Here is a 144,179-nt window from a genome sequence, read left to right as displayed (position 1 = left end):
TGGCCCCAGGAGTGAGTCACGCAGGAGTTGTTCACAAAAGCCATTAACTCAGTTCAGTTCAGCTCAGCCTGAAGATTCAGTCTCACGGGATTCATTTGCAACTGCTTCAATAACTGTGGACTTGCCCAACTGTTCTCTGTTGCGCTACCATCCAAATTATGGCATGTGTTGCAAATAAAGGGAGCCATTTTAAATCGCAGATTAAAAAAATACAAACAGGAGTCCTGCTAAGATCATTTTGCATACACACACCTTCATATTAAGCCTCGAAACAGTCTAATCTAAATTATTAACATTTTTGCATGTGTATCATGGTACACGAAGTACACCCTTCTCTCTGTATTAATTACAGCTCCCTCATGTCAGTGAGTCCCCCACTGAGTCTGTTGAGGACTCAGCAAGAAAAAACGTAGTTCTCAAGGGATAACACAGGAGTGTGTTTGTGTACACTTTTGAACCCACCCCCAAAAAACAGCCACTGATGCAGTTAATTATATCATAGCCTGCAGATGTAGCAGGCTGGTTAAAGCACAGTTGATATAAAAGTTATTTACACACCTTTAATCGCACTCCTCTCTGCAGGATTTCGCTTCTTGTTCTTTGAATGTTATTTGAGTGATGACTCAAACATTTCTTGAGAATCACATTATGTTGGAAAATCCTTTTGAGAGTGAAATAAGCTAAAAAGAGAAGGTTTTCTTTAGCAACTACTTCTCTCAATTAAGCTTATTGAATTTAGGGCAATGACGGCCTTTGAGGAAGCACCTGGCAACACTGGGAAGGAAAAACTCTCTTTTAACAGGAAGAAACCTCCAGCCGGGAGGAGATAGAGATCTAATGAGATGTGGTTACTACACCACCTCAGTGACTCCAAGACTATCAAGGTAGCAGGGAATAACTAATAAAGTTCAAACTAGAGCAGGGCGATATGGCCAAAAATATTTATCACGATATATATTTGAAAATTTGCGATAACGATATAACCGACGATATAATTGATGCGAGACAAAATACAACTCCACAACATTACTAGCGCAAAAAGACAACCTTCCATTTATTTTCACTTAAACAAGAAGCTGGTTTTTATGTACATTAAAGCTTTATAAAAATGTAACAGTGCAAATGCAAATTCCTTGCTGAAAGTTTAACCAAAAGGCATTTCCAGTAGAAATGGGCTGACATATCCTGAGCATAACCATATATAATATCCACTGAAGTTAAAAAGAGGTGCTTTGCAACATTAAACTGCAGTGTGCAGTACGTATTTTTCGCATCATAAGGTGCACGGGATTATAAGGCACATTAAGCGAAACAAAGCAGTCAGATAAATCAAACTTTATTAAACTCATTCTTCTTGCTTCCTCCACTTCTGTACCATTGATTCATTAATGTTGAATTCTCTGGCAGCTGCTCTATTCCCATGTTGTTGCAGTATATTAATGACTAACCTCGTATTGTGGATGGATTATCTCAGTTGTTCTCCTGACTGAAGTTTGGTCCGTTTACAGTATCCTGCCATGCGATTGCATTTGTCTCTAACCATGAAGAACCTTCACGTTAACTTTTATAAGTGGAAAAGTGTTAGTGTTCGTCCTCCAGCTTCACTGTTTATGTTATGCTAACATAGCTGTGTCGCTAGCGATCACGTAGCACATCATTATATACCAGCTAGCCCAACTTCAGTAACCCTACAAACGTCACTGCTGTTTAGTTTCCTGTCTTCATTTATGTTGGAAGTGATAGCAGAGCTGTACGTTTGATTTTTTTCAGAAATCTCTCCGTCAGAACATGCTATATCATGCTTAGGTAACTAGCGAAACTAGCGAGCTAACTTCCGCTAGCTTCCTGCTAACTTCTAACTCCGTTAAATGTAATAACTTTTGTTTTCATGGATGCCTGGAAGTTAAACTTACCAGGTTAGGGGTTAGGGTGTAACTATACACCTGGTAAAGCAGCAATGCTGATCGTTTTATTAAAGATGAAAGAATTTGGACAGTTTTTAACTCTAAGTGATGCTGCAGTGTTGTTTGACCTGAAGTATACGGAGTTTAGGACCCAGATTACTCCCAGATTTAAGAGCGTCTTAGTCCGACAAATATGACAATAACAACGGCCGCTTGCATGTTCTGCAAAAAAATGTGCTTTGTTGTGTATCTGACGGACAAACACCAAACCAGTTCCACATCACTGAAGTTGCACCATTTTTACAAACCAATTCTGGTTCATCTGTTTCACTCAACAATCGGCCATGTGCGTATGAAAACAAAGGCACTGCGCATGCGCGTTTTACTCCCATTCTATCGCGATATTTCATTTTCCTATCGTTGCCTAACATTATACCGGTATTACCGTGAACGGTATAATATGGCCCAGCCCTAGTTCAAACCAAGAAATATATTCGAGTTTGCATGAAAAAATGGCTTCAGACAGTCAAGAGACTGCCTTCATGGGCATTGCCATCAAGTCATATGTGGATTTAACATGTATGCACATTCATATCTCAGAGCTTAGATGGCATTTGTAATGACTGCCATGTAGCTCTAAATACAACACATATAGTCACTGTTAAAGGAAAGTGTGCATTCTTTAAATTTTAAGGCTTTATATAACAGGACATAATCTAATCTGGTCCTTAGCGGGTCTTAAAATTAGGTAAATGAAACCTTGGCTGAACTACCAATCCTGCCATATTACACTATGCCATTATGTATTGAATAAAAGCAAACCCAAGATATTGCACTAGTGTGTATGAAAAGTAAGTACAGCCTTACTGCCTTACTCTTCTTCCATGGGAAGGTGATGATAATCAAAAGGACTTGATTATTGATCAGCAGCAAGTGTGAGCACCTTATTAAAAATAAGTTATGGCAGTTTGCTTGTCTGGAGCATTGAGTGTGTGTTTAACCCATTTCCAAGGAGGAAAGACATAAGCAATTAATGCAATTGTTGGTTACTGATATTCCCAGAAATTCACACCTAACCATGAAATGCTCAGAGAACCTGAAACCCCCCCCCAAACTGCATCTTTACAGGGACTTTACAGGGCTCAGTCAGCATGTTAAAAGTTAACAGTCATTATGGTACCATTATAAAAGCACTGAACAGGTATGGCTTGTTTGGAAGCATTGCCAGGAGAAAGCCTCTTCTTTTGCAAAGTTGCATCAGAGCAAACCACAAATACTTCTGGAACAAGGCATTTCGGAAAGACAGAAACAAAGTTTGGCGATGAAAAGCAAACACTGCATATCAGCACAAACACTTAATACCAATTGTCACGGTGGTGATGATTTAGGCTAATTTTGCAGCCACAAGTTCCGGGCACCTTGCACTCACTGAGTTGAACATGAACTCATCTTTACACCAAAGTACTCTCGAGTCAAATATGAGGCCAGCTAAAGCTTGGCCAAACTTGGATCATGAAACAGGACAATGATCCCAAGCACAGCAGCATATCTAAAACAGAATGGCTGAAAAAACAAAAGAATTTAGGTGATACAACGGTCCAGTTAAAGCCCGGACCTCAACCTGATTGAAATATTGTGGAAAACCGTGCACAAATAACTGCCCCCCTTTGGTTTTGTGTTAATTTTTCTTTTACATTTAGCATTTTTAACACTTGCCTGACACTCACTGCCCTGTCCACTCCCCCATTGCAGTCAATTTATCTATTTATTTATTTTGTAAAGGGCTATGTTGCCATTTTGAGAAGTAAAATCAATCTGTGTCATTTGAAGAGTGAGATGCGAAGCCTGATGCCACTCAGTCAATGCATTAATCTGCTGAAACTTTGGTAAGCCTGATATAGCTGGTGAAACATTAATCTGACTTAAGCACACATTCTTGTATTTGGCTTTTGTCCATCAACAAATTGTAAAAGTTCCAGAAACTCCAAACTGACCTTTTTACATTTCTCTTTGTGTGCAGATTAAACATGTGGCTGACATCTCCAAAACCGCAATGAGCACCTAGATCAGGATTGATAGATGGGTCTGAGATGCCATCTAGTGATTCTGATAGGACCACCCCAGTAAAACTACACCCTCCATTTCTTGATTCAGTGAACAGGGATTAGTAGGCAGGGTTCCCATGGCAACACCAGATGGACAGAAAATACAGAGCGAGGGAGTGACAGAGACGAGAAGAAGAAGAAGAGAAAGGAAAGTCACAGGGAGAAAAACACAATGAAACTTCAACTTTAGGTTGGCCCTTGTACACCCACACAAACACCCACTGAGAAATACACACACACACAGAACCAAGGGTGGTATCATGACACAAAGGTCACATTTTAATGGTTTACTCTGTTTTTAATATGTTGTTGGAAGCCAGGAATCCATTAAGCTGCACCAATTCCGATTGTTTAACTGAGGCTTATTTAGCTATCTAAGCAATTTGCTCCAATCCAATGAATATCAGAAGGACTCGAGGAGAAGAAGTGTGAATGAATCACTCGTTCAGAGAACTGATGACTGAAAGGTCTGTTCATCAGATGTGTAACATAATCCAGATATTTTGTTTGATATTATTAAAATGGCAGCTGTCGTGTCATTGAAATGAAGGTCTACATTTGGAGAATTATAAATTCTTTACGTTTTAGTGTAAACCCAATAAGGGTTACGTGCAAAACATATATGTCACCTATTGTGTTGTTTGTTAACAACAACAGCAAAAAAAGTATACTTTACAACTTTAAGTACACTCATTAGTTTTATTGTGTTTCATTGTTCCTTAAATTAATACAGTTTTTGCAGTTTTGCTTTAACTGCTCAGGGATTACAACTATTTTTACCCAAGTGCCCCATTTTTAAATTTAGAGGAAGTTATTGGACATCATTTTAAAAAAAGGAATTATTTTTGTAACAAGAAGTCTAGAAGCCATGGACATCACCAAATGCTGTTTCCTCCCTTTTAGACTTGTAGTCAAGACCGCCTAAACCAAGACTAAGACAATACCAAGACCAGAGGGTATCGAGACCAAGACAAGACCGAGACCAAGACGAGACCAAGACAGACCGAGTCAAGACCAAGACCAAGACCAAGACAAAAAAGTCTTTAAACTGCAGCCTCACCCTCTCTGTTTTTCACATAATGATATTATCCTATATCCTCGCATGTGATTGGCCACAATATGGAGGGATTGGAGCATAGATGAGCCACTGTGTGAGAGCTGAGCAGCAAAAGGAAATGAAGTGAGGAGTTGACTCTTCTGATTCACTACAAAGCACTCTCTAAGCACAGCTCTTAGAGCTGATGCTTTTGCGCATGACACATTATCGAACGTTACGTTGTGTGTCATGGATACTGTTGACTCCAAATCTCCCGACGACTATATTGATCTGAGACAGCAAGACCTAAACAAGACCGAGGGATCCGAGACCAAGACAAGACCAAGACCACGTAAAAGTGGTCTTGAGACCGGTCTCGAGACATCCAACTCTACTCCCTTTAGATACTCTGCTAGGCCTTCACTGCAGCTACCTTCAGTTGCTGCTTCTTTGTAGGTCTTTCTGCATTTAGTTTTATCTTCAGTAACCGGAAGGTGTTTTATCTCATTTCTTTTCATCCGAGAAACTTGTGTTGGACTATGAAGTGCAAGTGTATTAAGTTTTGAAGCATATGGCTGAATATGAGCAAAGGGTACAGCCCTGTGCACTTTAATGTTCATCCTACTACTTCTATCACCATCATCAATTAAAATCTAGTGGCCTGTTTCCACTGGCAGGCATACATGCCTGTGTCATAACATTGCCTCCATGAAATTTGACAGATGATGTGGTATGCTTCAGATCATGTTTCTTCCTTTTTCTGTACTTTTATCTTCCCATCTTTCTGGTACAAACTTTATCTTTCTTTCATTAGTCTAGAAATTTTTGAAAAGCTGGGCAGCCTTGCTTTAGATGTTTTCTGGCAAAGTGTAGTCTGGCCTACATGTTCTTGAGTGTAACCAGTGGTTTGCACTTTCCTGTAAACCCTCTGAATGTGTATTCATAAAGGCATTCTTGATTATAGACCTTAATAATGATATGCCTCCAACTTGACTTGGCTGGAAGTTGCTGTACATCATGGTCTTTGTTTAAAAGTTCTGATGACAATACAATGGCTCATGTGACAAAACAAATGCCATCCACCGGCTGCTTCTCTTTTAGAGTTGCCCAAGCAACCTGTGTGCTCCTCCTCTCCGACCAGTCCGACCCAATCAAGGACAAAGATGAAAAGCTGCTGCACTGACAAATGCAATTCCTACCTGTTCTATGGGCCAATGATGTTTCAGGTGCCGCTGCAAGAGGTGTTGGTCTGTCTATCAGTCTCCCTGGATATTAGTGGTGGGTGGAGCTTATATCCCCGGGTGATGGCCTGTGGTTGGTCAGCTTCATCTCTGCTTCCTTATAACTCCACCCACTGGGCCTCCACAAGGCTTTTCGGGTACCACACTCTGCTGAACATGTTTGTGTTTGTCGTTCTGTTGAGCTGTTTCTCAGTTTTTGTTAAGCTCCCCGTCTGTCCGTCTGTCAGAGCTGATTCTTCTTGTGTCGTCTTCATACAGTTTTCCTATGTGAACAGAAAAAAAGAAAATGGTTTTTGAAGTGAAGTAGCTAATTGTTCATACCTCTACACCTGCCAAATGCAACCTCCGGGGGCAGTGTTGGGCAACACAACAATTTTAATGTCATGGTCATATGTTCCACTACAGCTCATATTGGCCCATAAAGCGTAGATGACCCCTTATTCTGACCCACACAAACACAAACGATCAGAGGACCAACAGGAAATCAGCTTGCTTATTGAATTTAAGTCTATAATAAACATGCTCTCCACAGACCACAGCAATGCTCATGCTCTATGGGCACACAAATAAGAGGATCCTGGCTGAAACATGACAGTCAAAAAGTTTGGGGAATCAACAAATACAAATGTTATTTTTTTTAAAGTTTAACTTTTGCTAATTTCCCCTTCAATGTCATCATCTCATTCATTTCAGGATCACCTTCAGCTGCTATTTTTATATCGCTCCCTAGAAATAATGTTAGGACCACTTGGATCTTTTAAAAAATGACAAAGCTTTTATGTGAGAATATGGTCATTGGATATGACCAAGAGTTTCCAACAGATTTCAGTCCAAGAGTCCACAGTTGGACCCTCAAAGTCAAAGATGACAGTGGCCAGATGAAGGTGGCCACATTTAAACCAGGACGCCTCATAGTACCAAATTATCAAGCCTGCACCAGTGTGCGCTGTAGAGAGAATGAATCAAGCAGGGATGGACATGTGTACCACAACACAATGTTTTAAATTAATGATAAAAAATTGCAGATTTATCGCCTACATTCTTAGAAGTTTTTGAAAAAGTATTTAAAAAATGTCAGACCTAGGCAGACAGAAGCAGCTGAAGCCATTATCTTGGATTTAATTAGCAAAAATGACAAAAATAATAACTGTTGTTAGCTTATTTTATCAGTATTTAAAAGTATATGCACTATCTTTACATGACACATCATTTATATACTGTGTTCTTATGTTTTAAATAACAATTTGTTTGTATAACAAGCTGCTAATATTTGCCTATGTAGTATTATCTCATTTGTCATACTCAAGTCCTGAAAGTGGATTAAAAACAAAAAATGAAGAAAAACCCAACAATGATAAAGTAAAACTGTTTCTTTACCACATTGCAACCTTTGTATTACATAGAGAAAAGATTTTCTTCTATATGTGTATGGAAAAATGCCACAATTACAATAAAAAACACAAATAATGTATTATATTCAATAAAATAATATACTGAATTTTAATATCATATATTATTTAAAACCCCCTGAATGACACGGATCTATGGTACACTTTGTGTTTGCTCTAACTCAAAATGCTATTTCAGTTGTCACTTAAAAAACATAGTGGATCTTTTATCTACATTAACACAATCATTTAGGCTGCGCATAAAATCTCAATGTGACAATGCTGGGATGGTGTTTTGTCAGATCTCTGGTATAACAAAGTGAGTGTTGTGGCACTGATGGAAGACAACAGCAGTCTTAAGTAAAGACTGAAATGAAGGGTTATAAATACTGATGTTTTTTTTCTGCTCCTGTAGCTTTTGATTTCTTTCATGAGCCTTCTGTTTGCATACTTCTTAGGATATAATATTCTTTCTGCTATTGAGCATACAGACCCCAATTACCCAGCCACAATAGATGTAAACATAGTTTATCTAAATGCTATGAATGTCATTGTGGTCCAAGTTGCCGTATCATCTGTTTTTCAGGCTTTATATTATGCTATTAGACCATGAGCTTTCAAAGGGTCTCTTCTTTCCATCGCCAGCTTTACATAAAAATCACAAATGTCAGTTAAATTCAACTTTGAGCCAAATTGTACAACATGCCTCTGATTTTCTGTGCTGCTGTTACCGAAATTTATATATTTAAATCGTTCATGAGTTCATGGACTCTACTGCTCCACACAAACAAACATATTTTGAACACTCTTTCTTGCTATATTTTAAAAACGTGTCACATGAAAGATACATTAAATCCATAATGCAAAACTAATGAAGATTACAGTGGGGGAAATAATTATTTGATCGTTTGCTGAATTTGTAGGTTGGCTAACTCACAAAGAAATGAACAGTCTCTTAATTTTATGGAGAGAGAGCAAAAATCAACAAAAGTCATAACTGGTTGGCGTGTCATTGAGTGAAATAAGTATTTTATCCCCAAGCAAAACATGACTTAGAACTTGGTGGATAAACCCTTGTTGGTAAGCACATGGTAAAGCTGTTTGTTGTTGGTGGTCACTAGGTTTGCACACGTCTCAGGAGCCATTTTTGGCCCAAATCCTTTGGGTTTCTTGGCTGCTGCTTGGCAACTTTAAGCTTTAGCTTGAGGTGATCGTGGCTCAAGAGTTGGGAGTTCGCCTTGTAATCGGAAGGTTGCCGGTTCGAGCCCCGGCTCGGACAGTCTCGGTCGTTGTGTCCTTGGGTAAGACACCTCACCCATTGCCTACTGGTGGTGGTCAGTGCGCCCCAGGGTGGCTGTGGCTACAATGTAGCTTGCCATCACCAGTGTGTGAATGGGTGGATGACTGGATATGTAAAGCGCTTTGGGGTCCTTAGGGTAAAAGCGCTATATAAATACAGGCCATTTACCATTTAGCTTCCTCTGCAGACTTTCTATAGTACTGATGTCTGAAGACTAGCTAGGCCACTCCATGACCTTAATGTGCTTCTTCTCTAGCCACTCATTTGGTGGCTTGATGGTATGTCTTGGGTCACTGTCATGGTGGACGATCTATCCCCGACTCATGTTTAGGCTGAGGGAAAGAGGTGCTCTACCAAGATTTTACGGTACATGGCCCCAGCCACTGCCCCCTCAATATGGTACAAACTCACTTCATTATCACAAGTGAACTGTTATTATTGCTAAGCAAAATAAAATTAAAATTTCCATTGGTAGTGAAGTACATTTAACCAATGAGAGAGCAGCAACAGAGGCAGTCTGTCTGTGGGTCAATTTGTCTGTCCAAGTAATGCAAATGACATCCAATAATGGGGATGCTTGTTACCATGGGAATAAAGAATGAGTGATTGTGAGGTCTGTTCTGGAGACAAAGGCTGTGTCAAACGTATGATTATAATTAGAGACAGAGTAGGTTAGCTCAGATACCAGCACACACAAACACAGCTGTACTGTATATTGACAGAAATGTAGCGTCCCATCTAGAGACAATGCAGTCTCACTGTAGAACTGTCCTCTCTTTTTCAATCATCTTAAATAAAATCTCCAAATACAAACAGTTCTGCAGGGTTATATTGCATTTGGCGTACTCCCCTTTCTGTATTGTGACTACTGTGGCTGTACTGTCTAAAGCATGCTGATGTTTGAGAGCTTCAATTATCAACTAAATATTTTTAAATTACTGGTGAAACTTTTCACTTTATTCTACAGATTATTTTCTCCTTCTCTGGAACTTTTTGGGAATCTTGTGTGATAGGTATAACAGACATACAATATCAACATTTCAATTTAGCCAAGTTCAGGTACCAAAGTAGTCATTCAACAAGTTCCCCTGTCAGTAGATTAAGATGGGTTCAGATGCTTAAAGCAACAAAACTAAAGGTTTCCCCAGGAAATTGGTCATTGGCAATAATAAAGCATGAATAGCCATGTACAAACTTATAAATCCATAAAAAAATCAATCAATCAATCAACTTTTGACATGAATCACACAGATATCTCCTTGCTGCTTACTGAAAAACACAAATCACATCAAATATTACATGAATGCGCACGAAGTCTTGAGCCACCCTCATTTTGCTAGGAAATGGGAAATATGTGCAGTGATTTACTGAAATGTGCAAACATATATGGAAATACCAGCTATAAAACTAGTCAACAAGTCAATATTAGGTATGATTATCTTTATTATTCAACAAAGCTTGAACTCTCTTAGGCAAGCTTTATTGTAGCAGTTTTTAGAAACAGTCCAGGATTCTTGAAGGACATTCAAAGGTCTTCTTTGGATGTTAGATTCCTTTTCGTTCCATTTTATCTTTGCTTTTTTTTCTGCTGTAGATTGCTGTAGTTTTTGAGGCCCGCCACATCTTCTTTTGACCTCCATCAGCTTCCTCAGATTTGTTTTTGTATGCACTGCATACTATGCTGAGATATGCCAAATATTAGTTTAAGAGGCTATATATACCAAAAAAAACATCTTTAAAGATTTCCAACTATCTGGTCTTTAAGTCTGATGTCATTCGCCGTTTCCGGGTCCAATATATTTAAAATCCAGGCATCCATGAAAACAGAATTTATGAAATTTAATGGCGTTAGTTAGAAAATGAGCAGGAAGTTAGCTCGCTAGTTTCCACCTAAACATAATATACCATGAGGGACTGAGGGACTTCCAACATAAATGAAAACAGAAAACTAAACAGCAGTGAGGATTACTGAAGTTGAACTAGCTGGTATATAATGATGTGCTACGTGATGTGCTAGTAATGATTTATATAGCGCTTTTCAAGGCACCCAAAGCGCTTTACAATGCCACTATTCATTCACTCTCGCATTCACACACTGGTGGAGGCAAGCTACGGTTGTAGCCACAGCTGCAGTCAGTCTGCCCCATACTGACAACTGAAGCGAGGCTGCCATATCGCGCCATTGGCCCCTCTGGCCAACACCAGTAGGCGGCAGGGTAAAGTGTCTTACCCAAGGACACAACGACCAGGACAGAGAGGGCTCGCCGCGGATCGAACCGGCGACCTTCCGGTTACAGATGCGCTTCCCAACCCCCTGAGCCACGGTCGGCCCTAGTGACACACCTTTGTTAGCATAATATAAACACACACACTGGAAGGTGAACACTTGCTTTTTTCCGCTTGATAAAAGTTAACGTGAGAGTTCCCGATGGTTAGGGACAAATGCAATCGCATGGCAGGATGCTGTAAACGGACCAAACTTCAGTCAGGAGAACAACTGAGATAATCCATCCGAATATGAGGTTAGTCATTAATATACTGCTGCATGTATTTACATCGTAATGTTTTAAAAACTGAGCTTTAAAATGAATAGTGGTAATAAAAAAACAGAGAGGCCGACAGTGATCACTGCATTTTTTAGGGGCTTGTTCAGATTAAACAGAACAAGATACAAAGCATTACAACATCTTAAAAGCACAACAGCCTTAATAAACTCAGAGTAGTTTGGACCCAGAAGCATGGTTCATATGTTATCACTTAAAGACTTGATAACATTGAGACTTGATTGAATTTCAAGTATACAGATCAGCCTCAACTCAAGCCTTCTTTTGGCATTTATCTAAAAGTAATGTATCACCTACAATAATGTAAACAAAGCACACACTGACATCTACATTCCCCAACAGCATTTGGTTGACCCTGTAGGACAATGTGCCCTTCGACAGCAAAAAAACTGCTCAGTAATGGCTCGAGGTACAAGTCTCCAACTTTCAAATCCTAATCTAATGGTGTATCTCCAGGATTCTCATCTCAGGGAGGCCAAATGATAACCTCAGATATCAAATGTCCATGGTCAGAGCTGTTTTGGAGCTATTATGGCAGTCTACTCAATATTTTATGATTGATTTTATCAGTCACACATTATCGGCATTCTTCATTGTGTGACTGATCAGTGTGTGATCAGTATAGTGTTGTTTTGGTTCATTTATATTACCGTGTTTATTAATGCATAATAGAAGTTCAACAGCATCACATGAGTTTAAGCACTTAGAGCTAGTTTAAAGTTCAAAGAAAGTGCACTCTGCTTTAAAATTAGAAGTGTCGTCTGCATCGGAACGCAACAAAAGTAGAAGGCAACACTTCTTACAGGTTGCATCAGATACTTTTGACTTGCAAAGAGAGTAATGCAAAATTGCATCAGCTGGTACTTTAAGCGATACATGGTCACCCAGCAAGAGCTTTGGTCATTCTTTGGCACAGAGTGGTTTTTTGTGATGAATTCAGGGGCTTGTGATAACATTTCAAGTATATATATGATGTTTGCTGAAACAGTTGCATAAAGTTTGCAAGTCCTTCACATGCAACATCTTGATGGAATCTTTAAAAAAATCAAACCTTTCAATTATTAACAAATATCATTTTTTATTTCTGCTGGTGGTAGTAGGCATTAATGTAACCATTGCGAAAAAGGAGTAGAAATGTGAAATTCTCAGATCATTCGTCTTTCTTTGAGCAGCAGTCTCCTTTTGAATGTACCACTAGTGTCAAGAATAAGCATTTTAAGGGTCATGGCAGTTTTTAATGCTGGGATTTCAGGTTGGATATCAATGCAATCGATCAATTTTTGTGTTTTCTGGCATTCTTTTATGCCACTTCCATGTTGCAACAAGCATGGGCTAGCCCTTGTCTTGTCTTGATTTTTTTAAAAACTTTTTTTTAATTGGTTTTTATTCCACAGTGATATCCATTCAGCCCATTCTTAATGCAAGGATTATATGATTGCTTTCCAACTGTGTCTTACAATGCCGACTTTACATTAAGGAGGCTTTGATATAAATAATGTTTTGTGATGTCAACAAATCTCATCTCCTAAATGACTTATCCCATTCAGGGTCATGTGGAGAATGGACCTATCTCGGCTGACATTGGGCTGAGAGGTGAGGTACACTCTGGACAGGGTGCCAGCCAACTGCAGGGCTAACACAAAGAGACAGGTTGTGGCTCGTTAGTAACTGATTTCCCGAACAAACCACAAGCTTTGCCTGGCTATCAAACAAAACAAAGAATGTACAACTGGCTCCAGTGGGCCAAGCTTTTTCTTTGGATGAGAACTTTAATTCAGCAGTCTATGGCAGCATTTGCAAAACTGTCATCAACCTCTGGAGTGGAGATTTTACACTGAACAAATGGGTGCACAGACAAAAAAAATGGAAGGAAACTATATATTCAGTGGTTTTCACCATCAGTACTGAAAAGCTCATACAGTCTTTTTCTTTCCAGTGCTGACTCCCCTGCCCACCCACAGTCTGTTGGCTGCTTCACCCTGTTCTTATCTGTGGAATGAAAAAAAAAAGAAAACAAATCCACTGCCTCCTGTTGGACAAAGACCTGCAGTTTTCCAAGGATTTGTGTAACGATTGTTGATGGTGAAAATGGGTTGCTTTTAAAAGAACGAAAATGTTCAGCGTCATATTTTCAGAAGCAAAGTACAACTTGCATTAATGTTTTTATCTCTACTAAAAATACAAGTGCCAGGGAACCGAATAAGCGAGTGTTTACTGTCTGTCTCGGCTCTGCTTTGAACTTGTTCTGTTTGTCCTGCCTTTTTCTCTTACGCCCTCCTTCTCTCTCTCTCTCCCTCCACGCCGTCCAGCCTGGCAAACAAGAGTGAGAGCGAAGGGTGAATTAATAAAGGAGGGAAAGTGGAGCATAACTCCCCGAGGTCGGTCTTTTCTGGGACGCTCACACAGAGAAAGGGATCCACGCGCACGAATGACAACACGATCTACATAAAGACCCTGACACACATAAATGTGAGGCCTGTGTGGCTTTAGTGTGCTGATAAAATGAGACGAGGAGACACAGAGGGGCAACAATCCTTACATGCCATCATCTGCATGCATGTGGGAGCTGGGGGAAGAGGTGGAGTGAAGAAAGGCGGAGACATGAGGAAGACAAAAGGAGGAGGAAGAGGGTAGGCAAAGAGGCACGTGAGGAGGGATGCATGGAGAGTTTTGCCCGAGGCGGTGAAACTCACAATGTTCCCATATTCCCTGTGATTCCTCCACTCTCATATCTTTCCTTCCCATTTCTTCCATGTTGCTCTTTTTCTTCTTTACGTATTTGTATTTTCATTTCCTTTCATGTCCTATTTCTTCTTCTCCTGTTCACTTTTCTCTCCCTCATCACTTTGTCTTTTCCTTTCATGTCTTTATTTCCTGAAACTTCTCTCCTCTGCATGTGCCTTTCCGCCTTTCCTTCTCTCACCTGCCATTTCCTTTCCTCACTTCCCACCTCCCCCACTTTCTTCTTTCTTCTAGTCTTCTTTCATCTCTCCTTTTGTTCTGCTCTCATCCCATATTTTTTTTTGTTTGACTTCTTTGCGGCACCTCCTGTCTCCTTAACTACCTTTCCTCTTCATCTTCACCCTTTTACTTCTTTTCTTTGCTCTTTTTTCACATCACCCTCAGTTGTACCTTTCATCTCTGAAGTTGAACCTGGTATCTTTTATTGTCAGCTTCTGGCATTACTGACCATCTAATGCACACACACACACACACACACACACACACACACACACACACACACACACACACACACACACACACACACACATATGTGTAAGTATCCTGGTTCATCTGCAAATATACAGTAAACAATGTGACGAGTTGCTTTATAGCCGGGGGGTGGGAGTATTGTTTATCAATGGCCTACAACAATAAAAGCTGGTACCAATTAAGCCTCCTTTAGCCAGAGAAAAAAGTCCCTGAAGACTTTCATTGCAATTCAAAGTGTTATAGTGGGCACAGTCAAACACTGGGGACCAAGCCAGCAAGACTTCAACTACTCTCTGGATTTCCATCACAGATTTGCCAGCCCCCCCTTTTTTCCTCCTTTCTCCCTTTTCCATCTTTCCTCTCTCTCAGGCCATCACTTTGTTTTCTTCTCTCATTTTTTTCAAGCAATATGTTAATTAAAACAAAGAAAGAAAAGGGCCAAATGACTGAAATTAAGTGACTGAACCAAGAGGCGAAGTGCAATTTGTAAATGTACGGATGATTCAATGTTTACAACAGGATTATTTAAGGTGCAAAGTTAACTATGTTTTCTTTTGTTTCTGAATGCTGTGCTACCAGGAAGTGACAGGTGGGATTTATGTCCCTTTAATAAGTTCCTGCTAAATGTTGATATATGCCGACACATGCTAATGGTGGTGAAGGCAAATAAAGTTGAATAACAGAATCATCACTCGACTTTAATTAGGCAAAACATCTTTCCTGTCTAAGTTTCTAAGAACCAAAAGCGTGCCCAAACTCATTTCATTAGTCACAGAAATTACTTTAAAAACACCCATCTAAAAACAGAGATCATCATCATCATCGCAAATACAACAGATCAAGGTCATTTTAGGAAGGAAATAGAGACAGATTTTAAAGATAAGACTCAGAGTGAATCTTTATTAAGATGCACAGAAACAAGCAAAACACGCACTAAATTATGAAAAGCCATCAGGTCATAATACACCTCAGTGAACACAGCAACAAACAGCAGTCAGCATTTATGACTAAAACCTGCTTCAATCCTTGAGCTACCAGGAAATATCTGAAATGCCTCAAATAAGAGGCATCCGTTGCTACATTACACACCTATGGCTGCCTGTGGCTGGTGGCAGGAACTTATATTGTTTGGTACACCGAGAGTATTACCATAACGATATCACGGGCAAAGCATGTAATACACACGCCCGTCCACCGTGTTCATTTCACATTTGCCTCTCCAAAGCGTCAAAACGGACACGCATGCAGAGGTTGCAGTACCAGTTGGGGGAGATAACATATTTAAAGCAAAGAAATTTGTAGTGACCAAGGAAAGCCTGAAGTACATTCCAGGGTCCTTCTATGCGAGCAGCAATTAACCCTTGTGTGGTGTTCGTATTTTTGTTACTCAGCCAGTGTTCATGGGTCTGGTGGACCTGCTAGAGTTTTGGCTTTCCAAATTAACACTATCAAACAATTTTATGTTAAATTACTCAACAGATGTTTACTTCATCCCAATTACAAGACATATGAACAGCAAACATGGTTAATTTTTTCCCTTTACCTTTGTTAGATCACATTTATGAATTAATGTGCTTCTCGTTTTTCTTTTATATAAAATGTTATAAATAAATCAGTTATAATCAAGTGGAGTGAGTGGAAAGACACAACACATTTACACGTGAAAAAATAATTAATTGTTTAATTTTTCTTTTGAAAAAAACTGAACACGGGTCTCACAGACCCGAACACCATACAAGGGTTAAGCTAGGTGGCTAATATGTATTTACATATAAACGTGTTAATAATAATGTCTCTTAAAACGCTTTCTTGTGGTTATTTTCATGTCGCTTGAAATAAAATATCTCTGCTGTTACTGCAACTTCTGCATGCGTGTCCATATCATGCTTTGGGGAGGCAAAGTGTGAAATAGACACAGTGGACGTACTGTGTGTTACATGTTTTGCGTAATACTGCGTTGTCTTGAGACTGTCCATGGAGGACCCTCATCTTCAGTATTCTTGTACAGACCTAGCCAGCAGTGCCAAGTGTGAAACTGCAGCATACCCTTTAATTCGTATTTTTAAAAAGGGGAACAAACAACCCAGCCTGCCAAATCAAAGTTGCGCTCAGCAACCGCAACACCAACAGCACTCCCCTTCCTCAGTCTTCTTGAGTGTTTGCCAAAATCTCTTTGAGGCTGATCCAAAGCCTTGTTTTACAGCCTCACCAAACTCCTACTATACCCAGGTTTTTTGTTCAACATTTGCCAAATCAGCACTTTCCTTGGCTTGCTGGTACATGTCAGCTGCCTTCAGAGTCCCACAAGCTAAATAAGAAAAGATTCCTTGTTAGCTTGACAGCTCACTTTACCGTCATTTTTTACCATCTGGTGTGGAAACTGCTGTTGAAGATCTCCAGGACTCTGCCAGACACACTAACTACCGCTCAAACTCACTGTAGTTTTGGGTGTGCCAGGCCTTTCAGCCATCCGATCCAACTCACCACCACGTAGTGATCAGATGACAGTTCGGCTCTCCTTGTTCCCGAGTATCCAAAGAAAGGGTCAGAAAATTAGCCCTTTATAATAGAAGTTTATATGTGGAAATCAGCTTTTAACAATCAACTTTGATTTATGTGCCAACCTTGTTCTTTTCTTCATGACTTGTATTCAAGCATTTGGTCAGAATAACTGTATTGTGCTGCAGTTCTAAGATTAATTGTCTTGCATTGTCCATTACACACTAATTACCAAAAACGTTGGTGTCCATATATAAAAAAGAGCCTAAACAGTTTTAACAGTTTTAGTTGCTCGTTTTTTGACCTGTTAACACCCTCACTGCTTCCAAAACTAGTAAATTATGACTACTTCTACAAACATCTTCAGCAATTTGATTTTTTGGAACGACCTTGTCAGCTTAACAAGGTTTGCAAATTAGATTTTCACAATCATACTTCTAAGAAATGAGGCCCAGTCTTGTGTACCCTGCCATCTTGTGTAGATCCTTCTATTTAAAAAAAAATAACTCAAAATTAGAAAGTAGCAAACTTTGTTTTTAGGAAGTTCCCAATCATGAAATATTAGAGTTTCAACACTTATGTGTGCATCGGCTTTGTACCTTCCATCACACAGAGCGATATGTTTGTCTCGACTCCGAGTAGTGGTCGAAAGTGGAACACTAATCTCACTATAATACAGTCATAGAAATAATAGCCAATCAAAAATGTAATAAAAATACCTGATAAAATATATTTATTCAACTCAGTACATCTGTTTTTACTTCTGTCATTAAGATATGTTCATCTCACACTCGTGCATACACACACAACTTCATGAAGACAGACAAAAGCAAGTCAAACAGCAGAAACACAAAGAAATGAGGTGAATGAGAAGTAAGACCGCAAAAGAGAAGAAATAGAGCAAGAAGTAAAACATGTGGGAGAAAAAGGAAAGGAAAGAACAGAGAGTCAGTCAGAGCTAGAAGCAGTAAGAAGGAGAAAGAAAGAGAGCCTCTTGCAGAAGCCCAGGGGGTATCCTGCTATCCCAGAATGCTTTGCTCTAACCTACTTTGGTATTTCTGTTTCTGTCTTTGTCTCTGCAGCGCTCTGAGTGGGCTAGCTAACTGATACACAGTACACCAGCACAAGTTTTGTATATGTGAGCGTTCTTGGATTCCTTTTCTTTTGAAGATCATATTAATTGGAATATGTATGTGTCTGAGTGCATGTTGGGGACCTGCATACCTGCAAGCATTTGATTACTGAAGATCTACTATTTGTGTTCTTAGTATGAATGTAACACAGTGTTTGTTCTTCTATATGTAACTGTGTCACTGACATATATATATATATATATATATATATATATATATATATATATATATATATATATATGTATATATATGTATATATATATATATATATATATATATATATATATATATATATATATATATATATATATATATATATATATACATATGTGTGTGTGTGTGTGTGTATAAGTATCTGTAGGTGAATGAGTTTGTGTACTACATAAGTGTGTGTGTGTCATGTGTGTGTGTATTTGAAAGCCGTGCGGGCTGAGTGGGCAGCCTGACGACCAGCTCAGCAACACTCCGTTACCATGGAAACTAATGAGGAGAGCACAGAAAAGATGATTATAATGGAGAGAGAGTGGAGAGGAAGTTTGATCTATCTCCGATCTGTCTACCTATTGTCGCATATTAACATGAATAACTTGAGTAATTTTCGCTTGTTAGTTTTACATATTGCCATAATTGCTTTAGATCTCAGTAATTAAATAGAGTTAATTAAACAGTATAACTTCGCAGCAAGAAATGTGTGGCAATATATGCAAATGCTTGCATTTCCTAAACTCTGGCCTGAACTAAAAGAAAGGATGGTTTCCAAATTCTGTTCAGAAACATAGCAACAGGACACAGAACCCTGATCTCGACATCATGCGGTCAGTGTGGATAACACGAAGACCCGTTTGACACTGACATGGCCACAGAACAAGAGCAGGGGTTCAGTGGCTAGCACTTTTTCCTCACAGCAAGAGGTAACATTGCAGCTCCATGTGTGGAGGTTGCATGTTCTCTCTGTGCTTGCAAGGCTTTCTCCAGGAGCTCCAGTTTCTCCAACTAATGAAAAAGCATGTCACATTAATATTTTGTCGTTTCAGGACTCTCTTGCAAATTTCAGGTTTAAACCTCCAGGTGAGTCTTTTCTCATAAAATGTTGAGAAAACAGTTTGTTTTGCTGAAGTCTGTGTAATTGAGAAACAGGTAAGTTCCTCAGTGCCTCCCTCCTACACACAAGCACAATTGTTTTGTAACATGTTAGGTCAGTTGTGTTGTTTTAACCAACACACGTGTCCTCTTTACCCAAAAAACGGATTTTACTTCATTGAGGGTAAATTCTCTTAGTGTGTTCACTCAAAGAGATGCAGGCTTACGTGTGACATCCAGCACTGGAACCAGAGCTCCACCTGCTGCATACGACGGAGCACACAAACACACACATATATTTGTATATTTCTATCACTGTGAGGACCTTGACTGGCACAATGCATTCCTGAGCCCCTTACGAGCCCCGTTATGAACTTGAATAGTCAATCAATCAATTTCCTGATTGCGACTCTAACCTACACCTGATTCTAAGCTGAACCCTAAAACAATGAACTTCTCCAACCTGTTTCCAGCATCAATCGATTTGTTACTTTCCACACAGACATGCAGGTGGTCCGCTCAACTGCAGGTGGGATGTTTTTTGCCATGTGTCAACTCTATCATGAGTGCATGCCTGCATGCACGAAACTTTTAACACTTGAGGTGATCCTTCTGGCAGAGGATGACACCCCTCCCCAAAACACCAAAAAGATCTAAACGACTTTGGTAATAGCGTGATAGCATGTACGGTTTCTATACATGCATCAGTCCAAGATGTGCCACCGGAACCTAAACACACTCTGTTCTGTTATATTTATATAGCACAGAACACCACTATGGTACTAGCGAAAGAGACAGAAATGAGTGATCCGGTGATCCTAAGATGACTAAGAAATGACTAAGAAGACTAGGAAGAACCCCCATTAAACCTCTGGCAGTACCAGGGTCAGAGGGGGGCAGTTATCTGCTGGGACTAGCAGTGGGATGAGAGAGGAAATTAGAAGAGAAAATATAAAAGAGAGGCAGAGACAGATCATGAACAACAATGTGAATAAAGCGCAAACCATGCAAGGGAGAAGCAATAAAGTTTATGACGTGCAGTAGAGGAGAGTGAAAAAGAGGTGAGTGGAGGAGAAGTGCTCACTACAACATGAGCACTTCTCCTGAACAACAGTTAATTATCTGAACAATGGAAAAACACAACATGGCCGCTCACAATGAGATGAAATAAAATGAGCGTGCATAAATTAGGTAGGTAACTGCTTTTGTTGGCGGTGGTTTTTAAAGGTAAAGGTAACAAAGTGGCAGCAAGGCTAAAAACTGCAGTCTCTTGAACAGCCACTCGAGTCTGAACATCAGCTAGATTTGCATGATAAAATGCCCAGAGAGGAAATTAGCATGTGATTTTACAACCTGCTAACCAAAGCTTGCTGACATTAACAGATAAGTTAGCACCTGACATAAATATGGGTCCATACAACCAGCAGGGTGACAATCATAAACTTAAAGGGGAGGCTTCAACAAGCCAATAAGTGACACTACAATGACAACATTCATCATCTAAATACAGTCTATAGGTTGAAATGCACGCATAAATCTTTCTTTGTAGGATCTCTGCAGTATACCTACGTAACTGGCCAAATTCCACAATTCCCATATTCATTAGCACTTGGGACAATCCTGATGATCATCCGGCCACATGGATTATTTAATACAGTTAATACTGGATAGAGCAGACAACAGATGGCATTTTCCAGTTAAGGGGCTCCCAGAGCAAACTGGTCCCTCCTTTTTTCCCTCTTTTTCTTCAACTCTGAAATATCTTGAACACTTCTGTTATGTTTGGGAGTTTTTCTTGCACACCTTTACAAGCATATATAGTCGTCCAAGCTGGCAATCCCAAATTGTTCAATTTATCTGAGCAATAACTGTGAAAAGTCCCAGATGACTCACTCTGTCAACAGCATCAAATGCACGCAAACACCAACTCAGACTATGATTCACACAAATTTCCAGCAAATGTTAGCATCGTACAGAAGCAGCACAGCAACACTTGACTAGTGACAGAACGAAAAAAAATACGAGAGAAGACACAAGTTAGTGGCCTGTGCTGTCCCTGCTACTGCCAACAATTCTGGAGTCTGGAGAGCCTCAGTGAGAGCCCACTCTTCCCCCCGTGGAGCTCTGCGAATGTGTATGTGTCCATGGGCATCCTGTGTGTGTGGGTGGACAGTGAAGCTGAGTTGTCACGTTGGGCAGAACATATCTGCATATTCATAACTGAGCATCTACAGCATACAAACCTGCACGCAAATACCCAGGTAATGCCGAATTTACCGTTAGAGTAGAGCAAATAGTATTTAAAAAAACAACTACAAATCCAACAAAATGATGGTCTTGAGATCAGAACAGCGGGAGGCAGGTAGGACTGTGAGAGAGAAACATGTGGTAGAGTGAAGGAGCAAACTGAAAGACACAATGGTGCACTAGGATGAGAGCGAAAGAGAGAAAGAGAGAGATAGCGGAAGAGAATGAGTGGTAGGAGACTCTGTGTGGGTTGACTTTTTCTCTCCCGGGTGCTATGGTAACCTACAGAGCTGAGGAGAGGAGAGGAGAGGAGAGGAGAGGAGAGGAGACATATTCCTCCCAAAGTGACCTTGGTTAACCTTCCGAGTTTTCTTCTTCTCAAGACAAGACATCATTAGACAAAACCAAATATCTCAACAACTACTAGAGGAAGTTTAGTGATCTGACCATTTTTCGGGTCAAAAGTTTGACTGTCCACTGAGTTGCTCATCCATCCAGATGCTAAGTAGCTAATGTCAGAATGCAAAACCATGCAGTGATCATGTCAAATCATTATATTTGCTTCACATTAGCTTGTCACAGGAGTGCTCCTCTTGTTCAGTCCTGCAAGAACTCTTGCGCGATACTGCTCAGCAAAGGAAAACGATCACAATGGAAGATAAAGCAAAAGCAGTTTGAAAAAACATAGTAAGGCGGTGTTTTACCATGTTTGACCCGGTTTGAATCACACTGTGTGTCTAAACCTGCAGTCGCTGTAAGTGGGTTTGTTTTTTTGTTGGCAGGTGATATTAGATGCAGAGGCACACGCATACATCATGCATCAGGTGGATTTCCACCCCTGCAGCGATATTTTTAGATTGTCAGTGAAGCATTTTGATGGCACGTCTTTATCTAAAATGCTTTGGCTCTGAGTGGTTGTCTCCATTGTCTAAACAGTTCAGTGATCATAATCAGAGAGTAAAAAAAACCCAAACCTGTAGCTTTGCAGTCTTCTTAGCTACATCGCATAAATGTCGCATTTCACTTAAAACAAGGAGAAATTTCGATTTTGTGTACTAAGTATCTAATTGTTGGTGATAATTAAATGTATTTAGATGCAAGACTTTTATTGTTACATACTCTACAGCTGCAAATATACACCTTTATGTTTTACACTGTGACTTTCCTTTAGAGTTTTGTCAAACTTTGGATATTGTAAAAGAATACATAGTAAAGGAAGAAGAGGCAACCTTGCTCACACCAAATCTTATCATAGCAGTCTGGCAGAAACAGTTTCCCCCTCCTATTTCTGTAATCAACCACCAAAAAACTGTTTGTGGGCGGACTTCTGCTTTGTTTGCTGTTGTGACAGCTGAGGCCATAAACAAAGGAACTGCAAGGCTGTAAACATAACAGTTCTTTGTTCCAAATTCTCTTCGTATAATGTCTGCCCTGGAGCGCAATGCAGCAAATTAATCACAACATGGTATGGTCCTATGTCAGTATGGAGCAGGGATGGGATCTGAGCCCTCTGAATAGGAGTGGGACACTGTTTTATTGTATAATTTAAAAAGGGGACAATAATAATAAACTGAATAAACTAAAAGATACATTTAGAGCCCGAGTGATATAGCGACTGATGTCAGCTATTAGCTGATATATCAGTATCACATTTATAAAAACTGAAAACTGAAATGAAAAAGTAAAGTAGAGACCGAAGAAACACCCTTCAACCACATTAAGAGTGTGGATGTTGCTCAGTTTGTTCACCAGAGGGCACTCTCCAATGCGCCTGTTGCCAAATGGGTTTGTGACACTACAAACAACAACAAACAGCTGATCCAAGCATAGTCAGGCAAAGGAGTAATCGATGACTTGGCAGCAACATAACAAAACTAAATATGTAACATAAACAGTGTTGGGACTAATGCGTTATTAAGTAACGCGTTACAGTAACTACGTTATTATTGTGGTAACGAGCACGGTAACTAGTTATTATGCCAAAATCAGGAACGCGTTACTCGTTACTGGGATTTAGATAGGGTCGTTACTCGTTACTTCGTGTGGTGGCTATCGCGGAGCTTCCACAGATTCAGTAACATTAGCAAGTGGTGGAGGCAGCAGGTGGATGAAGGAAAAGGGAGGCAGAAGGAAAAGAGACCCGAGGCGGCCGACGGTCCAAGTGTGAACTGAACTTCAGGTAAGAAGTTATGACCTGCAGTCTCTCTGGGTCAGATATGAACCAAGTTTAGGTGGAGTTTATTTTTGTTATTCTGACTTTTTCCGTACTGCGTGCTAGCTAGCATGACGGAGTTTCTATACAGCTGGGTGGGTGCTATGAAGTTAATGATGTTGAACTTTATTTTGTTCATAAGTTATTAGAGTTGCCAACCGTCCCGTCTGGTATTCAGAGAAAATATTAAGAGTTTCTTATTGAGGTGAAAAGGAACAGTTTGTCCCGTAATTCAGCTACAATGAAAAAGGCACAAAGCTGGAGTTATTCTGTGTCTTTGCTGCACAGCTGCCTCTTCTTCTCTCATCCTCTCCCCCCTCCCTCTCCCGTTTCTACTTCAGTCATGAAAACTGATCAATGATCAGCTGATCGGCTCTCTTGTTTGTTTATCGCTCACTTTGCGCCGAAAGAGGAAACCAGCGGATGTCGCGCTAAACAACAGCAGCACGTTTAAGCTTGATCAGCTATTGTTAGAGTTTATTTAATATTAATTTCTAGTATCAGCTGATGTTTGCTGGAGCCACAGCTGTAAACCTGCTGGTCATGATATGGTTTGGTTATCTGGTGAGAGGGAAACATGAAGATGAAACCAGGAGATGTCCTTACTGAATCATCAGAGCTGAACAGGTGATGGAGAAACAGGTTTACCTTTTAGGTGACATGAATGAGTTGAAGGGAAGTTATGAACTGTTTCTGAGAGACAAATAACCCCAGGATCCTTTTTTAGGTAGCTGACAGCTGGTAACTGTGCAGGTGCGGGTCTAGCAAAGTGTTGCCAGGGGTGCATGTAGGGCATTAACAGGGAGAGGGGGGCACAAAGAAATACTTTTCTTTCTTATTCTCATTTAAAATGTCTAGCTTTTAAAAAATAATTATCTGAATCCTACAACAAACAATTGATAGATTGATGCATATATACCATCAAAACAGTGTACATCACTGTCACAACAGTGTTTATTTTCATTCAAAGGCTTTATGATTTTTCCTATAATGGTGGGCCGGTCTCTAGTCAAAATGCCCGGGCCAATTTTCTGTCCCAGTCCAGCCCTGTATGCAGCTCATCTGCAGTCTGGTGTTACCTACATCTTCCTATTCAGAAGGCAGAATTTCCGAGTTCTGAGTACAATCGAAAGCACCACGACTGCAGTTTTTGTGTTGGATGTAAAAGGCGCGCATGATGCTGTGACGTAGGCTAGAATCATGGCAGCAGTCAATGACGGTCCAGGCGTGGGATTTCTCTCGTGGAAATATGCACATTATCTTTTCCTTTCTATTGGTCGGTGGCACAGTGCACTTGTGGCAAGTAAGCAAGCTAGAAGACTGGCAAAGTTATGGAAGAAACACATTAACAAGAGAATTCTGTGTAAAACCAAAGTTACTTTCCCTAGTAACTAGTTACTTTGAAAGTAACGAGTAACTTGAAGTAACTGAGTTAATTTTGAGAGAAGTAACTAGTAATGTAACTAAGTTACTATTTTAAAGTAACTTACCCAACACTGAACATACAGAAAATATTTTTAAATCCCTAAATATCAGTATTGGTCTTAGAAAAAAAGGAATATTGCTGAAACGAGTCTAAACGTATTAGTATTGTGTGGATGTTTGGGGTTGAGGGTGGAGCCTTTCCAAAAGGTCAAGAGCTGGGGCACATCCTGAGTAGATCTGCACCTAAAGCAAGTTCAGAATCAAATATGAAAGTATTGAGAACCTGTTTTTGAAGTGTGGGAGGAAAAACACACACAGGCACATGGAGAATCTGTGTGAACTCTGAACATTTGGTGCCAATCGCCATACACTGGGCCTCCCTCATGTCTTTGTATTTTAGCTTAATTGAATTTCAATCTGGGGCTCCTCACCTTGAACGCTCTAGGTTTCTTTTTAGTGATCCACACATGTCTGTGAACTGTTATTATCTTCACCTCTGGTCGGGGTGAGGCATTTTTTTGTAACAGGCATGGAAGTAAATATCCTCCCTGCACCTGTGAATGTTAACCAGTCCATTTTGACTGTGGATAACACATTTCCACAAGGAGACTAGTGCAGAGATAACAGTGGCAATTGGTCTCAATATAGCAGAGGACACGCAAGAAGACATGTTCTCAAAAGAGAGTGAGAAAAAGAATCTGTGTAAGCCTAAGGGATGACTGCAGTTAAGCAGGGTTTTCATACTCATGAAACTGTCACTGTTATTCTCTTATTCAATCAAAAAAATGGATCTGGGGGATTTTGTTTCTGAAATTGCAAAATAAACACGTCATAAGATTAAAAAGGCTGTCTGATTGTCTGTCGTATGATTGTGTTGAATCCTTAATCTGCGCAGTAATGACACCTGACAGATGCTGTTTATCTGAAGCTGCAGGATAATCAGAAACATCGATTATGGGCTGTTTTTTGCTGACCGCAGATTAACGCGCTTACATGTTTTTCAGCAACGGGAACTGTTGAAAGCTCATCACTTGAATGAGTCATCCTCTCCGAGGCTCCTTAAACTGTGCCAGCGTTTTCTTTCTGCTGTTTTTATAACTTGTGACAGAAAAATTAAATATCGTTTTTTTATGTTTAATATTGTGGAAACCTGACAAGCTTTGCTTCTCTCATCTGTCGCCTCCTTTGTCTCTCGCTCTCTTTCTTCCCAGTCTCTGCTCATTTCTCACTGTTTCGTAATCCAGCTGAGAATGATGCAACTATACAGTAACTGTACAGACAGACGAGCGCAAACACACACATAATCTTTCTAAACCAGACTACTTAGGAAGCAATTCATCTGCACTTAGCCTGAATTTTATGGACAGATGAAAAACCTTCTTTCTAGCACCATTTCTCTTTTTCTGGATTGCACGTCTGTCTTCATATATGTGGGTCAGAATGCTTCACTTGTAGCCGGGCCTACTTTAAGTAGATTGGTTTGCAGAGTTTTTCTTATTACGCTGATTAGACTTGTGTACCTACACTGAATGCTTACCGATTTTTCCAGTCCTCACAAACTAAAAACAAGCACATATGCCTGCTCTAATAGATGCAGGAGCAGAATCAGTTACGCTAAAGCCTCTGCTTATTACTTTCAAATGAAGGAGCTGTTTTTATTTCGTCTAACAGCACTAAGTGATGTTTTGAAGGATTTCAAAAATAAATCTAAGTGGTTTTCCAAGTTGCAACTGTACCTTATATTCCAAGCAAAGGACTGCATGACCAACATATGGCACAGGGCCACACAGAGTTTTTTTTTTTCTTATTTAATAAACTAGAAATTAATTAGCTTTAAAGAGCACGATGGGTTCTGAATTTATATGCGATTTTGGTCCTCGGATAAAAAAGGAATTTTTAAAATCCAGTTTATTACTATCCATTATGTCTGTGAAGGTTCTCAGTCATCCAGGTCATCGTAGTCTAAGTCTTCACCTCTCACCCAACAAGCTTCTTCAGTTCTAAGAGCAACTGGTGGTTGAGTCCCAGATTTAAAGCCCTATGGGAGTGTCCCCAAGATGGTCATCTTGGCTCATCACACGAGCCAAGATGGTCGTTCACAGTGGACATCGATGGCTTCTTTCACTACTCTTTCTAACCATCTGTGTTAGATGGATGAACAGAGGCGGTGGCTTACGACACCAACTGTCTGTCATCTATAATACAGTTTTGAGATCCCTTCCCAGACGCCTTAACTCCCACTCACATCCTGGGCCATTTGACCTCAGGAAATCACATGATAGGGTGGGGCTAGGCTTCACAATGGGTTCACCCAAAACCTCGGCTGATTGTGACCCACACCCACTTTCACACCTTGGCTCGTGTGATTAGGTAGAAAATCCATAGGGGGGTTCATGACCCTCTTGGGGGCACTGCACTCCCATAGGGCTTGAAATCTGGTTATCTCCACCAGTTGCTCTTAAAACTTAAGAAGCTTCTTGGATGAAACGTCTTCAAGGAAACTTAAAGAAGTCCAGATGCTTTTCTTTCCAAGCTCCTTAGACTACTATCCACTATGTTTACATTTCACTCAAAAAGCACATTTATACTTTCTTTTAAACAACAACAACAAAAAAGAAGTAAAATCCAGGGTAGGATTACTAGAGCCAATAAGCTTAATGACAAGTGTGAGGCATCTATGTGGTACGTACAGTGCATGATGCACAGAGTATGACGGGTGCAACATTAGGATTGAGTTATGGTCTCACACGGACTACTTTCTGTCAAGACATGGCAGCAAGAAAATTAGTTCCTTTGAGTAAAAAGAGGCATCGAGGGGACAGGGGCTGGTGTTGTATCGTTTAAAAATTGGATAACAATGTACATTTCACTTCATGGACACATTTACTATGGTGCATTGGGACGCTCACGACATCAGATATCGTGCCCCAAAAGAGTTCACAGTGACAAGATTATTGTCATTCAGTGAGTCAAAATGAACCACAACGGTTGTTATGTGCTGAAAATTAGACTCAAAGTGCAATGAGGTAGCCAGAGTCTGGAACTAAACTCGTGCTATAGTAACATACATAAAGAACAACTGCCCGATTATCCTTGACATATTATTGACACATTATATTTCAAATGTGGTCATCATCAATACACCCTGAGGTGGATCAATCAAAGAAAAGGGAAAAATATGAAATACAGTATTATAACCAAGAAATGACAGTTCCCTAATTGTTAACTCTTTTACAATACAAAGAAAAATGCTGTTGTATTGCAGCACAGGCCATTTAGCGTTTATTCTGCCAATCCTGTTGGAAACTACAAACTACAAGTTATTTGACAAATCTTTGAATGATTTCTATAAAATGCAACTTCTTTTTCTGACTCAAACATAGATAGCAGCCTAACAAAACAGGCATTTTCCACAGCAGTCATGTTGACTTGTCAGAGTAGCATAAGCACAGATGTTCCCAATCACATTAACAATACATCTGTCCCGTTTAAGTTACCCATGAAGTCATAATAGTGTCACACTGACCTGAAACCAAAGCAGCTCAGTGAAATAGAATCAGCCATTATCCTGTGATGAATACGTGTCTTCTGTGAGCGAGAATGATCATGCTCTGTATCACCACAGTTGAGATTATTTAATCTACGTTTTGCTCTAAAAAAACCCATTTCAGGTTTTCACGGAATATGTTCCCATGATCCGGTTTCTCTAAGCAGTCACACGATGGGGGGTATCAGAATGTGGCTGCAGCCACGTTCATGCCAAAGGCTTGGTGCTGGCACCAGAAGATCAGAAACATGCGCAATTCTAGTGCTCCCATCTCACCAAAAATAACAAACAAACAAACAAACAAACAAACAAACAAACAAAAAGAAATATATGGAATTTAGAAGTAAAATACAGACTACAAGCCACACAACTGCTACATTCCAGGGCTCTGAGACTGAGTTAGTATCTGAATATAAACACGCAGGCATTATAACTGATGCCTTTTTCTCTTTTTCACTGTATTCAAGCAACTGGTGGAGAAGCGTCCCCCGCTGTCCTTTGAGGCAAGAAAGAGACTTGTAGCTTCCACTTAAATGTCAGTTTTAGATTAAGGTAATCTCATTTATATGCATCCCTCTCCACAATGCTTAGAAACACTGGATACTACCTTTAGTACAAACCTGAAACCTCTCACCTTAAAGCTCTCACTCTTGTATATTGCATGCTTAGGCTGGATGGTCAGCTCTGACATTTCATAAACTCAGCCACTGGTGCATTGTTATTTATATTGTTACTGTTGCTTTGCTCACACCTTACTTGCATTCATTACAAAAAACTGTGAAAGGGCAGCCCAAAACGGAGACTATATGAATGTGCAAATTCCTTCAGCTTCAACCCAAGTGGCATTAAATGGGAGAAGTTAAAAGACGACTATAAAAACAGATAAAAGCTTGTAAGGAAGATTAACATCCTGGATAGGTGTCCGGATGAGGTTTAGGTGCCTCTGTTTTAGGTTTGTGTTGTTTACAAATTGCAGTTCCTTCTTTAGAGAATCTGAATCTGTCAAATTGATGTTTATCAGACAAAGGGAAAAAAAGGGTTTGCTGGCCTGCTCCTGTGCACAGTGTATTGCTGCAACACCATTGGAGTGAAAACTTCATAGTGCAGTTCCTTTGGTAACATGTCTGTGTGTCCAGACCTAATAAATCTTAGTGGCAGAATATCCTACATCTCCCAGATCCCTACACCTCAGAAGAACTAGTCCACAATCTTTCCAATCTTTCAATCTGCATCAAACCTTCCCACATTCCCTGGAAGTCTTAATTAGCAGGTTTATGAGCAACAGTACACATCTTCCCCGAGAAACACAGATAAAATCAAACACCGCACAGTTCAGTACAGCTGTTCAAATGTGGAAAAACACCTTCAGAGAATACGGACACAGCTGAGCAGGTTACGTACAATGTAAACCTGAGATAACCAGTTATACTGCTGAAGCTTCAAACATCTGCTGTCGCAGCTTTGACATTGCCATCGGACTGTGGGATGTAAAAAGAATATCCCACAATGGAGGTTGGACCACAGGGGTGTCATCATGACCAGATCGCCTTTAGAAAGTCTCTGTGACCTTGAAACCAGACAGGATAATCATCTGGATATAAATACATACAGACAGTAACAACAAGGGCCGGTTCTAGAAGGCAGGTTTGACTTCATTTAGTTCATGGGCTCAGAAAATAGTTTATCTAAAAGTTCAGTTGAGTGTGTGTGTGCATGGTGAAGGGAAATTTTAAAAGGAAAGGCATCATGATGCTCACATGCTATGAATCACCATGGCAATAATAAGCACAGCCTCCATTTTAACCCACTGGAGGAAAATATTAATACGTAGCGGTACACATCCATCTTTAAAACACGGCATCAACGGTGAAGCAGCCTGAGTTAGAGAAAAGTAAGTTTGGCAGAAGTACACTAGTCCTGAAGTCCTGCTGCCTGGTTTCAAATTCACGTGTAACCTCACAAGGACAAGGTGCCAATAGCAGCAAAAGATCAACGCTCTCCCATATGATATCAGCTGTATAAATAAGGGAATTAAATGGTGTGTCAGATGGCACCTTCATGCTCGGCAGGAGGAGAGGAGGCAAAAAGGAACTTGTGGTTTGTTTAGGGAAATATGCCGCAAAGCAGATAGGGCTCACAGAGTGAAAACGCAGTATAACTTGTGCAGAGTTAAAAGGATGCCTGTTCCTAGAACTGAAAACTTTCCCTTACCTCGAAGCTGACAACCTGGATGCAGAAAAGACGATCTGTCAGATGAAGCAGGTTGCATGTATGCCAATGTAGCAACTATGGAACAAATACTGAAGGGAAGCCGCAACATTCTGACTATAATTTTCCATCTTCTGCCTAAATCAGTTTGAGTTGACATTTATTCTTATTGGCTGCATTAATCCATCAAATCCATCTAATTTTACTTATATAGCACTAAATCACAATACCAGTCACCTCAAGGCACTTTATATTGGAAGGAAAAGTCTTACAATCAGACGACCCGCTTTGAGCAAGCACTTGGCAAGGGTGGGGAGGAAAAACTCTGTTTTAACAGGAAGAAACCTGCAGAAGAGCAGGCTCAGGGACGAGCAGGCATCTGGTGCGACTGGTCCGGGGTAAGTGGAGGAGGACAGGCCAAAAGCTGAAAGTGGAAGAGAGCCACTGTATCAAATCCAAATATTACAAGGTTGTAAAGAGCTGCACAAGAAACTGCCCCTCCTCTCATTTTTCACACATCAGTGTTAGTATCATCGAAGCTATGTGATATGAATGCAAAGCTGGTTCAATTTTCAGACTTGTTTTCTTATATAAAAGCTTTTTCTTTAGCTTTCAACAACTGAGTTTGACATTAATTAGAGTTTTGCACCTCCTGTTGCCACTTACGCAGTGTCACTGACACACAGTCATCCTGTTATCCAACAGGCATGCTAAAACACGACTGCCATGCTTTTACCAGTCAGGACTGATCAGGTGATATTCTGAGGTTAGCCTTTAGGCTGCAATCGCAGGACTATGCCGATGTTACTTTACAGTTCGCTAGAAGAATTCCACAGCTGAGGGACATCCCAGTGAATCTGTGGGTTAAGGTGAATATCTCAGTACTTGTGAATTTGTGGGCTGAAATTTGGCTCGCGGTCTCCCCTATCCCCTCGCTTTTTCTCCCTGTCATCTTTCCCTGCAGTGCTCTAAAAACAAGCAGAAAGCAAAAACGAATCCCAAAGCTTTATATCTGCGGTAGACAGAGCTGTGAAGAAGAGATGGTTCCTCCTACGCAGGCAGGCAGACAGGCAGTAGCTCTAGAGACCCAAACACCTCCAACTGTAGCTACTCTCATGCTATGGAATATCTGATTAGGCCTCAGTGATGGCACACAGAAAGCAGCCTCCGTACGAGCTGCCGTCCCGTAGATTTATTCTTTAGATTTGTATCTGCAACAAGCATCTGAATTCAACGAGCGGACCGATACCAGACCTGCAGTCACAAAGATAACAGATTACAGTGTTGTAAGAACTATCAGGTCCAAACTGTAAAGGGTATCGTTAAAGGTTGCCTACGTCAAACCTCAAAAATCTGTTAGGCTGCAACATTAGCGAGGAGACAAGATGGAGTTTTATGAGTGGCGTGAGTCATCTCACATCAAGATGGTTGGCATAGAAAATATCGTCATTCATCCATTCATCTATTCATCACGTACATCTGTAAGATTTGTTTAAATTGTTAAGACTTTTTTTTGTGCTATACCACTAGATAAAACTGTTTTAGCATGTGTATCTTTGTGACTCACATGCCAAAGCATAGACGAAATACTTTGATTTCACCATGCAGATATCAGCATTATCACCACAGTGATAACAAGATTCAGAGTTTTGTATGTTAAAATCATGTTTTTGAATAACATCAATTGTACCTTGCAGAAAACTCCAGATATTTAACATTTTTGGATCTAAATTGAAGGTTTTGGTTATTTTACTTCAGGGAAAAAGCCCCCCAAAGCAGACAATTAAGAAAATAAATAAATAAAGACTTCCTCCTGCTGAAAGTTTTCACACCTGATCCAAAACAGCATTCAAGCCTTTGAGGTGTCCTCAGGTGGTCGGGAAGAGGACTCGCAACGTTAGAGCAGCCGAGCAGAAAGCCAAGTCCCTGATGGTGCAGAGCTGAGTCCTGGGGGCAAGGGGGGAGAGCCAGCTGTCGCCTGGCCCGAGATTCCTAATGGAGGTTTTAGGAAGTCCTGGTGGCACAGACCCCAGGTGCTAAGAGCAATGCAGACCTCGTGCATGACCCGTCTCTCTTTATGATCTTTAAATTGCATCGAGAGGATCAAACATTCGCCTGCGCACAGCAGTGAAGCGCAGCTGAAGCACAGCAAAGCTTTAAACTGAAAACAGGGTGATGCAGTCATACATATAGATAAAGAGGTATGGATAATTCGGTGTAAGTGTCCTTTGAAGATCAGCCTATCCCATTAGAAACTGCCTTTGTGTCTTTCTAGGTTACAGTAGAAAGGAAGGGAGCAGTGAGGTTTCTCTGGACTGATGGGACAGCATGGTGCTGCACAGCTCTGATACAAGAGTATAGATGAAGTGTTATGTAATTAATACTCCTCCTCCTATGCAGATACAGTAGACAAGCCTTAAATTCCTGGCCTCAGCTGTAACTGTACTCCTGCTAGAGCTCACATATACAGAATCTTTGGAATCACCCTGCCTCAGACCCAGCGGCTCTTACTCAGCTAAAACATTTGCATACCTGAGACTGTAGAACGGGCTTAATGTGTGATGTAGGTTTCATACAGTAACACCAAACAGCCTTGTACAGCCACGCAGGATGCAGGAAAATCTGCCTCAAGCGCACACAATCCAGAGACCTCCCCCCTCCACTTTACCTGCTATCCCATATTTCACAGTGCTGGCAAGGACAGGTGACTGACTAAAGCCAAGACACAGAAAAGTAGCATGCGGCTTCTCTTACCAACAAATCTCCCCCTTGTTGAAGAATCCTTCCTTTCCTCTCCCTTCAGCCGGCTTCTTCCAGAGCTCCAGCTTTCATCTTTCCAGCAAAGCGAGCAGGAGGGAAAGAGTGAAGGACTTCAGATAATTATCATTTCTCTTGCTCTGTTTTCTTTCCTTCTCTCCTCTCTTCCAGATTTCTCCACAGGCTCCGGGGGGAAGCAGGAGCATCAGTGATACACTGCCGCGCGCTCCGCTGCAGGAGGCTGGACGTCAATCACACGGGTAACCCAGGGAACTGCTGAGCCCGCCCCCTGGCCAACCCTGATTGGTCGTCAGTCAGAGAACCAGAAGTCACAAGTCCTCCTCGCAGATCTACAGATGGGTGCTGAGAGCTGTGGTGGGATCATGTACACAGCCAAAGAAAACAGTAGTGGATTGCAGTACTTGTGAACTCTCTTTCTCTCCTATCTCTCCGTGTCTCTCTCTCTCTCTCTATGACTTCAGAGCTGACTGCTTTATTTTACAGTTGCCTAGCAACCCACTGGCATGCGTGAGTATGTGGTGCAGAGCAGGAGGAGAGATGTGGGAGAGAGAAAAGGAGTTCAAGTCCTCAGCCCTCTCTCTCTCTGTCAGAGGTGTGGATGGGTGTTGAATATTTCAGCTTTCAGCAGCCACAGCATCCCTTCTTTGTTTTATGGAGGTTGTTGTTGTTATTGTAGCTGGGCAGATGACTGCATGTGCAGCCCTGCAAAGTACTTGATGTTTGAGGAGTCATTTTTATTCACTTTAACTCAACACCAAAACTTTTGGGGCTAAAAAAACAAAACTGCGATATATCCTATGCTGGTGTTCATTACTTCTATGAAAAACTCAGATCTTTTTAAAGGTTTGGGAATTTGAAATTGGTATAGGTGTATATGTGTTATTATGATGGCAAGTCACACATGGTAAGCTCCACACCTCACCACCAGTTGATTCACTTTCGTTTACTTTGCAGTCACCACTTTAAATATATTCTACTTATTGTCCAATATTGTTTCTTTATTAAATGCTTTTTTTTTTCATTACACCTGCCAATGTGGCGTGCACACATATTAACACTGCAAGGTCAAAGTTCTGTTTTATTTTATATTAATACATCTATCTGGGGTTACCTGGGAAAAAAAGAAGATACCCACCTTGTGTCAAAATTTGATTGATGACCTTAAGGTTGACCTTTTGACCTTACCGGAAGTACTCCGGAAGTGGCGCACATAGGCTTTCACATGAAAACAGTCACACAGCGATAAAAAGAAACACAAAGAATGGTGAGAAGCTGTTATATATATATATATTTAATATATTCAATTTTAAATCCATGTAGACATTGAGGGTTCTCGGGAGGGGCCGTGCTAACACCTGCTGCTCTCTGGCAGCAGCACCATGCTCTCCCTTGTTTTAAATGCACTTTAGAGCAACACGCAGCAACACTACACATGAGCGGGAGGAGGGAGGTATGGGGTCTTCACACACCCCTGTTCTCTACTAGCCATCGGGGCGGGGGGGCTGGGAGGAGATGTTGGCTGTCCGATTGGCCTCCCTGCTGCTGCGGAGCCTGGGACGGTCTGCTTGCCTCCACCCCGAGGGGAAGGGTAACATCTCTTGAGTCTGGGTGCCGTTTCCCCCTCTGGGGGCGAGGGTACCTGGACCCGGGGTATAGAGTATGTTTGGGGAGTGTGTACATGTCCGTTTATGTCAATCCTTACGTTGGGTGAGTGCTGAGTGTTTGTATATGTGCGCATGAGGGTGGGAATGCATGTTTGTGTCTGTGTGTGCCTGTTTGTCTGTGTCTATATGTCAGGTCGGGTCTTAGACTCCACCTCTCTGGGAACTCCCAGGCCCTCCAAAGTGTGGAGGCCTATCTCCCCTCACCACACTCCCTGCCGGTGACTGATGCCCTCAGGGGTCGGAGCATTGGTGGTTCTTGGTGTCCGGGGCTGGGCGCTCAGGTATGTACCAGCTCACTCCCGGTGGCTACTTGGCAGGGCCTGGCGCCTGTTGCTCGGTCAGGCCTCTTCCGGGGCGTGGGGGGCCCTCGGGCCTCCGGCCTCTGGGCCTGCAGCTCGGTCCACTTGGGCACAGCTGGCTGCCGGCAGAGCCGGCGGGCATGCCGATGCAGGCCCCTCTAGCTTCTGCTCGGTGGCTACTGGGTGACCCCTCGTCTGGGGATCCTCAGCCCTTCCCATGAGGGTGGCACGGATGCCCCTCCGGTGGTCCTCCTTGGGCTCTCGCACTCTGGGGCCTCTGGATGTCTGGGGCCTGGATCTCCTCCATGCCTGCTTCATGCCCTGGGGGACAGGGCTATGGCTCTCTACATCCTCTTGCAGACCATTACATGTGGAAACCATTTGAATACAAGCGCGCTGATCCACACAGGTGTGCACACGGGTGTTCACTGTTCTTGGACTTAAATCACACCTTTCTTGGCTGCTACTTCAAAGCACATTGTGCGCTGTCTGTCCTGCGTGCTGCACAACAACATTCAATATTTAGTATTTACTGCTGTTTACACTTAGCTAGATTAATGCGATGGTGTTGTGTTTAGTATGTTGCTTTGTTTTTTTTTGCTTGTTTTCTATTCTTTTTCTCTCAACAGGTGATCCAGGAGATTTTTTTTCCCCCTTTCTCACTGTCCCTCTCCCCTTCTGTTTTTCTTTTCCTTCCTCTTTCTTTCTCCCTTTCCTATCCCTCACTCATGTCTGTCCCGTCTGTAACAATTGAAAATAAAATAAAATAAATAATAAAAACAAAGATCGATGAAATGGACCAATACGGCAATGCCACGATGATCCATTATAAATCCATTGGGTATCCTTGTTGGTCTTCAGACAACAATTCTGACGGCTAAAGAACCAAATGGGACAGGCAAAAAAAAAAAAAGAAGCTGTTATATTATTAACTGCAATAGCCGGTCGCATGAAAGCCACGGGAAGCCAACGCGTAACGGTTTTTATCAGATTACGTTGTGGAAGAGAAATTGTTTAAGCCATGTTTCCGAAGTAACAAAGAGCTGACGGATGGCCTGGATTGCAGCCATTTGAAGACCAAATATAACGTTCCAGCACACTCCAGCTCACATGTCAGTCTGCTCCAAGCATTTCCACAATCCGCATTTCTGTTGTAGTCATTACGTAATTTATCATAACATAATTGTTGATGTAGGTTACAAATAAGTCTTATATTGATTTGAATTAAATTCGTTGCGCTATGCTGCTTTGTTCACTGTGGCTTTGCGGGCTAATGTTTGTTGTGTTTTGTAGGAAAACCAGCCTACAAAATGCTGGAATGCGATTCTATCAACCTGGGTCATACCGAGTTTAAAGCTGCTACCACAGCCAGATTTGATCGGTTAAGAGAGAGAGCGAGATCAAAACAGCCACGAAAAGTCCTACATATATGTGCCCAAGTGTTGTATTGAAGCAATCAAGTGATTAATAACTGTTTTCCAGTATGTTGTTTTGCAATGTTTTTTTTTTGTTGTTGTTGCATTGTTAATTTGTTTTTCACCAAAGCAGCTAATAAAGCACAATGGAATACAATTTTGCCTCTTTCTTGTAAGATTCTATAATAGAAGGAAATAATAATGCCAGTTTTAAATAAAGACAATAAATTGAATGAATTACAAAACACTTATTTTATTTCTATTGGATCTGAAAATGTTGCCTAATAATACAACCTGAAAAGACAAATAGATTGCATTGGCCTGTGCAGGAGGTAAAGAAAAAAAATGTAACAACAGCTGTGAAATGGAGTAGTCCAAATCACCAAAGTAAACTGGACGTGGGCTTGTTGCAGGGATCTGAAGTTACTAAACATTTTGTGAGTGTATGCACTCACACTTAGGACCATATAGTTATAAATATGTGCGTGATGAAAGCTGGGCAGCACGGAAACGTCTGTAGTCCACTCTGTATGCTCGTATGAGTCTAACCCTTTCACTCCTTTGATTTTTACCTTGTACTTTTTTTGCCTTTTCGTGAAGTCTGTCTTTGTATGGACCTGCCGTGTTCTCGGTCGTGTGTTTTTGGGGCAAATAAAATGCAAGTAGGGATTAAAACCGCAGAATTAATGATTACCGGTGCTGGAAATGCTAGCGCTTGATGCAGTGTTTTGATTGCCATTCGTACCCACAATGAGCGGCTGTGGTGATACCCTCACGACGGTCGTTTGAAATCCTCACGACTGCGCTCAAACTGCGCACACGCAAACACATAAATGTCGGGGCCTTTCTCAATATGCGTACTTGTGCGTACTTGCGTTCTCGTGTACTCGTGATACGTCATCAGTCGGAGACCAAGTACTGTTCCAATTCGAAGTACGCATCAAGCCGAGAACGCGAAAAAGTCCCAGATGTGTTCTCGCTCCGCCCGTTTTATCGAGCATGCATCGGTGGTGACTTGTGTGGACTTGGTACAGCTAAATATCTCAGAATGCATTCCATCCAAAACTCAAACGCTACAATGGCGGACGAGCGGGGCTAAAAACTTTTAAATATTACTCTTTCTGGGTCGCAAAATTAACTTTTAAGTTATTTTCAAGCGAGAATGTAGCTGTGTAGACTTCAAATATCTGCTCGATTCATCAAGATATCATATATTTCAAAACGTGCCCCGACGTTTTCGGAGACGTCTGTGAGCCGCCAGCTCCATAGCAGACAGCGAGGTCAAGGATTATTAGAGCCGGCGAGAACAGCAAACTCCCGGCACATCATTTTCAACCCCGCCGCGGTCTTTTCGCTACTCAGGTTAAACAAACCCCAGTAGCTGTCTATTGTATTGAGTGTCCACTAAAATAAAAATAAAAGCGTTCTAACATCTCACCTGCTTGTTTTTATTAAGGTATGTACATGTACACTATTTTTATTAATAGAGATTTCACTACTGAGGTAAAACATGATATATAAGTCACTTAGATCACTTCTAAATGTTAATGTTTGGTTTATTTCAGTGTTTTATTTGTTCCTGAGTAAACTGGTTTGGCTGTGATTAAAGTTAAGCTTCATAACATATTACTCACAGTTAAATTAAGAGGGGACGGCAGTAAAAACTCCGGACCTGTGACATCATCAAGTACGCTGGTGTTCCAATTGTACAAATCGAGAGTCCGTACTCCCGTGTGGTCTCGGCGAGTACGTACTCGCGTACTTGAGAATTGAGAAAGGGCCTTGGTGAAAAAGACGGAGTAGCACGGCAGTGCAGCGTGTGATCTGGACACAAGCGATGGAGGCACAACTTGTAGAACTTTGGAAAGCTCATCCGTATGGGTTCAAATTGTGGTCATAAATATTTTGTACTTGTAAATCCGGATTTGTATGTGTAAAAAGAATTTGTGTGTGTGTAAAAAAGATTTGTGTGTGAAAATACATGTGAAACTCTGCACTCAACTTTCAAGTTACAAGTACGAATTTTGACCCTATTTTTCTTCCTTTCATCTGATTGGCCAATGTCATGTCAATCACAAATTTAACTATCCAATCAGAGAACAGATGGGTTTGGCTATTGGAGGGGTGCTTTATGGAGCTTCAGGTCCTTGAAGGGAATAAATGCCCTTCTACATGCCAGCCCAACGTTTTCCTTCATCACCAGGGAGGAAAACAGTGTGGTGGTGGTCTGAGTTTAGTGATTTTTGATGTGGAAACGACACAGTCTTCACTAGTGGGGATAGTTACAAAGCTTTCTTCGTTATGATTAGTGATACATGTTTTTATTGAACATTTGAAGAACCAGCAAAAAAAACAGAAACTCTTGTAGAGGACATAAAGTCAGAGATAGAAACGACAAGGAGCAGGTGCATCTAATACAGGTAGAGCTGCCGCAAAAACTCACAGAGCTCAGCAGCCAGCACAACAAATTCTGGAACCTTGGCTTTTAGTTAGCAGTTAGCATTAGCAGCACATGCTGCATCCGATGTGAAAGGACCTTTATGCTGTGCACTGTGACTCACAGCAATGGTCCCGGGTCAGCCCTGACTTTGTGTTAAACTAATCCTAAATAATAATAATAATGGGTTGGATTTATATAGCGCTTTTCAAGGCACCCAAAGCGCTTTACAATGCCACTATTCATTCACTCTCGCATTCACACACTGGTGGAGGCAAGCTACAGTTGTAGCCACAGCTGCCCTGGGGCAGACTGACAGAAGCGAGGCTGCCATATCGCGCCATCGGCCCCTCTGGCCAACACCAGTAGGCGGTAGGGTAAAATGTCTTGCCCAAGGACACAACGACCAGGACAGAGAGCCCGGGGATCGAACCGGCAACCTTCCGGTTACAGATACGCTTCCCAACCCCCTGAGCCACGGTCGCGATAAAGTAATAATGGTATTTCTAACCACTGAAATATCACAACTGTATCCTTTCAACAGCTACTGAAAGTTAGGGGAACTAGCTTCTATCGGATATTTATATAGAGATCCTCCAGCTTCAAACTGTATTACCCTTCAAGGACCTGCAGTTCAAAAAAGCGCCCCTCTGACAGCCAAACCCATCTGTTCTCTGATTGGATAGTTAAATTTGTGATTGACATGACATTAACCAATCAGATCAAAGGAAGAAAAATAGGGACAAAATTCGTACTTGTAACTTGAAAGTTGAGTGCAGAGTTCCACACGTATTTTTTGGCTAAGTCCACACACAAATCTTTTTTACGCACACACAAATTCTTTTTACACATACAAATCCTGATTTACAAGTACAAAACTGATTTACAAGTACAAAATATTTATGACCACAATTTGAGCCCATACATCCGAGCCTTTTCGATGTGGCCTCACAAAATTATCACGACCACAACAACCATGAAAATAGTTGGATTTACATTGCTGCTCAATCACAGCTGCCTGATCAGTGTTTTTCATTAGCAATTTAGCAAAGTTGATGGTGGTGGTGTGCGTATCTGTGTGAGTGAAAGACAGAGAGGGAGATAATTTAGGTTTTTAATGAGTTTTAGCCGAGAACGCAGCTGTAATGTTAGCATGCTAAGTTAGCCTGGTCGCTAGCAGCAGGTGAACGGAGTCGCTGCAGTTTTTAACAACGTGCACCTTTTTTCAGGTCAGACTTTTACTTCTATGTTGCAGATGTGCAGTAAAGAGCCAAAGACCCAGTGCTGTCTGCTGCTTCTTACTTTCACGCCAGAACACAACACATAGGCAGGCGTAACACATGCCTAACACATCTCTCTCCACTTACTTAAGTCAAAGCTGTGAAATAACTGCCTGAATTTATTCCAAAATGGCTGCTGAGCTCACAGAGATTACGTCTACTTATGCTGACATCCGTATTTGAGGCTTTGTGACATGCTCTGTTTTCTTTGCCTTTAAATTTCTGGCTTTTGTTTGCAGTCCAACCATTACTTTTTTATGTAATAACCTGCTGACACTTGAAGAAGACATGCTAGTGTGTGACACAGAGTAATAGACTTGAATGAAATTTGCCAAGGAGGAACATATTAGAGTTAAACCCAAACACTTTTTTTTATCAGCCATTACTCTAGAATTCATACACTAATTATGTCTACCAAAGCATTCCCCAATTTAGGGTTTTATTAGTTTATCTCAATTTCCCTTCGCCCTTTGTTTTGTAGTGTTTTGTGCAGCCCAAAATAAAAGCTTGATTCCTGCATTTGTGTCCACACTTTCTCATCTCCACACCATCTGCCTCAGCTGACGTGACAATGTTTTAGATTGTTGTTACTCTGTCTCTTTCTTCTTTCTCTTTAAAACCAGAACATCCCAGACAGACTTCATGAGGAGGCTGGGGTAGATTTTTTTGAAGAACAGCTTGATCTTCCCAGCCAACATGGAGGCAAACTCTGCCTTTTTGACCAGTGTGGGAAAAGGTTCAGGAGTTTATCACATTTGAAGCGTCATCAGCGTATCCACACTGTGGAAAAATCCTACTCTTGCAATGAGTGTGACAAGCGCTTCAGTCAGTCATCAGATCTGAAAGTTCATCAGCATACCCACACTGAAGAAAAGCCCCACTCCTGTAATCAGTGTGGAAAGGGTTTCAGTGTGTCATCACATCTGAAGAGGCATAAGCGTATCCACACAGGAGAGAAGCAATACTATTGTGATGAGTGTGACAAGGAATTCAGTCAGTCATCACATCGGCAGCATCATCAGCGAATCCACACTGGAGAGAAACATCTGTCAAAAGTGTAGGAGGCGTTTCAGGCACTCGTCCACTTTCAAACGTCACAAGAATACATGTAGACGCATCCCTCGAACCTAAATGAGCATTTCTACGAATGTATGTAAAACTATTTCATGAAATTATTAAAGTCTTATCCAAGCATATTAAAATGTTGTAATTCAAATTTCATTTTCAAATAAAAGCCAATGACAGAGAAACGTTTCAGTTCTTAGAGAGGGTTTTAACCAAATCTGGTTTGTTCAAAGAATTTAAACCAGTTGCTCAAACAGCATACAAAATACGTCGTAACTGCCGAAAGCTAGATTTCCAAACTATTAACAACAAACTTCAATGACCTCAAATAATGGGTAAAATTTTGGTGGCTGTTCTCTGTGTCTCATGCTGAGTTTTGTGCATGTTGTATGAATCTTTCTTTAATAAGTTGTCAGAGTAAGAAGTATTGTTACCTCTGAAGTGGCTCTCATCATGCAACCTTGATGATGATAAGTTCAGAGTCAGCTCAGAGCGTTGTTGTCTGCTTTGTTTTAGGTGATAAGGTAGAAAAATGTAAAATTAGTTTCTTGTCTAGTGTAGCAAAAACAAAAAAGAAGGAAAGTCTGAGACTTTGGCTAAATGAAACAATGCTATTTCTCTATATTTAAATATATATGAATAGAATAGAACACCCCTTTAATTATCCGAAAAGGGGAAATTAGGTTGTAACAGCAGCAGAAGAAAAGCACATATGCAAACAGCACTGAAACACGCAATTTTTGCAGGAACAAAAAACAACAACAACAAAACATTTACATCATGGACAGTAGGCAAGGCAAGTTTATTTATATAGCACAGTGGTCCCCAAACTACGGCCCGCGGGCCCTCCACATTTGACCCGGCCCCCTGAACAATATTAGAGATGCATTATTATTTTTTCAGTCTGGCCACGCGATCAACACTAATGCACCCATAGAACACTGGGGTGTAGTGGGCCTGCCCGACTGAATCTCTGGAAATGTTTCCTCATGTTAATAAAGCTCATTTGATTTGAATTGTGAACCACGCTAAAAAAATTTTTCGCTACTACGACCTCACTTTGCCCAGAACGTGAACGTGACACCCCCCCCAGAACGGAATAATGGCACAAAGGTTAGGTAAGAGAAAAATTGACTCAGAATGCAGGGTATTTAACCTGCAGTGGACACGCGATTATTTTTTTGTTCAATGCAAAGAAAAGGCTGTTTGTCTCATCTGTCAAGAGACGGTGGCGGTATTCAAAGAATACAATCTGCGCCGACATTATAAATGCCGTCACAAAGACAAGTATGATAGCTTGCAAGGCCAAATGCGAACAGACAAAATCTCAAAGCTAAAAAGTGGACTGTTAGCTCAGCAGACTGCATTTGTACGCCAAACTCAGCTGAACCAGTCATCAGTTCGGGCCAGTTTTCGTGTTGCTCAACTGATAGCAAGCTACGATAAACCTTTCACTGAGGGAGAGTTTGTCAAGAAACGTTTGAATGTTGTCGTGGAGGAGGTGTGTCCCGATAAGAAAGATGTCTTTAATGCTGTGAGTCTATCGGCGAGCACAATCACCAGACGCGTGGAAGAAATAGGGGGTAATGTATATGCCCAGCTGCAGCAAAAGACGAAAGAATTTGACTTTTTTTCATTAGCACTGGATGAGAGCACGGACGTGCAGGACACAGCGCAGCTTCTTATTTTTATTCGTGGAGTTAGTGCAAACTTTGAGATGTGTGAGGAGCTGGCAGTCCTCCAAAGTCTGAAAGGCACTACGACAGGGAGGATATTTTCGACAAAGTATGTCAAACAATGGAAGAGTTGGATCTGGACTGGGCAAAGCTTGCTAGCATCACGACTAGGGATGGGTATCGTTTAGGTTTTATCCGATACCGGTGCCAAATCGGTACTTTAGAAACGGTGCCGGTGCTCAAACAGTGCTCAAACCGGTGCTTAAAGAATGGAGAACACAAAATTGGTCCAAAAACCTCTGATGTTCAGCTGTTTTTTTTGTAAAAAGATAACAATGTTAGCCTTTTCTGCAGCTATGGGGCATATATGGTATCACTCTTGGGTGGAAGCAGTGCTTAAACAATGGAAAAAACACAAACTTTGTCCAAAAACCTCTCATGTTTAGCTGTTTCCCTCTTTTTCTTTGGTCATTTTAGCCTTTTTGGCCAGGGTGCAGGGAGTATCTGCCATCAAACAAGAAGACAGCCGCATGTAGCTATGATGATGTTTGCTAGTTCACCTTACATGCATTAATGTAATAACGTGGTTAGTCTACTCAACATAAATTACACACGAACAACATTAAGCTACTCACGCAGAGAAGAACGGCTGCTGCTGCCATCATCATCCTCATCATTTCTGCTACACTGACAGGGCTAGGGGCCAGGACTCTCCTCTTCGGGTTTTTGGGGGATGTTGCTAAATCTGGGTCCGATAACAGGCACCACACCCGCAGTAGATGTGCTCGGTGTGAGGTCTCACAGCAAGCTATCAAATACGGCGCATTTCTCGGCTTTTAAAAAAAAAACGCTGGCGCGTCGCCAGGTGTTTCATCAGATTTGAGGTGTTACCTCCTTTGACAATATCACAGTATCAGCTTAAAGCACTTGTTGCAGGCTGCTGAGTTTGCATATTTTGCTGTGAAGTACAGCCAGACTTTTGACCGCTTTGCCTTGGGCATTTTTAATCTGTAGTTCTGCTCTAAAAGAAGGTACGTACCTGGACCCGCCTACTATCCTCGGAAACGTAAAATGATTGGCTAGAAGTGTATCACAGCTCAGGAAAAAAAAGCACCGAAATAAAGCACCGAAAGGTGCGCTGCTTTTCGGTCTGGTTACTACCGTTTATGTCAGAACCGGTGCCATCATGGCACCGGACACCGGTACCCATCCCTAATCACGACTGATGGGGCTCCTTGTATGGTGGGCGCATCTCGGGGCCTAATAGGACGCATGAACCGCGAGATGGAAGAACGGGGTCTCACCGCCCCTCTACAAGTCCACTGCATAATTCACCAGCAAGCGCTTTGCTGCAAAGTGTTGAAGTGGGATTCTGTTATGAAGGCTGTGGTATCATGCATAAACTTCATCAGAGCAAATGGACTTAAACACAGGCAGTTCCAACAATTCCTGTCTGAACTGGAATCTGCGTAGGGAGATGTGCTGTACTACACAGAGGTCCGATGGTTGAACCGCGGCAGTTTTGAGGCGTTTTTACGAGCTGCTACCCGAAATTAACGCATTTCTTCATTCAAAAGGCAAAACGGTCCCAGAGCTGATCGACCCAGAATGGAAGTGGCACCTCACATTTTTAACAGACGTGACAGAAATGCTGAACGGCCTTAACTTGCAGCTACAAGGCCAGGGGAAACTCACTTGCGACATGTATTCCCACAAAAAAGCATTTGAGTTGAAACTAGCGCTGCTTTTGGAATAAGTGAAAAAGCACAACTTCACCCATCTCCCTGCTACCCAAAACGTTTCTGCAGAGAACCCAGTGGTCCTGTTCCCAGCTGAAAAGTGTGTGGAAGCACTGGAAATGCTGAAGGCGGTGTTCAGTGTGCGATTCCGTCAACTACATGTTCATGCAAAAGAAATCCGTCTTTTCCAAAACCCCTTTGTTGCCGACATCGATGAAGCCCAGCCTTTTTATCAGTTTGAGATGGCCGAGTTACAGAACTCCGATGTTCTGAAAGACGCATTCAAGCCCAACAGTCTCGTTGACTTCTATGCCGTAGTGATGGGTCGGTCACGAACGAAATGGCTCTTAGAGCCGGGTCTTTGACGTGAACGACGCTCCTTATCGCAAGCCCTAGGGTTTTTTTCTTTCTCTCACCCTCTCTCTCGCACTTTTTCCCGCTTCACTCCGCACGCGAGCCTTGTGCTTTATGCTGGGAAGAGGGAGGAGGGGCGGTAGTTACACTCAGACACACAGGAGAGCAGGAGGGAGAGAAAGAGCCAGGGACAACAACGTCACATTAGAAAGGTATAGTAATCATCCACAACTATTTTCAGTTGCAGATGATAAAGGATTCAGAAAGTTTATTCATGCAGGTCCATATGACAGAGAATATGCATGTTCTTTTTGTTTTCATATTTTAATTTATATTTAATTGTGTTGTGGCTTGCAGTGTTTTGTGTTGTTTCACTTTAAATTTGTAAAAGGAAAAAGCTGAAAATTTAAATAGTTAAAAGTTGAAATGTAAATAGTTGATTTTTGTATTATATGATTTATTTATTTGTCACGGGTTGCTCTGAGGATCCACTCGCAGGACTCCGGAGTTGTGTTTTAACAGAGATGGTTTATTTACAAGATCGTCACCAAGTGTATTAACAGACAGTGCAAGGATAGTGCTATATACAAGATGTGAGAGGCAGGGTTCCAGGGCTCCAGGGAAAACAAGGGAATCACACACGCGCTCACTCCAACCTCTCTCTCTCCGCTAGTGACCAGTCACTCCTTCCACACTACACACAGGGAAACATGGGGACAGGTCCGGGGAATCTAGAACACAGAGACACACGTTAACTTTCTGAGACGGAAGCATGTGAAACTTGGGCTTGACGTGTACTGACTAGAGTCTTCACAACAATCCAGCGTTGAACAGCTGATCTCCTCCTTCTAATATACCAGCTGGTCTGATGAGGCCCAGGTGTGCACGATCCGGGAAGGCGTGGACCGAGGGCGTGAACCCGCCATGAGTTCCGCCCCGGCAAAACAGGGGAGAGGGAGAGGAAAAAGAGAAGAGAAGGGGGGCTAGGAGTGAAGAGATGCTGATCAGCGCCTTGCCGATCCCGCAGGTCATGACAGTACCCCCCCCCACCCCCCCCCCACCCCCAACGGGAGCCTCCCGGCGACCCAGGGTGAGCCTCATGGAACCGCCGAACCATGGCCCAGTCCAGCAGAGCCACCCGCGGGACCCAGGAACGCTCCTCGATGCCATAGCCCTCCCAGTCCACAAGATACTGCAGGCCACGGCCCCGGCGCCTGACGTCCATAATCCGGGGCACGGAGAAAGCCGGACGGCCAGCGATGACCCGGGCGGGTGGAGGGGGTCCGGAAGGAGGGCGCAGAGGACTGGAACAGTGGGGTTTGAGTTGGGAAACATGAAACACATTGTGGATACGCATGGTCCTGGGAAGCTTGAGACGCACAGAAACGGGGTTAACAACGGAGTCCACTTCGAACGGTCCAATGAAGGTGGGGGAGAGCTTTTGCGATTCTGTTCTGAGAGGCACATACCGGGTCGAGAGCCAAACCTTCTGTCCAGGTGAGTAGGCCGGGGCCGGAGTCCTGTGGCGATCTGCCTGCCGTTTGTTCCGGTCCGCCGTGCGAAGAAGGGCAGCTCTAGTGGCCCGCCATGCGCGCCGACACCGCCGCAGGTGCTGCTGAACAGAGGGCACAAAGTGCTCACCTTTGATTGCAGGGAACAGGGGAGGTTGGTACCCCAGGGAGGCCTCGAACGGAGAGACGCCTGTGGCCGACGAGGTAAGGCTATTGTGAGCGTACTCCACCCACGTCAGTTGCTCGCTCCAGGTGGTCTGATTAGTGGATGTCAAGCAACGGAGAGCTGCTTTGAGTTCTTGGTTGGCCCGTTCCGCTTGACCTTTGGTCTGTGGATGAAAACCTGACGAGAGACTGACCTGGGCCCCTAAGGAGGTGCAGAACTCCCTCCAAACACGTGACGTGAACTGTGGGCCTCGGTCCGAGACCACTTCAGCGGGGATCCCGTGGAGGCGAAACACATGAGTTGACAGAAGCCGGGCGGTCTCCAGGGCAGTGGGGAGCTTGGGGAGAGCAACAAAGTGGGCAGCTTTAGAAAAACGGTCAACAATGGTGAGGATGACTGTGTTACCTGATGACGGCGGAAGACCAGTGACAAAGTCAACCGCAATGTGGGACCAGGGGCGGCTTGGCATAGGTAAGGGATGAAGTAGGCCGGCAGCGGGCCGGTTGACAGGTTTATTCTGGGCACAGGTTGGACAGGCGGCGATGAATTCTTGGACATCCTTGGCCAGTGTAGGCCACCAGGCGAACCGCTTGATGAAGGTGATGGTGCGATGAATGCCCGGATGACAGGTGAGTTTTCCGCCGTGGGCCCATTGTAGCACTCGTGAGCGAACGGACGTGGGAACAAAGAGCAATCCCGGGGGACCAGTCCCCGGATCCGGTTCTGCCCGCTGGGCCCCCCGTATGACGGACTCGATCTCCCACGACAGGGCTCCGATAACGCATGTGGGAGGGAGAATGGGAGCCTCACAGTTGGGGTCCTCTGAGGTAGTGAATAGGTGGGAAAGGGCATCGGGTTTCACGTTCCGAGAGCCGGGCCTGTAGGTGATGGTGAAGCAGAATCTGGTAAAGAACAGAGCCCACCTGGCTTGTCGGGCATTTAGTCGTTTAGCCGACCGGATGTATTCGAGGTTCTTGTGATCAGTCCATACCACAAAGGGTTCTGTTGCGCCCTCTAGCCAGTGGCGCCACTCCTCCAGGGCGAGTTTGACTGCCAACAGCTCCCTGTCCCCGATGTCGTAGTTCTGCTCTGCAGGAGAGAGACGACGTGAGAAGTAAGCACAAGGGTGGAGCTTACCCTCTAGTTGCTGGGAGAGAACGGCTCCGAACCCTACATCCGAGGCATCCACTTCCACGATAAACTGCCGCTTGAGATCCGGTTGCCGGAGGATGGGCGCCGACGCGAAGCGTTTCTTTAGCCGGGAGAAAGCCTCCTGAGCCTGATCATCCCAGCAGAAAGGTACCTTAGGGGAAGTTAAACGGGTTAGTGGCAAGGCAATCTTGCTGTAATCACGAATGAACCTCCGATAAAAGTTTGCAAAACCGAGGAACCATTGAAGCTGCTTACGGTTAGGTGGAGTGGGCCAGTCCAAGACTGCTTGTACCTTAGCTGGATCGGTTCTTAAATCGCCCTGTTCGATGATGTAGCCCAAAAATGACACAGTACTCACATGAAACTCGCACTTCTCCCCTTTAACAAACAGGCGGTTCTCCAGGAGACGTTGCAGGACTTGTCTGACGTGGCGTACATGATCAGAGAGAGAGTGGGAGAAGATGAGGATGTCATCAAGGTACACAAACACAAAACGATTGATGAAATCTCGGAGAACATCGTTGACTAGACCCCTAGACCCCACAGCTGGAGCATTAGTCAGTCCAAACGGCATGACCAAGTATTCAAAATGGCCCAAGTGCGTGTTGAAGGTCGTTTTCCACTCGTCTCCCTCTCTCATCCTGACTAAGTGGTAGGCATTCCGCAGATCGAGCTTAGTGAAAATGGTCGCCCCCTGCAGGAGTTCAAAGGCGGAGGATAAGAGTGGCAGAGGGTATTTATTCTTAATGGTAATGTTATTGAGGCCCCGGAAATCAATACATGGCCGAAGGCTTTTATCCTTCTTAGTGACGAAAAAGAACCCGGCAGCCACGGGAGATGAAGAGGAGCGAATCAGTCCATCAGCCAAGGATTCATTAATATACTTCTCCATGCATTCATGTTCAGGTTGAGAGAGACTGTATAAGCGACTAGTGGGAAGAGGTGCACCTGGGAGCAAATCAATACTGCAGTCGTACGGGCGGTGAGGAGGAAGAGAGCGGGCTCGGTCCTTACAAAATACTTGCTTGAGATCATGATACTCTGACGGGATGGCTGAAAGGTCAAGGGGCTCGTGTGGTAGTGGGTTAGATGCTTTTACGGGAGTAGCTGCTTTTAAACAGGTCATGTGACACTCCTCCCCCCACCCCAGAACCCTCTCCATCTTCCAGTCGAGTACGGGGTTACAGTGGGGCAAAAAAGTATTTAGTCAGCCACCGATTGTGCAAGTTCCCCCACTTAAAATGATGACAGAGGTCAGTAATTTGCACCAGAGGTACACTTCAACTGTGAGAGACAGAATGTGAAAAAAAAATCCATGAATTCACATGGTAGGATTTGTAAAGAATTTATTCGTAAATCAGGGTGGAAAATAAGTATTTGGTCAATAACAAAAATACAACTCAATACTTTGTAACATAACCTTTGTTGGCAATAACAGAGGTCAAACGTTTACTATAGGTCTTTACCAGGTTTGCACACACAGTAGCTGGTATTTTGGCCCATTCCTCCATGCAGATCTTCTCGAGAGCAGTGATGTTTTGGGGCTGTCGCCGAGCAACACGGACTTTCAACTCCCGCCACAGATTTTCTATGGGGTTGAGGTCTGGAGACTGGCTAGGCCACTCCAGGACTTTCAAATGCTTCTTACGGAGCCACTCCTTTGTTGCCCGGGCGGTGTGTTTTGGATCATTGTCATGTTGGAAGACCCAGCCTCGTTTCATCTTCAAAGTTCTCACTGATGGAAGGAGGTTTTGGCTCAAAATCTCACGATACATGGCCCCATTCATTCTGTCCTTAACACGGATCAGTCGTCCTGTCCCCTTGGCAGAAAAACAGCCCCATAGCATGATGTTTCCACCCCCATGCTTCACAGTAGGCATGGTGTTCTTGGGATGCAACTCAGTATTCTTCTTCCTCCAAACACGACGAGTTGAGTTTATACCAAAAAGTTCTACTTTGGTTTCATCTGACCACATGACATTCTCCCAATCCTCTGCTGTATCATCCATGTGCTCTCTGGCAAACTTCAGACGGGCCTGGACATGCACTGGCTTCAGCACCGGAACACGTCTGGCACTGCGGGATTTGATTCCCTGCCGTTGTAGTGTGTTACTGATGGTGACCTTTGTTACTTTGGTCCCAGCTCTCTGCAGGTCATTCACCAGGTCCCCCCGTGTGGTTCTGGGATCTTTGCTCACCGTTCTCATGATCATTTTGACCCCACGGGATGAGATCTTGCGTGGAGCCCCAGATCGAGGGAGATTATCAGTGGTCTTGTATGTCTTCCATTTTCTGATGATTGCTCACACAGTTGGTTTTTTCACACCAAGCTGCTTGCCTATTGTAGATTCACTCTTCCCAGTCTGGTGCAGGTCTACAATACTTTTCCTGGTGTCCTTCGAAAGCTCTTTGGTCTTGGCCATGGCGGAGTTTGGAGTCTGACTGTTTGAGGCTGTGGACAGGTGTCTTTTATACAGATGATGAGTTCAAACAGGTGCCATTCATACAGGTAACGAGTGGGGGACAGAAAAGCTTCTTACAGAAGACGTTACAGGTCTGTGAGAGCCAGAGATCTTCCTTGTTTGAGGTGACCAAATACTTATTTTCCACCCTGATTTACGAATAAATTCTTTACAAATCCTACCATGTGAATTCATGGATTTTTTTTTCACATTCTGTCTCTCACAGTTGAAGTGTACCTCTGGTGCAAATTACTGACCTCTGTCATCATTTTAAGTGGGGGAACTTGCACAATCGGTGGCTGACTAAATACTTTTTTGCCCCACTGTATGCTGGCGTAACCACGGAAATCCTAGCACTAGGGGCGTGAGAGGAGCTTCAAAGACATAAAACTGCAACAGTTCAGTGTGATTCCCAGACAGAGTTAGGGACACGGGTTCTGTAACGTGGGTTATGTCGGGGAGACGCTGACCATTTAAAGCGGTGACCTGCAACGAGTGGGGCAATGCTTGTGTGTAAATCTTATGTTTAAGAGCCAGGGAAGCATCCATGAAGCTCTGCTCTGCCCCAGAGTCAATCAGCGCCTGAAGGGAGTGAGAGGCAGAGTGGACAGTCACTTTAGCGGCTAGCATGAAGCGTGGAGGAGAATGTGAAAAGGAGACCTCGCCCACCCGTATCCTCCTTTCTACCGGCGGGCGAGGTCTTTTGGCCGTGCAGGACAGAGCTTGGCGAGATGGCCCTTGCGGCTGCAGTAAAAGCACTCACCAGACCTCCATCTGCGTGCTCTCTCCTCTGGGGAAATTTGGGAGCGTCCGATCTGCATGGGTTGCTCATGCTCGTCGCCGCGGTCCACTTCCACAACCATTGAAAAAAGCTTGTGAAAATGTTTTGTGCTGTGTAGGTGCTGTATCACTTAGTTCGGTTTCTCAGCCTGCTTGCTTTGTGGTTTTCAGAGAGAAGTTGGTGAGAAAGAGCAAACAGTGGTGTCTACTAGGCTACCCTACTGGAACCTACAAAACTGGATTATAAGGAAAGAACACAAGAAGTTTGAGAGACTGCTCATATGAGTCATTTAAGAGATTCTGCTCTGACAACTGAAGCGTAAGATTGTGCACGGCACAACAGAAACTTTCTTTCTGTGAAGAACCCAGAGAGGGTTATTTGATTATTTATTGATGTCATAAATAGTATTATTAAGTATTTCCTAATGTAACTGTTGCTATTGTAATGCAGTGAATCACCACATGGCGGCGCCTCCTGTCTCACGACTGGTGTCACCCCCTTTTTGTTCTTCTTCGCACTCCTCCTGTAATGGATGCTCCCGTGTGTACGCGGACTAGTGTGCTCTTTAGTAATGTGTGGTAGAGGTAGCACTTTTATTTTTGATATTGTAAATAAATGAGTACTTTTTGGAAAGTCAGAAGCTGTTGCTCATTCGCTATCCACCTGCACACCTCCGCGGCTGGCTTCATCTCCACCGCACGTTACAACTGGCGCCCGAACTTTTTCCCCTTGGACTTCAGACGATTTTTGCATCCCGCCGAGGATTCTTCTCTTCTAGCACGTGAACTGTCTTGGAAATCCCCCCAGTTTTGCGGACGCTCGGACGTTTTCTCCAGCCATAGCCGCAGCCTCAGCTCAGGTGGGACCCGACTAATTTCTGGATACCGTGGTGTGCCGCTGCTCCGCTTGGGAGAAAGAAAAAGAGAGAAGCTGACTCCGCGACGCGAATGGACTCCGTGGATTTGTTATTTGGACGTGCTGTTGGTTTCGTCTTCTAAGGATTAATTCTTCCGTGGAGAGCCTGAACATGAACATTTCTGCTGGCTTTTCATTCCCCTTTCCCTCTGCTGAGACTGACTGTAGCACATGTAAGTGAGAACTTGGCCGACTACAACCGTTGGTGCTGGTCTTCGGCTCAGTATAACGAAACGATTTAAAATTAATCTTGCATTGAGCTCTAGTGTTGCAGACATGCTATTGTAATAACATGGTTCTGATCACTCCAGTCTAATTTCAGTTGTTGGGCGAAATTTTATTTGTGGTTTTTCTAAATTTAATCTTGAACGCATTTTTGCATTTTTGTCTTTCTAGTCTGATCTGACTCTTTTACTGCTATATCAAAAACTGCACTGTGCCCTGGAGCGGCTTAATTTTTTTTTGAAATCACAATGGCACACTGCCCAGGCGACTCTGACTCAGACATAGAACTTACCTCGTTACCTATGTGCCAGATAGTTGAAAATGTGACTCCTAGCCTTAGCCAACAAGTGGTGGAGTTAAGAACTGAGGTGAATAAGCTTAGTGATTGTTTACGTGACTCACTGAACATACAGCAGAGTTTACTAAGGCAGTGGGTCCAACTCACAACGGGGAGCTCTCCCCCTCCTGCAGTCCCACAGTCTCCTGTTTTCCCAATGGCCACATCGACACCTCATGTTCCTGCGAGGGACAAAACTGAACCCACCAACAGTACCAATCCGTTCCTGCCCAGCAACCCATTTCAACCTACAAATCCTTTCCTCCCATCTCACTCACTGTGAGATGTGATTGCGGCAGCTTTACATCACGCAAAACTGGAGCCTCCTGTGTATGCTGGGGATGGCAAAGTGCAACCTGAGGACTGGTTAAATGCAGTTGGCACATACAAAGCCTCATTGAACCTAACCGATGGGCAATTGCTAAACGAACTGCCACACTTTCTTGCAAAAGAGCCCGGGAAATGGTTCAAGGCATTGAGCTCCCAAATCACATCATGGGCTCAATTCTGTCAACTGTTTAAGACAGTTTTTCTGCCCTCCGACAACCAAGAACGCATCCTGAGAGGAATTTTGGATCATGTTCAGGCTCAGGATGAACCACTCCCAACCTTTGTTGCCCACATGTTGAGTGAGTTTGACAAACTGAAGAGTCCTCCACCTGAAAAAGACAGAATCGACCTAATTAGTAAACATGCTCTTGAAAAATACAGAGTTGCCCTGTATGGCGCTAATGTCACTTCTGTAATGGACCTGCTGCTACGTGCTCATGAGCTTCACTCAGTGCTTGGACCACAAAGACCACAGCCTGCTTTATGTAGCAAAGACAACTATAAGCCTGAACCTTACTGCTTCAAATGCTCTCAGCCAGGGTTCACTACACGCACCTGCCCAAACTGTAACACCCAACCTCATTTGCCACAACGAGCCTCGAACACCGCTAGGCATGGCCCAGTCCAGCCATTGGTCCCGGCACCTGGTCCCTCTGACCCTGGCCATGAAAAGGTGGAATTAAGCAGCACCACATCCAAGCCACAATACAGGCAGTCGGGAAACTACAGGGGGGGAGGACATTTCACAGAGGCCAACCTTCCCCCAGTTACTAACGGAGCCTCACACGCCCGATTCACTACAGGGTGGACACAGTCTTGGACACTTGGAAGACAATTTTTCACAAGTCCACTGGCATACCCCACTAAGAACGAAAGTGAACTTCAATGCTTCATCTGTGGGTGCTACCCTCGACACGGGTGCTTCCCTCTCGGCTGTACGAACAGATCTCATTCAAGTAAATGACTCTTACCCTAGAAACACAAGTGAGTGGAATGGTCCTGCAGTTAACTTCGCCAATAATGCTCCCTGTATCCCTGAGGGTGTTATTTGGCTCAATATTGGATTCATGAACAAGAACTTTTACCAGCGTTTTGCAATAATACAAGATTTGTCCTCTCCTTTCATTCTGGGAATGGATTTTATGGCAAGAGCTTCTGTTTCTATTCACATTCCCACTAGAACCGTCTACATTGAGGACATCCCCTGCCCACTCGCAGACGATGAAGAGGACCTTCAAAATGATTACTCACATTCACCTGGAACACTGATGTCTTTGGACTTGATTCGCTCAGACTTAACAGCCAAACTGTCTGAAGCAAGTCTCTCAGAGAACAACAAGAATTTAGTTTAGCTCCTTGTTTGATGGTCAACTTGGTCGAACGGCTCTCACTGAGCACGCCATAGAGACTGGCAATGCAACACCCATCAATCTCCCACCCTACCGCACGTCACCTGCTAAGAAGCGTGTGATTGAAGAACAAGTGCAACAAATGTTGAAGGACAACATCATTGAACCTTCCACAACCCCTTGGGCAGCTCCTGTAGTCATTGTAAATAGAGCGTCCGCGGAACCAAGGTTTTGTGTGGACTTTCGAGGGCTCAACCAAGTTACCCGAAAAGACTCTTATCCCCTGCCTCGTGTAGATGAGTCTTTGGACTTTCTGGCACGGGGAAAGTTAGTCTTGACATTGGTCTTAGCGCGAGGCTATTGGCAGGTTGCTGTAGCAGAGGACTTGAAGCCTAAAACTGCCTTCATCTCTCACTGCGGTCTCTTCCAGTTTCGGGTGCTGCCCTTTGGGCTCTGCAACGCACCTGCAACTTTTCAGAGACTCATGAACTCTGTGCTTGCTGGCCTCATTTACAAAACGTGCGCAGTCTACCTGGATGACATTGTTATTGCCTCACCTACCTTTGAACAACACTTAGTGGATCTTGAGGAGGTGCTGGGCAGACTCCAGGCTGCTGGCTTGTCATTGAAGCTCAAAAAGTGCCAATTCTGCCTCGATGAATTCACCTTTCTCGGGTACCGCATCACATCATCAGGTGTTAAGCCCGATCCAGACAAAGTAAAGGCGGTTAAGGAGTTTGATACCCCAACCTCGGTGAAACACGTCCGTCAGTTCCTTGGCTTGACTGGCTATTATCGGCGCTTCATTCAGAATTATGCCCGCCATGCCGAACCTCTTCACGCCATCACCAAAAAGGACAATGCTTTCCACTGGGGCGACAGCTGTTGAAGGGCCATGGACACTTTGAAGGATCATGTCACATCAGCCCCGATCCTGTCATTTCCAGACTTCAACCGTCCCTTTTCCATTCACACCGATGCATGTGACATTGGTCTTGGGGCAGTGTTGATGCAAAAGGATGACAAGGGTCGTGAGTATGTTGTGGCTTTTGCTAGTCGCTCCCTTCACAAAGCTGAACTCCCCTACTGCACTTCAGAGAAGGAGTGCCTTGCTGTGATATGGGCTCTGGAACACTTCCGCCCATATGTTGAAGGTGTTCATGTTACTATCTTCACTGACCACAACAGTCTCAGGTGGCTCATGTCTCGTCAAAACCCAACGGGCCGACTCGCCCGCTGGTCACTTCGTTTGCAGGACTTTGATTTCACAATAGTGCACAAACCTGGTGCACAGAACAAAGTTCCCGACGCACTGTCACGCAACCCTTTGCCTCTGACCTGTGACAGGCCGACTGATCTTTTACCAGATCATGCTGTTATGTACGGTGGGCAGCCTGGACATTCGTACTCTGCCCCCCGTCATTCTGGCTGACCGTTCACAATTGAGACAGCTGCAGTTAGACGATCATGTCACAGGTCCACTCCTCAGAGATATTGAAGCAGACTCTCTGAACAGCTCGGACAATGCCACCTTGTTGTATGTTGTGTATGACTCTCTTTTGTATCACAGAGAACCCAAGTCCACATGTGCTTTGCACCCTTTGAAAGAGCTGAAACTGTTTGCCCCTACTTCCATGAGAGGCACCTTGCTGGACTATTACCACGACCACCCCACAGCAGGTCACTTGGGTGTTTCTAAGACATTGGCTAGACTGCGTTTTAGGTTTTTCTGGCCCAAAATGGCAGCTGATGTGAAACGCTATGTGATTTCATGCTCAGTGTGCCAACTCACCAAGCCAAGTCAGAAAAAAGCAGCCGGTCTTATGGTTCCCATTGTCCCCCAGAAACCCTGGGAGTATGTGGGTGTGGATTTTGTTGGGCCACTTCCCCGCACCCCCACTGGTAATGCTTATTTGATCGTGTTTATTGACTATTTGACTAAATGGGTTGAAGCCAGTGCTGTCAAAGAAGCTACATCTCAGGTAGCAGCTGGTAAATTCGTCACTGACATTTTTGCTAGACATGGTACACCCACTTACCTGATTTCTGACAGAGGGTCTCCTTTTGTGAGTGAGCTTTTTGAACATGTTGTTTCTGCCTTAGGCTCGGTGCACAGACTCACTACGGCATATCACCCTCAGACAAATGCTACTGAACGCATCAACTGGACTCTGAAGACTGCAATCCGCGCTTATGTAGGTGATAAGCACACATCATGGGACAAGTTTCTCCCTCAGATTTGCTTTGCTCTGCGTACCGCCCCCCATGACAGTACAGGTATGACTCCTGCCATGATGCTTTATGGTCGTGAGCTAGACACCCCGCTTGACCTTATCACTCAGCCTTCTACAGCAGGTGTTGATGAACTGGGTGTGCCTTACCCTGAGACTCTGAGAGCCTCCCTGCAGGAAGCTCACGACCACGCCAAAGCAGCTTTGGACTATAGCTATGACAGACAAAAACATTACTATGACTTGAGACATCGACATGCCACGTTTCGTGTTGGTGAACTTGTGAGAGTTAAGACGCACCCCAGGTCAGACGCTTAGTCTAACTTTACTGCTAAACTTGCACCACTGTTTCAGGGACCATTGTGTGTATCTCAGAGACTCAACGATGTTAATTACAGGCTCACTTGGGTGGACTCCGGTGTGGATGCAGGTGTTTATCATCTTGTGAATATGCAACCGTTCCATACCTGGGACTCTCTCACTTCCAAAGAACATTCTGTTTCATCGCCTGCTGAGAGAGAGACCGCAGAGGGTCTGAACTCTGACTCTCAGGCCCACCCTGGCCCCCCTGCAGACACTGACATTGACTCTGAGCCATTCCCCTTTGACTCTTCTTCTGGTGTGGGCACTGTTCCAGAGAGTGTTTCACCCAGATCTGTCCAGCACCCAGCTGCTGGTAAACATTACAATCTCAGGCCCAGACGTTGCCCCAGAGTTACGTCTGGCTGGAGCAACAAAAGATGGACTAATGGTTTTCACACAACCAGGCTTGATCTGAAGTGAAATGTTTTGGTTAAACCTGTTTGATGCTGTCTTGTTGCATTGCTACTTTGAGTCATGATATGTAGATGTTTCGGTTTACTTTACTTAATCCAGTTTTATGGCTCTTTAGTGTGTTAAGGTTCATTCTTGGCATTTACTTAAAAAAAAAAGTGAAAAAACTAAGAAAACTGATTTTCCACTGTACATATTCGTCTTATTTTCACCAATTTCATTTTTAAATGGTCTTTTGCCCTGTGTGTGTGCACCATTCTTAGCTGTAACCTTTATGTATAGGGTACTGTTAGGTGTGGTGTGTGCTTTTTCAGCTGTGTACGGCTGAGGACAGCCTTTTTCTCACCAGAGGGGACTATGTAACAGTTGCTATTGTAATGCAGTGTATCACCACATGGCGGCGCCTCCTGTCTCACGACTGGTGTCACCCCCTTTTTGTTCTTCTTCGCACTCCTCCTGTAATGGATGCTCCCGTGTGTACGCGGACTAGTGTGCTCTTTAGTAATGTGTGGTAGAGGTAGCACTTTTATTTTTGATATTGTAAATAAATGAGTACTTTTTGGAAAGTCAGAAGCTGTTGCTCATTCACTATCCACCTGCACACCTCCGCGGCTGGCTTCATCTCCACCGCACGTTACACTAAGTTAATTTTTTCTGTTAAGAACCCAGAGAGGGTTATTTGATCTCGGAAAGGGTTATTAATATTTGGTTATGTGTGGCTTTCTGGAAAACAATAAATGTTTACATTTTTGGCAAACCTGCGATCGTCACACTTTTTCTGTTACAAACTGACCCTGGCCCCCCATCAGAGAAGGAAAAAGTTATGTGGCCCTCACTGGAAAAAGTTTGGGGACCCCTGATATAGCACAATTCAACAACAAGGTGATTCAAAGTGCTTTACAGAGACATTAAAAACAAATATAAAGCATGATTTAAAATTGATTAAAAAAAACAGTAGATAAAATCAGAACAGTAGATAAAATCAGTAGTAAAAATGTAAGTTTTGAAATTTAAGCTTAAAAGTGTGGATTTGGTGTTTTACTCAAATGCAGAGGTATTACAGGTGAGTCTTCAACTGGATTTAAATAAACTGAGTGTTTCAGCTGATCTGAGGCTTTCTGGGAGTTTGTTCTAGATATATGGAGCATAAGCTGAATGCAGCTTCTCCGTGTCTGGTTCTGACTCTGGAAACTGATAAAAAACCGGATCCAGATGACCTGAGGGATCTGGAAGGTTCATACTGGGTCAGGAGGTCACTGATGTATTTTGGTCCTAAAACATTCAGAGCTTTATAGACCAGCATCAGAACTTTAAAGTCTATCCTCTGACGGACAGGCAGCCAGTGTAAAGACCTCAGAGCTGGACTGATGTGGTCCACTTTTTTGGTCTTAGTGAGGACTCGAGCAGCAGAGTTCTGAATGAGCTGTAGTTGTCTGACTGATTTTTTAGGTAGACCTGTAAAGATGCTGTTACAGTAATCAAGCCTGCTAAAGATGAATGCATGGACTAGTTTTTCCAGGTCCTGTTGAGACATCAGATCTTTTATTCTTGATATATTTTTGAGGTGATAGTAAGCTGACTTTGTTATTGTCTGTGTTTTTCTAAGTTTAGGTCTGCATCCATCACTACACCCAAATTTCTCACCTGGTTGGAGGTTTTTAGGTGTATAGATTAGAGATGGCACGATACCACTTTTTTATGTCCGATACCGATACCGATATCATAAATTTGGATATCTGCCGATACCGATATGAATCCGATATAGTGTTTTTTAATCAACAAAACTGTTTTTTAAAATATCTTGCTGCATTTTGCAAGTCTGCAAGTTCATACTCAAGTTTAAAACAACAACTACACTAAAGCTATTCTGTTATACCTGTATACAAAAAAAATATTTCATAGTTCAGCAATACTGATCAATCTAATAAACTTAGACCTACACCATCCTCCCTATTCTGGTATTTTAAAGAGTACTTAGCGTAAATATTAAGCAACCTAACTAAGAGGGTTCCAACTCCCAGCAACAACAAAAATAAATAAATAAAAAATAGGGAACCACCCCTCACGCGCCACCTCATGATGCTTAATCGACGTAATCAACCTTAATTTGATGCAGTGTGAAAAAAAATGCACAGAAATCAATTATTTTTCAAGAAATATTAAATAGATTCAACATCTTTCTTCAACAAAATTGCAGACTGCACAGATGGTACCTTCCCAAAGGAAAAAGTACTATAGCTTACTAGGGTATATATATTAGACTTAATAGTCACTATATACAGTAATTGACTTCTATTCATTTTAGATCAAATTAAAACTTTGTGTGTCAGATAATTATTTATTAAAAGCTAGACATTTTAAATGAGAATAAGAAAGAAAAGTATGATCCAGTCATTTAGGTCAGTATCGGACCGATACCGATACGTAATATCGGATCGGTCCATCTCTAGTATAGATTTAAGTTCTCTGGTGACAAGTAATCGTTTTTCTTTGGCACCAAAGACTATTACTTCAGTTTTGTTTTTGTTTAGCTGGAGAAAACTGTGGCACAACCAGTCATTAATTTCCTTAATGCATTTACCAAGAGCCTGTATAGCCTGTATAGTTACAAAAACAGAGTACTGTCCAGTTATTAAGATTAAAGTACAGTTTTTTGTTTATGTATTTATATATACATATATAAATTGAAAAATAAAGTTATAACAATTGTTTGGTTTATTAGTGCAAATTACAGCACTGATTTATGGGTAATTCAGCTTTTTCATATCTATTACCAATTTCATTTAAACCATGTTTAAGTTTTTGGTCACATTTTTATGATTTTTCAGAAAATACATCAAAATGTAGGTATTTTTGCTGGCTTTCAGAAAATGTCGCTTTTATTGTTGTGGGAGTTACAGATTTTTATCAAATCTCAGAGCAACACAAAGTCTACAGCTGCTTCTCTAATGAGACACATTTTCAAATCGTCATATCTCCTTAACGAAGCAAAGTTAAGACATAAGACTATTACCGTTTGGCCATGAATTACGTTTGTTTGAGAGTAGGAAATTTGTCCCTTGCTCAGGTTTCTTCAGATTTCAAACTCTGGAAATGAGGCACTTTTTTCTCTCGTCATATCTTTTTGATGGATTTAAACAGAGACCTGAAAATTTCCATGACAGTTCACCAAAGCCTGCTGTCTCTTACGGTGAAATAATGATATCGATGCTCCATATAGATTCAGAGTTACAAGACGTTGTTTGAGGGCAAGTCGAGGCAGTTTTCGCTTCTCTTGACTGACCTAGAAACATGCTGCCAACACTATCCGATCGTTCAGTGATGACGTGACGAATCCTACTTCCGGGCCTAAAGTAGTCTGCGTTTAATATGGCTTTTGTGTTGTTAATATGTTTAATGTTTTGTATTTTCTTCTATTTAATCTCAAAAAGTTCCTAAAACAGTCAGTGATCACTGTTGACCTCCCTCGGCTTTTATTACTGCTAATCATTTATTTAAGCTCAGTTTCTAAAACCTTAGGATGTAACTACAGCCCAGCCCATGCAGCAGTATATGAATTACTAACCTTGTATTGTGGATGGATTATCTGAGTTGTTCTCCTGGCTGAAGTTTGGTCCTTTTACAGCATCCTGCCATGCGATTACATTTGTTCCTGACCACCGAGAACACCCAGGTTAACTTTTATCGAGTGGAAAAAAAGTTAGCTTGTTTATATTATGCTAACATAGCTGTGTCGCTAGCGGTCACGTAGCACATCATTATATACCAGCTAGCCAAACTTCAGTAACCCTACAAACATCACTGCTGTTTAGTTTTCTGTCTTCATTTATGTTGGAAGTGATAACAGAGCTGTACGTTTTAATTTGTTTCCAAAACCCCGCAGTCAGGACATGCTATATTGTATTTAGATATAAGCTAGCGAGCTAACTTCCTGCTAACTTCTAACTCCGTTAAATGTCATAAATTCCGTTTTCATGGATGCCTGGATGTTAAACTCAATTGTTACACCTGGTAGAGCAGAACGCTGATCATTTTATTAAAGATGAAAGACTTTAGACAGTTTTTCAACTCTCAGTATTGCCATAGTGATCGTTTGATATATGGACCTGCAGCGGAGTTTGAGCCCAGACACTGCTAGTGACGTCAGACTTTACAACTGGATTAACAGCCCCTGTTCACTTCCTGCTGTGTGTGTGTGAGAGTGACAGAGAGAGAGAGACCCGTTTTTGGTAGCATCTCATTGTAGGATTCAAATTGAATATATTCAGACTAGTTGACTGGCATAGATCCTGTGTGTGTGTGTCCCTCTGTGCATGTGTGTTTCCATATGTGTCCATATTTGCAATTCTGTGTATCTGTTGACTGTTCTTTCTTTCTTTCTTGTTTTTGTTTTTTAAATTTCGTTTTATTTCTTTATTTTCTTTTCACAAGTGAACAACAATTAGTTTAGATTGTTGGTCATTTTTCAGCTGGTCATTTTACTTTTCCAATATTTCCACTTAAGTTATTACTATTCTGTTAAATCATAGTATTTCTACTAAATTATGTGTTTATTTGTTTGTTTGTTTTAAAATATAGCATTACTGCTATATAATGGTGTTTCTGCTATGTTTTTATATTTGAGCAAAACCAGAGTATTTGTGCCAAATGATAGACTTTCTGCTAGATTATCGTATTTGTGCAAAAACATAATATAAATTACAGTGTTTGTGGTACATCACAGTATTTCTGCTAAATCTCAGTATTTCTGCTATGGTGTAGTATTTTTCTAAATCATAGTATTTCTATAATGTTTAAGTATTTTTGGCTAAATATATTATTTCTGTTATCTTATACTTTTCCCCTAACTTCTTGTATTTCTGAGAAGTTATCATATTTCTGCTACGTTACAATATTTCTGAGAAGTTCTGCTATGTTATTATATTTCTTCTAAGTATTTCGGCAAAGTTTTTACAATTTCTGCAACTTTTCAGCTTTTTCAGCTAGTTTCAGCACACAGCTTCAGCTTTACAGCATCCACACAGCATTTTCGCAGGAAATGCAAATTTTTGTAGTATTTTATTGCGTTTGTAATAAGGATGATATAAGAAAGCAAAATAAAAACCGCTATAGGAAAAAAGAAATAGCTCTTTACCGAGAAAATGGTTATCAAGATCATTGTCATAATACTGAAACATTTGAACAGAATTCAAACTATGAGTCTGTCTGTGAAAAACTAACTGCCGCTCTGTCTCTCTATACAGCATGCGCTCCGATCTCCACTGACTCATCAGAAATCTGCTGCGTCACCCCCCTGAACTTTTCCTCCCCCCAGGAACCATACCCCTCCCTCTCTGATCAGAATTATCCCTCAACCATCCCCCCAGGAACCACCCCTCCTTTTTTTTCTCACCGGATGCGATTAGTCACTTCCGGAGTACTTCCGGTAAGGTCAAAAGGTCAAGGCTAGGGTTGCAAATGTATACATTAGAACTCTACATTTACATGTAGATTTTTTTTCTGTTTAAAATGGAATGCAATAAGTAAATATGCCCCCATTTTAAAGAAAATGATGATTTGTGTGCTTGATTCATTCATAAATGATACAAGGCTAAAGCAGAGGTCAGAGTTCACCATCCTGAAGGCTAAAGAGAAGAAGCTTTTATTTCACACGTCATCTGCATGTTAGGCAGTGCTAAGACTGAGGTCAGGAGTTCACAGTTAGTACCCCACCACTGGACTGAAAATAAAATAGTATCTAAGTGTTACTTTCTACTCATTCATTTACTACTTGTTTGACAGATCAGTCAGTCTAGCGGTGTGTCATTAGAACTAAAAGTACTGCATGAATAAACTCCATTACATACGCAGGTATGACCAGGCAAGTGCACCTAAATATTAAAGGCTAAAGAACACAGTGCATAAAAATAGTCCCACTGACTCATGCACAATGGTTTTACTCCAGAGGTATTACTGAATTTTTAATGAGTTATCAGAATTTTGAGCAACATTTTTTTAAATGTATAAAATGTTGATTATTTGGTTGGTAAAATAGTTACAAAGATAACACCATCACACTAACTGCTTTTCAAACCAGATCAATTGTCAACAAATCAATAAAGGTACTGACTCTTTTTTGACTAGTCTGTAAAGTGGTTTAAATTTTATAAAATACATATATTTTATAAGCACTAAATGTAAGAGTGGAGTAAAAAGTGCAATACTTCCTTAAAATGTAGGGAAGTAGAAGGATGGTAACTCATACTCAAGCACTTTAAAATTAATACTCTGCTTGACACAAGATCACCGACGGAAGTACATTTTAAACTGAGCTGAGTTTGGCTGAGATAGAAAGAGGAAAAAATTTGTGTGCAGCTGGTATGTGACTGAGCCGAAGCACACAGAGGTTTGTCCTCTAAAGCTGAACATTTTCAGAGGGGTTTCTGTGAAGACGTTAGCTGTGAAAATCTCTCAAAGGAGCTGACCTGATAGAAACTGCCCTTGTAGAGTCGTGTACTAAAAACCAGACCTTTTATTCTGTTTTTTCTTTTTTTTGTAAAGCAGTGCACTACACTGCAGTTTACAAATTATAAGTTGGGTGAATACTTAAGGGCGTTTCTGAACACTTTAATGTAGTCAAGATCATGCATTATCTGGTAAGTCATTAATGTTACATCTATGCACAGTAATTAGTTGCGGAGGTCAAGGCCTTTTTGTTAATGCAATGGAGCCAGATTCCAAGGGTGACGTAACAGCAGCCAGTCTGACAATTAAAATAAAAGTCATGATTATTCAAATGGACAGAAAACAGTTATTGTGTTAGTTCAACAGTGATAGAGAAGAAGAGTTTGGGGTTTGTTTCAAATGCAAGCCTATAGTGTAGCTATTTCTCTCTAGATTTCTTGTGAAGGATAGGCTACAAGAGAAAACACAGCGAGGCTGAACTAAAAGTACTTTTACACGTTCAGCTACAATAGAAAATGACATTATTTATGAATAATTAATTTGAAAGCAATTCACTAGACCCTTAAAACACAATCATGTGATGTTTAAAGTGCCAACAAATATAAAAATCTGCAACTCAGTTTATTTATATTACCATAGAGCACCAGTTCACAACAACAGTCATCTCGAACTGCTTTATATGGTAAAGACCCCACAATAATACTGAGAAAACCCCAGCAATCAGATGACTCCCTATGAGCGAGCACTTGGCAACAGTGGGAAGGAAAAACTCCCTTTTGACAGGAAAAATCCTCCGGCAGAAGCGGCTGCGACAAGTTTGTGGTGCAGGAAGGAAGATAGGACAAAAGAAAAAAATTGGAAGAGAACCAGAGTTTAATAATAGCAGAGAGTGAAAAGAGGTGAGTGAAGAACAAATACTCAGTGCAACATGGGAAGCCCCCAGCAGCCTAGGCCTATTGCAGCGTAACTAAGGGAGGGTTCAGGGTTGCTTGATCCAGTCCTAACTCTAAACTTTATCAAAAAAGGAAAGTTTTAAGCCTAATCTTAAAAGTAGAGAGGGTCTTATGGCTTAACCTCTGCCACCCAGTCTACTTTTAAATACGCTAGTAACCACTAGTAACCCTGGAGTCTGACAACAAAGTTCTTCATTGAAGTGATCTATTGAATTGATGTGCTATATACTATGAGGTTTTTACGATAGGTAGGGCATCTTTGACACAAAGGACAAAGCACAAAGTGTGGATCCAAAACAGACAAGGAGCCCTGACTTTGTGCAGGTATGCCTGTCAACAAGGTAAGTAAGTCAAACTGAAAATACCTTCTGGGACACCAGATAAGAAGGAAAATTCCATTTACTGCAATCTATAAAATAGTTATTATTTACTGTTTAATATTTTTTTTTAAATGCATTCATTTGGCATTTAGTAAAAGCTGAGATAATAATGGATCCCTGTGCAACTCTACCACTAATTATAGCCTCAGAGCTGAGTTGGTGCATCTCTAGATTTACTACAAAGCCAAACAGTGTAAGCTCCAAAGACACTGAAGGGCTGGTTGGACTGCATTAGTTTTACAGACGTAGCTGATAAACTGAGCACTACAGCTGAATATTTATCAACTATGTCACTACTCAAGATAAGGATGACAACAGCGAGTTTTGTCTAAGGCTGGATCTTTTTACCACTCTATTAAAATGATTTTAGGTGTCATTGGTAGAAACTGATGCCGTGGGAGACGCTGCTTGTGTATCTTTGTGTCTGCAGCTGAGAGTTCGGCAAAGGAAAAACAACAGGTGAAGAAATGCTGATGCTGAGCCAAAGTCATCGAGAGCAGAAGGCAAACCAGGTCAGACAGATGGTGCTGCTCCACAAAACCCCACCAATCAGGTGACCGAACTGCAGCCCAAGCAAACCTATTATGCCATCAGCTATCAACATCTAAGAGATTTTTTTAAAAAAGAAAAAAGATTCAAAGGATGATCCGTCAGACTCCATCTGTTTTTTTATTGTGTCATTTTATCCAGCACTGCAGGCGCTTTATGGGCTTTGATTAAATATTCATGCTGGAATATCATTATGTCAATCAAGACGCACTGAGAGAGCTGCTTCTGATGGGAGTCAGACAAATTCACACTGGGGTAAATGAGTAAAGCTAATATGTACGTGAAGTTTTATACTATATTACAAAACGATTTCCCTCCTCTCACTCTCTGTTGCACAAACCGAGGATGCCGACTGAAGAAAAACTGCCAAAGTGGTCAAAAAGGAGCAGTGGTTTCCTGCAGCACTCCTCTTTCTAATACTACACACCTTTTTTCCTTTTAACGTGCTAATACACACACACTTTGAAGTATGTGTTGATACTATCAGTGCTGGTGTTTCTTATAGTTTGTTAAGGCTCTTTAAAAATGAAGCCATGGGCCTTTGGTGTCAGACAAGTAAAAGGTCACTTTGGATGAAGATGGCACGAGACATGAGTGCATCTTAATGATGGTGACAAATGAGATTAATCAGTCTGCTCAGAGATGCTGAAGAATTAATGCTGTGCATAAATCCATCTGTTTCTAAACATGTTCTTAGGCGAGCGAGCGTCAGCTGGGTCACAGTGAGCGACTGAAGGAGATGAGGGAAATGGCGACAGTCCATGAGCGCCAACTGGCCGTGATACGTGCTCATAACCAGCAGTTGGAGCAGTATAGAGATGGTGTGGAGGAATAAAATACCAGAAGTTGCTCGAGACTGGTTATATCGTTACATTATCAACATACAGAAAGTAACATGCAAAGATTTAAAGTATCATGTCACATTTGACCTCTGACCTCTCTGTCAAGGTCAATAAATTGATCTGAAAATCAAAGTTATAAAAACTATAGAGCTATTTAAAACTAAAATTAGCACAAAAAGAAAGGAAATTTGTGTTTGATGGATTGTTTCTTGTAACAATGTTTATTGGCTATGAGTCGTTTGCTGTTGGAAAGCCTGTTTATTTCCCCTTAAATGGAGCCACATTTGTAACGTGGGTTGAGCAGCAGAGTTGAATATGGGGGTTGCGTCCATGAAAAACGTGCCAGATCCTCTCTGGCAATGTCAGACAGCTTATTCTTTGTTGTGTTGTTTATTAAATTGTATCATTAAAGAAATATAGAGATATTGGCCATTGAAGTACTGTATATATTTAGTTAACAAGCACAGGCCTCAGTAGCATGTGGAAGAACCACACAGAGCCACAGCAACCGGGCACCTGCTCCTCATGCTGGTCATCAGCTCAGTCGCATACTGGTGTCATCCCATTCTTCGACCAGCAATTGTCGCCAGGTCAGCCAGTGTGGCTCTGGCAAAAACGGATGATCTGATATCCTCGTGTTGGTGTTGTCCCCAGACCATCATGAAAATGTTGTTCCAGGTTCAACATTGCAAGTGACCAATCACATTGTTGTGACGTTATTCTTTTGCGCGCCAAGCCATTCGTGCATTTATGAAATTCCAATGTTGCAAGGACAATATCAATTCTGCTTACTGTTTATTAAAGGGTTAGGGTTAGGGTCAGGGTCCGTTGATCGACGGACAGAGGCGGTTTCTCGCAGTTTAAGTACAGTTTTTTGTTTTACGCCGGTTTTTCCCGAAGTCGCAAAAGTATGACGTCACAACATTCTGATTGGTCACTTGCAATGTTGATCCTGGAACAACATTTTCATGATGATCTGGGAACAACACCAACACGAGGATATCAGATCGAGCGGCAAAAACGGCACATCCAAACTGATCCCACAAAGGTTCAAAGGGGTTGAGGGCAGAACTGCAGACTGGCCACTCTGTCCTCTCACTCCCAAAAACTGGCGGTAGTCTCTGATAAATCCCACTCATGGAGAACAGCATTTGGTTCCAGGTTGTGGAGATATGGGATTGCCGTTGGTTGCAGAGTCCCCAATGATGACAAGCCTTGTTTTTTACAGTAAAGCTGCCTCACGCCAGAAGCTGCGGCAATCAGCATAGCAGTCTCTGCGTCTTCTCCACACTGTGACCCTAACATCCAACTAGCATAGACAGAATGTGGACTCATCACTGAAGATAACGTTGCTCCATATGGGACCAGAGATTGGCTGTGTGAAGTTGGTTCCAGATCGCAACTCCAACTTGGTTTTGCAGAACACCAGCTTGAAGTTGGTTTATGACATGAACCTTATCCAGATCAGTCAAATGTTACATGCTTGGAGCACTCACCTACTGATCGCTGTAGCAGGGTCGATGCTCACAGGTGGTGCTAATCAAGCACCTGACTGTCAGCACTTGGGGTAACAGGGTATCTTTCCAGCAACTTATTTAATCGTTTTTTCTTTAAAATACTGAAAGAAAAACAAAACAAAAAATTTAAATGTATTTAATTATTTCCCATTGATGATAAATGATAGATAATATAGATGTTAATAAGGTGATAGATAACACAAAGTGATGGACTGGGATGAAATCTACAGCATTTCAGCTGGTAACAAAATTTACTTGATATGTGTTAGTCTGAGCAGGGACATATTCACGGTATTCAAACATAACTCACTGCTCATATTGTATTTTTCACACAAGAGGCATATTCTTTGTAGCTAGAATATTTTTTCTAGCTACTGGATGAGTCAAAGCATCAATTATGTATTTCATTAGGGGGTAGTCCCTCATTGTGGTGTCTGTGGTAGTCTAAATTAAATTTAGTAGGGTGGATTCTGGCTGGGAAACCTTTGATAAATGGCACAGCATTGTCTAATTTCAATGATCTGTTACAGTGCTTTTGTTCTTGTTTTGTTTTTTGAGTGTGCAAGAGGACTCTGCATCTGCCAATCGACCAATTACCCTCCAGCATAAAAACATGCATCATGACACCTAAAATTCTTCTGTGGAAACCATTTTCCTCCATTTCTCTTGCTTTAAAAACAAAACAAAACGTGTGAATATGAATTAGCTTTCTTTTTATGAGGTTAAACCATGTTTGTGCTGCAGAGCCCCGCAGCAGGCAGGTCAGATCCAGCCACTGTGGTACAGATGATTGATCTGCAGGCAAACACCCAAAGCCTGGAGAGAAATCAACCACCACCAGCAAGCAGCTGCCACCGCCATGGCCAGAAAGAAGACTAAGAATCAGAGTGATCACGAAGAGAAAATATGTAGTGCTCATCACTGTGTAACCCTCTGTCAACACAGCTGTGCTCAGTGAAGCCTCAATGAAGTTTACTCAGCTTGATTTTTCCACTCTAAAAAGTGATTTACTCTTTGAAGTTTATGGAGATCAGATTCTGGTCCAACATTTGTTTCCTGTGATTAGTTCTAACACCCCAAAAACAGGGATAAATTAGAGTTGTGTATAGAGGCAACAAAGAATATAACTGAGATATTGGTTTAGGTTGCGGGATCCAGTGAGCCAAAAAGAAAAAGCATTGCCATGGAGGTGGAGCGGTTTTTGCAATACAATTCTGCAAAATCTGTTCTTGGGTAGTTCTTTGAGGTACAGAGCAAAATACATGCACTTTCCTTAATATTTACTGCAGTGTTATGTGCCAGTTTTTGGAAGGGAATTACCAAGTACCAGGTGTTAGCATGATTATATCAACTCGAGGGAATGTTTTGAAACTACAGGACTGGACAAAGAGCCACACTGTTAAGATATTTTAGTGCTACAGGGACATGATTAGAGTGATAAAAGTGCTGCTGAAATTAGTCACAGAAATACATATCTTGCTTAGTTACAGCCACCTTGTGTCCGTGTGTTCTACAGCTCCAATGACTGAGACCGAGCTTGTGTTGATTTAAAGGGTCAAGCTTCATCAGGTTGCCAGTTTGCAGGCCAAGACCGAGAGAAGGAAAAAAAGGAAAGAAACTCGCAAGCCCAGGATGCCACCTCCTCTATCTCCGCTTCAGCAAAAAGAACTCCATTTATACACCCGTTTCAGTTAAGATTTCTAAAAGATCCAAAAGACAAAGATGTGTCATTCAGGACAGTTTTAAGTACTAAACTTCACTTTATTGCTGGTGATTTTCTGTGACGAGAATTCATAAACTCTGTTTGGTACCCAAAGAGCATATTATATGTTGCCATCATAAGCCATCACAAATCATGATTTGTTGTTTTTGTAATGCTCTGAGACTTGTAGTTTTTTTAATGACTGAATATAACCTGTAGAGCACTTCAGCAGGCTTCAGATGAGCCAAGAACAATCGGGCCGTTGGTGTTTATCTAAAAAGAAATATGATTAAAACAGTAACTCGTCCTGAGTTTAATTCATGTGTAAAGATAAAATGTTAAGACTTGCACACCTGCAGGGGTACTCAAATTTCAGGAAACTGCATCCAGCACCTGGCACAGATTGCTATTAATGGGTGCTGATTATACATGTCCCAAATTAATCTTGAAAATAGCATGTTTCTTTTACTCGTAAGAACAGTTTCACTCCAATTTGGAATCATTAATAAACACTCCTGTCTGTCCTCAAAGCTCCACAGCAGCCACTAGAGGGTGCCAGTGCACAGTTTGTGCCAATAAGTATTGCCCAGCTAAAAAGCAGTAGCATATATTCATTAAGTGTTCAGTCCTCAGTTTCAAGTTGCAGACTCTTTGTTTAGGTACATGGTGAAGCAAGTAATACTTCAACTCATCATTTGTCTCCTTATAAACTTAAGGTGAAAAAAACAAACAAAAACATGGAGCACATTTGGTGTATTTGGTCAATAGCAGAGACATGCAGTGTGGAAATGCCTAATAATTGCAGCAGTGGCAAAATATAAATATGCAGTTTTTATAGGTTAGGATGGCTCTTCATGTTTGAATTTGATGCCACAGTCCTTCACCTAACATACCAGGCCAGTCAGGAGCTGAAAGACATGGCCATACAGAAAGCACCCCTTCTTATCTGCATTGATTCAACTTCTGTCTTACTTTACTCTCATAGGGAGGCCTTCCAATAATATGTAGGGTGGTGAAAGATTCTGTGAAAATGGTTCTTTACATAATTTATACAGTCCAAAAGTTGTTTTGGACATCTGCTCATAAGTGCATAGATGGTTTCATGTGAAATAATTGGAAGGGACTACAGGTGTGACATCAATGGACTGAAGAAATCAATATTGCATAGTTACATCTGCAGATTCTTTATTTTTACTACAAGTATACAAAAACTTGACAGACAAATCTATGAAAATGGATCTTATTTACAGAAACAAGAGTGCTGAAAGGTGTATAGGGGCTGGACAGGCATGACGTGCTGGTTTCTGAGCTCAGTAAAGAGGTGAAGACTGTCACGCCGGGGACTCGACAGATGCAGACTGGGTGGCAGACTAGAAGGAAAAAAACAAACAAAAACAAAACAAACCAAACACTGCAATTAGTGAATGTTAACATAAGAGGCGACAAATGAGTGAAGAATTTTAAACCTGCAGGTTTGTCAGATATTCACTTGTTCCATTTGGTAAACTTTCACAGAAAGCATGAATTTTACTTTTTCAAAATTGCCTTCAGCTACAGCAAGATTGATGCTGTGTAGTTCAAGTGGATAAATCATTCAAAGACCGAGAAAACCTCCTTCACTACAACTCAATTAAGGACCCACTCCAAGTTCTCGCATGCGTCCAGTTTTAACCTTTATGAAACTAAGGAGTCTTCTTGTTCCACCAGAAACCACATTTAGGTATGGACTCCTGGCCACCAGCCAGCTACAGCAGTAGTATCACAGGGCAATCCTGCTTCAGAAGGTAAGAGATAAGCCTATCACTCGCCTCCTGCGATTTCCCCTCCTGGACTCCATTGCCGTTGCTGGCACTAGAGTCACCGCTGCCATTAACTGTGGCTTCCTGTTTCGCTTGTTTAGCATCAGTGTCCTTTACTGGGCTCTCGTCCTCTGGTTTCCTCTGTGCAGAAACAAAACCAGGACAGGGAGGAAGAGAAGACTGAAGGCTTCTGTACACAAACCGAAATTGAAGTGATCCATTACCAGTCATTAGGAAAATAATAACTTAATGAACCATGCACACAAGCCACACCAAATCAAAGCTTAATTTCAAGCATAAAGTCCCATCTACATGCGCACACAGCTCTGGTTAGGAGCCACACCACACAGGCTTGCCACTGATCTGCAGAAAAATCTAAAAATGAATTTTACAACTGCAACCAGCAAAGACAGACCTCACAACAAAGACAAGCAGCACATGCCACAGCTTCAATGCACTGATTGAACCCAGTACAATTCCACGCTGAAGGTTTATTCCTTCACAGATTAAATGATTGGCATGAGAAAAAGCAAAGTCCATTTTTCCTCTTCACTGAGAAGAAGCCAAAGGGGGGTGGGAGACATATTAGAGAGCCTCACCTTTTTCCTGACGAGGTGAGAGATGTCAGAGACCGCTTTGGAAGATGAGGAACTCTCAGTTTTAACTGGAACCTAGAATACACAAGTTTGAATCCCACCAAATAAGTAACACAGGTGGCAAAATGCTTTATTTAGCATGTGGCACCATACAGTACCCTTACCTGACTGGTTGTTGCAAAAGCTGCCGATGAAGTGCTGCCATTTTCACAAAGGAATGCTGATGAAGTTGATGCACCACCCTGAAAGAGGAGAGCCAAATACAATTCAAGACTACTGAACTAGTAAACCCAGGTGCAAATTTCACCATCCTATGTACCCACTAGTGTCTGCTGGATGGCCTGTGAGGCAGCACTGGCTGTTTTCTGGCTTTCCTTGGCATCCTCCACTTTTTCCCGGATGTCAGGCAAAAGCAGCTTTAGCTCATCCAGCTCAGTTTTCTCCTCTGCTGCTCCATCTGCGCCTTCGGCTGCATCGATCACCTCCTGCAGCATGGCTGTACCAACAACCAGATCAGAAAGTCACAACATGGAAGACAACACAATTACAGCCTTCTGGGACCGTTTATGTTTTGGTGTTCAGTGGGTGTCGTGTCCTCTCCCAAAGAGATGCAGTGCTATTCATACCTACAAATCACAATCATTATTTGGATTTCATATATTAAGTGCAAAAAATAAAATATTCAGTTGAGGGGAGGAGTAAATTCTTACCCAAACGGGTCTCAATGACCTTTATGGAGCTGTTGTAGTGCTGGATGGCCTGGCTGTACTGATCCATATAGCAGAGCGTAGTAGCAACATGGTAGTGGGTCTCAGCCAACAGACGAATGTGGGGAGGCAAGTATTTCAGCTGCAGGGCAAGACACTCCTGGAAGTCATCAAGTGCCTGAGGATAGTTACCTATGGGTGGGAGTGACAAGCAGTGAGATTTGGGCATTGGAGACTGTAAGGGCAGTAAGTCTACATCTTGCAGGAGCAGCAGCATACCTGATTCAGCACTGACTTCTCCAAGTTTCAGATATGCCTGGGCTGCCATTAGCTGATCCTCTGTGCTTTCCTTTCTGTGCAGAAGTAGCTTTAAAATTGTAAGCTGGCCTCAGGCTGTCACATAACAGTCAATGCAGTCTAACCACCCATTTAACCATGCAAGCGCAAATGTTCATACACATTTAACCAAATCATTCCATACCTTTTGTAGATGACTTTAGCTACTTCTAGCATTTCCCATGCCAACTGCAAATTCCCAACTTCCTCTTCTTCCTGAAAGGAGGGCGGGAGCTGTGTTGGTCAATAGCCACTAACACCCAATCATGACATTTACAGTACAAACTACTTCAGGCACCTGATATCTGCATTTGTAGGAAAAAGTTTTTCAATTCTTAAGTTAAAATCCAGAAGAATTAAGATCTTTGTGATCATAATGTCATAGTAAAGAAACACGTAGCTACACTGCTTGCAAATTATTTACTTCATTGCACAGTTCTATAGGAACTCGCCTTATCTTGTCCATTTTTCTCTCCATCATCATCATCATCATCATCGTCGTCATCATCATCTGTTGAAGCAAAATTATACAAGTTCTAAACATCGCCTCATGTATTAAAGTCAGAAACGTGCACCACAGATTTGTGCCTGCATTTCCACCCTTCACCACTGCGACACCTGCTGAAGTGGACCGTTTAAATATCAACTGTGCACCCATCCACACACCAGAAGGTGCTCTTTGACTCAAGCTCTACTACCCTCCGTTTCCTCTTTGTCCTCATCACATCCTCTCACTGGTTTCACCCCAGTCCCATTGCCAGTCTGCTCTTCTGAACTGTCAGCCTTCTGTTCAATCTCAGTTTCTTTTCCAAGTGATCCTTCCCGCACACTTTTCACAGAAGAAACTCCATCCATCTCAGTTTCCTGAGATAAGCTCTTCTCATCCCCAGTCACAGGAGAATGTGGATCCTCAGCCTTTTCCTTCTCTGCCATTGCGTCATATACCTGCTGTCGCAGCTCATCTCTTGTTTTTTCTGCACCAGAGTGGCACATATAACTTGAGCTTTCAGATAATGATTTATAAATAACCAAGCTGATTCTACTGACGATTTCGCCAGAGCGCTTTTCTGGCAGAAGGGATTGTAGTAAGACACTGATATGTAAAATAAAGTCTAAAAAAAATTTAAAAAGCCCAGTAACTGGAAATCTAGTACTAAATGTAAACAAAGGCAGTTTTAGGTCCCATCTTTCATTACATATAATCTTACTACACATGCTAAAATTATCTGTGCGCTTAAAAAAAAATCTGCAGCACCTAAATACTGACCATCAAGGTTGTCTGGACTCTCAACATTTAAGCTGCTGGGCTGCTCCTCTTCCTCTGGGACTCCCTCCAGGGCATTGCCAAGGACACTGTTCTCCATCCTATTTATATGAAAAACAAAACAACCCAACATAGACAATATTGCTGAAGTCAAAAATAGGTGCAGTTCATGAAGGAACCAATAGAATTCGTGTCCAAAAGCTGTCACTATGAACAGTTCTTGTAGGCTAAGAAGCAAACATTATTCCTTTGAAATAATGCTGTGTCAACAACAACAAAAAAAAGTTTTAAATAATTTTTTTTTTTTTAAGTATTATTTTCACAGGTGCAGCTTTTAGGGAGTATGTTTAAGATAAGAAATTTGACAAACCTAGCAAGTTCCAACAGAGATTTCCCACAAAGGAAGAAGGCCTCGCCACACTCATCTGCAGTGTCCCCATATTTTTCAGCCCTAGATGGAGAAATGTATTTGTTGTTTTGTTTGTTTTTTTATTAAATAAAATTGTAATCCAATGTAGTGAGGTAGTTATGAAGCTAAAGTAAAATTTAATCCTTTGAAATAATACATTAAAATACTTTACTCCATTTGGAAAAATATATTACAGAAATCTATCCATTTCAGCAGGAAAAGAAAAATCCATAATCAAGTTTCAATTTCTAACTGTACAGTGACAGCACTAGTGTTTCACATCAAGTCTTACTCACAGCATGCTACAGGCCTCCTGGAAAACATTGACAGCAGAAACAACATCCCCCATCACCAGATGCCTTTTCCCTGTGCCAATCAGTTTCTTTGCCTCCTCCAGAACTTCAACTGAGCTACAAAAGGAACAGAAAACTCGCGTTAGTTATACTGACTAACTGTTAGACTAAGTGACTAACAGTTGCGGAACAATTTGCCATTAAACTGGATACTCACCTGCCTGCTGCAGCAGCTGTCGATGAGCATGGCTTCTCCTCTGCACTGCAATAGTTTAAACTTAAGTTCAGTCAATGCTTATGCAAGTTACCTGATTCTGAAGTACAGAGTCCACGCTCCAAACTTTCACTACTCAGTAAATGCCCGAAGATAGCTACGCCTCATTGCTGTTAGCATCGTGCAGTTGTTAGCCAACTAGCTTAACAGTATGAGGGCAGAGTTATGTTATCAACGTGTGCAGCTGCCGTGAAGTACTGCTAAGCACGCAGTTGTTTTTTTTGTAGAGTATCACTTTCTGGAGATATCGTTAAAATAGCTTATATCCAACACCTATCATCAAGGTTTGCCTACGTTCTCCGCGTAATTCAGCTAAGGGCTAGCAAGCTGTGTTTTCCCTGCATACGTTATTGTGGACCTGAGTGAAAAATGACAAACGACTCTTACCTCTCAGAGCTCGACGCGACGGACGTTTCCTCTGGCATATCTTCAGAAAGGCAGTAAAGACGCCGGAAAAGGACAATAAACAACGGTCTGTTATTCCGCGAATAAAGTACAGACAGACCCTATAGGACAGCCTTTGTTGGCGCGCTTAAATAGAGAAAAGAAGGATTTCTATTTCCGCTTAACTTGGAACGCGGGAGATTGGATTTAAAGGGGCCGTAGCAACTATCGTGATGCGTTTAGGGTCCATAGGAAAGACAATTGTTAAGGTTAAAATGAGCGTACGAAACACTACGACACGTTGGCATTAGAAATAATAGTAGTACTGCTATTACAGTTAATAATAAGGGACTGGGCGAGGGTGGTAACATTTTAAAGTTATAATTAGAAATTGTAATGGCTGTACAATTAATTACATGTCATGAATAAAAATGTCCTTATCAGGTACATTAAGAGACTTTAGCCATATACAGTTACAAGTTGGCTCGCTAACACAGCCACAACCTACATTTGTCAAAATAAATGTAGGACAATGCAAGGTTACTTCTAATACGACATGTAGTACTGGTTATCCTTTACCATAGACGTGTGTATACATCTACTCGAATCTCAACCTTTTAAATAAATTGTGAAACTAGGGCTGATTGTGATTCTTTTGTATGTTTTGGTATCGCAGCTTCTCGTGTGGCCTCGTTGGCGCAGTAGGCAGCGCGTCAGTCTCATAATCTGAAGGTCGTGAGTTCGAGCCTCACACGGGGCACTGTTTTTTCGTCGTTTTTGAATGCTTTTTCCCTTCTTGCCGTTTGTTTCTTAAAAGATTAGTCGTCACACTAGTAAAACGGAAAGAAACAATAACAAGAATTTAACATATATTCAGGAAACTTAAGATTAAAGGTTTCCCTCTTCATTTAGTCAAAATACAAATTAAAACTGTTAAAAGCAGTAATGTTAGCCTCTTCAGAGTCGACGGTTGATTTTTCCTAGTAAAATTAGCAGTAACACGTGTGAAGTGTACAGCGAGTTTTTTTAGACCATTTTTTTCACCGATCAAGATATGGAGCTGAATGACAGAAAAAAATGAGACATCTGAATGGCATTGCTTAATACCAAGTCCTGTATTACAGAGAATGTAAGCTGACGGGATACAGTATATATTTTCTATGTATAGTTTATGCAATTGTCAGATAGCTCAATATCTGCTTTAATCAGAGCCTTTTTCGGCTGTTAGACCCAAAGTTCTCAGCAGGTGGCGCCCATGCTCTACTTTTAAATCCCATTTTCTTCTTCACTTCATTCGACTGCTCTCAGAAATTCATTGAATTGAATGCATCTTATTTATAGAAACGCCAGCTGTGCAATGTGCCACATATAACCACAATAAAAAATAAATAAATTTTTAAAAAGTAATAAAAAAGCAAGTGGACCCTGGAAATGAGCAAAATGTGAGAAAACTTTTTAAAAACCAATTATTCCGTTAAAGCACGCCAAGTTAAAGTGGCTTTTTCCTTAAGTGCTTTATGGCAACCACAGAAACAATGTTTGGAAGCATTGGGCCGCTCATGCCAGTAATTAAGTAATTGAAGTAAAGCGAGAGAGGGAGTCGACGAGCGGGAGGAGGGCGCTGAGCCTGACACTGGGCTGCAGACAGACTTAGTGGCTGCAGATGAAGTTTCTGGTCACACTGCACGGTGCGACTTTCAGGAATTCATAATAACCGTCCAGATTTTCTAACTTCCCTCTGACATGTTGCGATGTTCCGTGCAGCCTTTCAAAACGTGGACTTGTTTTGGGTAATTTTGCTGTGTTTTGTTCTTCTACCGGAGGCTGGCGGTAGATCAGCCGATGCAGACAGCTGTCATGAGGTGAAGACAGCCTACATGATGCGCCAAATAGGCCCGGTGGAGCTGGTGCCAGACAGACCGGGACCAGGTCAGTCAGTCAATCCCTTTGGAACTATTATATTTAGCAAACTTTACTTGGATTTATTAAAATATTATACTTTAATTTAGAAAGACATGATATATAAAAACTTTTCCAGCTTTTTATAAATGAGGCCAGAGCAGAGCTTTGTTTGCCTGCATGCATCAGTGGAAAGAACCTAATAATTAAGTAATCTGTCTTGATACAGCCTAACATTGATTGGCTGTTTTATTGCTGTTAGACTTATGATTGAACACGTGAATACAGCGTGAATAAAACTTAGCCAAAATGGTTATGACCACTATGAGGGGCCGCATTTTAAATAGGGAGGATCATCTCTGTAGACAACCCTTTAATGTGAGAGAGAAATGAAAGTTTGCTGAGAAATGAATAAATGAATAAAGTCCTCTCGGGAGGACTTGCATCACCTATTTGTTTTCTAAATATAAATTCCCTTTTAAATTCTTGTGTGTGTGTGTGTGTGTGTGTGTGTGTGTGTGTGTGTGTGTGTGTGTGTGTGTGTGTGTGTGTGTGTGTGTGTGTGTCCGCGCACGCGTATTATACCATTCACATTTTATGACATTCCCATGTGTGCTATCTTCGTCACTAAGATTTCTCCAAGAAAACGCAAAGTGTGATCTGGCAATCAACATTGTTATAGACATATTAACTTATGCTTTGACCATTTATAAGCCTCACCTAAAAGCTGTACTTGTCTTTACTATGAAAGTGTTACTTGCTGGTTACCACTGGTTAATAACACAGTAATTACTATTTATAGGTATTTTGCAGAAAATGTCTGTGCAAAGGTGCTTCTTCTTCTTGTTCAGTGATCTGGTGTGACCCTGAATAGATTAGCTTGAGGAAGATGTCAGTCACATGTGCCAGCATGAAGGCACAACCGACCAGGCTTGTCAGTGATCTTTGCTTCCACATCCTAAACTTCAAATTTCAGCTGAACTGTCCACTAAAAGTATTTGCCCTTAAATGCCCATAGTTCAATTTGAAAATAATGCATTTTAAAAAGAGCTTAAAACAGCATAAAGATCCACTTACTGCAAATTTGTGAAGGTTCCACCTTTTGATCTGTGTGACACTAAACTGCATCTACAGGTGAGTGCAGTGCAGCTCAAAGCGCTGAAAATTTATCAACAAGCAGACCTTGTATTACGACTAGAACATAAGTCAGCACGGTTTGCTGAATCATGCCTGCTCAGTCCGTTCTGGTGTGGTTATTTGTTGGGGCAGTTTCAAATCTTGTTGCAAAGGTGAAAGAGATCAATACTGGATGCATGCAGCTTCAAACTTACCTGCTGTTCAAAAAGCAAACCCTGAATGCAACACTACCAAAATTCTTCTATTATCAGCCTGTGAATGACCCAAGGTTTGGCACTGTTTTGTTATTTGTGTGTGAGCGTGTTTGTGCGCTGCATACAGTCCATTCCCCTCATCTCTCTCTACCCCTTGATCTCAGTCAGCTGCTTGACAGCTTGGTTTACAGTAGTCTGTCAAAGTTAGACTGCTCCTAGTCACACACACACGCACATGCATACACACACTCACACACACACACACACAAATGCACAAACATTGGTGTGAGTGGTGAAGTTTCACTCGCTGCTCATGTCATCATGTCACCTCCCACCAGGCCCGTTGTGCAAAGCATTTTTGAGGTCACAAAGTTCTGTGCACCACATACTTTTAAATTCTAAATAACCGATTGGATTTACTAATCGACTGGCTAATAAAGTTTGTTGATGATAAAATGTGGACAAAATATAGACCTTTAGTTAGTAGCAGAAAGTTCCTGAGCTAAGCCCCAAATCATTCTCTGTCTTTCACATATGTTCATATTTATATGAACAATAAGAAATTTGCAAACTGCTGAAGTAGTATAGTAGGTCGAGTGTTGAACGATTTTCTGTGACCTAATAAGCCCTGGACCTGGTATCCAGGCCTTTTTTTTTAAGGTATATAATTCCTTTGTCTTTCAGATGAGTCTCTCCGAGTGTGTGTCCACCCTGGGCCCAGCTGCTGTACCAGTAAGATGGAGGACAGCTACATGGCAGCTGTTCGCAGTGAAACACAGCAGAAGATGCGATCTTACAGTTTCGAACTCAAGTACCTGATTGCTGGACACATCAAGGCGTACCAAGGTGAGGGAGGGATATTGAATTGAGTTCATACAATTAAAATAATTCTTAAACTATACTGATTTCTCCTTTTTAACTCAATTTCAATTACATTTTATTGAAATAGCTCCAAATCACAAAAACTGTTGCCTTGCAACACTTGCATTAGTGAAGACAAAACTAGTGTTGGAGAACGGTGTAGCTGGAGGATCTGTACGGTCATGAAAAAGAACGTTTTTACAGGACTCTATGCAGTCCTGACAAACTGTGAAAAACAAAGCACACTCTTACTGCTTCCATAGAAATTAAGAGTGCAAGTAGCAGCCAGGTCCTGCTAATCAAATGCACTTTAACTGATCAGCAGCAAGTGTTGGGCACCTCAATAAAAGCAGAAGTTCGTTGGTCTTGAGCATTCAAGCGTGTATAAATAAAATGCCACGGTCTTGTGGATGTCTCAGCAAATTCACCCCTTGTTTAAGGAAGCTCCAAAAATGCAAGAGCTACATCTCAGTTGGCATTTAAAATTTTAAAGTTTATGACAGTAAAATCAGAAAAAAACTGAGCAAGTGTGGCTTGTCTGGAAGGTTTGCCAGGAGAAAGCATTTTATCTCCAAAAAAGAGCATGGCAGCACAGTTTAACTTCACAAAATTGCATCTGAACAAACCACAAGACTTCTGGGATAAGACCAAAGTGATGGAAAACAAAAACATATGAACACAAACGCCTCATACCAACCAAACACAGTGGTGGAGGGGTAATTATTTGGGTTTGTTTTTCAGCAACAGGACCTTCTCTGTATACAAACCTATCCTGGAGTCAAATGTGAGGCCATCTGTTCAACAGCTTAGGTTTGGCGGCCTAAATGAGGTCATGCAAAAGGACAATGATCCCAAACAACAGAACGACTAAAAAAGAAAAGATTTCAGGTGTTGTAATGGCCTTGTCAAAATCCAGACCTCAACCTGATAGAAACACCGTGGTACCTTGAGAGAGCTGCGCACGAATGAATGCCCAATCCTCAATGAACTGAAGCAACCTTGTAAACAAAGAGAGACCAAACCTCATCCACAATAATGTGAGAGACTGATAAAGTCGTACTGGAGTGATTACTTTAAGTTATTGCTGCTGAAAGTGGTTTTATAGCTATTGGATCATGGGGTGCACTTAGTTTCACAGGAATGCATAGAGTCCTGAGAAAACTTTATTATTGGATTAGATTAGATTAGATAGAACTTTATTAATCCCTCGGGTGGGTTCCTCTGGGAAATTCGATTTCCAAAAAAGCACAGCACCGACAGAAGTTACAGAGTTACAGAATATTATATATATATATATATATATATATATAATACACACACACACACACACACACACACACACACACACACACACACACACACACACACACACACACACACACACACACATATATATATAAATACAGAGACAATATAAATAAAATATACGAAGGGGATAAATAGAATAAATAGGAATAAAAATAAAAATACAAGTGAATTGCACATTTCAAGTATTGAGTCTATTGCACCGTTGACTATTTACAAAAGTATTGCACAAAAGGTATTGTACAGTGAGGTGAAGAGGCACTACAGCTTAGTTGTTCCCCCCTCCTTTGTCCTCCTGTTTCCCCTCCCTCTCCCCTCCAGGGAGGAGTTAAACAGTCTGATGGCGTGTGGGACAAAGGAGTTTTTAAGTCTGTTAGTTCTTGTCTTTGGGAGAAGCAACCTGTCACTGAACAGACTCTTCTGATTGTTTATGTCCGTGTGCAGAGGATGTCTGGCATTGTCCATGATGTCCATCAGTTTCTTTAATGTCCTTTTCTCTGCCACTGTCACCAGAGTGTCCAGCTTCATGCCGACCACAGAGCTAGCCCTCCTGATCAGTTTCTCCAGCCTGGATGAGTCCTTCTTTGCTGTGCTGCTCCCCCAGCACACCACAGCATAGAAAAGTACTCCAGCAACCACCGACTGGTAAAACATCCTCAGGAGCTTCCTGCAGATGTTAAAAGACCTCAGCCTCCTGAGGAAGTACAGTCGGCTTTGGGCTTTTTTATACAGGTGCTCTGTGTTGCATGACCAGTCCAGTTTATTGTCCACCCACAGCCCGAGGTACTTGTACTTGTTGACCACCTCCACCTCCTCCCCCTCTATCTGAACCGGCAGTGGACCTGCTCTAGACCTCCCGAAGTCCACAACCAGTTCCTTAGTCTTTGAGGTGTTGAGTTGCAGGTGGTTTGTGTGACTCCATGCGACAAAGTTCCTCACCAGACTTCTGTACTCCTCTTCCTGATCATCCCAGATACACCCCATGATGGCTGTGTCGTCTGCAAACTTCTGAATGTGGCATAATTCAGAGTTGTAGCAGAAGTCAGAGGTGTACAGGGTGAAGAGAAGAGGGGACAGCACAGTTCCCTGTGATGACTGTACATATCCAACTTATTTTAAGACTAAACCTAAGGACTAAAACTCCCCTCACATGTGAATTAAATTATCAGCTTCCCATTGCTTTGTAGCTGACAGTCGATCTCTAGTGCTTATTGCAATCACACTGATTGCACATGAATCCATCATGTGTTTTCTTTGCTCCTTCTGGTAGTTGCCTCAACTGCTCGCCTCAAACTTGAGAGTAGTTATATTCACAACTTTCCATTGCTTGTGGTTATTTGCCTGTCATCGCTACAAAGTATAAATGTCCACAATAAAAATCTGAAAAATATTTCCACATTAAGGATAATACATCTTGCAGTATTTAGCTACACCCCTCCTTCAGCATGAAGCCCAGGTTCATTCATTCTCTCCTCGATTCATGACTGACAAGCACAAATAAAGGGCCTCCACCAAAGCGACTTTAATAGCAGTCGTGATTTTGATGTTTTAACAAGTCTGTCGAGAGCCCGTACCCCCCTCTGCCATTCTCACTTTGTGCGTTCATCACAAAATAGCTAGTCTGTGTCAGGGTGGTGGTGTGAGGCCAGTTTATTTTGTGAGGCGCCGCAGTGGCTAGCCAAACAAACAACTGATGTTCGATTGAGTCTTTGAGAGAGCAAACTCTCAGAGGGAGCAGCGGAAAACTTTGTTACAACTCTCTGCTCTCTTTCTCCGTCTGTCTGTCTCTGTCGCTGCAATAATCAGGTTTTGTTCTTGGCCAATGAGAGAGCGAGAGACGAAGAATGTTTACATTCAGTACGTATCCGCGGCAAAGTGTTGTTGCTGTGGGCAACAGCCGGTCTCTAACGGCCTGCTCTGAATAGGAGGAAGAATACTCTGCTTGTCCACTTGTCTCTCACTGCTATTCACCGTTTTGTGTAAGCATGTGTGTGCATGTGTGCGTGTGTGTGTGTGTGCAGGAGGGACCGTGTAGCTTCTATGTGTATGCGCTCATGCATTGTGGTGATAAAGGAGAATGGTAGAACTGATGAAACCCAGCAGACAGACGAGCAAACACCTACCTGTTTTCTTTTTGCTCCATCTCTATCCCCACACCCCAACCCCCTCTACATTTGAATACACCCAGCCTCAGTTTCAACTGGATGGCTGAACCATCCATGGGTAAAATGAATGCCAAACACCAAGAGACAAAGTATGCTGCAACTAGAGCAAATAAGAGAAGACAAGTTTAGTTTGCTGCACAAACCGTCTTCTCATTAATGCCAGGACTTCAGTAGCCCCACAGACCTATCATGTTCTGGAATCACTGTAGTTATCCCAGCACAGTTGGAAATAAATAAGATTCAGAAACATGGAAAAACTGTGGAAAGCAGGCATTCTTTGACAGGGTGGTGAGAAGCGTAGGCTTTATTTAGCCATTCATTGATCTAACTTGGGCTTTATTGGGGTTGTGATTATTAGGATCATTAGACCTGGTGCTTTAATGTGTATATGTCCCATGTGTTTATTTTAAGTGTCAAATGATCTTTTCAGCCACTCTTTTTTGGGGGGTTAACCACAAAATTGGAAAACAGTGTCATGGATGCTTAGGTGTCTGTTGTTTGACAACCTGTTATTCTAAAACTTGTGTAGATACACCCAAACATCTTTATGGACCAATGAGGGATTTTTGTGGTATGTTTTTGGTTAACCAACCCTTTAATTAATTAAGTTCATTTTGCAGGACAGCAGTGTCCCTCAACAGCTGAGCAGAGTCTCAAAGGACCCCCTCTCTTAAGTGCAGTGATTATAGCCCACTGGAGAAACTGAGACATGCCCAGAGCAGTTGTAGTCAGGCTCTATTTACACACTCTGGATTACTTTGGTGTGTGTGTGTCTGTGTGTGTGCATGTGGATATGTGTCTGCATGCTTGCGTGTGTTTCTCCTGGCACTGTAAGACCCTCGTGTCCTGCCATTCACATCGCAGCTGTTGTCCAATCACAGGGGCTAAAAAGCTAATCACATGACCCCACGTGAGCACACTTTGCCATGTCACTTGATGCCCTCTGTATTTGAGTGGCTTTTGCACGCACACACATGCAAGTGAAATGTTCTCACTCAGTGCTTTTGACTAAATAGGCCTGCCACTGCCGCTACGCTGCCTCCAGGCCGTTCAAATGTGTTCATCGCCTTAACTGACCACAGCATATATTGCCGTCACTTGAGGAGTTGGCTGGCTGCGGCTGTGATTGCAAATGACAAAGCTGTTACGATGTGAACTCACGCACACGCACAGAGAGCGACATACACAGTGGCTGAAAGAGTGACTTGTGAAAGTGCGACATAAAAAGGTTTCCCTTATATTCTCTTTCATCCAGTCTCTTTCCTCTCCCTCTCTCTCCGTCTTTATCCGGATGCCTTCACACTGACATCACCCTTTTTACTAGGCAAGTTTCAAAAGTAAAGACACCGTCACACACCGCAGGCGTACGGCCCCTGTAAAAGGGGCAGGGTGGTGTCCTCTTTATTAGCCCATGCCTGACATGGGAAACACAGTGGATCATGAGATTGGGCCCCTCATTATCACCTGACTATAGATAACAGGGTAGTGAAAACGAGCTCAGGGATGAATTAAGTTTGAGCTATTTTTGATGAAGTCAGTTCAAGGACAGTTAGACATGTTCTTTGCAGTTAGAGAAACCTATACCTGCAACATCGTATATTTTGAAATGATGTGAATTTATTTTAGTGTTAAGCCCCCAGAGGCATCCAGTATGGAGGAGTCCAGCCGCAAGAAGACCTAAATAATCGAAGAAGCCAGTGGCAAGTGGAAGATCAGTCTGTAAGCTAAAATAACCCTATAAGGATGTTCCTGTTGGGCCCATGATAAACACAGAATCATGGGCCCAACAGAAACATCTTTATAGAGTTATTTTAGCTTAACTGTTCTGCATATGATTAAAACAAACACTTGACTTTTTTCTTCCCTGATGAGAATGATCACAATAACAACAACTAATTGCTGTATATGAAAAAGCCATCTTACAGAAATGCTGCTGCTTGAATCTTTCTTGGGACAGCAACATGAAGGGTCCTGAAACAGACCACTCGCATATCTAGACAGCTTTGCTAACCCTTATCTTTGATAGCTCCATAGATGTTTGGCTCAGGTGCACACGGCTAATAAATTTAACAAAACAAAAATCTTTCCATCTTTTCTCTCTCTCGTTCCAGAACACTTTGAGATGCTACTTTCTTTTACATCCAATCTGACCAGCACTCTGTTTGACAGTGCCTACTCCGCGCTGGCGTCGGACTGTCGCCCTCTTGTGTTTCAGCTGTTCACTGACATCAAACGGCACCTTTCTGGAGACTCTAATTCCTCCTTGGAGAGTGTTGTGCGTCGATTCTACAATGACCTCTTCCCACTGGTCTATCGCCGCCTGCTCAACCCTGGTATAGGCCAAATGTCAGTCCGTACCTATAACTCCCTTTCAACCAGTCATGATGACTGCTTGCGCATGACACGGCGGGACGTCAGCCCATTTGGACCTCATCCTCGCCTACTCGTCAGCAGCCTGTCACGAGCACTCGGGCCGGGTCGAGCGCTGAGCCGACTGTTGAGACTGGCTGGAGAGGTTGTGAACGCGACCGAGAAGGCGACATTATCCAGAGACTGTTTGCGAGGGTTAGTGAGGATGCAGTATTGTTCCCACTGCAGAGGACTCACACTGATACGGCCCTGTACTGGACTGTGTATCAACATCATGAGAGGATGTCTGGTAAGTTTTTGGAAGTTGACTATTTTAGAAAACCCATCCTTCGCCTATTATTTAGAGCCCCAGTTCGAAAAAAGTTGGTACGCTGCTGGAATGTAAGTAAAACTAAATACCAATGATGCCATATTTTATTCACAACAGAACATCGAGAACATGTCAAGCATGGAAAGTGTGACATTTTACTTTTTCATATTAGCTCAATTTGGTCACACATCTCAAACAATATTGGGCAACAAAAGGCTGTAAAAGTAATTAAACTTAAAGAGAAAACAGCAGGAGGAACTTTTTTTTTGGTAGCTTTTTTCTTTTTGTTGAAAACTTTTTCTCGGATCCAAAAATGTACGTGGTGTTTCATAACTCCACAATCCAGCTTCACATTATATTTTTTATTTTCTTTTATGGCAAATGTGGATTTAACCTCTGTACTTCTAAGTAATGAAGATCCCAAAAGCTTGAGTAGCTCACCAACTATGGAGTGGAAATGATTATCTGATAATCTCAAATGATTATCAGATTACATAAAAACTGATCCAAATGATGATGCATAGTCAATCCAAGATTCCCAACAGTTTACAAACCTAGTGTAAGCCTAATCTTAAACTTAGCAAGGGGGGGTCTGTATATTCTAGATTTAACAGGCAGCCAATGAAGAGAAACTAGTATGGAAAAAAATGGTCTCGCATTCAGTTTAGCTGCTGTTAAACTGAAGGCTTTTCAGGAAGCTTTCAGAAGAGCCTGATAATGATGAGTTATAACAGTCAAGCTTAGAAATAATAAATGCATGAGTTAGTTTTCCAGCATCACCCTGAGGCAGGGTATTTCTATTTTTACAGAAATTGTGCAACTGCAGGAAAGCGTTTGGATTGTTGTAATAAAAGGCAGCTGTCGTTAGTATAATTTATCATAAACTTTTAGTATAACCATTGCACTTTGGGGAATGTGGTGCTCTCTGCTGTGTGTCACCTGGGCATCATGTGCATAGCAATGAAAATTAATGCTGTGCCTTTTAATAATAACACTTAAGGGATGAATGTATAATGTAAATAGAACTAGTCCCAGCACATAACCTTGAAGAACTTTATAATTAACCTTCCACTGTTTCTTTTCCTGTTTCCAATTATAACATAAAATCCCCATTTTTCCTGTTTTCCATTATGTATCCCCTTTAACTCTTGCAATCCGATGTATAGTTTAGAAATGTGTTTGCCACTGGGACTGATTTATAAGCCATTAAGATCATCAGAACCTGAATTAGCCTCAGTACTTTTTCATGTATTGCGTTATTGGTATTGTCCGCCTAATATTGTGTTACACCTATATTTGTCTTATAAATCCTGTTTGATCTGGTGGAATGATATGCGGAAGTATTGTTTCTAAACTTCTGGCTGTAATTGAAGTAAAAAGATTAGAGTCCTGATTCAAAACTGACATGTTTATAATTAAAGCATTCCCATCCTTTGCTATAACTGCGATTGCCATGAGAGTTTCACTGGTCTGAAGGACACAATTAAATGTTTTCAGCGAGAGAGGAGTTAGTGGTTGTTTAAATGAAAATCTATTATTGTTGTTTTGAATTCCCCAAATCCAAATAAACTGGAGTGTGAGGGAGATCCGTTCCCCCAGTTCAGCACAACCCAATTCTCTCAATATCCTTAATCATTTAACATTAAAAAGACATTCAGTCTTAGTGTAGGATAAGTGAGATGTTGAGAAGAAAATATAATCCCTACTTTTAGGATTGAATTCATGCCACACATCACAGATTATTCTGGTGATAAGAAATACCTGATGCATCCTCGTATGGGTTCAACCTTGAGTTAAAGTCACTGACACTTATGACTTTGGTATGGTCTGAGTCTCATAAGTGAGTTTCTTGTATGAAAACTGTCACAGTCTGGCGAGGGCAGACTGTAGGTGTTGGCAAATGGACCCAAACGCAACTCCATAAACTGAACGTGGCGTAGAGTTAACAGAAAATCAGCCGTTTATTGAGGCCAGCAAAAAGGGAGTACAAACAGCAGGACACAGGTGAACACTAAACCATAGCCTAAACTGGGTGAACTAAAGCTAAACATGAAAAACCTTAAACGGGGTGAACTGACATAGAATACTGAAGTGAGGGTATGGACGAGCAGACGACCTGACAAATGACATGCAAAAACAGAGGACTTAAATACACATGAGATGATCAGGGGAAGTGGAGACACATGAGGAAACAGCTGACTAACATGAACCTAATGACAGGAGCAGTGAAGCTAAATACACAGAACCAAGAACACACGACTCCTTCCAAAATAAAACAGGAAACATAATGAAACGCAGACATGACAACCAGAACTTGACAACGTAAGACACAGACATGAAACACATGAAGAGCAGGGGAGACTTAACATGGGTTGGAAACACGAGGGGGGAATTAATAAGAACTAAAATCACCTAGGCATGGTAACAAATGAACTTAGAAAACCTGGAGGGCTTAAACATAAACTATAAACATCAAAATGAACTAAAACTCAAAACACTGGGTCATAAGACCCAGAACCGTGACAGAAAACTATGCAGCTTTGTCCTTTCTCCTTTTATTTCTCTTTACTGGGAATCACCAGATTCTCTGCATTCATCACTTAAACCTTTAATAACCTCACTGCGAGCGATTGCTGTCAGTCCCAGTCAGATTGCAACTGTTTGCAGAAATTGTCTTAAGATCAAAAGTGGTGGTGAATGTGTGATACCCTCAAGCTGTGGGCAGCTACTTAGTCACCACAAGTTCGAATCAGTCACAGAATTCAGTGCCATCACCAAGAAGCCACCAGTTTTGTTGTAAATGAAAGGAGGATGCCGTCCTATTTGTTTTTTGACTGAGCCATTTGCTTGCTCTGAATTATAAGATAGATTTGGTAATCTAAATGTGGCCAGTGTTGGATGGTTTCCATTTGAGTCGATTTAATGTAACGTTGTTCGGCTAATGTTATCTTAGGATTTTGGTGATTAGCCCTGTGGTGATGGTATTTGGTGATGAGTATTTTAATTTATTTTATAAAATCTGTATTTGGTGTCAGTGTATTGACAGAGACAATAATGCTTTGCAAACTATAACAATGCTATGCTGGACCGATTTTTTTCCCCTAGTTAGTAATAGCCTTCACATCGTATGATACTAGACTAACTGAAGCTGTCTGTTTCTCCATTATATAATTACAACGAAGGACATGTTTGCAAAAAACCTTCCCCTCAGCTAATCAAATATAAAAAATTACATGTAGAAGATAGAACAGATCAATATCAGAAGGTCTTCTTGTTCTGAGGTCTCTGTTTGCTGCTTCTGAGGGCAGTTTCTAATACTGCATTGCTCACGAAGGGGCCTCGTTTACACGTATAAATTGGTCCATGCAGTCATTAGCACATTCATAGTCCAGTGTGTGTAAAACAAGAATACTTATGTCTTAGCATTAAAGAGTCTTCTAAGTAGCACTGTGTGATCACTATTGTCCAGCAGTCACAGATGCACAGTAATGCGATTGTTGCCTCATCTCTGTTTTGTGTCTCTGTTTAAGACATCAGCACAAAGAGTCATTTGTATACTTGTCTCCACTGTGTGTTCTGAATCTGTCCTATAGTCACTGATCTTGTCTCTATAAGGGATCAGAGGACATAACGTAATGTTAAGAAAAGAGAAGCTTTTGTAATGTTGTTACCTCACGGTACGATGGGACGTTTGGTCTACATAGTGAGCATCTCTTTGTTCTTGCTTTCTGAAAGTGACCAGTTTTGCTTTTCATCCCTGCTGATGGGTTTCTGCTGGTTGGCCCGTCGATTTCAAAGCTCATGGTGTGAGCCACATTGAGTCATTCATTTTATTGTGTACCATCACAGGGAGCCCAACGGGAGCCGTATCCTTGGTGACTTCTTCTGCTGAGCTTTAAGACACTCCCGTGTAGAAAACTCTCAGCCTCACAGGAAAGGGAGTTTGGAAGTGTAGTTTTCCTCTCGCTTAATGCTTTCTTTGCTTCTGTATTTTCCCAACAAGGCTTCCTGAGTCATCTCGCTTAGTCATGTTTCCTGGTATAAGGAACATCTTCTTGGGCTCTAAAGCTGGTGAACTTGACCACTATGAACCAACACAAGCTCCAGCGAACCGAGAGAATTGTCCAAAACAAAAACACACATGCTGGAGCACGAGAACAAAACACAGTTCAGGAGGCCGGCCCGGAGGCTGACAACTCAGAAGTCCAGGACAGTTCATCTTCTGAGGCCGGCCACGTCGGCGACGTAGATCCATAAGCCGACCGAGCGGAAGGCAGCGGTGGCGGAGTGGAGGCAGTTCAGGGGGCCGCCCGTGCACACGGCAGCGGCGGCAACAGGGAAACCGTTCAGGCGGCCGACCATGCGGACAGCAACGGCGGCGATGACAGAAGTCTGGAGGCCGACCGTGCGGACGGCAACGGCGGCGATAACAGAAGTCTGGAGGCCGACCGTGCGGAAGGCAGCGGCGGCGATGACACAAGTCTGGAGGCCGACCGCGCGGAAGGCAGCGGCGGCGATGACACAAGTCTGGAGGCCGACCGCGCGGAAGGCAGCGGCGGCGATGACACAAGTCTGGAGGCCGACCGCGCGGAAGGCAGCGGCGGCGTCTAGGAGGTCGTCCATGTTGACGATGACGCTCCACCAGCGGCCTGGCAGATGACCGCCGATGTCGAGGCGGCAGTTTGGAACCCGAAGGTGGCGTGGCCGTCGCAGCACCAGACGAGACCGAAGCAGAGGCTGGACCAGACGAGGCAGCTGATGAGGATGCTGAAGCAGAGGCCGGACCAGGCGAAGCTGAAGCAGAAGCCGGACCAGGCGATGCTGACGAGGATGCTGGAGCCGGGCCAGGCGATGCTGAAGACACGAAGGCTGGAGCCGGACCAGGCGATGCTGAAGACGAAGCTGGACCGGGCGAGGATGAAGGCTCGGAGGCTGCAGCTGGCGAGGATGATGAGGCTGCAGCAGGCGACGGCGTGGAAGCCGGAGACTGTAGCGCTGCAGGCGTGGAAGAAGCTGCTGCTGCCCGCGGCGTGGATGAAGCTGCAGCTGGCGAGGATGATGAGGCTGCAGTTGGCAGCTGGACGGGCTCCTCGGGCCCTCCAGCTGACGAGGCAGGAGGCTGGCTAGGTTCTCCTGAACCTCCAGCTGACGAGTCTTGAGGCTGGACGGGCTCCTCGGGCCCCCCAGCTGACGAGACAGGAGGCTGGCTAGGTTCTCCTGAACCTCCAGCCGATGAGTCTTGAGGCTGGACGGGCTCCTCGGGCCATCCAGCTGACGAGGCAGGAGGCTGGACGGGCTCCTCGGGCCATCCAGCTGACGAGGCAGGAGGCTGGACGGGCTCCTCGGGCCCCCCAGCTGACGAGGCAGGAGTCTGGACGGGCTCCTCGGGCCCCCCAGCTGACGAGGCAGGAAGCTGGACGGGCTCCTCGGGCCCCCCAGCGAAAACAGTCTCTGGACCAGTGGGCACCGGGGCCCCTGGAACACACAGGTCAGAACCAGTAGGCGCACGGGCCTCTGGCAGGCACAGTTCAGAACCAGCAGGCGCACGGGCCTCTGGCAGGCACGGGTCAGAACCAGTAGGCGCACGGGCCTCTGGCAGGCATGGGTCAGAACCAGCAGGCACACGGGCCTCTGGCAGGCACGGGTCAGAACCAGCAGGCACACGGGCCTCTGGCAAACACAAGGCAGACTGCAGCTGCACAGAGCATTGACCCAGCTCGGGCAGCGACAGCCGGATACAGTCCTCAGCTGGCTTCTTAATCTCCAGGGGTCCGGGGGCTGGGACCCAGCCTCTGGGGAGGCCCTGGAGTGCGTCACAGTCTCTGGGCTGGCCAGCTGTTGCGGACTGACTACTGTGTTATGTGGTGTGTCTCTCTGCTTGACATGAACAGGTGAAAAACAGTGCTTTTCCGGTTGGATGGACTGGACTTGTAGTACAGGCGGAGCTGGTGAAGATGGTGGCTGAATAGGTGGCTGAGCTGGTAATAACGCTGATGAGTCTCTTGCCAACTGAGCTATTGACTGAGCCACGGATTGTAACAAGGTGTCTAATAGGTCTGGCTGTGACTGTAATGGGGGTGACGGTTGAGTGGCTAACTGAGCTAGTGGCTGCTGGGCAGCTAACTGAGCTACCGGCAGGGCAGCCGACTCAAAAAACACAGCCCCGGAATAAACAGACACACAGTCCAAAACAGAAAAAGGGTCCTTTTCACTCACCACAGCTGGCAGTTCCAAAGTCCTAGTCTTCGGCTGTGGGGTGATGCGCCGACGGCGCGATCGTCGCTTCCTCCCGGGCAAAACCTCCGGCGGGCCGGGCAAAACCTCCGGCGGGCCGGGCAAAACCTCCGGCGGGCCGGGCAAAACCTCCGGCGGGCCGGGCAAAATCTTCGCCGCCGGGCTGAGTTGGGAAGCGGTAGCGGCTGGTGGGTGAAGGTGCAGTTCGTTGAGTATGAAGTCCTGTGCGAGCGGGTGAAGAGAGTCCAGCAGCCAGGAGTGAGCAGAGATGAGCTGCTGTAGCCTGGCTTCTACAGCGCGGAGACACTCTTCCCCCTCATGCTCGAGCCATAGGTTAACCAACCTGGAAACAGAGTCAATTAGTTCCTCCCGAAGCTCCTCGGGAGGTGCGGATGCCGCTGGGTCCATGTTTGGTCGGCTCGTACTGTCGGAGTGAGCTGTGTGGTGTGGAGGAAAAGGAGGACCCAAAATGCAGCAAACTGATGATACGAGTGAAGTTTATTTACACGGTGGCAGTGGCAAAAACAGGCAATGAAGCATGAGTAATGACAAACCTAAACTGGGAGAAACTAAAGAGCAAACCTGAAATCTTACAAAACGGAGAGCGGAGCAGAGAGACGCAGACCAAGGACCAGGATACCAAGAAACACAGACGAGCCGACAACGAACACAGACCGACACCCACTATATATATACACACACACACACACGGTAATTGGGTAATCGCACACAGGAGGGAAGAACAGCTGATCTGAATACACATGATGACTGGAGGACACAAGCTGAACACAATGACAACAGACACAGACTTTCAGAACAAAACAGGAAATCTAGAACCCGAACCGGACACAAGGGGGGAGGACACAGAATAACTAGAACAGAGGGAAATAATCACAAAACACAAAACGCTGGGTCAACGACCCAGGACCATGACAGTAACCTTGAATCTTGAAGCTTGTATCATTAGAAGCCATAGCATACATTTTTAGTGTTATGAGGATTATAACCAACTGTATCTTTCCATGAAGCTAAATAAATAAAATAATAATATGAAAATAAATAAGATAAAACTGAGGTCATTGTACTGGGATATAAAAAATTTAGAACTATTGTATCTAACCAGATTGTTACTCTTTTGTCTTTCAATGTAAAATAAATACTGTATGTAAGACTGCTTTTTTCCATTTGTGGAATATCTCTAAAATTAGAAACATCCTGTCTCAGAGTGATGCTGAAACAATAGTTCATGCATTTATTATTTCTTAGCTGGACTACTGTAATTTATTATTATAAAGTTTTTCCAAAAACTCCCTGAAAAGCCTTCAGTTGATCCAGAATTGCTGCAGCAAGAGTCCTGACAGGGACTAGAAAGAGAGGGCAGATTTCTCCTGTATTGGCTTCCTTCATTGGCTCCATGTTAAATCCAGAACTAAATTAAAAATCCTGCTCCTCACATACAAGGTCTTAAATAAGCAGTTCCCATCTTATCATAATGACCTTATGGTGCCATATCCCCCTATAAGAGCACTTTGCACAGGCACTGCAGGCTTACGTGTTGTTCTTAGAGCATTTAAAAGTAGAATGGGAGGGCGCTGTGTAAATACAACTGAATTTAATTGAATTGAACTGAACTGAAAGGCACTTCCTCCCACTCTTGCTGATTTGACCCGCACACCTAGCCATCACAGTTTGGGCCATATAAAGCTAATCCTTTACGCCTAACTATTTTTTCCTTCTTTGAACACATCAACTATGATGACAAAACGTTGACTTGCTCCCTAATACACTGTATCCCACCCACTAACAGGTACTGTGATGAAGAGATAATCAGTGTTATTCACATTTCAGTGGGTATAATGTTATGGCTGGTCAGTGTAATTATTTGATCCCCTGCTGAACTTGTAAGTTGGCTCAGTTACAAAAACATTAACAGCCTCAATTTTTAATGTAGTTGAATTTTAATGGAGAGAGACAGAATATCAGCCAAAATAACCAAAATAATTATATATCGATTTATCGATTTAAATCGTTATGGAGTGATATAAGTGTTTGATCTCCAAGCAAAACATGACTTAGTACTTGGTGCAGAAAGTGAGCGAGGTTACAAATTTAACAGGGGATTTTCCCCACTGTACAGTCTATGCTCCAGAGGTTCTGGTACATATATTTTTTAACTGGTTAAAGTCAGGCTAGCTTACACTTTTTATGCTAATCTTAGATAATCACCCGATTGCTCTTTGTGCTCAGTGAATAAACCCAGCAAGAAAAGTGAGTTTCGTCCTGTTTAGATCAGCTTTAGAAAGAAAACATTTTACATATATTGTTGCAGTGACACTTTTGCTCTTCTAAATCTTCTCATTTGTAATCTCTGCAGAACCTACTGGACTCCCTTTTGGGTTCAGTGTGCGATTTGAAGAAGACAGTGTTTTAGATGCGTGGGAGGCACCAGAGAATTTGTATCCCGCTGTCAAGGGGCGAGACAGTTACCAAATTCGCACTAATGCAGCCATCTCTCATTCTGCTGAATCATTCAGAGAATTTTACCACCAACAGATCATTCCCACATTACATTTTGACTGACAGATAACAAGAGCATTGCCAAGAGAATTGGCAGTCTCTTCCGTGCTTCTTACTAGTCTGCTTTGAAATTTGCTGGACAGCTGTACCAGCGCCCAGGGGGAATTCTTTATAGCACAAAACTAGAAGATGGCACTGTTCGTCTCACTTGAGAGTTTCTTGGATGCAAGGAAAGTGTGATTAAAAAAAACAACAACTCTGAACATGTTTATCCTCCTCAGTAATGAGAAGGAAAGAAAAACCCACGCAGAGCAAAGAGAGAGGCGGGGGAAACAATGTATTTAAAGAGAAATTCAGTTATTAAGTTAAATTGAATTATATCTAAAAAGCACAAAATCACAGTGAAATGTTAGACAGATAGAAATCATAGACAACAAAGACAGAAATCCAACAATAAATTCAAATTCATATTGAGTAAAGACTTAAAGAGAATATATATAGATATATAGATATAGATAGTCTTCTCTGATTCAGAGGAAGCACTGTATGTGATCTGCATTTTCTCATTCTTCGTCTTTTCTCCTCTCTTTTTTTTCTAGGTGGGTGTATCTGAGCTGGGTGGCCCCTGGGGGAGTCTGGTGGTATTGCTTCAACGCCTAGCTGCTACTTTAGCAACCAGCAGCAACCACAACAGCATGGAGTTAGCTCTCTTAGCTGTGAGACACCATGTAAATGATGCCATACTACATGCGCAGCTGCATGGGCCACGCATCACAGCCACAGTAAGCAAAAGAGATAATTTGATGTTGGGGATGATGTTTGGTTTGCTTTATACTGGCTACACTTATAATTGTTTAGAATATGACATGTAGTCATGTGGATGCAAATCAACTGGGGGAAAAAAAGTTTAAATATGTAATGTTAAAGTGCTTCAAACTCAAAAAAAAAAAGAAAAAAAGATGAGCATCCGGTCCCTAAGCATCGTTACACATATGCCTCAATAATAAAGTCATTTGAATTTTGGACACAGAGGAAGGAAGGCCATGGGTTTCTTTCAGCCTGGCAGTTGGAGCTTCTTAGAAAAGCCTTGTACCTAGATGGGCTAAAAACAGCCTCATTCTCTTTAGAGAATCTGGGGTTCCTTTCAGTCTGTGTGTGTGCGTGAGCATGTATGTGAGTGTGAATATAGATCCAGTGCCAGACAAAGACTGTGGTTGGCGGGACAACCGATACCCAGAATGCAGCTTGGTTCAGAGTGATGAGAAAGTTTCTGTGGCTAATCTGTAGACAAACAGACGACACACAAACACATGCATGCATGCACACACTGTTGGAGGAAGCAATAGAGTAGTCGTCCAACTTTGAGAGAACATTGTGGACTTAGAGTAGATTCCTGAGAGGTAAACAAACATACACAGACATAATTGCACTGCTAATTGTGGCTGATAAGAAAATGCCCCTTCATTAAATATTTGATCAAAGTTCTTCATCCATGTGACGCATGACAGTTGGTTAAATGAAATATTGGCTACACTTAATGCTAAGGTTAAGACAACACTGATTTCTGTTCTCTTAGAGAACCTGACAACCAGTGTTAGAAAATTAAACACTAATGCAGGTGTGGGAAATGAATTTTCCCAGGGACCACATGAGTAGATGGGACAGTCGTGGAAGCTTACAACGTTAAATCTATAAGGAAATGAAATTAATATCGGCGCTTCCAAAAACGGTCCCATTTCCTCATGTAGCCCCTTGGGAAAAATTAATTGCCCATCCCCATTCTATAACTGAATAATTGGTATGAAGCTAATCTTTTGTGTATTTATTGCAATAATAACCAAAAAACTACCAGCTATTAAATTTACTGGGCACTCGGCATGCCTCCTAATGACATGAGTCAGTGGTCACAGGCTTCAACATCCTTGGTGCAATAAAGACTTAGCTGAGCACTTAGTCAAATAAGTCAAAGTTAGCTTCTCCAACTGGTAATGCCAGTTTGACTGAGCATATTGACAAGTAGTCTAATCTCTAATCTACTGCAAGGAAGAAAAAACTAGCATTGTCTCTCAGTTCATCCATTTACCAATACTAATGAACACATCTTAAACATGACACGTGGTCTAGATAAACGTGCATAATAGTCCATGTACATCATTCAGCATTCCTCTGAAAAGCAGCCCAAAGTTATCATCCAGTGTTTCCTCAGGTAGAGAAAGTGTGCGGCAGCCAGGCAGCTGGTCCTGTGATGATGGGTCCACAGTCAACTACCGTGCACACTACAACATCAGCAAACTTGGAGAGGTCGCCTGCGACTTTGCCTCCTTCAGTTGGTCCACCAGTTCATCGACGATTGCGGCTGCAATCCCGGAGGTGAGTAACATACTGGATCTGCTGATATGCATTGCTTATTGTTAGAGAAGATGGAAATATTTGGGGCCTGTAAAGGAGGATGGAGTAGTGTTATTTTTTTTATATTTGTCATTCACGTATTGCAGGGGAAGTATGGGCATAAGCAGAACAGAAAGCTCAGCCCTCAATCAGCTGAGAGCAGCTCTTACCAGCTGATGGCTCAGCTATTATCCTACACACATGAGGCGTTAGGTTGACAAATTTCACATATGACATGTTATTTAAGCTGCTTTGTAACTAACTTCAAGTCCAACGCCTTCTTTTCACATTGTGTCTTACTTCATAAATGTTCTGACTTTTGTCACTGTTGCCTGCATTCTTTTGAATGCGTTACCATTCCTCTCTCAAACTCAGGCTTCTATATGGCACATATGCCTTGTGCTTTCTACATATGTGTGTAAAAAGGCGAGGATGTCCCAGAACATCTTTGATTATTATGTTGCTGATGGAAATCAAGTGAAAAGAATTGTTCATTTCTTTGTGTTTGCACTAGGTCATTCCCTCTTAAAGGTAGCAGAGGGGAGAAGAGTGGAAACCTGAAAAAAATATCAAGGTAATTGTTGTATTTATGAACTATTAAATCACCCTAAAATCAAGAAGTCAGAGGATAACCATTCGTGATTTTTATCTAGCCTTAGTTGTGTCTGTTGCCATTAAAAGTAGTCATATTCCAAGAAATTCATGTGAAATGATTCTCTATGGCTGTATTATTACATTACACTATCATGGTAAAATCACGTAATTCATGTAATTGTTCCACATAAATGATATAGTATTTTCCTAAACTTGGAACTCTAAGAAAACGTAGTAAATGAACCCAAATATCGGATTTTTATTACACAGTCATTATCTAAAGGGAGTCTGTGTGGCTTCCTTTTGTTGCCTTCGGTCTATCAGAAGGGATTTTGCAGCGAATTGGACTTGACAGTCTAAATTGAGACAAATAAAGGCATATGGTACACCGCCTCAACTCTTATTAACAACAACCCGAGCATTCAGCTGTGCACAACTCCTACTCTTTTTCAGAGAGTTTGAGGGCTCTATCCAGCGGTACCAGTGGTTTTTCACCGAGTTGCCAGAGATGCTTTGTGAAAGTGAGATGGAAGTGGAGCAGCACACATGCTGGAGCGGCCAAGATGTCGTAGAGAGGTCTGTGTGCATTGCGATATGTTTTATTCTGTGACAAATGCTTTTTTACAACTATGATGTACCAAAAAACAGGCAGAATTTGTCTACTTGCTTTCAGGTTACCCTGTAAAATGACCTGAGACACATTACCAGTTAACAATATAATCCTTAGGCTACAGTTCCACACAGTAACACAAATCCCTATCCTCATGAGGACACATAAGATCTTTCTCTTTGTGTTTCCATACGTACCTGCGCACAAAGCTAAGTTGAAAACCAGACCAAACAGACTCAAAAGCAATCGCCAAAATGATTCTACTCTAGAAACACGAAAAGGTAGAAATGAAGGCTACAACGCTGCAACTCTGCCCATAACTGCTTATGTTACCTGTTGAAGTTCAGGCTCGGGCCACTGAACTGGGGTCTGCAGATACTCACCTTTAACATCACTGGGTTCTTTGCTAGCTTTGCGTTAGCATGCTGTATGTGGATGCTTGCAAAGAGCTGATGTTGTGTTAGCAGTGTAATGCATTTGTGTCTCTCCTTTTGAATTTCACCATTTATTCACCATTTTTACTTTATCAGTGTTGGATAAACCCAGTGACAGCTACCTCCATAGCTAGAGCCTGATTTATTGGCTGGCTGTTATTGTTGGCTGGCATGAGCATTTATAATGAAAATAAAAATCTAAGAAGAGATGGCAGAAACACCCTTCAGCCATGTTATGAGTGTTGATGTTGTATCTGTTAAAATTGAATCTGTAACTTTCCTCTTGGCAGTACACATTTGAACGGCACAAAAACAAATTGATCTGTGCAGAGTCTGGAAGAGTATAAATGAGTAAATAAATAGCTGGACATAACAAATATTAGAGAAAACTGTTGCTTCTGAAAGAAAAAAAATGTTGACTAATATATTTAAATATTGGATTTTATCCTATAACTGGCTCTACTCATAGTTCTATATTCAGTTAAGATCTAGTGTGCATACTTATATATATATCAACTACACAAAACATGAATTAACTGATACAGAAATGTACTGAATGTAAGGTCAGAGATGAGATGAAAAAACAAGAGTAGATTCTGTTAATGGGACAAATTTATGTTTCTAGATGTTTGCATCGCTTGAGCCTGAGTGAGGCATGGACTGCATGGACAATTCAAGGCCAATTTCTTGTTCATTTCTCCCTCCAGCAGCTGAAGTATTGCTCCTGCTGTCTGTACTGTTGCTATGGTTCAGAAGCTACAGTAACCCATGTTGCATGAATACTGAGGAGACAGAGATACTGTATTGGTTTCAGTTTATTCTAGCATTTACCCACCATTCAATGTAAATTCCAGCCCAGTATGTTATCCTATCCTGTTGTATTTCACATGCAATGAGCTGAATTCTGTCATTGTTTTTGCTACCTAAAACTGACCCTTTTATGCTTCTTTCTAGCTCCACGCTTTGTTTTGTTTTTTTAATTCTTTAACTCTATTCGTTATTAATAATTACATTCTATTTATCTTACACTGGAACTTGATGCTGTCTCATTTCATCCACTGTTCGAAACGAGATGTTTTAGTTCCTTTCCCTAAAAAGCTCCTTTTAAGACAGAATTCTTCTGATTCGTTGTCACTGACAAACAGAAGGTTTAAGCAGTAGGTACAGTAGACAAGTTGTACAAGTACAAGCACAATAGCATGCCTGAGATGACCATATTAAGCCTGTCATGTCACTATAATGCCATACAGAGCATAGATATTTTTATTTGCAACTTTGGTCATGTTAAAAAAAAAACCCATCCACATTCAGAGCATAATATCTATTTAAAATGTGTCTGTGTGTGTGTGTGTGTGTGTGTGTGTGTGTGTGTGTGTGTGTGTGTGTGTGTGTGTGTGTGTGTGTGTGTGTGTGTGTGTGTGTGTGTGGCTCCTATAGTTGCCAGGGCAGGGGTTGTGAAGGTTAGAGAGTTCGTTTCCAGAGTCTTTCTCATGGTGATTACTTTGGCAGCTTAAACTAGTAACAAGACAAATGGACCCACACACGCACACATGTACCAAGCACACACACGCTTAGACAAATGTGCTCCGAGACGCATTCTTCCACACATACCGAGCAGCAAACATACCAACATGCACCCGGCAATACACACACTCCTCTGGAGCACACTCACTTAGATGTGAGCCCGTTCTATCCGTCTCAGCAGGGAATCTGTTCCTGTGATAGAGAAGGTTTATTTATTGAAGGTCTACCAACCATACGAAACAAGCCGTGTTGCCTTGAAGGACATCCTACACACGCTACGCTCTTTCTTTCTTCACCGTTGATGCCGCTGAAGTCAGTGATCCTCATATATATTTATCGGCTTTGCTTTTTCTTTTTCACTGGATATTTAAAGAAAACTGGAGCAGGAAACACTTTAAAAGGATAATAACGCTAAAAATTGCATTGTTACATGTTGAGAAATCCACAAATTAGCAAGCTATTGGTGGCCTGATGTACCAGACAAAGAAAAACCATGCAAAAGCAAGTCTGCTCTCATCACTGGTGTCGCTTAAGTTTTATGCTGGGGATCTTATTGATCTTATTTATTATAATGCCCATGATTTCAGATGCTGAATGAACATATCGAGTAAAATACCTGTCCTTACTCTGTCCTTTCTTTAACATTTTAACCTGTTGGGACATTTCCCACATCTACATTCTTTACCGGTCCATTCCAAACTAGATATCCCTGCATTCCCTCCAATTTTGTGTAAAAGGTCTTGAATTAAATATTAAAAAATCCGCCACCATCATTCCAGCCTGATGTTTTACTCACTCTCATAACAGGTTTAGAAGAGATGTCGCCCTTGGCCTGTGCTGGAGCGCAGCCAGTCTGTGCTTCTCTGACCTCTTTACATCTTCTTCTCTCATTCATCCATCAATCCATCCACCCATTCTCCCATTAATTCAGCCATCCATTCATCTCTCCATCCTGCTATTCAGACCTCCATTCATCTCCTCCGCCCTCTGACCCACTTCACTTACAAATGTCTGGTGTTGGTGAAAGTGTGTGTTTGTGCATGTGTGAAAAAGATAAATGATGAGAAAGTCTGAGAGTGGATGATGGAGGAGCAGAGGGCAGATTATAGGCCCCCTTTTTTTTCATGGTTACAAGTTGGCATGACAATGAAGATGGTTACACCTACATTGTAGGGAGACTAGACTGGAGCACAAGAGTAGGTGTCGTCTGTTTTCCGGTATCCAAATCCAACTTATTTAAATATTGCAGTTAAAATATCTGTTCCTAAGTGCATCTTAAATAACTACTAAAGAAGAAGAAAAACAACTTTATTTAGCTGATTTTTTTTTTTTGTTTCAGCAGTGGAAGTCATGTAGCTTCTCCAGCTGTCTCCTAATCTGGTCAGAAGGCACAGCCAGGTTTATCAGATGTGGGGCGTGGGGTCTGATGCGCTGAGAATAAATGAGAGAGCATCAATTTACAAATAGTCTGAAAGTCGGACACAAGTGAGAAAACAGTACCATCAGAGAAGGCCCGACGCCAAATTCTTTATAAACTAAGCATACAGGTGACAGGACCCAGCTGGCAGCACATAATCCTCCAGTGGCTCTGGGCCATCCTAATATATCCACTTACACACACTCCCCCAAAGGTGCGCCGCTCACAAGTGAGACTCTAGAACAACTAGAGTTGAATAAGAGCTGTATTCAGAATAGTGATCTAAACCGATTTTTTTAACTTTTATTTTCATATTTCAAAAGCATTTATGGCGTTCCACATTCATAATCAAGTCGCACAAGTATTTTCACAAGTTTTGCCAGATTCAACTCAGGACAGGGCCGAATCACTGTCATTTAGGGTCATCTTACTGAATGCATTTCATGGCGAATGTTTTAATTGTCTAAGATGGAAAAGCAAAAACTCATTTTGACACAGAGTTTGTTAATGCTGGCTCGCACTGCATTCACACACTCCCCAAATAGTCTGAGGTTGGGAATGCACTCCCTCAACTTTGTGTTGGTCATTGTCACTTTAAGTGAAAGGCAACCCACAGCTAATAGCATACTCCACATTAAAAGTTTGCAGTGAAATGTTTGCACGCGTGCAGTACAAGCAAATGTATTTCTTTCACTCAGGCCTAATTATCTAGAATGAGTAGAAACATCGCTGTGGGCACATGTGTGATGAATGTGGACCTTCTGATTGCAGTTAGATCTGTAATGGCTGATTGCCTCCAGAAGAGGGAAGCAACAGATCAACATCTTTAGCGACCGCGCATTAACTCTGTCCTTTTCACTAAAAACCTACCATACCCGGTCTATTTATGCGTCCTGTGTTTGTGTGTGTGTTCAAATGTCCACCTCTGATTTACATCACCCCTTAATGTTTTATGAAGACATGTAACAGTCCAAGACAGAAATGTCCTGAACCCTGAGGTAGAAAGTAGAGAACTGCTTTTTTCCCCCAGACCAGTCTAAACCACACTGTACTTTCATCTGGCACAAGAAATACAGGTTTATCCCTCAGGTGTGGGTACAGTGTGTTACTTTGTGTAGCCTATGTATGCATATTATAAGTGTGTGTGTGTGTGTGTGTGTGTGTGTGTGTGTGGAGTGGGGTTGAACGGGCTAATTAAATGTCTCCACAGGAATGCAGCTAGATTTACAACTGAGGTTGCGACGCCTATAATTGCACTCCTCCCTCAGATCAGATCACCATTTCAGGTGTTATAATTTTGTGTGTGTGTGTGTGCGATCCTTTAACGCTGCAGGGAGGCACCTTAAGAAATGAGCGCTATGCGTGTCACTGTTAGCAACCTCGCAGTAACTAAGGGCAGCGGCAGAGGAGCGTTGTCATCGTGCTGCTGGTGATTTATGTGTGTCGTTCTCCAGATCTCATTAAGTGTCACTCACAGTCACACCTCTATGTGTTGTCTACACGCCACAGTTCCTGCAATACTATCATCAGGCGCCGAATAAGCAGCACAGCTGGGACATCTGTAATCTGGGCCAATAGCAATGACAGCTTCCAATACATTCAGCAGGACAGCTGGTATTAGACATGAGAAAATGTTTCAGATGTGCAGATGCTGTGGACACTTTCATCTCCAGTTGAAAAGGATGTGTATGATTGCCAGATGGTAAATCTTTGCTGTGATTTCAGTAACCTTTGCACAGTTGCATGTGTAATCTCCTCAGAAAAACAGGGAAAGATGCGGTACTGCCAACAAAAATGAGTTTTTAAAGGTAGAATAGGTCATTTTTATTGTTATTTAATAGGAAATTATTGTATTAATAAAGATATATTGATTTGTGCGTAATTATATCTCCCAACAAACTGATGGGTTCTCATAAGTGTAGAAATACACTGGAGTGGGCACTGGTTTGCGGAGGCGGCCATGTTCCCTCGCCACCATGAAAACAGTGGCCTAGTGGACATTCAGCTTTTCTCATTATGTGTTTCTCCTCCTTCTCCTCCCTCATTTCCGCCTCATCTTCTGCTTCTTCACCCCAAGCCTCATCTCCTGAACTACAGTCAGACCTCAAACAGTTTCACTACATTCTCACATTGTATCGTCACAGTCCATATAGTGTTAGATCGACTTCAACGTGGCTAACACCAGCTAACAACGGCAAACACAGCAGTGTTTAGGGCCAGAGGGGTTCAGGATATCCTCAATAGCTGACCCCAGTATCACAATCATCAGACAGAAGCGAGCTTCACTGACTCATCAACTCATACTGAAGCTTCAAGGTTTAAACCCCAGTGCGTTGAGAGATGCTCTTTTGCATAGCTTGATTGTCATGATGGGTTATTTGAGCTGCTGTTGCCTTCCTGTTAGCTCAAAGCAGTATCAAATTTGTTTTGTTTTTTATCAAGAAACTGCGGCTCATTGTATATCTTTTCATCTTCCGACCAAGCTCTGTAAACCCCTGAGATGGTTATGTGGGAAAATTCCAGTAGCTCAGCAGTTTCTAAAATACTCAAATCAGCCTGTCTGCAACCAACAATCACGCCATATCCAAATCCCTCCTCTTCCCCATTTATTTGCTTAGTTTGAACTTCAGTAAGTCGTATTAACCATGTTTATATGTCTAAATACACTGAACGTTTGTGTTAACTAGCAGTTGAACAGGTGTACCTAATAAAGTGGTCAGTGAGAGCATATTTTTGTGTGTTTGTGCTTTTTGCAGGCTGTAGTAATTTTACTAAAAGCTATGCATATAAACACGGCAAAATCCATCACGGTCTCAGTGTCCACATAGAGATATATTACATTTATTTGCATATTAATATGGAGAAGGTCACAGAATGTAAAACCTCTAATATCTGACTCTCTGAGAAATTTACATTTAAATATCCAATAGAAACACTCGTCTGCAACAAAAGTATGTCTGTCTACACCGAAACACTTCTTCTGTGACTTGGAGGAAAAGTACTGTTGTTCATTATCTGGATACAATTTACAGACATGTAAATCTTTTTATCCCCTGGAGGAAACGCCTGTCTTATAGTTAGTGTACTCGTGCACTGATACCTAATAATGTTCATATCCACGCCTGCTTGGTCCTTTTGTGCTTGTTCCATTTATATTAATTTACTTGTTTTTCGTGGCGGTAAAAGAAAGTATAGATTCAGTCAGCCTTGTATATATAAAGGTCAAATCAGCTGTCTGTCAGTCTTGGCTGCATTGTTTCAAATGATGTCAGGTATGTTCCCAGCTTAGATCAAGATAAAAGGAAACATGAAATATGCCAGCAGTATGTGTGAGGTGTTGACACTAACAAATTCACTGGATGTGCGCTGTTGACACTGATCCCTAAACTCTTTGCTGGAGTCTGTGGAATCTTGGGATTTTCCCCTTAAGGGAAGGTCTGTGGTTTTTAATTGAGCTTTTATTTCTCGTTTTGCTTTCTTGTTCATCACCCTTTTTCATTATTGCCCTTCGCTTCTTGCTCTTTCATGCTGTTTTTTGCTGCCTTTGATTTTGTTGCCTTTTATTACACATCTTCATGTAGATGTACGTCAATATCCTGTTCATATTACATGTAGTCCATTATCTTGTTTTTATTACTTCATTCTGTTGTGGGCACAGTACATGTGCTCTCATATCCTGCTTGTGTTAGCAACACACTCTCATACCAGTCATGCAGCTAAAAAACTACAGAATCAAATGCTTTGAATGTACAGAGGATTAGGCAGCATGCATCTTATGATCTCTTGTTGTTCATTGGCAATCAATGTTCCCAGTTCCCATGGTGACGGTGTTTGAAATGTTTCTTTTGTTTATGTAGCAATACAGAAAAAGATATGGTCCGTATCATGTGATGAGATTAATGGATAAGCCACCTAATTTAAGTATAACCCAAACTGTCTTCATTTATAAAGCTTGACCATTTTGTTTTATCCTGCAGAGATCATCGGATTTGGGAACATTTTTCGTTAAAGGTACAGTCAGTTGAGTTTGAGTTTATTTTGTCGACAAAAATAATATTGCACTCATTTATTATAATTAATTAATTAATTGTTCCAAGAAACAGATACATTCTCAAATTACACAGGAGTAGGCACCAATTTGCAGAAGCTGCCATGTCATGAACCGAAGTTCCGAGCGCAGGCAGGACCCAGTAGCAGAACACACACACTAGGGTAGGAGCGAATAAAGAAAGTAATTTTTATTGCAACTAAAGGTGTCCCGTGAGGGTAGCCAGAAAAACAACGGATGAAACCAGACGAAACCGAGGGACCGCACAGGGAACGCCGAGAGCGGGGCTGTGAGAGGGGTGATAGCCGGGCCGAGTGAACCAGAGGGGGGGTGGAGCTCCAAAAGGGGTCGAGACGGCGAAGCTGAATGTGAACCAAATCTCAGGCGGACAGGTGGACAGGCAGGTGGCTCGAAAAAACCACGCCGAGTTGTGATCGCTGAGAGGCGACTACGGACTGGCGTGGAGCAGCAGGTAGGGCAGGATTAAATAGTCCACCTGGTGATCGCCTGGGATGGGATGCAGGTGTGGGGTTAGCAGCCACGCTCGTGGGCGTGGACATCCCAGCAGCACCCCGGACGCCGGGCCGCGGACCATGACAGTACCCCCCCCTCAAGGGTCGCCCCCAGGCGACCGGCCGGGACCCCGCCTGCGGAGAGAAGCACGGAAAGCAGAGATGAGACGAGGGTCCAGAATGAAGGAGCGCGGGACCCAGAGGCGGTCCTCGGGGCCGTACCCCTCCCAATCCACAAGATACTGCCAGCCGCGCCCGCGCCGGCGCGCATCCAGGATCCGCCGGACCGCATAGGCCGGATGGCCGCCGACGAGCCGGGCGGGAGGAGGGGGCTCGGAAGGAGGGCACAGGGGGCTGAGGCGGACCGGCTTAAGTTGAGATACATGGAACGTGGATGCACACGCCGAGAGGCCGGAAGCCGGAGCCTGACTGCCACCGGGTTGATGACTCTGTCCACTTCGTACGGCCCGATGAAACGGGGAGCCAGTTTGCGGGACGTGCCCCGGAGCGGGATGTTCCCAGCAGCCAACCAAACCTTCTGTCCCGGCTGGTAGTCAGGGGCTGGGGCGCGGCGACGATCGGCGTAGTGCGCCTGTCGTTCCTTTGCGCGCAGGAGGGCGCGGCGAGCGCAGCGCCACACACGTTGGCAGTGCCGGAGGTGATGAGGGGCCGACGGGACGGAGAGGGACAGGTCCTCTTCCGGGAAGAGCGGAGGCTGATACCCGAGGGACGCTTCGAAAGGAGAGAAGCCGGTGGAGGACGAGGTGTGAGTATTGTGGGCGTACTCCACCCAGGGCAGGTAAGTAACCCAGGAGGAGGGGTTTTGACTGGCTACGCACCTCAGCATAGTCTCCAGCTCCTGATTAAGGCGTTCAGTTTGCCCATTGGATTGCGGGTGGAAACCTGAACTCAAACTGACCTTGGCGCCGAGAATGGAGCAGAAGGTCCTCCACACTTGTGAGGTGAACTGGGGACCGCGATCGGAGACAATGTCCAGGGGAATTCCGTGGAGCCTGAAGACTTCCGTGACTAACGCTTGGGCAGTCTCAGCAGCCGAGGGCAGCTTGGCTAGCGGGACGAAGTGGGCGGCCTTAGAAAACCGATCCACAACGGTGAGGATGACACATTTTCCAGAAGAGGTGGGGAGACCGGTAACAAAGTCGAGCGAGATGTGAGACCAGGGCCGGTGGGGAGTAGTGAGTGGGTGGAGCTGGCCCATGGGATGTTTCGTGGATGATTTATTACGAGCGCAGACGGCACAGGCAGACACGTAGTCCCTCACGTCCCGTAGTAGCGATTTCCACCAGAAGTGTCTGCTGAGGAGGCGCGCCGTTCTGCTCACGCCCGGGTGGCACGCGAATCGTGCTGTGTGGATCCAGTGGATGACTGCTCCCCGGGCGGCGGCGGGAACGAAGCGCCGTCCCAGCGGTCCAGTCCCTGGGTCAGGGTCCCCCGGGAGCGCTTGGCGAATGGTCTCCTCAATCTCCCAGGTGAGAGCACCCACCACGCAGGAGGCAGGCAGGATGGTGGCGGGGGGGGGGGGCGCCTCGCTGTCGGGGGAATACAGACGGGAGAGCGCATCGGGTTTGATGTTTCGTGACCCGGGACGATAGGAGAGTGTGAAGTTGAAGCGGGCGAAGAATAGGGACCAGCGAGCTTGACGGGGATTTAACCTCTTGGCGGTTCTAAGGTACAGTAGATTTTTATGATCCGTCCATATAACGAAGGGCTGTTCGGTCCCCTCCAGCCAGTGACGCCATTCCTCCAATGCGAGTTTTACCGCTAGGAGTTCCCTGTCGCCGATGTCGTAATTCCTCTCTGCGGGGGTGAGTCGGCGTGAGAAAAAGGCGCACGGCCGGAGTTTGTTCAGGGGCCCAGACCGCTGGGAAAGAACCGCCCCGACTCCCGCATCAGATGCGTCGACCTCAACAACAAACTGTTTAGAAGAGTCAGGATGGGTCAGAATGGGTGTGGACGTGAATAATCGCTTCAATTTAGCGAAGGCTGCGTGGGCCTCAGGGGACCATGTGAAAGACACCTTGGGTGAGGTGAGTTGGGTGAGAGGCGCGGCCACCTGGCTGTAGTTTCGAATGAAACGGCGATAAAAATTCGCAAACCCCAAGAAGCTCTGAAGCTTCTTTCGTGTCTCCGGAACCGGCCATTCCAATATTGCTTTGATCTTCACCGGGTCGGTCTTCACCTGCCCACCAGCGAGGATGTAGCCCAAGAAGGAAATGGATGAGGCGTGGAACTCACACTTTTCCGCTTTTACGTACAGTCTATTTTCGAGCAGCCGTTGTAGCACGCTCCTCACATGGATGCGATGGTCCTCCAGCGTCTTGGAGAAAATCAAAATATCATCCAGGTAAACAAAAACAAACACGTTCAGGAAATCCCGTAACACGTCGTTGACTAGGGCTTGAAAAACCGCCGGGGCGTTCGTTAACCCGAACGGCATCACTAGATATTCAAAATGCCCTAGTGGGGTATTGAAGGCGGTCTTCCACTCGTCGCCTTCACGTATCCGTACCAGGTGGTAGGCGTTCCGCAGATCTAGTTTGGTGAAGACCGTAGCTCCCTGGAGTGAGTTAAAAATAGAACTAATGAGTGGGAGGGGATATTTGTTTTTGACGGTGACGTCATTCAGCCCCTGTAATCGATGCACGGGCGGAGCGTCCCGTCTTTCTTTCCCACGAAGAAAAAACCCGCAGCCACGGGAGAGGATGACGGCCTAATACGTCCTGCAGTTAGCGACTCCTGGATGTAATTCTCCATGGTTTCTCTTTCGGGGCGAGACAGGTTGTATAATCTGCTAGAGGGCAGCGAAGCTCCCGGGAGCAGATCGATAGCACAGTCATATGGACGGTGAGGCGGGAGTGAGAGCGCCTCATCTTTACTGTACAGACATTCTCCAGCCCGAAATCGGCGTTCCCTCTCCTCCGGAGAAAGCCGAGAGCGTCCGATCTGCATGGGTTCAGGCGGGGGCGGCGACGGAGAGCGCGCACACGCAGCTGGGGGCGGGGGCGGAGAAACACGAAACCCGGGGCGCAATACGGAGCCCATAGGCTTAGACCGCCGCTCGGCATCCCTCTCCCGCAAGCGTCTGTCAATCCTACGGGAGAGGGAGGCCAATTCATCAAAGGATCTGGTCTCCTCGTGAAAAGCTAGTTGGTCCTTCATCTGGTCATTTAACGACCGTAAAAAAACCCCACGAAGAGCCGAATCGGGCCAACCCACGGCGACCGCTCGAGTACGGAATTCAACTAGGTACTCCGCAATACTGCGCCGCCCCTGACGGAGCCCCAGCAACTTCTGCGCGGCATCGTCCTCCGATACCGGAGGGGAAAACGTAGCCTGGAACTCCTCCAGTAAGTCATCGTAATCGCAATCACGAATGGGGTGAGAATTTAAGTAGGCTTCAGCCCATGCTAGAGCACGCCCCCGTAACAATCCCACGAAGTGGGAGATCTTAGCAGTATCCGTGGGGAACGCGTGAGGCGTGCGACTGAAAAACAAGGAGCACTGGAAAAGGAACCCCCCACACAGGTCCAGCTCCCCGTGGAAGGGTTCCAGCGGCGGAGGCGACACGCCGCGGTGCACGGGGTCGGACGGCCTAGTTTGTAATTTATTCTGAGTGTCACTGAGCTCTTGACAACGGTCTTGGAGAGACTGGAGCTGCTGATCGTGGCGACCGAGGATAGCGCCCTGTTTATTAATAGCGGAGCGGAGTGGATCTGCTGGGTCCATACTGGCCAGTCCGTACTGTCATGAACCGAAGTTCCGAGCGCAGGCAGGACCCAGTAGCAGAACACACACACTAGGGTAGGAGCGAATAAAGAAAGTAATTTTTATTGCAACTAAAGGTGTCCCGTGAGGGTAGCCAGAAAAACAACGGATGAAACCAGACGAAACCGAGGGACCGCACAGGGAACGCCGAGAGCGGGGCTGTGAGAGGGGTGATAGCCGGGCCGAGTGAACCAGAGGGGGGGTGGAGCTCCAAAAGGGGTCGAGACGGCGAAGCTGAATGTGAACCAAATCTCAGGCGGACAGGTGGACAGGCAGGTGGCTCGAAAAAACCACGCCGAGTTGTGATCGCTGAGAGGCGACTACGGACTGGCGTGGAGCAGCAGGTAGGGCAGGATTAAATAGTCCACCTGGTGATCGCCTGGGATGGGATGCAGGTGTGGGGTTAGCAGCCACGCTCGTGGGCGTGGACATCCCAGCAGCACCCCGGACGCCGGGCCGCGGACCATGACATGCCATGTTTACAGTGGGGCAAAAAAGTATTTAGTCAGCCACCGATTGTGCAAGTTCCCCCACCTAAAATGATGACAGAGGTCAGTAATTTGCACCAGAGGTACACTTCAACTGTGAGAGACAGAATGTGAAAAAAAAATCCATGAATCCACATGGTAGGATTTGTAAAGAATTTATTCGTAAATCAGGGTGGAAAATAAGTATTTGGTCAATAACAAAAATACAACTCAATACTTTGTAACATAACCTTTGTTGGCAATAACAGAGGTCAAACGTTTACTATAGGTCTTTACCAGGTTTGCACACACAGTAGCTGGTATTTTGGCCCATTCCTCCATGCAGATCTTCTCGAGAGCAGTGATGTTTTGGGGCTGTCGCCGAGCAACACGGACTTTCAACTCCCGCCACAGATTTTCTATGGGGTTGAGGTCTGGAGACTGGCTAGGCCACTCCAGGACTTTCAAATGCTTCTTACGGAGCCACTCCTTTGTTGCCCGGGCGGTGTGTTTTGGATCATTGTCATGTTGGAAGACCCAGCCTCGTCTCATCTTCAAAGTTCTCACTGATGGAAGGAGGTTTTGGCTCAAAATCTCACGATACATGGCCCCATTCATTCTGTCCTTAACACGGATCAGTCGTCCTGTCCCCTTGGCAGAAAAACAGCCCCATAGCATGATGTTTCCACCCCCATGCTTCACAGTAGGTATGGTGTTCTTGGGATGCAACTCAGTATTCTTCTTCCTCCAAACACGACGAGTTGAGTTTATACCAAAAAGTTCTACTTTGGTTTCATCTGACCACATGACATTCTCCCAATCCTCTGCTGTATCATCCATGTGCTCTCTGGCAAACTTCAGACGGGCCTGGACATGCACTGGCTTCAGCAGCGGAACACGTCTGGCACTGCGGGATTTGATTCCCTGCCGTTGTAGTGTGTTACTGATGGTGACCTTTGTTACTTTGGTCCCAGCTCTCTGCAGGTCATTCACCAGGTCCCCCCGTGTGGTTCTGGGATCTTTGCTCACCGTTCTCATGATCATTTTGACCCCACGGGATGAGATCTTGCGTGGAGCCCCAGATCGAGGGAGATTATCAGTGGTCTTGTATGTCTTCCATTTTCTGATGATTGCTCCCACAGTTGATTTTTTCACACCAAGCTGCTTGCCTATTGTAGATTCACTCTTCCCAGTCTGGTGCAGGTCTACAATACTTTTCCTGGTGTCCTTCGAAAGCTCTTTGGTCTTGGCCATGGCGGAGTTTGGAGTCTGACTGTTTGAGGCTGTGGACAGGTGTCTTTTATACAGATGATGAGTTCAAACAGGTGCCATTCATACAGGTAACGAGTGGGGGACAGAAAAGCTTCTTACAGAAGACGTTACAGGTCTGTGAGAGCCAGAGATTTTCCTTGTTTGAGGTGACCAAATACTTATTTTCCACCCTACTTTACGAATAAATTCTTTACAAATCCTACCATGTGAATTCATGGATTTTTTTTTCACATTCTGTCTCTCACAGTTGAAGTGTACCTCTGGTGCAAATTACTGACCTCTGTCATCATTTTAAGTGGGGGAACTTGCACAATCGGTGGCTGACTAAATACTTTTTTGCCCCACTGTATGTTTCCTTTGTATCTTAAACACAGTGGTCAAGATTGACAAGATCGTTGTGCCTAATGGCATTTTATTTATGTGGCTAGAGAGCAGCGTACATAGCAGAAGAGAAGGGGTGTTTGTACGTCGTGGAGGCAAATTTTAATTTGTGCCTGCACTTTCAGACTGGAGATATGAAGCATCATAGCTATATTTTGCCATCTGATTATAGGTTCCTTTTCACTAAAGAAATGAAAACACAGAAGAAAGCAACAACATGACTGGCATTTGAATATAATCTCATCCTCTTCCTTCTCACCTCAAGCCTCAACTCCTGAACTGAGGTCAGAGCTCTAAAATATGAAGTTTGCATAAACATGCTCATTTATTCCCAGTATTGTTGCAGATTAGATATGCGACCCTCCGCTTCCAGACGGCTAACAACAAGCCGGCTAAATGAAAGCAGTGACTGGTTAGCTAACACTATGCTAGCTAATGTTAGACTCGAGTGTTTGTTTCATCTGATAAACAGTTTGATTGTCTTGCATTTTATCAGACTTTATTCACTAAGTGTTTGAATAACATTAGATGCAATTCACAGAAAGTTTCCCTAACACCTGCTAGCAGCTAACAGTAGCAAAAACAACACTGATAACTGACTTAAAAGTTCAGGATGTCCTCAGCAGCTCAAATTAGTAACTCGTATCTGACTCTTTATGCAAAGTTTTACAGCTACCTCCAGAGTAAATAGACATGGGCACATATTGACAGCTGAGGTAAACAGCGGACTGACAGAAAACAGAACTGCAATCTACTGACATCTAGTGGTGACATTTAACATGCTGTACCTTCATTGCAGCAGTAGTCATGCACAAACAGCTTCAGGCCAGTCAGCTAAGATTCTGTTGCAATATTTTCATCAGCGATTATTTTAGTGCAACACATTTAACAACACATAAGCATGAGATATGAAAGACTCAATAATATAGAAAGTTTACAAGTGCAGAGCCATGAAGCAGTTAATAAGAGTCGCACATGAAAAAATAAGTCCCTCCAATATGTTTACTAAATGCTGCACATTTTTCTTTTCCTGTAGCAACTCTGCTTGCTTTTACAGTGCTGTTTTTCCCCTGACACTTTTATAATGCATCCTATGAAACATAAAAGCAAAACCTGTAATAGCTCTGTTCTAGGATGCCCTCTGGACCCAGTGGAGGTGGTGAGTGACAGGAGAATGGCGGCTAAGCTGTCATCCCTGTTGGACAACGTCTCCCACCCCATGCAGCAGACTGTGACAGCACTGAGCAGCTCCTTCAGTGGGAGACTGCGGCACCCACGGTGTGGGACGGAGAGATTTCGCAGGTCTTTCCTCCCCACTGCTGTCAGACTCCACAACAAAGACTTTAACTGAACAAACACACTCATCCACACATGTGCAATAACACTAAGTGCAATAATCTTTTCTGGCATCGTTGTATTTTTACTCAGTTGTATATAGCATTCGTATTCTATTTTTATCTTATTGTATATTTTTATTCTATTTTATTCTACTGTATATAGTATATTATTTTATTCTATTCTGTACAGCTGTGTACTGTATTTATTCTTATTGTATTCTAATTTTTGCGTCATAACTTTTGCACTGTCCACTTCCTGCTGTGACAAAACAAATTTCCCACGTGTGGGACTAATAAAGGTTATCTTATCTTATCTTATCTTATCTTATCTTAATATTTTTTAACCATACCAGTTTAAAGCTAATGAAAACATCAGCAGTATAATATTTAATTAATTCTCTTTGCTTCGGTTTCTATTGATGCTGTATTCTTTTCCCCTACTTCACAGGAAGTTTGCCTCTCCGTTGACCTGATTTTCCCGTGGGGATCTGTAGTCTCACGCTTTATTAGCAAAGCATGCAGTTTGATCTTTTGATGTGATATGTGTTTGGCTGCCTATTTAATGTGAACTTGCATGAAGATGGTTTGGAACGTCTTCTCTCACAGGGACAGTTGATAAGCATTTTTGTGACATCAGTTACTGTAGCTAGTTCAAGTCAGGTGTAATGAATCCAGGCACAGATTTAGAACTCACTTAGTAAGGCCTCAGGACATGAACACTTACGAGCATCAAAACTTGATCTGTGTGAGAACACAACAACAATCTGAGAAACTTAATTAAAGGCCACACTGTGTTAAGTTTCACATGGGATTTTATCCCAGACCAGCAGAGTAAGCATGGCTCCAGAAGAAGAGGTCTTCACCACCGCACCATCTCTTGGCATCACTCAAATCAATTCAGATTCATCCACCATGTCTCTGCTCCTTGGTTCCCACAATCCTGTTCCCTCGTTGCCATTGCCAGAGTGTGTTTGTGCTTTTGAGGGTGTGGACTCGGTGGTTACTGAGTTGGTGGTTGATTGTATTAGCTAGCAAAGCTGGTTTGGAACATGGAAAAATGTGACTCATGAACTTTTGTTTCTTCTTTTTTGCTCTTCTCCCACTTCATCTTCGTTTTGATCCACCCACCAGACAAAATGATGTGATCCTTGCTTACAGCCTGTTATTGAAAAAAGCTATCAGTATGCAAGATGATCAAAGATGGCACTCGTTGCATGGAATAAATTGTAATACTAAATTTACTTTGATTGCATCATTTAAAAACATGCAGAGTTACTCAGCTCTAAAGTAAAGTAATATCCTTTCAAATGATTTTAACACTTGATTCTTGTGTCCTAATTCAGCGCGTCTATAGTGGGTACCTCTGTAATATATTGATATGTAAATGTATGATGCATATATATATCTATATATATATCTATATAGATATATAGATATATATACAGACACAATTATCAAAGAACTAAAATATCTTAAACGTATATTAAATTATACAAAAAACATCTTTGTAAATTGAATTTCAGTTTCCTGTGTGTGGGAAAATGTGATTTCTAAAGATGAATCATTTTACAACCTTGCTGAAAACCACTAATAGCAATTACTGTAAGCAGTCCATCTGTTTTCAATGAAATATCCCTGGGAAAAAAAGTAAAGAAATAAGATTAATCTGCATAAAGATGAGCTCATATCACAAGTTAGTCCATTACTGTGGAGTAAATGGTGACTTTTCTTTTTGCAAAGGGTATGTATGTGTCTGTGTACTTGTAATACTTCTTGTCTTTACTGTTGTTGGTAGCTGCTTACTGTCAGAGGTGCAAAAGACAGATTATTAACATATAAGTTCAAAACTTGGTTTAATGTTAAGGCTAGGGTTAGATCTGGATTATGGGCAAGTAGTGATTATGGAGGGGTCAGGATAAGACTCGACAAAACCAGCGTGAGTAAATGTAATATCCTCTGAAGTAATGGAAATATGACCGTGTGCATGTGTGTCTATGAATCCAGTGCACTCTGACTAAACACACGAGTATAGTGAATGGAGAGAACTGGGACAGGAGAACAACACTCACACAGAGACAAACTGGGACAGGAAGTACTGCATATCTTTCTCATGTTCTGCCTTTCTGTAGTTATGCAGGTCGTGTGGTTGGCAACACTTTAAAAGCCCAGAGGGAGAATCCCGAGCTGACTGTGCGCAATACGGATCCTGTCCTGAAGGGCGCAAAACAGAGGCTGGAACAGCTAACACAGGTAAATGCTCAACCCAGTGTTCTCCCAGTTTGTTACTCCCAACAAAGGCTGTCTTATAAAGTGTTACCCAAATTCTTATGTTAAGATGGATGATACTGAGATTTTTCCCACCCTAACAACAACTGTTGTCCAAACCGTCTTGTAATTATAGAATAAGCTATAGTCCCAATGTTGATATATTATGAGTTGGTGGCCTTTCTTCTAGTGCTGCAATCAATATTCACTCTGAAATATGCAATCGAGAGAAGAAGAAACCTTAGATTTGGGGGCTTTCCTTCATCTTTTAAGGACACTATGATGAAACAAACTTTCATACTTCAAAAGGATTTTTTGAAGTATGAAAGTATTTGCTTATGAGTGATTTTCTTGTTTTCTTGGATGATTTCACATCTACTGAACATTAATATACCCTGCGCTAACCTTGGCAGTGACACCCTATGGTTGCCATTCTGCGGGAGTGATGATGATGATGGCTCCATTTTTTTTTATATGTGTGTGTCTGTGTTTGTGTGTGTGTTGCGGGGTTGGAGGGGCGCCCTTAAGTTCATCTGGCCTTCAATTATGCGCTACCACCTCCTGTGTGAAGTGCTGCTTAATCCAATAAAGTTAAATGTCAGCACTTGAAACACAGGTAGATAATAACACTCAATAATAAATTAATTAATTCAACAATTAAACTGGAATTTATGCAGGACTTTCAAGGCTGTACTCAGTAAGGTAATATGGAGATATGATTTGTGTGAATGATTCATAAAATCATACGATTCCGTAGAATGATATATGAAATGTATTCATTATCATGATTCATTATTATATGTGTGGACGATGTGGCTTTGGACCCTTCTGGATTGAGGGAGACAGCCTGATACATCATACAACTCATACTGGCAACATAATTTGGTTTGCTGGTCATTCACTCATCAATTCAAATCAGTTTTATTCATATAGCGCCAAATAGTCACCTCACTGTGCTTTATAATGTAAGTTAGAAACCCTGCAATAGTAGAGGAAAAAACAAACAATCAGAAAACCCTTTATGAGCAAGATCCTGGTACAGTGGGAAGGAAAAACTCGCTTTTAACAGGAAGAAAGAAGTAGAAGCAAGAACTGTATAACAACCTAATCTTTTGTTCTTTAGATCTCGAGTAAATCTAAAAAAGGATACACACGCACTTTAATAAAGTAAAATAAAAACAGGGCTATGTAATATAACGAAACTGTAAGTTTAGGGTTTTTTTAAACTTAGTAAATGTTACTCAGACAGGTGGAAACAGCTGATTTCTTTTAAATTGGTAAATCTATTTTTAGTGCTGAGTTTTGTCCAGCAGCAACAATTTGGAGTCAAAATAAACAGTATCCGTCCTCACAGGCGTCACGTTGTTTGAAATTCTTAGTCAAGAACTTTTATGGTGTTTGTTCAACTTTATTGTTTAGTCTAGTTGAATCTGAGTTTTGCAATCCTGCGCTTGGGTTTAACTCTTGAGTTTTCTTAATGCCAGTTTTTAGTTCCCCTGCTGCCACCCTGTTTGTTCCTCCTTCTCTCTCATTTCTCTGTTGATGTCATCATCACCCTTTGTTCACTAGCTTGACATCGTGCTAAGTGTTAGTATTAGGTCTCTCACTCATTTCCTATTTTCCTTTGAGTGTTGGTTTTCCTTCATGAATAGTTCGCTTTACTTCCTGCTTTGCCTGTGTTGATAATCTGTACCCGTGTCTCATTTCCTCTCCGCTCTCTAACCCTAAATTAGCCTTCTGTGCTCACCTGTGCACATTCATGCTCTTTAGACCTGATTGGACTTCATGTTCTTTGGATTACAATTTCTATTGGCCTATTTGTATTTTTCTTTGATCAGTCACAATAAAGGCTCACATTTTGTTTAGTATTCAGTCTGCACTTCCCTGCAGTGTCCTCCCCTCTACAATCCACACATCACTGGTAAACAGTAATGACTGGAGATGTCACCCCGCCCAGCAGTGTGGCCCACTGATTTGTTTTTAATCATTTTTAAAGGAAGCTGGTTATCCAGTGGTGGCTGCTCAAGTTAAATATGGCCCCAGTTTTACACAGTTACTTCTTCTTGTAGGTGTTTACAGACAGCACATGTGGACCACAGAGATTATGAAGTTTGTTTGTGTTTTTAGATGGGTGTGGAGGCTATTGAAAAGAACTATCCTGTCGGCAACACACATGTATAAAATATATTACAGAAACTAAACAGTACCCCCTAGAACTGTCATAAAAACAGAAGTTATGTCTTCCTAGCAACAGCCACTCCTTTTAAAGAAAGCCTGTTAACCTCTGGTTTATGTAATGTTGGTGAGGGTAAAGGAAAATTAATCGGATGGGACATGCTAAGGCCTAGTTTTCTTTTCTTTCCTTTTTTTTGCTGTTCTGCTGTTCTGTGCTTTGTCTAATTTCACTGGTGACTCCATTAATCATGCTGCATTTACATGGAGAAAATGCCAAGTCAGCACCGCCCCGTACTCCCCCCACACACACGTACACAAACATGCACTACACATGCACCATGTATTCATTTATGGATGCGAGTTCCTTCTTACGCTCATTAATTCAGTCTAACTTGTATACTCTTGGTCATCTGTGATTTAAAGACTATTCGAGCTTTTTGCCGATCTTCAGATGTAATTCAGACGAACACGCGGTTAGATCAATGTGTTTGGATACGCGGCCTCTGGATCGATCGTAGTAATGCTATACAGGTCACGACATGAACCAAAGGGAAAGGTCTGATATTTTCCATTCTGAGGTGCGGTGTGGTCTTTCCATCTTTCTGATAAATTGCAGGATGCAAGCCTCTGCACACATACAAACAAACTAAGTGTAATTTGAACCTGTTGAGAGTCGCCTTTGCAAACCCACATCCTGGGCTTTGTTTCTTTGAAACTAGGTGCTCCGGTGGCTTCTCTGTGGGTGAAGCCATTCATCTGAGGCACAGCCGTTAATGCATACCATTTATTAATTATTATTCATGCCTGTCATGTGTGCCATTTACACGCTCTGACCACAAGGATGAAAGCAGAGGGAAAATATGAGACAGGACACAGAAGCGTCCCTGGAATTTTAATCATTTCTCCGACCGGGTTTTGAAGGTCTGTCTTTCTTTATGCGTTTTCGTTGGTGTCTTCTTATCTGTCACTGTCCCAATTTGTATTGCGTGCTAAGCAGACCTTTGGTGCAGTAGTTTGTTTTTCACATAAGCTTTGCTGTCTAATGGGATTTTATTAACGCAACCACGTGTTTATACTCACAATTAAAACTTGTAGGTACATGCACAGCCAGTCAAGATGACATGAATCAACCCTTTGTGTTAAAAAGGGGAAGGGCTCTCATCTTTTGATTACATGGCAGCTGAAGATGGGCAAGGAAGGAGTTCTTCTCTTGTAAAATGATCATTTGTCAGCATGTGATAGGATCATTTACACCCAGTAAGAGCTTTAAATTATACCAATTTTATTGTGGAGACTAGACTTTGTGTCTCAACGCAACAGTCTTGTAAATCGTAGTTTCACTTTCCTGTATTTAGCTGACAGGAGTGTCTGCTGCTGCTGTTCTGTTTCAAGGTTTGACATGTTGTGCACTGAGAGCTGCTCTTCTGCATACCTTGGTTGTAATGAGTGGTCATTTGCTTTACTGTTGCTTTCAGTTCAAAGGAGTCTGCCCATTCTCCTCTGACCTCTGGCATCAACGAGCCATTTTCTCCCAGAGAACTGCTGCTCACTGGATATTTTCTCTTTTTTAAGACCATTTTAATCCCAGCAAATCAACAGTTTCTGAAAAACTCCACACAGCCTGGCACTAACAACGATGCCACCTTTAAAGTCACTTAAATTACCCATCTTCCTTACTCACTTTGAACTCAGCAGGCCATCTTGACCATGTTGACATGCCTAAATTATTTGAGTTTGGCTGATTACATATTTGCATTAACGAGCAGTTGAACATGTATAATTGTTTAAACATTTTATAAAGGCAGTGTCTTATTATCCATCATTATTAAAATCTGATGTATTATTGAGAACAAAGCAAAAAATATTTCTATTTTTACAGTATACAAAAGTTCATCACCTCAGCCACTACCAGTTTAAGTTTGTCTCCAGTCATTAATTACACTGGACAGACCGTTCTGGAGTTACCACACTTGAATAATTTTATTTGTTGGCTCTGTTGGTTTCACAGAGGAGTTTCAGTGCCACATGGCCCAAATCCTGTTTAAATTTCAGACTTTCCACATGACTAAGAAAACAGTCCTGGTGGAAACAGTGCTGTAATGTATTTTTGTCCTCCCTCAGCACTCATTTGCAGTCCAGTGACATGATGGTGAATCACCGTACAGAGCCTAGTCTGTTTCTGTGTCCCCTCGGACATGCTGTCATATAATAACCTTGCTTCCCCTTGGTTCCGTGGCTGCTACACGCCTACTCTATGGTGGAGGCCAGATGTCCCTCCGTTTGCATCCCACATTCTTCTGCCCCACAAGGAAACTCCACAAGGACTAACAGGCACCCTTGCTTGTTAATCAAATAAAGTGATCGATGATGCCTGCTTATTTTAAACATGTTTCCTTGATCCATACACAAGGATAGGTGCACTGTTTTCATTGTTATACTTATATAGTGCGTTTCTACTCTCCCGGAGTACTCAAGGCGCTGTATACAACATGCTGCATTCACCCATTCACACAAGTACTTCTAAACACAAGTGCAAACTAATAAACATTCACACTCCAATAAACACATCAGAGAGCAACCTTGGCATTAGTATCTTGCCCAAGGATATTTGGTGTGCAGCCTGGGGAAGCCAAGGATCGAACCACCAACCTTCCAATCAGTAGATGATTTGCTCTATCACCTGAGCCACAGCCACCCCGCAATGCTGTTTGCCTACTTAATATCTTCCCCTTGTGAATCAAAACAGACACCTTATGCTTATGTGCTAAAGGGATTATATTTGGTAGGCAGAGTTAAGTCATCTTTAAATACGAGAGAGTCAGACAGATTTTGTCTGTGTATAAACAAGCAGCTGAGACAGGGAAAATCAGTTACAGCTCTCACTCTGCAGGATAGCAAATTTAAAATTATCATAAAATTTCAGACAACTGACTGTCCATTTAGTTGTTCAGACAGTTTTCAATGTAATACAATAATATAAATCATTCAACTTAATTCTTTTTTAATAGCACCCGATAGCAACAACAGTCGCCTCAAGGAGCTTTATATTGCAGCGTAAAGACTCTACAATAATACAAAGAAAACAGCAACAATCAAAGAACCCCCTGTTAGCAAGCACTTGGTGACAGTGGGAAGGAAAAACAGACTTGTGTTGTGATTGGCTGGTGGTGAGGGAGACAGGATAAAAGGCACACTGTGGAAGACAGACAGAAATAAATAATAACTGAATTATTTAATAACAGATTAGATGCAAATTTGAATATAAACACATAGTGAGTAAAAAAAAAAGGTGAGTGAAGAAGAAATAGTTAATGCACCATGTGAAGCCCCCAGCAGTATAGGCCTATTGATGTGTAACTAAGGGAGGTCACCTGATCCAGCCTTAACTGAAGGTTTTAAGGCTAATCTTAAAAGTAAGGGGAGGGTCTGCCTCAAATCCTAACTGGGAGCTGGTTCCAGTTTGGAGAGGGGCCGGAAAGCTGAAGACTTTTCTTCTCATTTTACTTTTAACAACCATAGAAACCACTGGTAACATGATGAACTCTCTCCTCTTCACCGCTTGGAGGTGTGGTATGGATATGATCCTGAAGCTTGAGTGCTCTACCAGAGGTTCTGCACAGTATCTTAGCTGGTGCTTGGACTGTGCTCTTCTGGACCAATTCTGCTGATGTTGTGCCTGCAATCTGCTGGAGCCACAATTTTAGTTTTGGCCCCTTGTACTTCTCTGTTTTCTTTCTTCTTCCTGATGTAGCTGTCTGCTGAGATTGCAATATATATCACAACTGTGGTCTTCTGTTCCTTGTCAACCACCACAATGTCTAGTTGGTTGGCCAGCAGCTTTATATTGGATATTGTAGTGGCAACACTACAACACTGCTGGCTTTGGAACAGTTGGTCAGGGAACCAAATCAAGTAAAGGTCTCAAAGCCAGGACCACCATGCTACCTAATCAGTTCCAGCTAAGGACAGAAATAAGGCAAAGGAAAAAAGATATATTTTACTGACATTTTATTTTTCACCATGGTACCATATATACATATATATTTAATGTCTTCTTATGTCTTTTTCCTTGATAAAAATGCTGTATGTTTGCCTTGTCTCTGTCCTTAGCTGGACCCCATCTATATGACCCACCTTGGCTCTTTACAGTACTCATTTATCAAACTATGAACCAATTACATGATCCTGTCATAGTGTATGGGTGAAAACCGTATGACTTTCAATTTGATGACTTGTATGTTTTATTTTTTCCTTTGTTTTAACAAAATGTGAACTGTTATTTATAAATCTGGTAATCATATTTTACTTTACTTTACTTTATTCATATAGCACTCTTTACAGGGTAACAACCCCAAATGCTTCACAATAATATAAAACAGATATACATAAAACAGCACAATCAAGCATACAGCACAAATCTAGGTAAAAGCCAGTCTAAATAAATGAGTCTTAAGCTCCTGTTTAAAAGAATAAATGCAATCAAGGCAACATAATGATGGAGGCAAAGCATTCCACAACCTGTGGGCCACTGCTCTAAAAGATCTATCTCCTCTGGTCTTAAAATGTGTTCGTGGGACAAATTTTAAGACCAAAGCAGATAGATCTTACCACCACTGAAGCTAAATCCAGTATTGTATTTAAAAAGTAATCAAATAGCAGGCGTGAAGACATGAATAGAGGCATGAAGCTTTTATCTGGCATCACAATTATGCCACGGCATCGGCACTGATCTAAATAAGCAGTGGAGAGTGGGATTCTTGTTGTCATACCATGACTTGAATAAAGTTTTCATGTGTACTTTGACCTGTGTTTTTGTCTACATGTTCCTTGTTTTCTAGTCTTTCTTTCGATGTGTGTTTATACATACATGTCATTCCATTATAAAAATCAGTCACTGCCTTCCATGTGACCCCCTGAAAATTGGATTATTCTCGATTATAGTATACATTACAAACTGCTACCCCTCAATTCTTCAGACTTTGCTTCCAAGGAAGGTTTTTCAAAGACTTTCTTGTATCATTAGGTACTTTGTTACTAGCAGCCTGTCACAAAACACATAATTTGTTCCAATTTCTTTAGCTTAAGTTATGAAAAAAGACAACATAGTTTGAAAGACATAAAAAATGTTTTTCTACCAGTAAGGTTATCAAATAAAATCAGAAAAAAATCTTGTCACAATACAGAACAAAATTTGAATCAATCCAAGTGTCTTGCAAATGTATGTGTAATATCTGTGGACATATGTGTGTGTGCGCTTCATTTAGGAGCTATTAGTGGAGCTGGGCTGGGCGAGCAAAGTGAGAGGAAGGGTTGAGGAAGAGGAGGGAGGGAGCGCCCACACGGAGGGAGGCAGCGGAGACGACTGTGATGATGAAGATGGCTGTGAAGCATCTGGTGAGGAGAGCGGTGAGTCACACACAAACACATAGGCGAGCTCGCAGAAAGAGAGGAACAAACATTAGCAAACATACACCCACACATATACGCAAATGAGTTGGTGCACGCTTGCAATCTTGTCTTTAGCCTCTGTAGCTCTGGGGTTTCCGGCACACATGCTTGCACACATGCACGCATGCACACACACACACACACACACACACACACACACACACACACACACACACACACAAATAATAAATAAAAGACAATGTGCTCATGGTTCATTGGTATTAGTATAGTAGAGATTTAAAATACTGCAGCCTCCACATATCGTGTGCCAGCCGGGAAATGCCCAGAGGGAGGGATAGTACTGAGAGATGGATTCAACTGTCCTCCCTCCTCTCTTGCTCTCTCTGCTCTTCTCTCACTTTTTCCATCTCACTTTCTGCTGGTCTCTGCAGTTTACTTGCTCCTCTGCCGTGATAAAGGATGCACTAACAACCGGGTCATGCCAAAAACAGAAATGGGGGGCGGAAAAGAAATGTAATTTTCGTCATTTATCTCTTGACTTATTCATCGTGCATATGCTTATACATAATACATGGGTGTCACAGGGAGAACTGGGACCCGTAGGAACGTTGAGACAATTCCACAGAGTGGATGAAGTTCAAATTTACTTTCATTTTAATTGCTAATTTCAGAAAGGATGCTCTGGGTTGAGGGTACTGGCCAAATGTAATGTTTTCTGTCCTTGGCCTGAAAAACATCTAAAGGCCCTGTGTTTCTCATAGCATGAAATGTGTTGACGAGTAAAGAGAAGATTCAGCTAAAAAACTGGGTCCACTGTTTTAAGTAGAGTGAAAGCAAAAGGAAGTGGTGCTCAGAAAAATATGGCTTTGGGCTGCTTGACAACTAGATGTGGAATTTTCTTTTATCTAATAAAGCAACAATCATGGCAAAAAGGTTAATTAAAAGTAATTTAATATGCTCTAAAGATAACGGACTACTGTGATCTGTGTTAGCTGAGAGAAAATCTTAGAATGACTGGTGGAAATACAATATCAAAACTTTTCACAGGATTTCAGAAAGGTTTTGATCCTTTCTGAGCCATTATGTCTTTCTTAGCGGCTTAATACCACCTGAACAGCTGTGGCTCAGGTGGTAGAGCATGGTAGACTGGGTCATCTACCGATCGATTGGGCCCTGACTTCTCCAGTCTCTGTGCAGAAGTATCCTCGGGCAAGATGCTGAACCCCAGTTCATCCACATGAGTGTGTGTGTGTAAATGTTAGATGTTAGATAAAAGTGATATGTGAATGGGTGAATGACACTTTCAGTAGAAAATGCTGTGAGAGCTCAACCGAATACCGAGGTGCTATAAAAATAGCAGTCCATTTATCAAAATGGGGAAAACTGTAAACACCAAATCTAAAAATCTAAAGAATGTCATCAGCCTTCGAAAAACCCCACTGCACATATCTTAATATATTAAACTAAGTTAAATATAGACTGGATATCTCTTCATTCTGGTAACAAAGTTTATTCAGTCTCATTTAAGTAAAAGTTTAATTAAAGGATTAGAAATCTCTTTTTTAAATGTGGCCTGGCCATGAGTTGTTTCAAACAACATGTGCGCGCTACAAACACGTAAACAGTTCTTATGCAATAACAGATTGAATTCAAAACAAGTAAAATTGCAAAACACGTTTAGTGCAAAGTTAAGAGCAGTCACGCTGACTTAGAGTACTATCGTCTTTATCCTTTAAAATTGACCTAAATTTCCGCAGAGTAGCCTGCAAGGTGTTATAACACCCAACATCACTGACAAGAGTAAGAAGTGGTCTCTTTGGCAACACTGAATCATCGTGTTTGAAAAACACTTGTAGCTAAATCACTGTATAAAGGTGGGAAGTTCAACCACTAGAGTAAAAATCTGAATTCCTGTGAGTGTTAAGTTACTCCTTATATTAATGAGGAGGTAAATAACACTGCAAAGGATGCAGGACACGATGCTGACATCTTAAATGGGATTCATCTGCTATGCTTATGACCTTTTTTCCTTCCCAAAAAAGAAAAACGCACTAATAGCCATCTTCTGTGTACATTTTTCAATGCCACTGCTGCAGTGTTTTTATGTAGAAAACAAAAAGCAGCTGGATTGAATTCACTTGCTAAGTGATAATGTAAAGGCAACATGGCTGTTTCTAAGGCTCTTGTCGTTTCTGTGTGCCCTTGTTCTTTGAATAGAGATGAGCCTTAGCAAACTATTCAGTTGTACACTTGTAACTGTATCAGTACTATTTATTCATAGCCGGCCTTCAAGCTAAGGCATGCTTCACTGAGTATCCAGGATGCTGTGAGCCTCTCAGCAGTATTTTAATGCTTTAGAAAAGGACCATGTTTTGTTTTTTTGTTTAATCTCTTTTGTCACCCAATGGGGACTCAGATTGTGTACCTCACTGAACAACACTGAACATGCACTTTTATTGAGAAGACTTTATCTCTCACCTAAAAGATCTAGCAAACTAGCTGAACTTCAATAACCTCCAAAGCTTTGTGGGTTGGCTAAATGTTTTTATTCTTATCTTTAGATTTCAAAGCTACTTTACTGCTAACACCTTCCCCCACTCACCCTGGTAAATCCTTTTTTCGTGGATGCCTGGACACTATCCTTCATTTCGACACACAGCCTACGGGAATAACAACTTTCTGACTTGACCTTTGTAAACACTTTTAGTTTACAGTGTGGGCTCAGTCACTCATTTCCGGTCATACTAAAAAAAAGTATCTATTGTATAAATTTCAGTCATGCTATGTTTCAAAAAGGACCACATCTGTATTATTTTCACTGCTAATGACTTGTTAATCTCAAACAATTAGCCAATAAGCAAGTGGTTTATAGTCAGACCTGCCACTTCTCTTCACACCTGGTTTGTTTAAACTGAGATGGTGATGGTGAAAATGGTAAAATCTTTGAAATGGGCCAGTGCAAAACCTGGTTCTGCTGGAGCTTTCTTCCTTTTAAAGGGGAGTTTTTCCTTCCCACTGTCACCAAGTGCTTGCCCATGGGGGTCCTTTGATTGTTGGGCTTTTCTCTCAGTTATTGTAGGAGCTTTACCTGACAAAGTGACTTGAGGTGACTGCTGTTTTGATTTGGTGCTATATAAATAAAATAAAATTGAATTGAATTGAAAACTCATGCTGAATGTGAAGAAACCTAAACACGTTCATTGCGACGCAACTTCCCATAACACATACAAGCAACTGGAGTCTCTGAGTTTGTATTGTTGCTTTCCCAGATCAAATCACTGAAGTCACATTTTTAGTGTGTTATGTAGTTTCAGTAGGATGAAAACTGAGACTGGGAAACAGATTCAGGTAAACTGGTCAGGTCACATATATAATCTCATTGAAAAAAAAGGTAGGAAACCCATGTTGGTTTGTGTTTTGTTTAAAAAAAGGATAAAATAAAAACAGCTCTCTTTTCATCTCTTAAATTTATAAAAAGTGATAGTTCAGTGACAGGTGACAGAAGATTTTAATTGATAGTTTGTTCACGCACATCATTCACATTCCGTGTTTTGGAAAATATGCACATCACGATTATTTTTCAAGCATTCAGATAACTTCGACAAGGTAGCGTGTTCACTTCACCATGAGCCCTCTCTGAGGAGCGCTTCTGTTTGTTTTCTTATACTGCATGACCTGCTTATTTAAGAACACTAAAAGTAATGCATTTGTCACTACATTTATCATACCCTTTCCGCTAACCTTGATGTGCCACTTCTGAGGAAAGTCAAACCTCCCGCCGGGCCTGAAGCTGGTACGTTGGTTATTTGCAGAGAAAATTGCTGGTTATGATTAAGCGAGCCGGTGGCAGCGTGTTGGGATCTTGTCTCTCAAGCCTGGAGAAAGAATCACAATATAGAGTGACAGACGGGGATTTTCTGCATTTCTTCCTGCTTGTCACCCTTTCTATGCATATAAACAAGGCTAACATGCACTGGAGCTGAAAGAGTGATGCTGGATCAGCTAGACCCCACAAATCACATCAAGGCTCACACAAGCCATTTCTTAATTTTTCTCTGCTTGTACTTTGCATGTCTGTACAGCAGACTATATCAGTGATTCTGAGGTAAAGCATAAATAAAATACTATTGCATGAATAAATTTAGGCTGCTGTGTTGTTTTTAAAGATGCGGCTGCCACTAAATCTAGGCTCTCCAGCTTTATCTCTTTAAAATTCTGCCTACAAACCACTTCTCTAAATCCGAATCACTGAAATGTCGAGGGCAGCGCGTGTGGGCAGAGAGGGAGGCGCGGTGCCAGGCCATATCGGCGGGTGGCAGAAGTCAAGCTCCAAAACGGATGTGTTTTATTTATGTGGGCAACGTGAAGTTGCTTCAGTTGTGCCGAGACAGCACGCGGTCTATTATTATTTGATTTAAGTCCATTTTCCACATCAAGGCGAGTTGATCTCAGCCGGGAGGAGGAGAATCAGTTGGCAAACAATGCTCGCCGATCAAAAACAAAAGGAAAAAAACAGGCATCCGAGCACATGAGCAGTTAAAAGCAGGCAGCTTAAGTTCAAGCTATCTGTGCCATTAGACGGAGACGGTGAACTCCAGCCAAACTCATGCTGGAGTTCATTCTCACACAGTGTTGTCATACGTTTCGAAAACGTTGTTATGGTGAAGATTCAGGCGCAGCATTTGTTTCACTGTCACCAGTGGAAAAGCGATATGATAAACGCCTATAAATGCAAAGGCTGAAGCTAATGGATTCTGATCTATGGACTTCTGCATCAGCAGTCAGATATAGCTTTCCTCTTTGTAGGTTATTTAATAGTATCACTTATTTATTACATTGCAGCAGAGTCTTTTTATTCTCTTGATCTTTACTGTGCTTCTTATGTCGTTTAGTCATTTCAAACTCTCTCTTTTTCTGGAATTCACCAAGATTAAACTGATTGATTTTCCTTCCTTAAACGAGCACAATCCCTTCTTCAACTGGCCCATCTCCGATCGCTCTGTCTCCCTAGACATCCAGGTCCCATAACGTCAATAATGTAAATGTAATCACCTCTCCTCTTCCCTTCTCTTCCCTTCTCTTCTCTTCTCTTCTCTTCTCTTCTCTTCTCTTCTCTTCTCTTCTCTTCCAAATGAAATGCCACATCACCATAGCTGCTGTACTATACTGTGGGGGGTTGAATGCTGAGATAGGGAAACTATAACCTCCAGGTATCCACGAGTCACTTTACAACCAGTAATACCACTCTGGAAAGCACCAAGACCACAGGCTGGTTTATATTCTGCTGCATACTCGTTGGTAATATATTCAGGAACTCTTTAAGCACAAGAGGCATTTGTGTGTGTGTGTCTGTAAGAGAATGTGTGAATGCACTACTCGCAATGGGGTGCTCAATCCCTGTAGCTATGGTTACCAGGTGGTCTGTCCTCCCATGGGTCCTTATTTGATGACAATGAAGGAAGAGGAAGAGAGAAAGGGAGTAACACACGGAGCGATAAGGATAGTAAGGACGTGGTGGTGGGGTATACGTGCCATTTCTCATGGCCAAGTAGCAGTGAGTCTGTGCATTGTGCTTCCTCTTTGTTCCTGAAGCACACTGGAATCTGCAAACGCACAGTTTAAGTCACAGTTAAATTGCTGACAGTGTTTGGTTCTTAACATAAACCTGAAATAAATAATAGACATACAAACAGGATAGTGTACACATTGTTCCACCTATCTTCCCTCCATAATGTCTGCGTTGCTCTGTTGGCCTCTCCCCCACTTCCCTTGAGCCAGCTTTGCAAAGCCTTCAGAAGCTATTTCATTTTAAAGGGAAAGGCCAGTTTTTCTACTGATTAAAAATGTTGCCCCTCCGCCTGAGTACAGTTTGATCTGCATTCATAAGCATTCAGTGCTGTCTAAAGGGAGCCAGGAAGAACAATAAAAAGTCTGGCAAGGCCTCCAATCGGCACTGGTGACTATAAAAGTTCCCAGAGCGAGCCTCATGAACGAATTGATCAGTGCTATAAGATAAAACTGCTTTCTTTGTACATGCATACGCTGGAGAACGTCAGGGTGTAAAACATCTAGTAAATGCAAACAATATCCCACTGTTCCACTGCTGCTTCACACCGGCAGTCCAAACCCGTCATATCGTCTTTCTATCTTCTTATACTTGCTTGTAGTTACTTATAAAGACAAAAAGGCAAATTTATTAGATTACCTGTTATAAAGACAAGAAAACACAAATGTTTTATATAATTATATATGTAATATATTTATATAAATCTGTCAGCAGTCTGTTTAAAAAAAAAAGACAGTTTTTTTAAGCAAAAAAGAAAAAAAAATGAATTCATGCTATCCAGCAAAACATTCAAGCACTAAAGCGGTTCTTTTTTTGTTCAAGAATACAAGTAAAAAAACTGTAATTTGGCATCTCACTCAAAATATAATAAAGTGTTTTTACCATTTTCTGCTTTTTTATAAAACAGTACACTTTGAAATCCAGTAATGACAACAATAATTATATATTTTAGCTTTAAACTATCATCTTGATTAAAGAGTTTGTAAATTCTGGCGGGTTAACCATGACGGAAGCAGAAACACTGATTTTGATAATTACCAGTACTGTTAATTCAGGGCTGCTGCTCTCATTAAATGGTGATAATAAATTCGTTAAGCACTATGTAAGTTATAGAAAACATAATGATTACCTGATTTGTTTTGTTTTGCTTGCTGTGTGTTAAACAGATCTGTTCCTGATATGATCTCTGTGCTGATTTCGAAGATGAAGCTCATTTACAGTTTTTAAGATTTTGTTAAAATGGCTTTATTGTTCTTTGTGCTGCTTTGTTGGAGGTATTTTCTTTCCTTGTGTGTATTTGGTTGTTTTTTATTGTTTCTATCGGCCATAGCTTTAGGTAAATTGAATAATAATAATAATAATGTAACTACAGTGCAGTGTTTTTCCTGTGATTATTTTATAATATAATAATGCAATAATGCAGCCAAGTTAGATCCAAAACTGTATAAATTCATACACTTTTCAGTTTCACTGCCCTGTCATGAAGGCATGGGAAGATTAAGTACAACTTTTATGTCATTGAATTCATATACTGCTTATGGTGCTTATGACCACTTAGGTAGCTGACTTGCAAATTTCATGTCAGGTCAAAAAGTACAATACTCAAGAGGCAAGTAAAATCCCGTCTGCTGAGAGTCTGTCTTTCCCTAATTAGCCTCCCTAAAAGAAGAATGGAATTTTCCACAGAATTGATTGGTCAGCTTATGCACCTCCACCTTAAAGAGCACTGAATAACCGTGGCAATGTTACTGGCTAGGAAGTGGCCTTTCCTAAGGTTGCATTAACTGGCTAAGCCACTTATTCTGCTTCATAGTATACCTCTGCCATGTCGCTTTGACCACCAAGCTCAACACTGCTGGGAAAGGGGGAAAAAAGTAGTTAATGTATATTGCAGAGATGCCAAACATAACGGCCAGAATCTGACCGGTGAAAAGTTGAATCTGGCCTGCTGGATCTTTTAACTATATTTTCATTAGTTTTGCAGCTTTTTCTATTGATAAGGATTCCCCACTACTATTGCCAATCATTTTACACTGAAGTAAGTAAACCAACAGATAAACAACTAAATAACAAGAAAGTTCTTGTTTTTTCCACTATTTGTGAGCCAGACACTACATTTATCAGAACTGCCATATTTTCCGCACTATAAGGCGCACTTAAAATCCTTTAATTTTCTCAAAGATCAACAGTGCGCCTTATGTATGAATTCTGGTTGTGCTTACTGACCTTGAACGGATTATATGTGGTACACGGCGCTCAAAATATGTCAAAAAAATGTTTTAGTATTTTGGTGAGACTTTGGGAAGCTACGAAGCCACACCGCTTGATGGATTGTTGGAGCATTACAGCTACCGTAGGCAGGAGCCTCACGGATTCGGAGTAATCTGGGTCCAAAACTCCGTCTACTTCACGTTCCAAAGTCAAATGAACACTGAGGCATCACTGAGAGTTAAAAACTGTCTAAATTCTTTCATCTGTAATAACATGATCAGCGTTGCTGCTTTACCAGGTATAACAATTAAGTTTAACATCCAGGCATCCATGAAAACAAAATTTATTAAATTTAACAGAGTTAGAAGTTAGCAGGAAGTTAGCTCGCTAGTTTCCACCTAAACATGACATTGCATGTTCTGACTGAGAGATTTGTGAAAAAATTCAAACGTACAGCTCTGCTATCACTTCAGACATAAATGAAGAAGAAAACTAAACAGCAGTGACGTTTGTAGGGTTACTGAAGTTGGGCTAGCTGGTATATAATGATGTGCTACGTGATCACTAGCGACACAGCTATGTTAGCATAACATAAACACAGTGAAGCTGGAGGATGAATGATGAATGAATCACTTTTTTTTCCACTCGATAAAAGTTAACGTGGGGGTTCCCGATGGTTAGGGACAAATGCAATCGCATGGCAGGATGCTTTAAACGGACCAAATTTCAATCATGAGAACAACTGAGATCCACAATACGAGGTTAGTCATAATATACTGCAACAACACAGGAATAGAGCAGCTGCGAGGGAATTCAACATTAATCAATGGTACAGAAGTAGAGGAAGCAAAGAGAATGAGCTCATCTGTTTTGTTTCGCTTAATGCGCTTTATAATCCGGTGTGCCTTATGGTCTGAAAAATACGGCATTTAACTTTATTTATTTTTGGCTCCTGATACTTTTTGTGGTGAAATCACTTGGGCTGGGCATTTTTCTTTAAACAGATGCTTTCTTTTATCATTTTGTTGCTTGGAACTCACAGCTTGCGGTGCATTGATGCTAACTGCTTCACACACCAATTAATGGGGGCAACAGTGGGGCCAAAAAGACTGAGAATCAATGATGTACGTGTGCAGTCGCGTATCTCGCTTTTGCTAATATCTGTCAGATCCTCAGGTTAGGAGATGCAGCTCACTAAAGAATTATACATTCGCTTTGCTCTTGTCTTTTATGCAAAGCTCTCTGTGCTGCTCAACACGGAAGAGATAAAAGTAGCAAAACTTTATGCGAGATGCTGCAAATCACAGAACATCTACTGAAAAGGTCGGCAGCATGGTTGGGTTCACTTATGCTGCCACACCCATAACCTCTATCAAACAGACCGTTCATTGCCTGTCTCCTCGTCTATCAACCCATCTATTTCCTTATTTTCAGTCCGCCCCTCTTTACCTCTGACTTTCTGGTCATGTCGGCACTTGAGGGAGATTGTTCATGCAAATCTGATTCGACATCATCTGTATATTAGTCCTCCTCTCTGCAGGGATGCTATTATTCTCATACTTGACCTTTTGGAGAAGCATGCTGCCCTTGCTTTGTCTAGCTGTGCCTCCCACAACACCCTCTCCGGCTTGCTGTTGATGTGTAGCCTTCAAAGAGCCACTCTGCTCGCTTCATTCTTTCATCCACCTTCACCCACCAATCTTCCTGTTCTGCACAGCAGTGCTTTGAACAGGCACACACATGCTCAGCTATCCTCATTTTAAAACACTAACTTAATGATTGCCTGGATGCGTGGTACTTAAGGGACGTCTATAAACTGTAACTATGGTGTTACAATGTATCGTTCTTAAAATCTTACTAAAGTGCTTGGAAATCTTCTTCTTCTTCCACCTGTTCCTTTCAGGTTTCGCCCAGTGGATCATTTGCCTCCATCTCACCCCATCCCTAGCATCCTCCTCTGTCACATAAACCCTCTGCATGTCCTCCTTTACTACATCCATGAACCTTCTCTGTGTTCTTCCTTTTTTCCTCCGTTTCCCTTGGAAATGTAATGGTAAATTACCCAGAGGGGTTAGAGAGGATGCGTTTCGTTTCTATAGATACTCATAACATAAAGGACAAGCATATCGTTTTCCATTATGCTCTTATATGTATTTATTTGTAGATTTCTTTAGCCTTCATAAAGATAGGACAATGAGAGAAGGCATGAAACAGAGATACACAGTAAATGACCTCGGTGTGGATTCAAACGCAGGCCTCTGTGATAGCTTTATGGCATGTGGGTCACCTATTCAACCCAGTGAGCTATACTGGGACCCATACTCTCTTTTTTATAGTCAGTAAATAACAAGATGACTGCAGTGAATAATACTGCAGTACAGTGCCCTCGAAGGTTTCAACAGGATATCAGAATCACGCTGCTTTCATTGCAAGATTGCATAGAAAGTAGTCATTCATGTCAGGATGTACTGAAGTTGGAAGTCGGCTCCTTTCTTTCTTTGCTTTTAAAGAAAATGTCACTATCATAATATAATTTAATTCTAATAAGCACTTGCTGAGGGAATAATCTACAGCTACCTTGTACCATGCTCTTTCTGCTCTGCGTGTGTGTGTGTGTGTGTGTGCGTGTGTGTGTGTGTGTTTCCTCCCTGGGGAACTGAGGCTGAAGTAATGAAATGCTCATTACTGATTCAGCTGGAAATGCTTGGGATACATTTACACGCCCACACACACACACGAGCTATCCAGACGCTTTTCAAGGTCACCTCGCATCATTAGCTTGTGTGTGTCTGTGTGTGTGAGCGAATGCTCCGTGTATATAAACTGAGGAACAACAAGACTGCCCCTAATTGGGGCCTAAATTGACAGTTCTGTACAGTACACCACAAGTATTTGATATCGCATGCGATCGATCATTAATGCACTTTCTATTTCACACACACACACATGCTTAGCGCATATACATCTTCACCTTTGCTGTCAGTTCATCGTTAACTTTGGCTCCTCAGATCATGCTTCTCCTGACAACTGTTCCACGGGCACAAGCAAACACACACACACACACACACACACACACACACACACACACACACACACACACACACACACACACACACACACACATGCAGCACATACACTGTGGCGTCTGCTGCCATTAGGAAGAAGCTGTGCTGTCAGTAGGGTTTTTTTTAGATGGCCAAATGGAGGAATCAGACACAGCTATGCTGATGTTTGGGTAGCGGCTTTCCCGGAATAGTTGTTGCAGGAATGCTAAAGTGTAATATTACAAACAGAGCTCCAGATGCAAATTATGATTGTGGCTACAGTTTGAATGCTTTGTGTCTAAAATAGGAAAACATGAAAACACGAAATATATGACTTATGTGTCACAAAGACGAGAATGAATTTCTCCACCCCAGTGGCACACATTGTGTTTTGCTTGCCATTTATTGCCAATGTTTCATACAGTCCTCACAAAAAATTATTTATTTATTTTTTAGTTTATTTAAAAAACTTTCCCAGACTGTTGAACGTTTACCAGGAGAGCAAAAAGGGCATGGATGAATATATTTATGTTGCATTAAAAAACATAAATATATCTGACATTAAAATTTTAATTAGGTCTTGTTATTGATCAAGATCCACAGCCGATGAGAAATGCCAAACAAGAAGCATTTAATTGTTCCTGCACAAAACGAGAAAAGAATACCAAGGAAAGGATTTGGAGGCCGCAAATTAGAAGAATCTTAGCTTTCAAAGGGTTGCAAAGCTGTAAGGTCACTGAGCCACACGTTGCAGTGTGCAGGACCTCTCTCAAGAAAATGTGTTGTTGGCGGTGCAGAGAGAGAAGACACTTCTTCTCCCAAGAGAGATGGCTAAAGCTGGGCACCTTTAACTCGCAGCCTGACTCAGCAAGAGGTGCACACATCATGTAACACTGGATGCCATACTGTGCTTCTGGAAAGCAGAAGTTTGTGTTTTACCAATGAGGCTCTGTGTTTCCCTCTCAACAGAACACACATTTTAGCAGTGTGGAGAGATGCTGGTCAATGAGGCAAACGTGTCAGACGTTAAAGTGAAGATTAAACTGCTCAGATTGTGTTATTTTAGGAAAGTGAAGCAACTCTTATGGTTCGAGTTAGTCTGCAGTACATTAATGTCAGCCGAGGTCCTCTGAAGTTATATGTAAGGAGAAACAAAGAGCGAGGGACTCCACGCTGGGCATACAGTCTCCTGTCTATGGGTCACTACAGCTCTCATTTATGGCAATTCTCCGCCTGCTTTGGACTCTTACTGTTACCTCTGGGTGAGTTCTTCAACTAAATCCAATTTCCTCCAATCCTGTTGTTTTGGAAAAGTGTCTAAATTACAACTCAGAGGTGACAGGGACATATTTATTGTTTTGGAAAGGAGGAGTTAGTGAATCTGTTCCCATTTTTATCCAGTTGCCCTCTACAGCCATTACAGTTGCAGTTTATCGCAGGACATAGTGACCACTGGTGTCCTGCCTTGTAAAGTGTCAGCTCAGCTCCTTTGGGGATGCAAACCGTGCATGAATGGAGCTGCTCGCTGTTTGTATGGAACAACACTGAAGCTTTTGGCTGATGTGCGATAGCAGATACACGGAAACTGCAGTGTATTACTGTAGTTCACTGACTGTCCCTCAGTATGTCATTAATTTGCCCAAATAGACACACACACACACACACACACACACACACACACACACACACACACACACACACACACACACACACACACACACACAAAACGATAACCCCATCCTAGCAGGTGGCAATAAAGGTTAAACTACACCATGAGTAGGTCCAGAAGCAATTAATCACCTGTATCTGTGTGTGTCCGTACACATATTTCTAGACAATCTGCTATACGTGATGTGTTCTGGATTGTTGCTAAGAAACAAACATGCCAAAGGGCATGTAGGAGGAGACTGTGTGTTGTGACACACACATGCACACACACATACAAGCTGAAGTGACACGGGCTCAAGCAAGTAAATCCAAGTGGAAATATCAGTGAAGGTTTACAATTAAATTTCTTGCCTTTTTTTACAAGACAAATTGCACAAAAAAAGTCCAAATTTTAAAATTGCATTTAGCTAAAAGGACAATGCTGAAGTATTCAAGTGTTAAAGTGTTAAAATGCTAATATAGTTTCATATACTGAGAAGAAAACTCAAAAAAATATTTATGACTGAATGCTGCTCTCTGATCTAATCTAGAGTTGCTCTTAGTGAGAAGCAGCAGGCTGTGGATGTTGCACTTGCATCCTTTTTGCTTGCTTACTGTTGTTCGCAGTTATCTGATCAGTGCACCCGGCCTTCTTGGAGTCGCTGGGTGGGCTGCATGAGGGTGCTTAATCCAGTGACTTCAATGGTCACATGGGCAATGGAGGGGTGTGATTGGGAGGAACTGCCTGACTGATCTGAACCCGAGTGGCGTTCTGTAAATGGACTTATGTATAAACCACAGTTTCTCCATAATCTACACTATGTTTGAACATAAGGACACCCTAGGTCACAGATTGGTGATCAGTTGTGTAATTGTTGCATCGGATCTCTTTAATCCCTCTGACACAACTTCTGTTAAGGAAGCAGAGTCTGGGCACGAGGTCACTGAGGTAGGTAAGCAACTGTGTTGTTGCCACTACAACATATATATATATACATATATATATGTGAACTCTCTGCATGTATTTTGCTCAGGTTTTAATAGTTTTCCTTCAGTCATCATTTTGTTTCCTATAATTGATTGGGGAAAATGCCGCTAATGCACTGGGCATGCTTACATCTGCATGCGCGTACTCAGGGGAAACATTAAGCTCTGATGTTTCAAAGTTAATGTTGTCTAACAAAGTGGACAATGCGCCTGCCTCCCTCCCACATTTTTCATCAAACTAAGCTCAGTGCAAAGGAAAGAGAGGCTCGGTTAATATTGTGCTAAAAATGAAACATGAATTCGTCTCGCTGCACTTGTTATTGTGGCAAATCAATAATGACACGACCCAATTCTGTCTCCTAAACAGGTTCAAACCAGATGTGACTCGAGGTTTTCGATTCTGATGGGAACAGATGGTCACAGAGCAAGACCACACACAAACACAGGCGTGAATGCAATGTTTGTTCAGATAGGAACCCAGGGTCCCATATTGCTCCATGCTGCTATTTGTCAACGGTGCACACAATAAAGGACAGATGCCTAATTGGTAAACATTCTGCTGCGAGTAAATCACCTCTATCATCGGCACAGACGCGGTGGAAAACAAAAACACATCAGGCGTCTCGCACGCTGATATTTTGAAGGAGGTTGTCCGTGTTTCTGTTTTAAATTTCTCATATTTTCTGTCTGTAATACTGAGATATAATATCTGTGTGAGTGTTTCAACATTAACAAACTCGCCTCATTCCTCAGCGACTGAAAGAAGCTCTTTGTCTATTGTACTGCATGACAATATGTATTGTAAGAGACGGAATCAGATTTCTTCCCAAGCAGGTGTGTGTATGACTCTGTGTGTGTGTGTTAGCGTGTTTGTGCCAAGATATTACAGAGAGCGCGAGCTCGTTATGAACGAGTTTTCTTGCGACAGTGCAGGTGTGTATCACAATGTCTCAGACTGAAATATGCGTGTGTGCAACTGTGTTTAGCCACCGGCAAAGTCTGTTTCCCTCCTGTCCTAATCCACTCACTTACCTGAGTTTCTCCTGCGATAAGTCTGGAGTCCTTCCAACACACACACACACACACACACCTATATGAAAGTGCGGCCGCATACCCATTAGACGAAGCAACATTTTGCACATCTGTGTGAGTTTATGCCTTGTAAGGTAACGGTATTCACACTGTGCGAAGCTGTGGGTGGGTGCGGCGAAGTCCATAAATCTTTTAGTTCTAATCAACAAAACAGTCATAAATAATGCAAGATTGTGTGCAACCATGAGAGTAAAAACAGAACCAAAATAACTTCCACAAGTATTCTCTCTTAATTTAATGGGGATTTTAATGCCAGATTTTCATCAGTGAGCATGTTCTGGGATCTTAACTTGATCTTGATCTAATCTTATATACTGTCATGCTAAAATCATCTTATTTTTTGCTTTTGTTCAGGGGACGAGCCAGGTGATGCACCCAGCGGTCGTAGTCCAGAGGGAAAGGACAGGACCCCACCTCGTCGTCGCCCAGTCCTTCCTCATCTCCTTCCACCTACACAGGTAAGTAAAAAGAACTCAGAACAATAAGTAAACATGACAGGTTAGCAGACATGGCAATAATTGTCTGCCCATTTCAAAGACAAAGAAAGGGGCGGGAATGGTTCGAACAGGTTATGTGACTGAGAACGTATCAGCCAAACAGAAGTGAAACAAATCCCGTGCATCAACACTTATACAAGTGCAGACAGACTCGAGAGTTATTTGGAACGATTCTTTTTTTTGACAACCGAATCGATTTTTGCCGACTTTCATGGAGCATTAGGGACGGATCTGTAGTTGTGCATCAGTATCGACGATTCTGAGGCCTGAAATCCTCTGACCGTTTTCCAATACTTTTTGGGTTATTTCACACCCACCCACACCTCCTTCAAACCACTGCTATGAGCTCCTCTGATTAATTACTGAGAAGCAAATGCAGAGTGATCGATCAGCCTGTCACATGCAGAGCTCTGTCAGAGAGAGCCTGATGCAACTTGATATCAATGTTGTTCCTGGATGACGCACTTTTCATTGAATAGTGTCTGCTGTGTGATGTAACACCACTGCTTGCTCTCCCTGAAGTTCAATAAACATACAGATGGAATCGTAGATTTCGTTTTTGTTTCTATTTTTTTAGTTGAGCAACTACAGCAAACCTAGTTTTATTTCTAAAGATGTACACATACTTACAAATTTAAGTACAGCGAAAAGTCTTGAGTCGCCCCTCGTTTCTTTATATAGTGGTCCCTGGTTTATTGCGGGAGTTACGTTCTAAAAATAACCCGCGATAGGTGAAATCTGCGAAGTAGCTAACTTTATGTTTTACAATTATTATAGATGTTTTAAGGCTGTAAAACCACTCACTACACACTTTATACACTTTCCGAGGACAGGCATGAACATTTTCCCACTTTTCTCTTTTGTTTAAACACTCAAAGTTCAAACCTTCGTAGAATAATAAGTCCAGTATTATAGAATGAAACCAAAGGCACCCACAACATACAGTACAGCACTTCAGAGTCACACTGGTAACGATCGAAGATTCATGTAAATTTGACAAGCTGAACTCATCCTATACTGTACAGGAGACATGACACGAGATTGATTGACAATGGTCTACAGCCAATCAGGACGCAGAACACAATGCGCTGTTAAAAAAAAAAATCAGCAAAGCATCTGCGAAAGGTGAACTGCGTTATAGCGAGGGACCACTATATTGTACCACTGCTTTGAAGGTGTTTTTATTTGTATCTGTTATCAGATCTATCTATCTATCTATCTATCTATCTATCTATCTATCTATCTATCTATCTATCTATCTATCTATCTATCTACCTATCTATCTATCTATCTATCTATCTATCTATCTATCTATCTATCTATCTATCTATCTATCTATCTATCTCTCTCGATATATATCTCGATATATATCTCGATATATATATCTATATATATCTATATATAGATATATCTGTATATATATTTATATTTTCTTGTTAACTCTATTTTCTGTAATGTTGTATCTTATTGCCTATCCTCCGTCAGGTGCCTGTTAAAGGCTCCGCCCACACGATGACTTTTGAGCCTTTGACCCTGCTCTCTCTGCTGCTCTTTCTGCTGTCACCATGGGAACCACGCTGATGAGGAGGAGAAAGATTTGGGGCTGTACAGTGACAGGAAGTGTTGAAAGACTGTATTTTTGTGTGTGCGCGTGTGACGCTGAGTACTTTCTGTAAGCACAGCTCAACCGAAATGATTGTTATGTTGTTCTGGGTCACCTAGCTGTTGGTTTAACACAGCTACAGGTGTGCAGTATGCAATTTTTTGTATTACCTGTACTTACCTCTACATGTGTTCATTTGTATTTAACTTTTATAGAATAGACCACACAGCACTACTGACTTTTTTTGAAGTGATATGTAAATACAAATATATATATTATATATATTTATATAAAGAATTTCTAAGGATAACAAAGGATTGAGTGTAAATTGAGGTTATTCTAGATCAGAGCAGGACATTAAGGGATGTTTGGTTTAGTATTATCTTTAAAAGATGTACAGTATCTTCCACAGACACTAAGACCTGTAGCAAGTATAGTTCATGCTGAGGACCTCCCTCATTAGCGAAGCAGTTTGGTTGGAGGGAACGAAAACTTGTGAAGCCTCATTAATGAAGAAGATACAGGCTGTAAAAGTTCATCTAGGCACTTTCTTAAAAAAGCAAAACAACCAGCTATGTGTTACTTCAGACTATTAACAGATGGTCTTGCAGTTTAGTGAAGATCTTCACAGTTTGCTCAGTAATTGTGCAAACTGAAGCTTATAGGTTGTGGAGAAATTTGTTATGTTTCTTCTTCAGATGCACAGTCTCCAAAACTGTAAAAGCACCGTACTAATGAATATAACAGATGTAAGTAAAACTTGAAATTCAATTATTCAACAGAAGGCTCTGTCAAAACATAAGAATATGAAAAAGCACCCAGGAAAAGAGACAACCATCTGCCTGAACAATAAATAATGCGATGTCTCATTTTCATATGCAAACATGAACTGTCATGTGCTTTCAAAGGCTGGCTTCTCATCCAATTTGTATTAATTGAATTTGCTTTCTCCTTCAGTGAGGTAATGTTTAAGACATTTAACAGTACTGTAGGCTTGTCTTTACTATTCAAGCTTTTTCTACATCTGATTTTTGTGATATCAGATTGTCTCCAGTGAGGGGAAATGATGGAATACAGAGATAGTGATCAGGGCACAGCTCAGCCGAGATCCAAACGTGATGTAATTAATAATTCATATTACAATTATGACTGAAGATTGCCGAACCAGTCCGCATGCATTTTGTGGAGTTTCCCTCTGAGTGTTATGTGGGTGGTACTTCGGGAGTATGGGGTGTCTGGCCTGTTGCTACGAGCCATTCGATCCTTATACAACCATTGCAAGAACTTGGTCCCCATAGCCAGGAATGAGTCGAACTTGTTGCCGATGGTGTTGGACTCCACCAGGGCTGCCCTTTGTCACCGATTCAGTTCATATCATTTGCAGATGATGTGGTTCTGTTTGCTTCATCAGCTGGTGGCCTCCTTCTTAAAATGAGAATAGTCCTCGGCTGTAAAAGGTTGAAGTGCCCACCCCATGTCACGAGCGAGAGGAGAGGGGAGCGAGAGATGGACAGACACACTGGTGCTGCGGCTGCAGTGATGCAGACGTTGCATCTGTCCGTGGTGGTGACGAGAGAGCTGAGCGTCCCTACATCCCTACCCTCACCTATGGTCATGAACTTTGGGTAGTGACCGAAAGAACGAGATTGCGGATGATGGCTGGCCTCTCCCTTAGAGATAGGAGTTTGACCAGAAGGGGCTCAGGGTAGAGCACCTCCTGCTCAAATGATGATCCACATGATCCACATCGAAAGGAGCCAGTTGAGGTTGTTTGGGCATCAGACAAGAATACTTCCTGGGTGAGGTGTTCCGGGCATGTCCCACTGGAAGGAGGCCCCACGACAGACCCAGGACACGGTGGGGAGATTAAATCTCTTGGCTGGCCTGGGAACACGTTCGTGTTCCCTCACACAAGCTGGAGGAGGTGGCTGGGAAGAGGGAAGTCTGGGATTCTCTGCTTAGGCTGCTGACCCTGTGACCCACCCCGGATAAGCAGAAGAGGATGGATGGATGGATATTACAATTATCAAATCCTTTTGGCTCTCTGTTGAAGCTCAAATATGCACCCAACAGCTGGACAGCCAACTGGGAGACTGGTTAAAGATATTCAATAGGGTACAAATGAATCATTTAACAGACTTCTAATCTATTTATGTCTGTGGATGGTTGGCCTTGTTTGTCTCGGTTATATCACACTGTGCTGGTTACATTAACTGCCTCAGAAATATACCCTCTTAAAAACCTCTTTTCTTGAGGTTTCACCTCGTAGAGAGCGAATGATTGAGGGTAGTATTTGTCTTTTACTAAGTACAGTGAAATTTTTAAAAAATGTGTCTGCTTTCATGGTCCGAGTCTTTTTATTTATGAGGGAGAGACAGATGATTGACAGCTTAAGAAATACCATTATGAGCTTAAGTGTGTGAAATATCTGGGCAGTGAGCCCAAAACCTATGTTACACAGCAGGATGCTTTTACAACATAACCTTCAAACAAATGTGCTATCATTTGATTACTGTTTAAACGCTATACCTAAATGGGATGAGTTTTTGGATTCAGTCCAAACTCTACCATCTTTCACAGCTCCTTCTGGGCCTACAACACACCGACTGATATACAGTACACGAGCATAGGACTTTTTTGGTTTTTCTGAAGCCTACCTTTGGCCAATCACATGCTTTGAAGGAAATTAAAAAATTTTAAAAATGTCATATATTGTTTAGGTTGTTAAATTGTTATTTTTTTCTCATAATAAGAACTCAGTTTTATTAATAGTTATTCTGTCGAGATAATCTATCGAGATAATCGGAAGAACTAAATTATTTAGGAACTGCAGATCAAACAGATTAAACTTGGTGTTCTCAACTTTGTGGTCTCTGCTGTAAAGTTGAGATGAGAAATTGACATTGAGAAACCAATAGCGAAAAAATGATGTCATTATGAATCTGTGTGTGATTTTGAGTATAACACTTTGGTGCATCAAAGTGCTAAGTAGCATGTCAAAGCATACTGGTGTACGGCGAATAAACTTTGTCATCGTTGGATAAAAGTCATTATGTTTTCTTGATCAAAGTTTAACAGCTCTCTTAGTTTAGGAATCCTAATTTTTGTTGTTGTTTAGCAGGATGCAGAGGAACCAGAATACAATAAGAACAACTTGTTAGCTACAGCCGTGTAGCTCAAGCCACTGCGCTAATGTTAATGTTAATGCGCTAATGCTAACATCAGTGACTGATGTGAAACTCACCCCTGTAATGTACTGTGTCCTGCTACTGTTGTGTCATTAATCACCATCAGTTGGATATTTTTAATAATAAACTGTGTTTTTAAATATGTAGTGTAGTTTTTGATATATCTAAAAAAACGTTTTTTTAAATTAAGGTTAGAAGATCTGAATAAAATCTACAAACAGAACTGAAACTGAAGTCTAAAA

At 42.3% G+C, this 144,179-nt stretch overlaps 2 protein-coding genes and 1 non-coding gene across 4 annotated transcripts; 2 read left to right on the top strand and 1 right to left on the bottom strand.

Moving 5' to 3' along the window:
• Nucleotides 1-71,609: 71,609 nt before the first annotated feature.
• On the bottom strand, nucleotides 71,610-76,657 carry LOC146614609 (histone-binding protein N1/N2-like). Of its 2 annotated transcripts, none has more exons than XM_085375929.1 (14): nucleotides 76,495-76,657; nucleotides 76,051-76,095; nucleotides 75,837-75,950; nucleotides 75,502-75,582; nucleotides 75,123-75,232; nucleotides 74,316-74,378; nucleotides 74,013-74,079; nucleotides 73,811-73,884; nucleotides 73,535-73,723; nucleotides 73,148-73,320; nucleotides 72,989-73,066; nucleotides 72,828-72,899; nucleotides 72,238-72,369; nucleotides 71,610-71,799 (listed from the first exon to the last, which is right to left on the bottom strand). In XM_085375929.1, the coding sequence occupies exons 1-14, from the start codon at nucleotides 76,530-76,532 to the stop codon at nucleotides 71,761-71,763; spliced, it is 1,275 nt and encodes a 424-aa protein (XP_085232055.1). In that variant the 5' UTR covers nucleotides 76,533-76,657; the 3' UTR covers nucleotides 71,610-71,760. The 2 variants fall into 2 exon arrangements, with proteins under 2 accessions (XP_085232055.1, XP_085232056.1); XM_085375930.1 differs by having other exon boundaries at nucleotides 75,135-75,232.
• A 521-nt stretch (nucleotides 76,658-77,178) lies between these two features.
• trnam-cau (transfer RNA methionine (anticodon CAU)) lies at nucleotides 77,179-77,251 on the top strand. Its single transcript has one exon. It is a non-coding gene; the product is annotated as a tRNA-Met (tRNA).
• Nucleotides 77,252-78,170: 919 nt separating this feature from the next.
• On the top strand, nucleotides 78,171-140,727 carry gpc5b (glypican 5b). Its single transcript, XM_085375611.1, has 11 exons — nucleotides 78,171-78,420; nucleotides 80,406-80,567; nucleotides 86,164-86,711; nucleotides 96,083-96,265; nucleotides 97,690-97,853; nucleotides 98,386-98,445; nucleotides 98,919-99,041; nucleotides 116,383-116,503; nucleotides 123,958-124,099; nucleotides 139,004-139,107; nucleotides 140,632-140,727. The coding sequence occupies exons 1-11, from the start codon at nucleotides 78,243-78,245 to the stop codon at nucleotides 140,725-140,727; spliced, it is 1,881 nt and encodes a 626-aa protein (XP_085231737.1). The 5' UTR covers nucleotides 78,171-78,242.
• The last annotated feature ends 3,452 nt before the right edge of the window (nucleotides 140,728-144,179 follow it).

This window comes from Diplotaxodon limnothrissa, linkage group LG17, assembly GCF_057381915.1.
Source record: "Diplotaxodon limnothrissa isolate DT_005_m linkage group LG17, D_limnothrissa_male_GT1.1, whole genome shotgun sequence".
NCBI lineage: Eukaryota > Metazoa > Chordata > Actinopteri > Cichliformes > Cichlidae > Diplotaxodon > Diplotaxodon limnothrissa.
Note: the sequence above shows the minus strand (reverse complement) of the source record. Positions and strands in the feature narration are given on the sequence as shown.

What these genes read in the sequence shown, in the direction of transcription:
- gpc5b (XM_085375611.1), top strand. Translation starts at nt 78,243, where the DNA reads ATGTTCCGTGCAGCCTTTCAAAACGTGGACTTGTTTTGGGTAATTTTG. An exon ending in ACATCATGAGAGGATGTCTG is followed by an intron (nt 86,712 to 96,082) that starts GTAAGTTTTTGG and finishes TTTTTTTTCTAG; the next exon opens with GTGGGTGTATCTGAGCTGGG. An exon ending in AACCTGAAAAAAATATCAAG is followed by an intron (nt 98,446 to 98,918) that starts GTAATTGTTGTA and finishes ACTCTTTTTCAG; the next exon opens with AGAGTTTGAGGGCTCTATCC.
- LOC146614609 (XM_085375929.1), bottom strand. Translation starts at nt 76,532, where the DNA reads ATGCCAGAGGAAACGTCCGTCGCGTCGAGCTCTGAGAG. An exon ending in CTTTTGCAACAACCAGTCAG is followed by an intron (nt 72,900 to 72,988) that starts GTAAGGGTACTG and finishes TGTGTATTCTAG; the next exon opens with GTTCCAGTTAAAACTGAGAG. An exon ending in AGGAGGGGAAATCGCAGGAG is followed by an intron (nt 71,800 to 72,237) that starts GCGAGTGATAGG and finishes TTTTCCTTCTAG; the next exon opens with TCTGCCACCCAGTCTGCATC.